Source organism: Muntiacus reevesi, chromosome X, assembly GCF_963930625.1.
Source record: "Muntiacus reevesi chromosome X, mMunRee1.1, whole genome shotgun sequence".
NCBI lineage: Eukaryota > Metazoa > Chordata > Mammalia > Artiodactyla > Cervidae > Muntiacus > Muntiacus reevesi.
In genome coordinates, this window is record NC_089271.1 from 60,951,741 (window position 1) to 61,073,636 (window position 121,896).

The 121,896-nt window shown below is 41.5% G+C and overlaps 3 protein-coding genes across 4 annotated transcripts in view; all 3 read left to right on the forward strand.

The window, feature by feature from the left end:
* OTUD6A (OTU deubiquitinase 6A) overlaps positions 1 to 127 on the forward strand; it is an 873-nt gene extending 746 nt beyond the window's left edge. The window contains exon 1 of the mRNA XM_065917003.1: positions 1 to 127. This exon is cut by the window's left edge and continues 746 nt beyond it. Coding sequence (XP_065773075.1) covers positions 1 to 127 — 127 coding nt within the window.
* A 39,246-nt stretch (positions 128 to 39,373) lies between these two features.
* Positions 39,374 to 80,228, forward strand: IGBP1 (immunoglobulin binding protein 1). 2 transcript variants are annotated; one of them, XM_065914783.1, is made up of 6 exons: positions 39,374 to 40,065; positions 40,451 to 40,744; positions 48,759 to 48,954; positions 50,922 to 51,001; positions 51,743 to 51,855; positions 53,212 to 53,460. In XM_065914783.1, exons 1-6 carry the CDS (start codon positions 39,875 to 39,877, stop codon positions 53,310 to 53,312), a joined length of 975 nt encoding a protein of 324 aa, XP_065770855.1. In that variant the 5' UTR covers positions 39,374 to 39,874; the 3' UTR covers positions 53,313 to 53,460. The 2 variants fall into 2 exon arrangements, with proteins under 2 accessions (XP_065770855.1, XP_065770854.1); XM_065914782.1 differs by lacking the exon at positions 53,212 to 53,460 and adding an exon at positions 79,754 to 80,228 and having other exon boundaries at positions 39,379 to 40,065.
* An 11,229-nt stretch (positions 80,229 to 91,457) lies between these two features.
* Positions 91,458 to 112,650, forward strand: DGAT2L6 (diacylglycerol O-acyltransferase 2 like 6). The gene is made up of 7 exons (XM_065916418.1): positions 91,458 to 91,548; positions 105,037 to 105,147; positions 105,696 to 105,766; positions 106,135 to 106,339; positions 107,751 to 107,925; positions 111,399 to 111,610; positions 112,050 to 112,650. Exons 1-7 carry the CDS (start codon positions 91,458 to 91,460, stop codon positions 112,202 to 112,204), a joined length of 1,020 nt encoding a protein of 339 aa, XP_065772490.1. The 3' UTR covers positions 112,205 to 112,650.
* The last annotated feature ends 9,246 nt before the right edge of the window (positions 112,651 to 121,896 follow it).

Below are 121,896 nucleotides of genomic sequence, written 5' to 3' on the forward strand. Positions count from 1 at the left end.
GGAGTATACCAGGAAGCCGCTAATCCTGGTCTACGTGCGCTACACCTGCAACTTCGGGGAGCACTACAACTCCGTGAAGCCGCAGCAGGCCGGCGCCACTGGGGGCGCAGCCCCTCGTCTCTTCTAGGCCGGCCTTTGTCATTGCTGTGGCGGTTGCCACCGGAGCCGAAGCCGCCGCTACCGCGTCTCCTCAGTAGACTCTATTTTCTTTTTTCCTTCGGTTTTCTTGTTGTGTTTTTTTTTTTTTTCCTTCATTTTACTCAGAGCTCACCCCTCTTCTCTCTGCCCTCCACCTGCTACCTACCCACCTCACTCTTCTATCCCCTACCATCTTCCTTGAGTTGCTTCTTAAGAGATCTGTATAGTCCTCCCTGAGGGGAGTGAGTTTGTCAAATTTTCACCACTTCTTGCCCTGAAGGGGCTCTCTCCCCACCCCACCCCCGTGAGAATTGGTCTTGTTACAAATAACTTTGAGGTTCAAAAAATGGCAACTTGGTTTGATGCATTCTTCACCTAGGAGGCGGGGATGGGGCGAAAATCAGTTTAGCTCAGAATCTTCCCATTGTCCTGTGAATGTATTAATTACTTAAAGAAGCTGATGTGATCAAAATGATTTGTTTTGAGAATGACTTTTGCTTAGTTCTTTGGGGAAAAAATGTACTGTGCACTGTTAGAGAGGGTTGATTTTCCCTTTACCTGGGCTACTCAGGAGATGTCTCAAGTTACAAACAAGACCTCCTCTAGTATTTTGCTTTGTTTTTTCATAAAACCTTTCGTGGTTGCAAATAAATTATAGTTTAAATGCTTGCTGAATTCTAAATAATAACATTTATTAACTTTGGAAGTTAAATGTAAGCATTAACTATAGAAAATAGATTTACCTAAACTGATAATCTAGATAAGATTTGCTCTAAGATGTGAAAGATCTCAATTTAATTTCCTTTACTAATGATAAGAAAGGATGTGACTTTATTCAAGTAGTTGATCTATTTTATTATATCTGCAATTGGTGTGAAGTAAAAAGAAACAAGCTGATAGGTAGCTTAACTTACTGTGAGGGGTGAGATCTGAACTAGTAAGTAAGTTTCCTTTATTCTCAGACATAAGAGGGTAAAACTTTATTCAAGTAGTTGGTCTACTTTGTTCTATCTACAACCAGTATGAAGTGTGAAAGATCAGAACTTAGTAATTTTCCTTAATTCTTAGAGATAACAAGTATTTTAAAAGATTTTTAAAATATTAAAGTAGTTGACTATTGTTATATCTGCAACTGGTATGAAGCAAAAAAACTGAGCAATATACTTTTGTTGATATTTGAGACATGTTGTTATCTTGAATTTGCCGAAAAAATAGTAAAAGTGAAATGATTTGCAGTACATTTAAAAATAACCTTTAGATCTTGTATTTCAGTGAGATTGCTTAAATTCATTTAAGAATTGTTTGTACACATCAGATTTCTAAAATAAAATGTATAACATCAGAAAATATATGCAATGTGTTTAAAGAATAAAAGCAGTTTTAAAATACCTAGTTCTCTATTTTTGTATAGCTGGCTTAGTTCATATAGAGCTTGTATCCCAGAATCTACTTCAGCAAAGGAATCCTGGAGGGTTAGGGAGTAGGAGTGAAGGGGGAGGACACAGTAAAAGGTGAGGCTTTGGGGAGGAGGAATGGGCCTGCAGTCTTGGTGGTAGCCTGCAGTGGAATGCCTTTGAGGGAAGAATTTAGGGAGTAACAAGATAGTTGAGGCTATCCTGAGTTGATGTTTCACTCAGTGAAAACATGACATGGTTTCAGTTACAGGTGTTCTCATTGCTATGCATGAAAAAGAACTCCCACTTTCCAAAACTTGCCAGTCCAGTCGCAGGAGCAAAAGTACCACTGCTTTTTTTCCTAAGGGGAAGGGGTCCTGTTCTCAAAATACAAATATGGAATCCTGCCAGATTGCTCACTGTGTAAATGTGTGCATCAGTTACATTTTCATATAGACAGTTGGCTGAGAAGAGGAAGTCCCCAAGAAAACTAGGTATTTGGATGCATTGTGAGAAGAGAACCTTTTATAGGGACATGAAAGCTGGCTGGGGAGAGAAGAATAGGCCAGGAAGGGAGGCATAATCTGTAGAAGGGGGCCTGGCTGGGAAGGAGGGTGAAAGCTGGGGAAGGGGTCAGTCTAGGAGGATGAATGGGACGGGGCAGGGGAAAGGGGAACTGGCAGAAGAAGGGGAGAGGGCTAGTTAAGGGAACCTGGGACCAGGGTGAAGAGGGAGGCCAGGCTAGGAAGGGGATAATGGGGTGGGGCTGGTTAGGGAAGGAGGACTTGGCTGATCAAGGGAAAGAGGCTTAGTTGAGTTAGGGGGCAAAGGATAAGAAAGGAATACTTGACTGATAAAGGGGGGGAAGACTGGAAACTGGCACCTGACCAGGGAAGATCTGGCTAGGAAAGTAGGCTTAAGCTGGGGAAGAGAGTGAGGCTGGGGAAAGAGGCCTGGATGTGAGAAGGGGCCTGTCTTAGAAAAGGAGCATAGACTTGATAGGATGGCACAAGCTGAGGATGGGAGGCTAGCTGGGATGGGGGGATTAGGAGGTGAAAATATCCTGGCAGGGAAAGGTGGCCTGCCTGGGGAGGGGTTCTGGCAAGGGAGTGGTGCCTGGGAGGGAGGGGACATCTGCCTAGGGAATGAGAGGGTGGTAAAAGGTTTGAATGCTGAGATGGACCTAGGCTGTGCATGCAATATTAGGTGGGTTGATGGACTTGGCTGCGAGAGAGGGCTTAGCAGGTGGGGAGGGCCTGCTAGACAGGGATTCTGCCTGAGAACAAGGGTGTGTATCCTGACAGGTCCTGGCTGAGGGGGGGCACATGGTTGAGGAAAAGGATCTAGCTGAGGGTGCAGGGGCACAGGCTAGGGATGGGGGGAAGGTCTGGCTGAGGAGAGGGAATAAGCTAGGGAAGGGGTTTGGCTGAGGAAGGGGTGCAACAGTTGAGGAAGAGGGCCTTCCTGGGAAGGAGGCCAGCCTGGGAAAATGAGCTTCAGTTTGGAGAGAGGCTGTAGGTTCTGGTGTGAAGTGAGCCTGGCCGGGGGGAGGAATCCAGATGGGAAAGACTTGCCAGCTGGGGGCATGTGTGGGTGAAGGGTTCCTGGCAGGGAAAGGTCACATGTTTGGGGGAGGGACTTTACTGGTGATGGAGAGCTGAGAGAGGGGAATGCTTGCCTGGAGAAGGAGGCACTGGCTATGAAAGGCCAGTGAAGGGGAACTCCTTAGAAAAGTGGTCCAGCTGAAAAGGGAAAAGACAGGCACAGGCACCTGGCTGTCAGAAGGAGGCCCCTTCTGGGGTATGGGTCCCATGAGGGCAAGGGGATAAAGATTTGAAAAGGGGCCTTGCCTGGGGAAGGGTAGCCTAGCTAAGGAGGCTGTCAACAGGGTCGCAGATTTGGGGAGGAGCCTGGCTGGGTGAGGATCCTGTGAGCAGAAGGGTCCTAGATGGGGAAGAAGATGGACTGGATTGAGGCCTGTCTGGGGAAGGGAGGCTGGGGCCATAGGATGATAGAGTGGCCGGGCTGCAGCACAGAGTTGCAAAACTTGCAGGTAAGTGGTTAGAAGCTGGAGAGTTGGGCACAGGATGATAAGATGGCTGGTTTAGAAAGGGGCAAATCCAAAGAAGGAGGCATAGGCTGAAGAAGAGGGTCTGGCTGAAGAAAGGATCCTGGCTAGGCAAGGGGACATAGACTGGAAAAGGAAAACCAAGTTGGGTCAGGGAGCCTGGGTACAGGCTCGGAGAAGGGAGTGGTAACACTCTGGGGCAAGGGCCTGAGTAGGGTTGCTGCAAAAGGGGATACTGGCTGGGAATGTGACTCGGCTGGGGAGAAGATCTAGGTGGGTTTAGAGGAAGCCTGCATAGCAGGATAAGGAAACCAGGCTGGAGAGCTAGACTTGGCCAGGGAAGCAGGCATAGGTAGCTGGGATGGAAGGCATAAATGGACAAAGAGAGCCTTGATGAGGAGGGTCTGGCTGATTTTGAAGTACAGGCAGGTTATGGGCTTCTGATAGGGGATGAGTTATGTACTGGAGCAGGCTGCATAATGTGGGGAAATGGGACTACTTGGAGGGGGCAGTGGGGCTGGCTCCACGGGTATGTAGACTGAGGAGCAGCGTTTGGAAAGTAAGAAATGAGGAATAGGCTGGTAACAAGGACTAGGGGCCTGGTTGATATAGGGTATAATTGGTATAAGATGAAAAAGGGATTCCTGGCTTTTGAAGGAGGAAGGACTAGGGCATGGCACCTGGCTAGGGAAGATATCTGCACATAAAGTAGGGAGGGGCTGGGTAGAAATGGGGAGGAAGGGTACATTGGCCAAGGAAGGGGGCATGGTGGAGCAGAGGCCCTGAGTGGAAAAGAGGACTTAGGCTGGTGAAGATGGCAGTGTCTGGATAATGTGGGCCTTGCTGGGAGTGGTGGGGGCGGGGCTTGTGCTGTCAAAGGAATTCTTTGGCAGAAGGTACCAAACAACTCAGCAGAGTCCCATTTTACAGGCTTGTCCTTAAAAAAAGAGAAATAACTATTTCTGTCTTGGGAATCCTTAAGATCTTACTGGGTCTGTCCCCAGCATCCTCCACTGGATTTGCCTTCTTCTGGAAGGACAGGGAAGAGTAAACCCAGGCCAGATCCCACCCAGACCCAGAGCACAAAAAACAAGGGGCCTTCACTGTGGGATCTGGCAGGACAGAGGGACTTGCAGTCTGTCCCATTTTGTAACAGTGACCACAGTCACTAAGGACAGTGATTGTTCTGGGCAATTTTGTGTGCAAAAGCCATGGGGTACTGTTCCCAAAGGAATCCAATTCCAGAAGCAACTTCATTAATTTATTTACTATTCTTCATTCACTCATTATCATGTCTTTTTGCCTTAGGAGCCAAAGACAAGGACATCTAACTGGATTTGAAGCCCAGTTCATCTATCCACTTCCTATTTTTGTGACTTGGATAAGTCATTGAATCTTTCTGGGCTTCAGTTTCCTCATCAGTGATGTGGGACTGTTAATACTTGTCTTAGGTATCTCTTGGGATGTTAGGTACATTAAATGAAAATACACATCAAATGTGTGATAAATGCTAGTATCATTACCTAGGGGCCTAAGACTATGACACTATCAGGTGTGGCAGCAACCACTCCTTCATTTTGTCTACAGTAACTTTTGGAGCCACTTAGCTTCTTTCCACAGGTCCCACAGTGGAAGTCAGAGCTCCTTGGTCTACAGTGTAAAAGCAACAGCCACTGGAGTTTATCAAAGTGCCCTCTTGGGGACAGGGTGGCCCGTGTACAGGGACTCTTCGGGTCAGTCAGTATCTTCCTTCCAGGCTTTTTCTACACAAACACATAGACACACATATTGTAAATAATCAAACTCATATCATTCTATTCAAACTACTTTTTTTTCTTTTACTTAACAATACAATATAAGCATTTCACTTTGTCCTTAGTCTTCAATATGATGATTTTAATGCCTACATTCTAGCCTGTGAATGTGCCATGATTTATTTATTCTATTCTATATGTTGGACACTTAGATTGCTTTCAGTTTCTCACTGCTATAAATATGCCATTGTAATATCCTTGTAGCTGAGTCCTTGTCTATATTTCTGATTATTTCCTTTTGATAAGATTTCTAGAAGTGATCTAGATCAAAAGGAGAGGCTTTTAATGCATACTGGTAAATTGCCCTCCAGAAACAGTGCACCAATGTACACTCTCAGGGCATGAGTGTTATTTTTCCATATAATTGTGAACACTGAAAATTATCATCTTTGCTAATTTGTTAAGCGAAAAATGTTGTATTAGTTTACCCTTTGTTGATTACTACTAAGATGGAATATTCCTCTAAGTATTTATTAGCATGTATATTTCATTCCTGACCTTTGCTTAATTTTCTATGAGTTTGTGTTCTTCTTAGGGATTTTTAATTGGTCTTTCCACTTGTCATTCAGATTTTTAAAAAATAATTTTTCTTATATATTATTAACCTTTCAGTTTTACATATGCTAAAGTTTAAAATTGTAGTGGAGTCTATCTATTGATCTTTTTCTTCATGGTCTCTGTCTTTTTATCATGCTTAGAAAGGGCTTCTCCAGCCCTAGGTTGAATCAACATTTTTATATACTTTCTTTCAAGTTATTTATGCTTTCTGTTTATATTTAATACTAGTATATCCACCCAGAAATTATTTGGGTGTAAGATAAAGACATAAATTGATTTTCTCCAATTACAGTAATTAAGCAGTTAGCCCAACACCACTTATTGAATAATCCACCATTTCACCACTGATTTGAAGTGCCACCTTCCACATATATTCCATTCTTAATGAGAGGGTAGATTGCTTTTCAGTCAGTCACACAGATAGCTGCATTCCAGTGACCTCCATTTGAAACTGCCAGCTGTCCATTCATCCATTCACTTCATATTTATTGAGGAGAATGATGATAAACAATAGAGGTGGAGAGATAAAAAAAATCCAGTCCTAGTGCTCACCATCCAGCAGAGGTGGCAGATAGGAAAATAGAAATAAACAGAAAGTAGCATGACCAGTGCTGTGATGCAAGGAAGCACAGATAAGGGACCCTTCATCAGAGCTGAGGTGTCAGGGAGGCTTTGGAGCAGCTCACAAGGAACACAGCCAGACCAGAGGCAGGAGTGAAAAAACAAGGTGTGATTCATGTCAATGTATGACAAAACCCACTGAAATGTTGTAAAGTGATTGGCCTCCAACTAATAAAATAATATTTAAAAAAAAAAAAACAAAAAACAAGGTGTCTCATGTTCAGTGGAACTGGAGGATAAAGGTGAAAGGTAATGCAGCTGTGGGAAAGAGGCTGCAGGGAGAAGCTAGCATGGTCTCCCAGCTTTAGTAACCATCAGTTTTACCCATAATATTACAAATTAAGTAAATACAAATTAAATTAGATACCATTTTTCATCAGCCAGATTAGCAAAGTCAAGTTTGATAATATGCTGTGTTCATGGGAGAATGCAGAAATGGGCATTCTCAAACACTGTTGATGATATGTAAACAGGACAATTTGTCAATAGATACCAAGTTTAAAGTGTGAAAAACCACTACATATATATATAAGTATATTTCATAGATATAAATATACTGTTTCCATTGTATATGACTACAGAATATATTTTAAATGATAAGATTGGTTGCTTTTGAGGAAGGGAACCAAGTTGCTGGGGAAAAGGATGAGAGGGGGCTTTTGCACTGTGTAATCTCTTAAGCAGCCAAACTGTTTTGAACTATAAGAATTCATAAATAAATCTAAATAAGATGCATGTAGCTTTTGACCTAGCAGTCTATATCCAGGGATCTATACTACAGATATACATATTATACAACAGTATGTTTCAAGGTTATTCATTACAATGTTGTTTGTCAAAGCAAAAACCTAGATATAGCCTAAATATCCTCAGTAAGGACTAGCTGAGTAAATTTTGGATCATCCATATGAATTGTTCCCTCTAGGGAGAGGGAAAGAAATGGGTGAGTAGAAGGAGAAAGGTGTTGAGCTTTTAAACTATATACTTCTATATAGTTTAATTTTTTTTCTGTAAAGCTATACATCTCCTCATCTCTCCCACTAGCCCCTGGCAACCAACATTCTACTTTCTGTCTCTCAAATTAACTACTCTATGTGCTTCATATAAGTCGAATCATAGAGTATTTGTCCTTTTGTGACTGACTGACTTCACATAGCATAATGTCTTCAAGGTTCATGGACATTGTAAGAGGTGTCAGAATTTCCTTTTTGTAGCAGGTGTCAGAATTTCCTTTTTAAAGCTAATATTCCATTGTGGTATATACCACATTTTGTTTATAATGATATCACTGAATTTTTAAGTAGAAACTTTTACCTATGCAGCAACTAAAAAATAGAAAAAATGATTTCAAAACACTATTTCCTTTCTTCCTTTTCCTCTGGGGTGATTTAAATAGCATAGGAATTATCTGTTCCTTGAAAGTTTGAAATAGTCCATTCACTTGTGAAACTAGGCCTGGGCCTTTTTATGAATGAGACTCTCTGGCAATCAGGTACAGTCCTTGGAAGAAAAGCTATGTGATGAAAAAACAATCATAATTAATCTAAAATAGATAGGGACAAAAATTAGACAACAAAAATCAGGAGGTAAAGAATAAGTGTGAAATTTTTCTTATCTCTCAGAGGGTAAATCAGAGATACCATTTCACTTTTGAAATTGAAAAATTGAGAATTAGAGGCTTAAGCATGGTGCTTACCATCATAAAAATAACTAGTAGAAACTAAAAGCAAATTGCCTATGCTCCCATTTAGAAGATACAAAAAAAGAAGAAAAGAGAAAACCTAGCCCTTGGAGCAACATATAGAAAACAAAGGAACCAGAAATAAACAGTGGACTGCCTTTTGTCATGGGGTAGGGGAGGGTATGGGAGGAGCCAGGTAGCTTGTGCCTTTTTTCCCTAGTGTCTTCATTTTTGTACTTTGGTTTAAATCATTTTGCCTGTGGAGATACCAAGGTTGTACTGTGCGTCTGTGGCCTGTTCCTAGTTTGAAAAAGAAGACATTTTCTTATCTCATTTTGATTCTTCTTTCAGTGGTATCTCCTAGGGAGATTATGCAAATACACATTTACTCAACCATCAAGTCCCAACTTCACTCTGAACAGGAAAAATGTACCCCCTAAATATGTTTGTGTGTGTGTTAGTCACTCAGTTGTGTCCAACTCTTTGTAACGAGGTCTCCTGCATTGCAGGCAGAGTCTTTACCGCCTGAGCCACCAGGGAAGTCTGAAATATGTTTACTGCTCCTGAATTAATCTTGCCAAAAACTGTTAACCACAGATCTAAATGATCTCTATAGGCCCTTCCAGTTCCCTTTGTGTCTGTTTTGGTCACCCCCACCTCTCTCTCTCTCTCTCTCTCTCTCTCTCTCTCTCACACACACACACACACACACACACACAAATTTAGGACCTGTCTCTGAACATTGTATATGACTCCTGCAACACCACATGGCAGAACCAATAGGGAAGCAATTTTGGTTTGGCATAAAAAAGAATGTTTTGCTCATCAGAACTATTCAAAGATATGAAGAATCATCTCACCGTGGTGAGTTCTCCATTATTGGGGGTGTGTAAGCCCAGGCTGGATAACCATCACCTCACAGAGGTTTTCAGGCCATTCAAGCATCTAATGGGAATTTAGAAGCTTTCCACTTTACCTGAGAAATTTGAAAATGAAATGGGTTTCTTTTAATTAGAGGTAGGGAGTGAGCCAGAAGAGAACAGAAGCCCCATGGCATGGGGGAGAGCTGGGCTAGGAGCTGGGGGATTGCTGAAGGAGGTTTGCTTAGCCCCCTTTTACACAATTGAGTCCTCTTTCTAGAACCACAGAAGTGTTAATCCCTCCTCCAGGCCCTGATCAGTCTTAAGTTTGGGAACACAACAGTATTGTGTAGCTGCATTAAGAGCCTAAGGTGGAGACACTACAACTGCAATATTGACTCTAGCCCATGTTCCTAAGTGCAAAACTACAGATTCAGTGGGCTTGGAGAGTTGCTCAAGGGACCTGTTCTAATGAACAGCCTAGAAACACTGGAATACATCCTTAAGTATGTAAATAGTGCTTCTGAAATATTTGAGGGGCCTTGAAAACAATTTAAGTATCCTAATCAGTTCAACCAAATACATTGAGTGTCTCTAATAGCAGGCACTGCTGGCTGCCTAGGGGCCCAGGAAGGCCCAGGAAGGCCAAGCGAGGAGCCCCAACATAATTAAGAGTGAGTTTGTGCTCTCCAAGGTGGCCCTACAGCCTCAGAGATGAGAACCATACAAATCCTAGTGACTGCCAACCCAAAGCCCACCCTTAGGGGCTGTAGTCCACTAAGAAGATGAGGAAATGAAATGGGAATGCTCTGGGCCAGCTTGGAGTGGGGAGAAAGAAGGAAGAGGGAACCTTGAAAGTTCAGCTCAGATTTAGGGGAAAAGCACTAAAGGGAAAGGCATCCCAGGTTGTGAGGATCCCAGTAGGCAAACACTGGAAGTGGCAGTGGACAAGACACGAGTAAAGAAGGGTTGTTCACATCTCCGGCATCTGTTTCCCTCCATCCCCACAAAAGCCTTCAATTTCCTTTTGGGGGTGCTATCCCTCTGTCACCCTCTTGGGGTGAAAGTGGTTCACCCCCTAGGACCCTCCCCTTTCAGATCTGCCAATCAAAGCATTGATTCTCCCTGGCCACAGTGATTGGCTCAATGTGAATCTATGGCTTGGGCCCGTCCAATCAGAGTGAAGCCCATTGTTTGATGGGCACATGCACTTCTGAACCTGTGGGAAACAAAATCTGGAGCCCCAGCCATCTTAGATCTGTTGAGTTGGGGCCTGGGGAACTGCAGTGACCAGGGCGGCTCAGGTGAAGCCACCATGGTATACCACCAAATTGAATCAGCTCCTAGAGGAGGCTAGTAAGATTGGCCTTCCTGGAACCGGAGGCGAGTTCAAAGTTCTTGGAAAATCCCAATCAGAATTTTGGTTGAAAGAAAAGAGGAAGGAAATTGGTAGCAAAACAGTGTTTTTCCATGTCCTTGAAGCTGCTTTATCTGAATTTCTCGGCTACCTTGGAACCAAGAAGGAGCTACGCAGGGTATTTTAACCCCTGGCGAATGGCTTCTCAAAGGAGTAAGTGGGAACTCTGGGACCTGTGGCAGTCTGAAGTGAATTAGTATTTGTCCATTCCAAGGAATGCAAGTATCACTGGGGGATCCTGGGAGTATCCAGTTTCTGATCCTTATCCTGAGTTTCTGATCATGAGCTGCCTTCTTGTAGGGTCCAGATGTAGTAACCAGCCACACCTGAGAAGAGAGAATATTTCTACCATTTGCTTCGTGCATGCGTGCTCAGTCGCTTCAGTCGTGTCCAACTCTTTGCGACCCTATGGACCATAGCCCGTCAGGCTCCTCTGTCCTAGGGATTCTCCAAGCAAGAATACTGGAATGGGTTGCCACGCCCTCCTCCAGGGGATCTTCCTGACCCAGGGATCGAACCTATCTCTTACCTCTCCTGCATTGGCAGGCAGGTTCTTTACCACTAGCGCCGCCTGGGAAGCTCCCCACTTGCTCCTCCCTTCCTGAAAAAAAATCTTTCCTACTGAGGAGTTACAACGTTACACTAGAGGCAGTGGAATCCTTAAAAAGTTGTTTTTCAGAAGGAATGAGACATCAGAGCTCTGCTTTGGGGATAAGGAATCTTACAGGAAAGAAAGGATTGCAAGAACAGAGATTGGAGGCGAGAAGATGATTTGAGAGGCTCTCTTTTAATCCATGACAGAGGACACTGACCTGACCTGGGGCTGTGACAGGAGGGAGAGAACAGGGGACCAAAGCAATGGACATTGGGAGTAGAATTAACATTTGCCTTATGTGGAGGGTAAAGACAAAAGTGGGAAGAGAGGTGATTCCCTGGTTTCTGGCTGGAGTAACTCAGGAAATGATCCACTGAGATAGGCCCTTAAAATCCCTCAATTGCCAATCAAGTAGCATGTCCCCAGTTTTTCTTCTTGTACCTCTGAGCCAAACTGAAAGGAGTGTGTGAGTGAGCAGACTATCTTAGAAAGGATACACAAGAAACTCCCAGGAGATGAACTCAGCAGCTGAGAATAGGGTGGGAATGCATTGCTTATTCAAAATACAAGTACAGTTTACAATTTTAAATATATAATCAAAATTAAAAAATAAAAGCAGTACAGGATTTCCCCGGTGATTCATTGGTTAGTACTCCACACTTTTAGTGATTCATGTTCCACTGCCAAGGGCCCCAGCTCAATCCCTTATCAGGGAACTAAGATACCACAAACTGCATGGTCCAGCCCTCTCCCCCCCCTCAAATTAATAATACATAAATAAAAGCAGTAGCAAGCCAAGTGTGTGCCACCCAACAGTACTGTCACCAAGCTTGGAAGTTTTCAGTTGCTAATAATAAGACAAGAACTTCAGCAGGACAATGCAGGGAGGGCTCTGCATCCTTCTTCCTATAGTTCTCTAGTAGATAACTATTTGACCACAGTGCACAGCCTCTCTCTTTGTCCTATGCACATCCCACTGCTTTCAAGGAAAACAATTAATCATCAGAGATAATTGTCTGAATTCCCTATTTTAAAAGCAATATAATTTTTCCTGAATTCGGACCCACAATGAGTTTTGAGTTTTGCATCATTTGCAAAGCAAAATTTCTTTCTTCAGCTTCTACTCATACAGAGATCTGAGGCCCACCACAATGCCTTGTCTAAAAGTCGAACCACTAAACTTTGGTGACACAAAGAAATTGCAGCAGAAGCTTTGAAATTTAATAACTTTTTGTTTTGCTTTGTTGTTTGTTTGTTTGTTTTTTACTTTGAGCCAGGTCACATTTTTAGCCTTGATGTATTTCCCTCACTGATCTTTGAAGATAGAGGGGAAGTTCACAGAGGCCGAGGTGGGAAGGGTGACAGGATGGCAGGGAGCACCTCTTAGAATTCTGTTAAAAAACAAAATTCACCTGAGTAAATCTGAAGATCAATTGACTTTATGCAACAATTCATAAATCAGGCAGCATGCCATCTAGCAAGTAGAGAGGAGCTCCAAAGAACTGTACAAAATGGAAGGGTTTTTTTTTTTCTCCTTTTTTAAATTTTTTCTTCCATTTATTTTTATTAGTTGGAGTAAAATGGAAGGTTTTTAAAAGCAGAGGTCTATGTGGCAAATTATCTCAGTAGTGCTGGCCAGGAAATTCCAGACTGGCTGGTTAAAGTCACTTTCCTGGGATGGGCTAAAACTGCAATTTGGTTAGGTATTAAGTCTGGGTTTACTGATATGGAACTTAGCACAGGCAATTCCATTTTGAGCCTGTTGTTTCTCTAACAGTTCCATTTGTGTAGAATAAGCATGGTAAGAATAGACACAAAATAATAACAGAGGTTTTCTCCCAGTGGAATTATGGAGTTTAACTTCTCCAGATTATTTACAGCATATATTACAGTTTCATTTTAAATTATATTTCAATAAAGACAAATCAGTGTAAAAACACTGTAAGAGACTCATTAAAACTATTTTGTAGTATTTTTTCTGCAAACAAAATACCTTTTTTTCAGTTAAGAAAAAAATCATTTAAAATTGCAAATGCTTTCCTTTTTTAATGAAAAAACAATCAACCATGATTTTTTTTCAATGACTAAAAATTTCCCTAACAGGCTTGCTCTAATTGTTAAATTTTACAAATTTTAGTATTATAGTGTGCTAACTCTGTGCACAAAGTTAACATGATTAAAAGTTAAACTCTTTCTTAAAACACTGAAAATCATTATAATGAATAATTCAAATTAAAAATTCAGTGTTTTCCTAAAAGTAGCTTCATATTTTAAGTACTCAGAAAAATAAAGCTGCAAAGTAATTTGTAAAATGAGACCATATAAGTAAATAGGTAATTTACAGGAAAATTAAATGTTCTAAATTTTTAGGCATTATATTAAAACAAAAAATGTTTAAAAAATTAATTTGTACAATGGGAAAAGTGACTAAGAGAGTGGGGGGAGGCTTCTGAGTGTAATGATACTACTACTCCATTTCTTAATCTGAGCACTGGTAATATACGTATATTCATTGAAAAAACTCATGGAGTTGTACCCTTATGAAATGGGCACTTTTCTGTATGTGTATTATTCTTCAGTAAATAATATTAAAAAGAGGGAAGTCAAACAGAATTGAAGGTCACAAGAATTTCAGGATGAGGACTGAGACTAGATTGTTGGCTATTGTGAATAATCATAATAGCTACCATGTACATGACTCATAATTATTATATTGAATACTTGCCATGTGCCAGGAATTACTTGAAGCACTTTGCATATATTACTAAATTTAACCCTTCCTTATTCTATGAAGTATGTGCTATCATAATCTCATTATATGTATTCACTATCATCATCATCATTTTACAGTTGAGAAAGGTAATGTACAGAGTGGGTTAAGTAACTTGTCCAAGGAGATTATTAACTACTCTTGCTAGAAAGTGAAAAGTGAAAGCGTTAGTCATTCAGTCATGTCCAACTCTTTGTGACCCAGTGGACTGTAGCCTGCCAGGCCCTTCTGTCCATGGAATTCTCCAAGCAAGAATACTGGAGTGGGTTGCCATTCCCTTCTCCAGGGGATTTTCCTGACCCAAGGACTGAACCCGGATCTCCTGCATTGCAGGCAGATTCTTTACCATCTGAGCCACCAGGGAAGCCTCACTCTTTCTAGGAGCTGATAGTAAATGAGAAGAGAGAACAGTAATTCATATCGAAAGCAGGAAGGTTTGTTTTTTGTTTTTCTGTTGGTCTAGGCAGAGTTGAGTGCATTTATGGTTTGAGAAGAGAAGCCAGAGAGAGGAGGGGAAAGAGAGCAAAGGTGCTTGACCCTCCCTAGAGGTGCAGGAGGGGATGGATCAAGAATCCATATTTGTACAGTTTTGTGCAGGGAAAGGCACCTTTTAAGATCTGAAGAAAGGAGAGGTCTACACAGTGGAGAGCTGAGAGAACCTAACATCAGGAGACGGTGAGAGCCTTTGCTGAGCCAGAAGGAGACCAGGAGTGGGTAAAGAGAACTGGAGAAAACCTGCAGTGATGATTACTCAGTGTTTATAACAGTGAAAATTATGGCAATTGCTCATCTCTGGATCCCACCTCAAGCCTGCTGAACCAGACTCTCTGGAGGCGGAGCCCCAGTGCCTGTGTTCTTAATAAGCTCTGAAGGAGGTTCTGATAGCCCCTGAGTTTGAGAGACATACTGGCTTACAAAATCCACAGGCCTCAGAAAATGAAGCAAAGATGGGTCCACCATGTGAGACAACATGAAGGGATAGTTTTCCCTAGAATCGAAACTTTTTAATAGACTCTACAGGTGATTCTGATAGAGGTGGTCTGTGGATACACTGGGAAATTTTGCCTCTACAGTGACAGTGCCTAGTATGTGGGCTTTGGAGCTGGATTCTAAATAGTACTATAGTCTATGGCATTACCACCCTGAACATGCCCGATCTTGTCTAAATAATACTATATATCTCTCATGCCACTTTTGGCAAAGTTAGTTAACCTCTCCATGCCCCAATTTAAACATCTTGAAAATGGGGCTAATAATAGTATTCACTTCGGAGGGTTGTTGTGAGGATTAAATAAGTTAATGTATGTAAAACATCTGAAACATAATAAACACTTAACTTTTGATAAATAATAGCTATTATTGTTGCTATTTTTATTATTCACCATAGTTGCGGGGCCCAAGGTCACTGAAAGTATGATCTATGAAGAGCAGCTTAGGCAATGGAATGTTCAGGCAGATTCATGAAATCACCCAGAGAGTAAAAAAGACAGTCTTGTGACCGGAGAAGTACTCACGAGAAGAAAGGAGAAAGATGGCAGAATAAGGGCTTTTCCCTGTCCTGGCTGGCCTTACTGGGGTTCCTGGCTGGCAAAGACAGTCACTGACCAAGTGTACTGGAGCTCCACCCTACTGATTAAGTGAAGGAAGGCTCAGTGGGGGGTATGGGAGTGGCAGAGAGATGAAAGTGCTGGTATTCCCTCTCCATGGGGATAGGAACCAGTATGCATCGAGGACTAACTGCTTAAAACCTGCCTTGTGTTTCCTCTGGTGGAAAGTACCAGGTTCTAAAATATTCTCAAATGAAGAAAAGTCCTTTATTATTCATCTGACTAAAGGCCTGCCCTTAGATTCTAAGCCAAGCCTCTTGGACGTACACTTGGACCCCTCCCTTCAGCCGTGGGTTCAGGCTGCTGCTTAGCCTCTTGGTCTCTCTTTCTGCACCTTTGAACTTAATCCTGCTAGGTTTCCAGTTAAGGGGAGCCCAGACAGCTGGGGAGAGAGCTGGAATCCAGGTCCCATAAGAAGCTGTTGAAGGAGGAGCTGTTAGCTCGGAGAAGAGAAGACTGAAGGCAGTGCGGTATCTGTATCTTTAAAGGGCTCTTACAGGACAGCAAAAGCAGGTGGGGTGGGAGTCCCGAGGGGCAGAGCTAGGGCTTATAAATGGATAGAAACAGTGGGAAAGCATATTTCAGCTCAACACAAGGAACTGACTTTCTAATAGAACTGATCATCCATGAATCAAAATAGATATCTTGTGAGGTAATGAGCTCCCTGACACTGAAGTGCAAGCTGGAGTTGGATGATAGCTTGAAAGCAGAGAACACTTCAATGTCTGGTTAACCTTTATAACTAAAACTCTTGTTCTGTGCTTTTGTTCAACAGCATGGTTTCATTCCATAACCATTGGTATGCTTAACCTTGCTTTAATATCTGGTAACCAGGTCATATCTAAATATACTGCATGTGTGCATGCTAAGTCACTTCAGTCATGTCCAACTCTGTGCAGTCTTGTGGGCTGTAGCCTGCCAGAAACTCTGTCCATGGGACTCTCCAGGCAAGAATACAGGAGTGGGTTGCTGTCCCCTCCTCCAGGAAATCTTCCTGACCTAGGGATCGAACTAGTGTCTCCTATGGCTCCTGCATTGCAGGTGGATTCTTTACCACTGAGCCACCAGGGAAGCCCATCTAAATAGAGTAGAGAATACCTATTGGGGAGCACTCTGAGTTTCTCATAGGCCTTGTGTGGGTCCACGTGTGTCTCTCCTTTCTATCTACCATCACCTCTCCCCTCCCAGACTGCCTACGAAGTCTGCTATACTGCTGTAGTTCCCAGCTTGTTGTCTGGCCAACAACAGACTCATTGGCTGTTTAGGATCTAGGGTATAGAGTCAGTGATGGAAGGTGGCAAAACAGGAAACATGGCAAGTAATCCAGAGGCCCAAGAACTCTGGCCAAGTTCCATGGCCGTTGTCCATGGTCTACAGAACAAGTGTTTCTCAAAGTTTAGTGTGCATCAAATTACCTGGGATCTTGTTAAAATGCGAATTCTTGTTCAGAAGCCTGAGATCCTGCATTTCTAACAAGCTTCCACGTGCTAATGATTAGCCCAGTCCATGAATCTAAATTATTATACAAATAGGAGGGTTGTTGCTGTGGTTATATTTACCAGTGTGATTATCATTCATTGTTTTGTGGCAGAGTTGTAATAAGGGTTGCAAACTCAAATGCCCACCAGCATTAATAAAAGTGGGTGAGAGAAGGTAGATGTACAACAATGAACTCTAAACAATTTGGATTGAGACCCAGCACAGCACCAAATGGAGGGCTTCCCCAGTGGCTCATCTATAAAGAATCCACCTGCAGTGCAGGAGCCGCAGGAGATGCGGGCTTGATCCTTGAGTCGGGAAGGTCCCCCAGAGAAGGGCATGGCAACCCACTCCAGCATTCTTGCCTAGAGAATCCCATGGACAGAAGAGCCTGGCAGGCTACAGTCCACAGGGTCACAAAGAGTCGGACACAACTGAAGTGATTGAGCATGCATGCACATAGAACCAAATACAGAGGGTAGACACTTAGCAGCCGCCAGTCCAGGAGCTGTGTGAGTCTACACCCATTCTGCATGTGTGTGTAATTCTTTGTGAGAAGCCTCTAATCTTGATGTCAGTTTGGTGGAGATCCCAGGGGTTCTGAGGGGGAACAAAAAAGCTAAATCGGTTACTCTTCAGATGCCCCAGACCCCCTAGGCCTAGAGCACCTCTCTCTTTTGGCGAAGTAAAGCCCTCCTTGGTACTTTGCTCAGATTTCTTGCTTCGAAACAAAGGGTTCATTTTTGTTCATTCAACACAATTAGCAGTGTGTGTCTGTGTTTCAAGCCCTACCCCCTCCCACATGCACATTAAACAAAAGGTTTGCTGTGGGCATTTTTGGCCAGTAGACTACAGCACAGGGCCCAGTTCAGAGGGGTAAGAGGTGAACTGGGCAAAGGCCTGACGGGAGAGCCCCAGCTCAGTACTCTGTCCCTAGGTTTGGGGATAGAAACTCCTTGGAAGGGGAAATGATTTCTCAAGCTGTCACTCAAGCCAGATCAAATGATCCCTGTGAATATTTGCCTTTGCTCTGAATCTCCCAGATGAAGGAGATCTTACAAAGTGCCGTTTCATCCAACTCACCATGGCCACCTCCCACCCAGCAACACCTCAATGTCTTCTCTATTCCCTAAGTATGTTTTGGGGTTGGCCTTTATTTTCCTGAGTGATTTTTCTCCCCCAACCAAGAATTCTACCTGCCAGGGAAACACTGTTCTTGAGCATAAGTTAGTCTTCAGGGACTGTGAGCTCTTTAAGATTTCAGGGCCTGATTTCTCTGTCAGGATCAGGTGCCAGAAGTCACAATGCTCAGTGAGATGTATTGTTCTTCCACAAGCGGCCCATCCAGTAAGAAAAATGGCAATATGGCAGAAGGCTCAATCCCAGGTTTATGACCAGGGATAGGAAACCCCACCTCAGCACCCTTGGTCCCTTGGGAAGTAGCACTGGAGAGTCAAGTCTGGCTATTCCACAGGAGAGACAGGACAGGGTGCTTCATTTTCTCAGAGCCCCAGCCCTTTTTCATAATGGCCTCACCAACACCTCCTGGAAAGGAATTGTGCTAACTTTCAAGAGTGGGCAGCCCATCATTGCACACAGCCTGGGCACAGAGCCAAATGAGCCACAAATGGCAAACATCAAGGATGCCAAAAGGGAAAAGGGCTCAGAGAATTAGCTGCCTCCCCTGGGGGGAGGAGAAACTGCTTCCAAGGCTCCAGGGTGTATCTGTCTCACACTTTGTCCTGGACACTGCGATGGTGAGGGGACCCTCTCCCCCCAGGAGTGTCAAGTGAGACTTCTACTGGCCTATCTCTCCACACCATCCTCCTTAAATTGCTCCTCTGTGTGCTGGGTCAAGGCTGACGAGAACTTAGAGGAGCTGAGGCTGGCCCTTCACAGGTGTGATGAGAATGTTGTCAGTCATGAAGGTAGGCCCCAAGATGGAGAACCAGAAGAACCCAGGTGGGTCTGCTCCCAGGTGGCCTGCTATTTCATAGGAACATCCAGCTGGTGAAGAGAGTGTTGAATTGCAGGAAAAGCTTGCTCTGGGAATCAATCCCCTTAGGTTGGAATTCAGCTCCCCCACTTTCTAGCTCTATGACCTTGAGCAAGTTATTTCACTGCTCTGTGCTTCGGTTTCCTAATCTGTGAAAACAAAAAAGTACCTACCACTTAAATGTACTATGAGGATTTAATGAGGTATTTGTAAAAGCACCTTTTTTACCATCTGAGCCACCAGGAGACCCGGGTTCGATCCCTGGGTCCAGGAAGACTCCCTGGAGAAGGAAATGGCAACCCACTCCAGTATTCTTGCCTGGGAAATTCCATGGACAGAGGAGCCTGACGGGCTACAGTCCACGGGGTCGCAAAGAGTCAGACACGACTTAACGATTAACATTTTCACTTTTTGTAAAAGCACCTGACACAGAGCATGTGCTCATAAGTGTTTCTTCCCTTCCTTTGGTTTGGTAGAATATGTTTACTAAGGACAAGTGAGATACACAGAGGCCAGCCCTATCCTTCAGACTAGTATCAAATTAGAGGCCTCTAGATACCATGCCCCCCAAACAAAAATAAGACCCGAAGAACATTAAGTAAAGCTGCTGTCTGCCTGCCAAATGCATAGCTGATCCTCTTGGTCCATGGGCATGTTTGAGGGAGTCATACCTCTATGCCAGGCTTGTCATAATCTGTTCTTTTTGTGATCAGAAGCAGTCATTTGCAAGACTGCTGGCCTGAGGAATGGTTTCTCTTTGTGGAGCTAATTAATCCATGAAGTACTTTGAACTTTGCTCCCTCCTGCACAAATCCCCTCTCCCCATCCTTCTCCTAGCTAACCTCTCCTCCTGCCGGCCTCAACTTTGAACATTAATTCTGCAGGGACCCTTTCCTGACTATCAAACTAGGCCGAGTAGCTATATACTTTCCCGGAGCACTTTGCACATCGACAAGTAATGAAAGGATTACGCGTTTCTGTATATAGACTGTTTTCCCTGCTAGACTGGAAGCTCCTGAGGGAGAGACGGGGCCTGATTTTTTCACCTCTATCACCCCAGCATTTAGCATAGCGCCTGGCACATGGTATGTGCTCAGAATAATTGTTGACTGACTAGATGATGCCTGTAGCCCCCCTCAGTCTTAGGATTCTAGTGTCACACAGGCAGGCTATTCCCCTGTAACCCCCAATGGCAAGGCCACGGCTGACTAGCCAGAGTCCAGTCTGGGAAGGGTTTGAGATACCCTGAAATATGACATCTTCCCCCCTCCCCTCTTTCTCCTTTCTCATCACCATCGCCATTCAGCCTCTGCCACAGAGGAGAGAGAATTATCCAGTGATTCTAACAGCTCTTTGGGGTTCTGACATAGGAGAGCAAGCCAAGATAAACATAGCACCAGCTCTGTGTGTTTCAGATACCAGATCAAGGTCCTAAGTCCTGGGTAACAAAGATAAAGTCCTTAATTGCCCTGCCTGGCATACAGTCCCAGACTGGCAGATGTGTAGGAAAGGCCTAGATTGGGGAGTCATGATAGCTCAGGCTGTGACTGCCAGGAGAAATGTGGTTTCTGGAGTCAGAGGTCAAGAAGCTCCCCTCCCAGTGAGCGCTGAAGAAGAGTTCCAGAATGAACAGGAAGTTCAGCACAGAGCCAGCCGAGAGGCAGCCCTGAAGGAACCATCCATCAGAGGCTCAGATTGCAACTGCTCTTCTGTGTGTTGGCTTAAAAATCAAATTCCATTCTAGACAAATTTCCTTATTGCATGCAAGCTGCTCTAATTTCAAGAATGTCAAATACGCGGCCAAATGCAATTACACTTTAAGCACAGCACTCACTTGAAATATAGCACAAATTTCTAAACCAATTTTAATCACATTACAGAGAGGGCAGACATGCTTAGCAGTCTGAAATTCCACCTTATCCAGAGAGCCTCTCATGATTAGTTAGAAGAGTGGCCAAATTGTTGGCTCTGCCCTGCCTATTCTCCTGTTCGCTCTCTGCTGTCAGGTAAGCATTTACCCTTATTCTTATACATAATGTAGATGTGTTTGTCGATTATTCATTCTGTCCTGGTTACCTATTCACTAGGTTAATCACAGGAGCAGCCTTTCGGCTGTTTCTTTCTAGTTCCCCTCTGTGAGCCTAGGCCTGGCTTTGGATTCCATTCATGCAGCGTAGGCCCCAGCCCCGCTCCTGCCCAAATGTTTAGTAAGGATTCTTTGAGAATGAAAGTTCTCGGAGCCGTAGACCAGATCTGGTGGTGGCTGGGACTACATGTAGCAGCAAGTCCAAGCTCAGCCAGAATGTAGGCATAGGTGATTTCTGCCTGGACAGTGGGTCCAAGCACCTTAACTTCACTCTGGTCTGGGAGACTGGTACCCTCCTTGTGGGTCAGCATCACTTGAGATGCCTGTATATATATTTCTACCATGGAGTAGCTGGAGAAAGGACCATATGGGTGCTCTCTGTGATCCCCAGCCCAGTGCCAAGACCTGAAGGAACCACACTCAGGGGCCAGCTAATAGTAGGGAGACCAGAAGCTAGCTAGTTAGAGGGCCTGCAACTGACCTTTGGAGTTCTTCCAGGTGGAAAAATCTAGGCTGCTGATCTCTGGGTTGCCCCAAAGGCTTCAGAACCATCATTCAGGTGGGAAAGGATTCCAGGCTCCACATACAGCCTGAATCTCATGCTCGCTTGTTCTTGCTGGCTTGTGTATGTGTCTGTCTCTCATGTTCAGTCCCTATCTCCAACTCTGTGTGTGTGTGTGTGTGTGTGTGTGTGTGTGTGTGTGTATTAATACATAGATACTGTCTGTTTCTCCTTTCTCTCTTTTCCCTCTTTCTCAGTCCTTCTCTCTCCTCTTTCACTTCATTTCTATGTGTGTACATGTGTCTCTTTTGGTTTCTCTGTATCACTGTCTCTTAGTCTGTCTCTCACCTCTCTCCCTCTCTCTTCCACCCCCACTCACTCCTCTCTCTGTCTGCTCTTTCTGATTCTTGCTCTCTCATCTCTGTCTCTGTCTCTATCTCTCTGTCTCTCTTTCTTCACTGCTCACTTCACAGGCCCAGATACAGAAACACCACCTTTTCCCTTTGACAAACCTACACATTTCACTTAGAAATGAAGGGGAAGGAATCTGGCCCAAAGCACAGATCATGCCCAGTTAGGATGTTAAGCCCTTAACTCTTCTACTGGTATGTGTTGAGGCCACAGCGCTTGAGCTGCCACAGAAACTGCTGTCCTCCCAAAACCCGGCTAACTGGGATATTCATGCATTGGACAACTTCCTGGGGCTGGTAGAATCAGGTGGAGGAGTTGGGAGATGAAGCTAGACTTCATGGAGTAGATAACAGACTTTTTTAAAGTCTATATATCCCTGATGTGAGATTCTGAGATTTGATGCTTGTAACTTACTCGAAACTGAAATAATCACAGTATTTAATTCTGGGCTTCATACATTAAAGGGAACAAACCAGACTATGTCCAGAGAGGAGTGAGTAGAATGGAACAGGGAATCGAGGCCATATCACCATCTCACAGGTGACATGAATTACGGACCTACTGTGCAGACGCTGGACTAAGATGCATAGAATGATAAGGCACAGCTTCTTGCCTTCAAAGAGTGATTCAACCTAGAAATAGGAGTTTAATAATAATAATCCACACTCACCAACTGCTTCCAATATGTCTAACACTGTTGTAGATTTTTGCATGTATTATCTTGTTTAGTCCCCATTTACAGGTGAGAAAACTGAAACACAGAGAAGTTACACTTTGTGACAGTTTAATACCATGAAGATTTATTGAAAGAGGGCTCTCTAGCCTGGAGAAGAGAGGATTCATAGGTCTCTTGTTTTCAGACTTCTGTCAGAGCCCAAGAGAACAGATGTATGTGGCTCCAGAGGGCAGAGCTGGAACCCAGGAGTGGATGCACACTTGGACTCAACACAAGGGAAAAAAATCTGTCTTAGGAATCAGAGTGGTCCATGGCTAGAACAGGCTTCCCAGGGAGGAAGAGGGATGTCTAAGCAGAGGCTGCATGACCATTCAGGAAGGGAAGAGGGGGTGTGTGTCTAAAGGTCTCTTATAGTTGTGGCAGGCTGCACATCTCCATTTCCTGGCTGCACACTGGCTTAAAGACCCAAACATGATACTTTTAAAGTCCTCTGGGGATCCACACTTCTGTTGCCAAAGAGAAATGTGTCTCCCTCTGTACACAGGAAGCCCCTGTGGGCCGTTTGTGCTCATCTTCCTTCACACGTTTCCTAATTCTCTTACCCCACCTCAAGGAGTTTGGGCCATCCATGTGTTGCAAAGTGATACCACCCACAGTCTTTCCCCATAGTTTCCTACTCAGGCCCTGGGCTGATGTTGTTGCTGTGCAACTGCAGACCAAGAGTCAAGCAGTGACTTTTTCTCAATCAGGGGTCAGACCACAGCAGATGACCAATAGACCAGTCACCACAAGCCAGGTCCACATAGCCCAACAACCCTTATGCCTCATACATGGTGAACTGTGATCACCCATTTATTAAACCCAGGAGCTCTTCTGACTGCCAAGATAAATACTCTTGGCCTTCTTCTAAGTCAGGCCCAAAGCAGAGCATCTGGCAGTGGAGAAGATTGCTAGAAGTGGCCAGGCTTGTGAGGTGGTCTGGCATGGCCCTCAGGGTCATCCCTTTCATAGCCTTCAGCTCTGGTAGTGAAGGTCCAGACTGGTGAAGAGAGAGCAGCCAAGGCCCTTGCTTGGGAAGGCTACTCTGCTTGAAGCCAGAGAAGTCAAGGCACTGAGCTCCTGTCGGCAGGGAGGCTGTGACTGGGAGTCCTTCATGCCCTTCAGAAAGAGCTTCCATGGAGAGAAGCGCAGGCCTCAGAAGGTCCCTGCAGTTAAAGTCATAAAGTCATCCCCATGTTGCCCAACCATGTTACCCGAGGGCTTCCCACATGGCCCAGATTGTAAAGAATCTGCCTACAATGCAGGAGACCCGAGTTCGATCCCCAGGTCAGGAAGATCCCTTGAAGAAGGAAATGACTACCCACTCCAGTATGCTTGCCTGTCTTGCCTAGAGAAATTCATGGAATTCCGTGGACAGAGAAACCTACAGTTCATGGGGTTGCAAAGAGTCAGCATGACTGAGAAACTAAAACTTTCACTTTCCATGTTGCCTGAGAGAGCCAGGGAGCAAACGGTGGTGGGGGAAGACTCCTGAATGTAAGACCCTGGGCTCGTTCCCTGAAGGCCCAGATGCTTCACTAGGAAGAATGCCCTGAAAAGACTTTGTGGAGGGGGATTTTGAGGGGCCCTTCCCCTGTGGCCCTGTGCCCCCAACACAAGGTGCAACCCCTTGTTCCCCCAGTCCACATGATCTCAAAGAATCAGATGGGTGAAGACTAAATAAATAATATTCGTTCAGAGATATCAAGGGCAAACAGACGGTGGAGAAGTAGGGACTGGCCTCAGAACTAGTGGTGCCATAGGGCAGTGGATTTTCACATTCTGGAAATGGTTTCAGGCCATTATGAGGTGCTGAAGGGCAGGAAGCCTACCAGGGAAATCTCTTGGGGAATGCTGCCTACTTAGGTCAAGTGCGATATGCCAAGATAATACTTTCAGGTTGAACATTATATCATTGTACCAACTGCTACCCCCTAAGCTGGCGATAGGGGACTTGATTCTAGAAAGACCAGGGAATTGTCAGGTTAAAATAGAGGAGATGGTTTTGGATGAGTAGAAGTAGGAAGTACTCAGTCAGTTATGACCCAGGTCTAATACCTGAAACTTGTATGCCCTCAGCTATGGATAACTGCAGGCCACTGGGGTTCCAGTGGAGCTGCCACAGATTGGGAGGCTGAAGATGGAGATGTAATGAAGAGAATTCCTGGCTGAGGTGAGCTCCTACACCATGGGCAAGCCAGCAAATTTCCAGAGTGTAGCTGTTGCTCAGGCTGATGTCCAACAGAAAAGGGGATCCGAGAAGATGCCCCGAGCCAGGCAAGTCATGTGGTTTTTTGAGAGATTTAGGCTCTCCAGTGAGCTAAGCTTGGTCACCTGGTAAGCAGTCATGTCATTGTTGAGGTAGTTGACTGAGAGGTCCAGAACCTGAGGGTAACACAAGAACTGGAGTGCTCTGTCATTAGCCAGATGGTTATGGTCCAAGAGACTGGATGCCAGGGTAAGGGAGCTGAGCTGACAAAGTTGGTCAAGGGCTTCTGAGGCTAGAAGCTCCAGCTGGTTACCCCTAAGGTCCAAGCCTTGGTTGCACCATCCCCTCTAGGGCTTTCACAAGGTTGTGAGAAAGGTCGAGTTGTTCCACACTCTATGTTAGCCCTGCCAGAAAAGTTTGGAAGCCAAGACCCTGGCAAGAAACCCTCAGCCTGGCCGTCAGGGTGGAGGAGAGAAAAGAATATTCTGTGAACTAGACAAAGTAGGGTGGAGTTAGGAGAAAGAGCTAAACCCATTTACAGACACACACACACACACACACACACACACACACACACACACACACACACACAGGCACACAAGATCTTGAGCGCTTCCCTTGGCATTGTCACATGCATTACCTCACTCCAAGAAATAGGAGTGGTTGTTCCTACTTTATAGATAATGAAAGAAGCTCAGAGAAGTAAAGTGACCTGCCCAGTGTACAGGATTTTAACCCAAGTCTGGCTTACTCAAAACCTATGCCCTTTCCACTATTTATCTTGCCTCCTTGAGCGTATCTTTTTCTAGTTCAAAAAGCTCTTGTTCTCTATGGCAACAGGAAATTTGTTTCCATCCATGAATGAATCAGGCGATCCTACAGTACAATACAATCAATAGAGTCCTTGAATGTTAGGGCTGGAAGAGACCTTTGAGACTACTTCTCTCTGACTACACTCTCATTTTATAGCTGGAACAATGAAAGGCTCAGAGAGGGGAACAGGTTTGTCTAAGGCAACAGCAAACCTGAGTCTGAATCTGCCCACTCACCCTGTTCCCCAGGAACTCACCAAGTGGGGGCAAAGAAGAGAGAGAGGCAACAATGAATCCATGTATAGATTCCTTATACATGGATAGACACTGCCTTCCCCTGGTTACTCTTTTCATGGAGATGGGGCACCCATCCAGGACAGGAGAAACCTACTTCTAGCCTTTTCTCTTGGGAGAAAGGTCAACCAGGGAAGTTCTCCTCCCACCCCCCACCCCATGCCAATACCCCCCAAAATAACTTACTGAATAAAAACTCATCTTGGGATAAAAACACATGAGTCCAATTCCTGATTTCACCATTAACTAGCCTAACAATCTTGGGCAAATTCTGTTATTGCCTTGAGCCTCACTTTTCTCATCTGTAAAATAGTGATACTAATACCTCCCTCATAGAGTTGTTGTGGAGATACAATGCAATGACATCTATAAAGCACTCAACACAAAGTATCCACATATAAGTATTCATTTAGTCCCTTTCTTATCCACCACAAACTCGTATATTTTCACCCCTGAGTGGGCCAGAAAGACAAAAGTCCCCAGTATGGGGAAGATAGCCTTGGGACAAAGGGGCAGAATTTCTACTACTGCCTGTGAGGTGCAGAGACAGCAAGGCCAGAAGCAGTCTGAGTTCTAATTGGGCCTTGCAGTTGGGTTCCTTTAGTTTTCCTCCAAACCGTGAACCTGGGCTGGGCTTTGGGTAGTTTTAAATACTCCCATGCCAGGGCAGAAAGTGCTGATAAAAGATGGGAAAAGCAAGAACCAACAATTCGCCCTTTGGAAAGGTAATGCAGAGGAGGGGATGAAGGCAATTGAAAGTGAAAAGGAAATAGAGAAGTGCTGCACTTTCCTAACCTCTTGGAATGCCAGGGAATAAACAAACTGGTATACCTTCCTGGATTGGCCTATAAGTTTCCCTCCAGTCCTTGGGGACTGCTATCGGGAAACTCCTTAAGTGGAAGGGAAATGCAGGCTCCGAGCCTTTCACCAGCCTTTCAGCCCCTGTATCATGGGACTCTGGCTCTGAGATGGGAGGGAAGTCAGAGGGTGGGAGCCACGCTGAATCTGGGATAGGCCCCTACCACTTAGCGAGTAACGGGCTGGGTGGCCCTTCCTCCAGTCATTCAATTAGTACCAGGTACTGTGGGAAATAGACGAACCTCGTCTCACCTGTATTAAAAACAAAAACAACAACAACCTGTACCATAATTTCCTTCCCTGGCCCTAGCATTCCTTCTTTTTTCAGGCAAGCTTTTAGAAAAACTTGATTGTTGATTTCTTCCTCTGAAAAGAATCCATACTTTTCATCTGTTGGTCTCCATCCCCACTACAATTTCTCTCATCTGAGCCCAGCTTTTCTCTCACCTCCCTCCAGTCTCTGCCCTTCTTCAAAGTAGCTGAATCTCCAAGCCAGTAAGTGTAACCATCCATTTCCTTGCTTTAAACTCTTTGATGGCTCCCCACTGCATGCCAGATTAGGTTCCAGTCTCCTTCTCCATGAGGCCCTTTGTGATCTGGCCCCTGTCTTTATTTCTTGTCACTTCCCCACAAAAAACAATCATTCAATCTTACTTCACTTACAGGTACTCTGGGATATACACATATTGTTTCATGCCTCTGTCTATTTGTACCTATCATTCTTTCTTGCTGGGATTCTCTTTCCAGCTTGATTGTTTGGCATATTTTGACCTGACCTATGAGCTACAGCTGAAACATGGTCTCTTATGTGAAGTCTTCCTTGATCTCCCACCTTCTCTTGGCTTCAGTCTTCTAGTCACTTAAGTGACACCCTACTAACACTCCCTAGTCAGTTCTTGTCAAGTCTGGTCTTATTTATCCCCATCCCTGACCCTGATTTTTCTTCATTTGAGCATTCTTCCATACCAGGCACTCTGCTAATATTGTATACTTACAGCATTATCCCATTAAGTCTCTCTACCACCCTGTGAGTTTGAAACCATTATTATCCTCATTTTATAGCTGAGAAAACTAAGGCTTGAAGAATCTGGGTCAGTTACCCAATATTACCCAGGATACAGGGTTAAAAAGGGTTAATACAGTGGAGATCCAAACCCAGGCTGATTCAAAAGGCTTCGCCCTGGCACTAAAAGCACCTAGCCTTTACCCCTTTAAGGAGTGTAGTAATATCCCTTAAGGCAGAGACTTGCTGAAGCTGGGCAGAAGTGGAGATAAAATATCTTTAGGTCCCTATATCCTGATGTCCTAGAGGCTGCAGACAATGACCTTGGAGCAGCCCAGTGCCTAGTATCTGCGGCTTCTGGAAAGAAACTAGTACCTTTCTTAGGAGAAAAAGATGCAAGGCTTCAGGCATTAATGCTGCCTGCTTCAACAGCTCACACAAAATCCCCTGGCCCAGACTTGACAGAGAAGGTCAAACAGTCCTGGGCAAGACTGACAGCCGGCAGGGAAAAATCAAGGGGGAGTGGCAGGGGGGGGGGGGGCGAGCAAATGAAGCCAGAGTTCAGGCTCCAACTGCCACCTGGTGGTCAATCTTAGAGAGGCAAATGGATGGGGCTGGCTGGGGTTCTGTCTTGGCACGTGCCACGAGGCAGAAAGACTGCTGGTCCTGGCTCACAGCATTCTTTCACTCATTCATTCATCTATCTACCCACTCATTTCTTCATTCATTTGACAAAGGTGTCTTGTACTAGGCACAGTTTTGCTGTTGTTTTTCAGCTGCTAACTAACTGAAACTTAGCAGTTGCTAAGTCGTGTCCAACTCTTTGTGACCCCGTGGACTGCAGCACACCAGGCTCTTCTGTCTTCCACTATCTCCCAGAGATTGCTCAAATTCATGTCCATTGAGTTGGTGATGTTATGACTCAATGGTAAAGAATCAGCCTCCCAATGCAGAAGATGTAATTTTGATCCCTGGGTCTGGGAGATCCCCTTGAGAAGGAAATGGCAACCCATTTCAGTATTCTTGCCTGGAAAGTCTCAAGGACAGAGGAGCCTGGCAGGCTACAGTCCATGAGGTCACAAAAGAGTTGGACACCACTTAGGAACTAAACAACAACAATAGGCACAGTTTAGGCACTGGGAGTATAGCAGTGAACAAAACAAAAATGCCTGCTGTCATTGAGCTCATAGTTTAGTGGTAGGAGACAGACAAAAAATAAATAAGTAGATGACATTGAGTATTAATTAGATGGTGGTGAAAAAAGAAAAGTGAAAGTCTCTCAGTCATTCCCGACTCTCTGCGACCCCATGAACTATATGGTCCATGGAATTCTCCAGGCCAGAATACTGGAGTGGGTAGCTGTTCCCTTCTCCGGGGGAATCTTCCCCACCCAGGAATCAAACCCAGGTCTCCCTCATTGCGGGCAGATTCTTCACTAGCTGAGCCACCAGGGAAACCCAAGAAAACTGGAGTGGGTAGCCTATCCCTTCTCCAGGGGATCTTCCTGACCCAGGAATTGAACCAGGGTCTCCTGCATTGCAGGCAGATTCTTTACCAGCTGAGCTACCAGAATGGTGATGAATGCTATGGTGAAAACACAGGCAAAGGGGAGAGGCAAAGGCTTTGCCATTTTAAATAAAGTCTCACTGAGAAGATGAAACTTCAGAAAAGACTTAAAGGAGGTAAGGGAGGTAGCAACAGAGATGTCTGTGGAAAGGTTTTGAGATAAGGAAATAGCCCAGGAAAGATTCTACTACTGCTGCTGCTGCTGCTAAGTCGCTTCAGTCGTGTCCGACTCTGTGCAACCCCACAGACAGCAGCCCACTAGGCTCCCCTGTCCCTGAGATTCTCCAGGCAAGAACACTGGAGCGGGTTGCCATTTCCTTCTCCAGTGCATGAAAGTGAAAAGTGAAAGTGAAGTTGCTCAGTCGTGTCGGACTCTTAGCGACCCCATGGACTGCAGCCTACCAGGTTCCTCTGTCCATGGGATTTTCCAGGCAAGAATACTGGAGTGGGGTACCATTGCCTTCTCTGAGGAAAGATTCTAAGGTAGGAGCATATGTGATGTGACTGAGGGGCAGTCAGGAGGTCAGTGTGGCTGGAGCAGAGTGAATAAGGGGAGGAGTAATGGGAGATAAGGGGTTTCACTTATCACTAAGGTGGCTCAGTGATAAAGAATCCACCTGCAATGCAGGAGACGTGGGTTCAATCCCTGGGTCAGGTCAGGAAGATTCCCCTGGAGAAGGGAATGACTACCCACTCCAGTATTCTTGCCTGGGAAATCCCATGGGCAGAGGCACCTGGTGGGCTACAGTCCATGGGCATCACAAAAGTCAGACATGACTTAATGAGTAAACCACCACCAACAACAATAGGAGATAAACATGGAGAGGTAAAGAATCTGCCTGCAATGTGGGAGACCTGAGTTTGATCCCTGGGTTGGGAAGATCCCCTGGAGAAGGGAAAGGCTACCCACTCCAGCATTCTAGTCTGGAGAATTCCATAAAGTGTATAGTCCATGGGGTAGGAAAGAGCCAGACACGACTGAGCGACTTTCACTTACTCACATACTCACTTATGGAGAGGTAGGCGGGATTAGGTCGGGTGGGGCTCTGAAGATCTGTTTTATATACCGAGTGAGATGGGAGACCATGGAAGGGTAAGTGGCCCAGGATCACCCAAGCTAGCAAGTGGCACTAGGCATTCTATCTTGAAAGCTGGTGCTCTGCAGTACTGACAGGGATAGACACATAGACCGGTGGAAAAAAAGAACCCAGAAATAGACCCACACAAATCTTCCCAACTGAGTTTTGACGAAGGTACAAAGCAACTCAATGGAGGAAGGATAGTCTTTCCAACAAATGATAGTAGAGCAATTGAAGAACCATAGGGGAAAAAAATGAATCCCAACTTTATAAAAAAAAAATGGATTACAGACTTAAATGTAAAACATAAAATTATAAAACTCTTAGGAAAAATAGGAGAATATCTTTAGGACATGTTTGAGTCTAGGCAAAGAGTTTTTAGGCTTGACAATAAAAGCACAATACATAAAAGTAAAAAATGATAAATTGGACCTCATCAAAATTAAACATTTTGCTATGTGAAAGACATGTTTGATTCACACAAAAAGACATGAATATTCATGGCAGCCTTATTCATAGTAGCCAAAAACTGAAACAATCCAGATGTCCTTCATCAGGTGAACAGTTAAACAAACTGATACATCCATACCATGGGATACTTATTATTCAGCAGTAAAAACAATGAACTCCTGATATAGGCAACAACTTGAATGAACCTCCAGAGAATTATGCTGAGTGAAAAAAGCCAATTCTAAAAGGTTACATACTATGTGATTCCATTTTATAAAATTCTTGAAATAACAAAATTATAGACATGGAGAATAGATTTATGATCACCAGGGACTAAGAATGAAGGGAGGGAAGTAGGTTATAAAAGGACAACACAAGGAATTCCTTGTGATGATTGAACAGCTCTGTGTCTTGATGCAGGCTGGGGATACATGAATCTCTACATTTGATAAAATTGCATTAGAACTACACACACACACACAGCACACACACAGATGAGTTCATGTGAAATCTGAATAAGCTCTGTGAATTGTATCAGTGTCCATTGACTGGTTTTGATAATGTATTGTAGTTAGAGAGGATGTCAACATTGGCAGAGGTAGGGTAAAGGAGGTATAAGACCTCCCTGCAGCTTCCTGTGAATTACTTCAAAGTAGAGACTGCAAAACAAACAAAAACCTTAGAAGAAAACATTCAAGATTCTAAACAATAACTTCAGAGTATTTGATCAAAAAGTTTGAAAATCTCCACTATGTCAGTTTTAAAAAAAAAAAAAAAAAAAAAAACACCTTAACAGATTTAATAGCATTGATACCCAAAAAAGTCAGTTCCTCAAGAAAAGATCAGAACTACTTATGATCTGACATTAATAAGGGGATAGTCAAGATGAGGATTAGTCTAATACTCTTATTTTACAGATGGGGGAAATGAGGCTCAGAGACAGGAGGCTACTTGCCAAGGTCATACAGCAAAGAAGAAGGATAGAATTAAATCCTCTTGGTTCCCAGTTTTAGAGAGGATGATAAGAGGCTCAGCAGGGGAAACAAGGTTAAGTGCCTCCCTCTCTGTGGGCCTCTCTTCCTTAAACTCTAACTTAAAATGGCTGATTTGAGTATGTAAAGTGCCTAGCCCAGTGCCTGGCACCTAATTGGTATTCTATAAACTGTAGTTTCCTTACTCCCTTTGTTGAGAGGGGGGGCACCGTGCCTTCTTTCAAAGCCAGAGGGAAAGAGACAAAGATTGCAGCCACAGCAGGGAGTCACCCTCACCTTCCTTCCAGTTCCCCCTGATTTCTAGACCTCTAGTAGGGATTGATCCTGGTTATGTCCTGGGGGTAGGGTTGAGGGTCACCATGGAGATGCCTGAGAGGATGGGGACAAGATTTCTGTTTCTATGGTGACTGCCTAAAAGGCAGGATGTGATTTGGAAGAAAGGTTAGGGAGCATAGAGTTCTTTCCATGGAGATGGGGTGGGGGCTCTCTGAGCCTCATCTAGGGATGGAGGTAGGGGAATTAGAGAAATGAAGCCACTCATCTCCATGGCAACAGATGGGGAAGGGGTGGAGTCACCCAAGGAACAGCGGGTGGTAAAGCTTTCTATCATGCTAGAAAGCTGCTAGGAGTTCACTTAGAGCTATTTAAATGTTTTAAATGTTTCTCCATATACCACCTAAATTCATCTCTCATATCACCAGTATGCCTCCACACTTTGGAAAGATTGACTAGTATATCTACTGTAGTCTCTTTCAGAGCTACTGTGTGGGGGGCAGTTAAGACATTATCTAAGTTTTTTGGAAATAAGTGCTATACAAATGGGCATGCAGTAGCTCCTGCTTGCCTTGCAATCCATGGAAGCAGGGTTTTTTTTCTGTTTCATTCACTCCAGCACCTCGAACAATGTCTTGCACATCCACACATCCAATGAATGCTTGTTGAATAAATTAATTACCTACCTCTCATTGCCTCCAACTGTAAGTTCCAATAATATTGAAATACTTCAAGTTCCCTACACATCCTGTCACTATTCAAGACTCAAGTTGGCATCGTCTCTTTTGAGAGTCCATCTATGAACCCTTTGAATAAGTTTCCCTTCTGGGTGTTTCTGTCATACCTACTATGTATCACTATAAAATCATATACCACTTTACACTGAGTTATTGTCTCTCTCCCTCACCTAGCAGTTAGAGCCCAGCAGCTAGCGCAGTGGCTGGCACATAATAGGTCCTTAATAAGTATTGAAGTAAACCGAATGCCTCCCTATTGCTTACAGCACATCGAGTTCTACGCATTTCTGGCTGACTCTGCATCCTCCATAATGTGGGTCAGCCTACTGATGCAACCTTACGTCCTTTTACTTTTTAGCACAACCTGTAACATGTCCATTTCCCCTTTCCTTCTTCCCTAGGGATGTAATTTCCCCCTTCTTTTGTAGTGTAGGATAGTGGTTAAAAACAGATAGTATCTGGCTTCAGTGGAGTTGGGTTCAAATTCTATGATAAGGGAACACTACTGAGCCAGTTACTTTAATTTCTCTGAGCCACAATTTCCCCATCTGTAAAATTAGGACATGCTGCTGCTGTTGCTGCTAAGTCGCTTCAGTCGTGTCCAACTCTGTGCGACCCCATAGACGGCAGCCCACCAGGCTCCCCCGTCCCCGGGATTCTCCAGGCAAGAACACTGGAGTGGGTTGCCATTTCCTTCTCCAATGCATGAAAGTGAAAAGTGAAAGTGAAGTCGCTCAGTTGTGTCCGACTCTTCGCGACCCCATGGACTGCAGCCTACCAGGCTCCTCCGTCCATGGGATTTTCCAGGCAAGAGTACTGGAGTGGGGTGCCATTGCCTTTTCCACAATAAGGACATAGCAACACCTATTTCTTATGGCAGTTGTAAGGATTCATTGAGAAAATACATATAAAACACTTAGCACAGTCACGTGGCAGTAAATGAGCACTCAGAGAAGGTAAGGTTTTTATTGTTTTGTAATTCATTTAACATTGAGTCCCTACTTAACAGGTATCACGTGCTGTGCTGAGGTAAACAAAGTTGAATGAGACCCTCTCCCTGACCTCAGGCTAGTGAAACACGGCTGTGGATAAAGAAAACCAGAGTCCAATACTATCATAGGGAGAGAATAGGAGGAGGGCACCTCACCTGCAGGTGAAAGATCAAGAAATGCTTCCTTCAGTTAAGTTGTCAGTACTAAAGAAAAATTTGCCAGGCAGACAAGGGAGAGAAGGATGCTAACGGCAGAAGGCACCACCCATGTAAATACATGAAGGCCTAAGAGGATGTGATAGTGTTAGAGAATCAGGAGAGTCTACTGAAGGTGGAGCTTAGGATCCATGGGTGAACAGAATGAAAAGGATATCAGCAGCAGAGATATCAGAAAGTCAGGGATGGAGTTTGACCTTTAACAGGATGTGCCTTCCACAACCCCCACCCCTCAGAGCTAAAGTTATTCCTTACATTCTTACCAAATTCCTATTTGATTATTTGTGACTATTTGTTTACTGGTCTTTTCCATTGAATTATGGACCCCTTAAGGGCTCAAATCCAGTGTCTTGTTCTTTGAATTCTCAGTGTCTAGAATTCGGGTGGGCTTCCCTGGTGGCTCAGATGGTAAAAAATCTGCCTTCAATGCAGGGGACCCAGGTTTGATTCCTGGATCAGGAAGGTCCTCTGGAGAAGGGAATGGCAACCCACTCCAGTATTCTTGCCTGGGAAATCCCATGGACAGAGGAGCCTGGTAGGCTACAGTCCATGGGGTCACAAACAGTAGGACATGACTAAACAACTAACACACACACACACACATATACAGGATTCAGGTAGCACATAACACATGTAGAAAGAAGGAAGGAAGGGACTTCTACAAGGTCACACAGATACTCAGTCACAGGGGTAGGTCTCAAATATCGGTCTCCAGGGTGTTTTTAACTGCTGTACCACATTCCTCAGAGTTGGATATAAAAGTAGGAATTTCAACCTTTCATTTAATTACGTCTTCATCTTACTGGAGTTCTTCCTTTCATGGCTCAGTGAACATCTAGCTACAGTCAGGCAAATTCAGACCTCAGAAATACTTAGTGAAGATAGTTTGAACACTAAGCATTAAGTCATTATTCCATAAATAATTTTTGGCAAATTACAACCTACTCTTGACTTTACGCTGCTCACAATTTGATCTCATCTAGTGTTATTGCTGGCATTACAGGTACGAATATCAGTGGACTATTATTGACTCAAGACAAAACAGCAGTAGATCAAAGATATAAATTGCCAAGTGCCCCAATTCAGACAGGCAGGAAAAGGCCTACTATAACATTTCTCTCATGACTCACAAATTTTATCTAAGATAACAAATTAGTGTTGATTCAAACATGACAAATGAACATCCATCATTTCAAACAGGGAGTCACAACTGGGAATACTTTAAAAGTTCATCTCTTTTCTATATTCATTTATAGATTACTTAAAATGCTTCCTACTATTTTCCTGGACTCTAGTTTCTCCCGATTTCAACTTACTCTATATACTGTTGCCCAGTTAGTCATCTTAGCTCTGTGACTTCGGGCAAGTTACCTAACTTCTCAAGGTCTCGGTTTCTTCATCTGCTAAATGAGGGGGCTATGCTATTAGTAGATTAGTGCTTTTTAAACTGTGTTACTTGGAGTCCTTGAGTTCCCTCAGGCTTCCATGATGGTTCTAGTGGTAAAGAACCCACCTGCCAATGCAGGTAGATATAAGAGACGTGGGTTCAATCCCTGGGTCAGGAAGATCCCCTGGAGGAGGGCATGCAACCCACTCCAGTATTCTTGCCTGGAGAGTCACATGGACAGAGGAGCCTGGGGAGCTACCATCCATAGAGTCACACAGAGTTGGACACAACTGAAGCAACTTAGCACACACACATGAACTTGAGTCCCTCAGAGGTGCTTTGGGGCCTTAGGTGCCACTGCACAAGTTGGGGAAAAGATGGGTTAAGTTGGCAGGCTTCTGTGTTTCCACTTCAAATATAGCAACCCTTTTAGAAATTATGGTCCTGTCTAAAATTTGGTTCAGAAAAAGAGTTCTGCTACTACACAAAGTTTAATATTACATTTACAAGATTTCTAAGGGCCCTTATAGATCCCCTAAACTGGGATTTAAAAAAAAATCTCCCACACACAACAGGGATTTAATGTGATAAAATGTTTACACACAGAAACACAATAAACAGCTCATTATTAGTATTAATTTTTTTTCTAACCACTTTTTAATCTTGGTATTATCTCAAAATAAGATGCAATGCAATACTTAAAATGATGATGTGAATATATCATATGCACTTTGAAAGTGATTGGCAATTCTCCTGCCATATGACCCAGCAATACCACTTCTGGGCATACACACCGAGGAAACCAGATCTGAAAGAGACACGTGCACCCCAATGTTCATCGCAGCACTGTTTATAATAGCCAGGACATGGAAGCAACCTAGATGCCCATCAGCAGATGAATGAATAAGGAAGCTGTGGTACATATACACCATGGAATATTACTCAGCCGTTAAAAAGAATTCATTTGAATCAGTTCTAATGAGATGGATGAAACTGGAGCCCATTATACAGAGTGAAGTAAGCCAGAAAGATAAAGAACATTACAGCATACTAACACATATATATGGGATTTAGAAAGATGGTAATGATAACCCTATATGCAAAACAGAAAAAGAGACACAGATGCACAGAACAGACTTTTGAACTCTGTGGGAGAAGGTGAGGGTGGGATGTTTCAAAAGAACAGCATGTATATTATCTATGGTGAAACAGATCACTAGTCCGGGTGAGATGCATGAGACGAGTGCTCGGGCCTGGTGCACTGGGAGGACCCAGAGGAGTCGGGTGGAGAGGGAGGTGGGAGGGGGGATTGGGATGGGGAATACGTGTAACTCTATGGCTGATTCATGTCAATGTATGACAAAACCCACTGAAATGTTGTGAAGTAATTGGCCTCCAACTAATAAAATAAAATAAAAAAAAAAGAAAGTGATTGGCAATTCTCATGAAGACTATTTTGAAAGCCATAGAAAAATGGCTTACAAAGTTCAAGACCAAATTCAAATTCTATAAATTTTTTTCTCTTAGGCAACAGTAAATCTATGTCTTAATCCAAACAAATATGCAGGAACGAATTATCTTTAGTCTCACAATTACTGTGTCTAAGTCTCCTTCACAAGTACAGTATCTTTCTTTGTATTCTTGGCCAAGGCAGACCCTGAAAGTTCAATTTACCAGGCTCATTAGAAGTGCCAGACAAATCAGACTGGTAATTCACCAGAGCTTCCTTTCCTCCTCAGCTTCTAAAGTGTGTTGCAAGGGGAGGCTTATTAGAATCACCTGGGGAGCTTTTTCAACTCACACTTATGCCCTTCTCCTTCTTGCCAAATACTCACTAGAGAAGGAAATGGCAACCCACTCCAGTATTCTTGCCTGGAGAATCCCAGGGACGGGGAAGCCTGGTGAGCTGCTGTCTATGGGGTCACACAGAGTCGGACATGACTGAAGCAACTTAGCAGCAGCAGCACTGGTTTAACTTGGGGCTTCATTCTGTCCCACATAAAAGGTCTCTCCATCTTTTAAAATCCTACTCAATTTAAGGTAGATGGAGTAAAAACACCTGAACTGAGAATACATTGGCTTTGACACAGCTGGTTGGGCAAGTCACGTCACTTATTTGATCTCAAGTTTTTTTTTCCTCTAATTTTTGAGATCCCCTTCCAACTTTGAAATTCTATGACTGCATGTCAGGTCAAAGAAGCTTTCAGACTACTCCTAGCACAGAATGACTTGTCATTTCTTGGGTTTCCAACAATCTGGGCAATACAACATATCCCCTAGTTATATACTGTCCTATATTGCCCTCTAGTTGTTTTCACATGAAAACTTTTTTCTTCTCAATGACAGTTTAAACTGTATTTAGTTAAAAATCTTATTTTCCATGGCAGGCAATATGCATTTTACTTAACTTAAATCTCCTAGGACAACTCAGGGTGTGTCCTAAGGTGAAATGAAGTGAAGTGAAAGTCTCCAGTCATGTCCGACTCTTTGTGACCCCATGCACTATACAGTCCATGAAATTCTCCAGGCCAGAATACTGGAGTGGGTAGCTGTTCCCTTCTCCAGGGGATCTTCCCAACCCAGGTCTCCCTCATTGCAGGCAGATTCTTTACCAGCTGAGCCACGAGGGAAGCCCAAGAAAACTGGAGTTGGTAGCCTTTCCCTTCTCCAGCAGATCTTCCTAACCCAGGAATCGAACCAGGGTCTCCTGCATTGCAGGCAGATTCTTCCAAGGAAATCCTAAGGTAATCAGAATATATTTATATTGATATGTTCAAAGCAATGAGATCCCTTCTTTCAAAGTCCTGGAATTATATTTTTACACCAATGCAGTAGAATGGGAAGGAGTGGGAGGTGGGAGGGAGGTTCAAGAGGGAAGGGACATATGTATACCTATGGCTGATTCATGTTGATGTATGGCAGAAATCAACACAATATTGTGAAGCAATTATCCTTAAATTAAAAATAAATAAATTTTAAAATAACAAAGAAATATAATGTGAGCCACAAAAGTGAACTTGATATGAAATTCTAAGTTTTCTAGTAGGCATATTTAAAAAGGGAAGACAAGTGAAATTAATTTTAATAATATATTTAACCCAAGATATACACAAAATATTAGCATTTCAACATGTAGTCAGTGTAAAAATGATTGAGATATTTTGTATCATTTTTTTATATTTTTTTCAAAATCCGGTGTATATTTTACACTACAGCACATCTCAATTCCAAATAGCCACATTCAAGTACTCAATAGCCCCATGTGGCAAGTGGCTACCGCATTGAACAACGCTGTTCTGCTTAACAGAGCTGCTTTCCAAACCGAACACTTATTTTTCTATTCATATGATGACATTGGGCACGTAATAAGTACCAGGCACTGGGCTAGCCAGAGGAGCGCAAAAATTAATCAGACTTATACTGGTAAGGGAGATAGATTTGTAAATCACTAGCTGTAATATAATGTGGTAGGTGTTCTGATAGAGATGCACCGAAAATTTTCATTTGGCAGGGGAAAGGGGCTCAAGGAAGTTTTCAGAGGAAGTGACTTTTGAAAACGTGTGTGTGTTTTTAGGAGGGGTGACTTTTGACTGTGTATGTGTGTAAAGGGGTGACAGTAACTTTTAACTGTGTGTGTGTGTGTGTGTGTGTGTGTGTGTGTGTGTGTGTGTGTGTGTGTGTAAGAGGGGTGACGTCACGGGGAAGAGGAAGGGCGAGGATTGGCCGGTAGGCAAAGCTCGAGCTGCTGGGTGGCCAGAAGCCGGAGGGGGGCGCTACTTACACTTCGCTCTCACGCGCGCAGACCTGCGAACCCGGCAAGCTGCGCGGAGTTCGGAGCCCCTGGCCGCCCTGGCCCCTGTGGCCAGGGAGCGCCTCACGAGGTAAGGCGCTCGCCTGGCCGGCTCCTGGAGTGCTCCTGCCTTCTCGCGCCCGCCCTGGCTCCGAATTCAGCCTTGTCACACCCGCTCCTCAGAGCCGATGGCACAGTCCGGGCCCGGGTCCGGGACGAGGAGATGGGCGAAAAGCAGCGCCTGGGGTTTGCTTTTTTATTTGCGTGTGTGTATCATTCACAGATGTCTACTAGTAATAGGCAGCAGGACAAAACGAGTCCATGGAAACGGTTGCTAGGCTGACTTAACAGCAGCCTACGGAAGTTTTCAGACGCTTAGGTAACAATGGAGCTACTGAACCAATGCAGCGCCCCTTCCGGTTTCTTCATCTCTCGCCTAGCTCAGCTTTCCCAGGGTTGCCTTTGACCCCGGAAGTGAGGCTTTCCGGGTTCCTCCCTCCCTAAGATGGCAGCAGCCGAAGACGAGTTACTGTTACCGCGGCTCCCTGAGCTGTTCGAAACCAGCAAGCAGCTTTTGGACGAACTGGAAATCGCAACTGAGCCCACCGGCTCCCGAATAATCCAAGATAAGGTGATCAAGGGACTGGATCTCCTGAAGAAGGCTGCTGAAATGTTGTCGGAGCTCGACTTGTTCAGGTATGGGCGAGAGGGTAGTAACCAACGGCAGAGGATGTAGGTAATGATGGTCACCAAGGGTGGAGCCATTGAGCCTGGGTGGAGGAGACCTTTAAAACTGGGAGCCTTTCTATCCTACCTCCCCCTGCGATCCTGTATACATCGTTTGCGTTCTCTACCTCTCTTCCAAGATAGTTAATTAACCACGACTCTCCTCCCTAGTTTCGATTATTTGCAGAGGCATTGGATGTGAGTGCTCAGCCACTTTCATTGAAGAAAGCCGGCAGCTGTTCCAGGTGCCGCCTCCCTTTGTCCCACCCCGATCCCAGCCCTCCCCTCCCCCAGGAAGCAAGGGCCGCAGTTGGAATGACTAGCCAGACTTCACAGCCTACTCTGCTCTTTGCAGCCAAAATGAAGATTTGGAGGAGATCGCGTCCACCGACCTGAAGTACCTGATGGTGCCAGCATTTCAAGGAGCGTTCGCCATGAAACAAGTCAATCCCAGCAAGCGTCTAGATCATTTGCAGTGGGCTCGAGAACACTTTTTAAACTACTTAATTCAGTGCCAGCACTATCATGTGGCAGAGTTTGAGCTGCCCAAAACCAAGACCAACTCAGCTGAAAATAACACTGCTAATTCCTCCATGGCCTATCCTAGCATCGTTGCTATGGCATCTCAGAGACAGGCTAAAATAGAGAGGTGGGTCATTTGAGGACTGCCTAATGGCAGTGCTATTGGGGAAGGGTGCATGTTTTTTTCTGGGGGGTGGGAAACAATGGTGTATGTACTCTTTGGGTTCTTATTGAGCACAGGCCCTGGTGAGAGCAAACTCTCAGTTTTTCAAGAAGCCTCTGTCTTGGTTGAAATGATCATACCTGTCAGACTCCTAGCACCTTATGGTTGCCAACAGCAACAATGTAGTTTTAGCAGTGTTTCCCAATCTCTCCCACATCACAGCATAGCGGTATTCACACAGTACAGTGTGGCACTCCATGGACTGTACAGTCCGTGGGGTCACAGAGTCGGACACGACTGAGCAACTTTCACTTCACTTCACTTCACAGTGGGGTAAGTATCTCTGAAAGGCACAAATATCTTATACCTGTAGTCCATTTTTGGTCCACTGATTGAGAAGCTCTGTTCTAACAATACTGGATCAGGTGTGTAACATCCTGAACTAATCTTAATACTGGCATAGCCTCATCATGTGAAAGTGCTCACAGTGTTTAGGAGCTATGCTCGGCAGTGGGGATTCAAACTGGGTATGGACATTTGTATGAATATGGGTGGTCTCTTCCTTGGAGGAGCATACAGTCTGGTGAGGAAAAGAAGCATAGAAATGATGTAAATTATAGAATGATGTGATAAGAAAATGTGTAAAGTATTGGGAGAGCGGAAAAAAAGGGCACCTAACCAAAGAGGGAGCAGGAGAGAAGAGAAGGCTTCCTGGCAGAGGTGACTCTGATGAGTTGTTTAAGGATGCATAGGAGTGTTATATAGAGGAAGAGGAAAGGATGGCTTTAGCCAGCAGAGATAATAGCAGTAGAACAGCTACAGGGGCATTAAAGACCACAGTGTCGGGGCGAAGAACAACTGTAAGCAATTAGATGATGCTGGAACACAAAGTGGGTGGTGAAGAGGGGGAAAGAATACTGAAAATTGTTGTAGGGTTCAAACCAGGAAGAGCTTGGGGTGTGAGGAAGGTGAAAGAACGTTCTGGGATCTTGGGAAGGGGGTTTGAATTCCAGCTCCAGCATTTGATCATTCTGACTTTGGATAGATTGCTTGGTCTCTCACTGCCTTAATTTCCCCAGGTGTAACACTGGATGATAATAGGTCCTATAAAGTAGTTAGGAAGATTAGAAGAGAAATGAATTTAAAAATCTCAGCACAGTGTCTGATACAGTAAGCACTCAGTCAACTATTGTTAGATCTTTTTGTGGCTAAGTATAGGTGGTGGAGTCAGAGACCTGGGTTTGAAACTCAGTTCTACTTATAAGCCATTGAACTTTGGGTCACTTGTGTAACCTGTCTGAGCTTCAGGTTTCCTCATATGTGAAGTATAAGTAACAATGGTACCTCTCTCATAGGGTTAAGAGGCATTAATAAAATAAACCATGTAAAACAGCTGGCACAGTATCTGACACATAGTAAATGTTCTATGTTAGCTACTATTAGGCCATGCTAAAGAGCTTGAACTTTGGTTGGTGACTTGGGATCCACTGGAGGCCCACCACTGCAAAGAGTAGGAAGGTCATATTTGCACTTTAACTTGCATAATCTGGCAGCAGTTAGGAAGCATTCTGAGGGAGAAGATTAGATCCAGTTAGGTCACAGAGGTGATGGAGGCCTTACTACCCCAATGGCAGAAGAGATGGGGGGATATATTTATTTATAGGGTTGAATCTGCAGAAAACCTGGTGATCAGTTGGTTTGGGCAGGTAGGGTAGAAGGAAGCAGCATGGTAGATGTCTATGTTTCTGATGTAGGTGGAAGTCTATGGAACTCATTGAGATGGGGAATAGAAGAGGAAGAATAGATAGGGGAGAGTATGAATTCTATATTGAGACATGTTGCATTTAAGGTGCCTAGAAGACATCCAAGTAGAGGTATCTGTAGCATGAAACTCAGGAGAGGCCTGGTCTAGACAGCTGAAAATTGATTGATTCATTTAACATATTTATTGAGCCTTTACTGTGTGCCAGGAACTGCTCTAGGTAATGGAGAACCAGACGGCTTCCATGACTTCATGGAGCTCTTGTTTTGGTGGAGGAGACAGACAGTAACTAGTAAATAAAACTGTGACTTTAGGTGGTAAGGGCTTTAAATAATAAAGTACGGTTAAAAGCTGGTGAGCAACAGAATGATTTTTGAGGAAATGAGATAGACTGATATGAAGTGGAATTCAGTGTCATGTCCTCTGTGAGAAGGTAGAGGTAGCCTGTTGGCATGTACCAGTTTAAACAGTGAATTTGGTATCCAAATAATTGCAATATATCAAAAAAAAACAAAACCAACAACTAAATGCAATAGAGAGATACAAATGGTGTTGTGGAGAATGACCAGGGAGTGATCATATCTGGTTGGAGGGATAAGGGAAAGATTTCGCATTTGAGATGAGAGGAGAAGCTTGGTTAAAAATGTAATTTATGGGTTTGCCTGAATGTAAAAGTAATTAATACTCATTGTGAAAGTTGGAAAACAGTATTTTTTTAATTAAAAATAAGCTTTCATCTTAGCACTGAGATGATCTTTGTTAACTTCCTGATGTATTTCCTTTCAGATATATAGTTATTTTAGTTAATACATTTGGAGGAATACCATTTATTCTTTTTTAAAACCTAACATCCTATTGGGATTTCCCTTTGTCTTTTGAAGCCAAAATATTTAATGGTAAAATAGTATCAGTCTTATATTGTAATTATTTAAGCAAATCTTTTATAGTCAAATGCCTAGACTGTTAATGGGTAGAGGTTTTTATTTGATTTTGCTATTTTATTGCTACAAAGAAACATAATTGTATCTCTCACTGTTTCCTTAGGATAGATTTCTAGAAGGACCAGTAAGTGCCTAGATTAAAGGATTTGAATATTTTAAGACTCTTGATGGTAACAATATTGCTTTCCATAGTAACAAAGTTTCAAAGTATGTTCTGCTACACCAGATGGGCAAACAAGAAGGATACCTCATTGTTTTGATTTGTATTTCTTTGGTTAGAAAGCTTGATCTTTGAACTTTTTTTTTTAATGCCCAACAGACAAGATAGCAACATTATCTTTTTGTTAATGGCACCTATATTTATATACTAGCTCAGGCCTTCCCTGACGTTCAGACTCAGCACTGTTTGTGGATGTTTCTCAGACATCTCAAACTTAATTTGCCCTAAATTGAATTGTTGACTTTTTAATCCCAAATGTGTCCTCACACCCAAGTCCTAACGATCTCAATAAAGAGACTGCCATTCACCCAGTTGTTTTAAGCTAGAAACCTAGGAGTTGGCTTCAGTTCCTCCCTTCTGTATTGCCACATCCAGTCCATCAACAAGGCCTACCAGTTCCAGCTACAAAATATACCTAATGTCCTCTGTTTATCTCTTTCTCCACTGTCATACCTTCACCTAGGCCAGCAGCATGTCTTACCTAAAATATCCAAGCTATTACCTATAAAAATGTGGATGATCTGCATCTGCCTCTCTCCTGTCTCATCATATATTGTACTCCCCTTGTTCACTGGACTCCTGCCATAATAGCCTTCTTTCAGTTCTGGACAGATCTAGCTCTTTCCTCCTACAGAATGTTTGTACATGTTGTTCTCTTTGGGGGAAATGCTCTTCATTTATGTCTTTCTGGGCTTTGTCTTTTTTTCACTACTAGAATGTATATTCCATGACAGCAGTAGCCATTTCTCTCTTGTTCTCTGTGGTAGGTCTAGCACAGGACCTGGCATATAGAGGTGCTCAAAAAGTATGTCTTGTTGTTGACAAGCGGTGTGTGGGGACAAAGTCTAAGGCAAGGTAGTTTGAGGTATGTACAGGAAATGGAGAAGAGTCTGGTTTGGCAGAAGCTAAAAGTAGTATGGTCAGAGGACTATAAGAAAGTGACGTGTATAGAACACTGAAAGGGAAGAGAGATGCAGAAAGACAAGTTAACATGTTATAGTAGTACTTCAACTGGGAAGAAATGATAATGAAGTTACAATTGTCAGAGATACTACTTTTGCAAGAAGCATTTGTAGGATTAGAAAGCAAATTGTTTAAATTCTTATTCAATTTCTGTAAGCCCTCCATTCTCTGCCTCATTTACACACTGAGGTCATCCTACATAAAACACCTAAATAGTATGTCCTCTCTCTCTCAAAGCTTGTTTCTTCATTTATCTTCTTTACTCTTAATTCCCATCTTTGAGGAGTAAGTGTAAGTCTTGTTGATTAATTGAATCTACATTCTTTTGACAGAAGTGGAGAAGTAGAAGCTGGGTAAGTAGTGAGTCTAGTTTAGGACTTACTGAATTTAGGTCCTGATGTGACAACTGGTCAACTGTGTCCATAAACAGATGGAAATGTGTAACTTATGAGACTGTTTTGCAGCTAGTGATAAAAATTTAGGAGCACCGATGGGTATGAATAGATTGCCACAAAAAAACATGCAGAGAGAAAAAAGCCAAGGATAAAACCTTGGGGGGAAATTAAGGAAGAAGGATGAGAAAGAAAAGAGCAGTCAGAGATAAGAGACTCAACAAAGTACAGATGGAAGTACTTACAGAAAGAAGCCTGGGGAAGATAGAGAACAAATGTCATGTCCTCTTTGAAGTTTCTCCCTACCTGTCTCCCCTCCCAGATACAAAAGCATTTAGTTTTGTTACTTATCTGGGCATAACTATCTGTTATTCTCTAGACTTGGAACTTCTAAAGGTCGGAGACCATGACTGATTGTATCCTTAGTATTGTAATTATATCATTGTATATCCTTGGTACCCAACCCAGTACTTGGATCATGGTAGGTACTTGAGGTATCTTTGGGAAGGACAGAGTGGTCATCAGAAAGATGGAAGCAATATGGTGTAGCAGAAAAAGCCTGGGCTTTTGAGTCAGACCCGGGGTGATCCATCCAATTTCTGCCACCTAATAGATGGGGCATCCTCTAGCTCCTCTCAACTTTTAATTTTTCTCATCTGCTAACATTATTTATATTGCTGCTTACAAAACACTTTCATAAGTATTGGTCATTTGATCCTCTTAATAGTGCCATGAAGCAGATATTATCCCATTTTAGAAATAAGGAAATGGGCTCTCAGTATTGACTTGTCCAAAGTTACATGGCTAGTAAGTGGCCTGGCTAGGATTTAAACTCAGGTCTTCAAATTACCAATTCTAGTGTTGTTTAGAAAAAAGAGAAGAGTGGTCATTTGAAAAGACAGAACAGGTTAGGGGAAAGGCACCAGTAGAGTGAAAAATTGTAACAGCAAATGGCAGGGAGGATAGTTGATTGAGTGAGGCCTGGAAGAATGTGGATGGGGACTGGATTGATAGCCAAAGAGGAGTGGTAAAGACATTTCCTTGGTCAAGACAACACTGCCTCCTTAAAGGCAAGAGAAGAGAAGGAAAGCTGACACTATAAAGATTTGAAGGTAAAAAGGGAAATTGAATTTCTCCATTGACTGGTCATCTGATTAGCATGATGGTGGCATGGAATCCACAAAAGATGAAGAAGTTTGCACTGAAGTTTGATCTTACAAATTTGTAGTTGACTCATTTGACAACAAATGTGTAATTGGTTAGCTCTCTTCAGCAGCTTGGGAACAGAAAAGGGGAATAATGATGAAAGTTGCCCAGAGTCAGAAGGGTGACAGGCACTGGGTGATAGGGATTGTTTGTAGTGGCTCACCATAGGAAATCTAGAACAGTGATGAAGGTCTAGGACAGTGGTTTACAGTCTGTTCCTGGAGCCCTAAGATTTTGTCACAGTGCCTGGGTAGGGGAGATGTTGGGAGCCTTTCTCTGATATAACCAAGGTGGTTTTATCTTTTATTACTTATTGGAGTTCGAAATAAGCTCTCTTAAGGAGAAAGGATTCTTCTGCTAAGAAAGGTTTAAAAAACACTGGCCTCAAAGATCAGGTATTCAGGAGCTTAGAAGTCCCAAAGATGACTAGGAACAAAGTCATAGGAGCAAAGGAAGTAGAGAAGAAAGAGCAGAGAGTGTGATTAGACTGCATGTATGTGGAGGGTAGGAAAGGAAGCATAAGAACCTTATTCAGAGGCCCAGCTGACTAACTCAGAATTTACCCCAGGTTATATACATTTAAGGTCCTGGTATTCTTTCTTTTTTTTTTTTTTTTCTTTCCTGACTTAGGTACATCCAGGAAAGAGAGTGGGGGTAGGAGTGGCATCAGAGTTTAATGTTCTCAAGTGATATCTGTGATAGCATTCATGAACTAGGAATTGACCTGTGTAGTATTTTACTCAGAAGGCCACCTATGATGGTACTGTGACATTTATTTGTATGCAATGTTACAAATAAATGTCACAGCACCATCATAGGTGGCCTTCTGAGTAAAATATTGCACTTGTTAATTAAAAGGAATAGAAGAGCCTAAAAATTTTTATAATAATGTTTCCAGAGCAGTGGTTCTTGACTTTTTGTGGGTCATGGACCTCCTTTAACGTCTTCTCAGCAAAAAAAAAAAAAAAGCATACAAATAGAGTTCTATACAAAATTTGGGGGAGTTCAAGGACAGCCTTCCTCCCCAAATTCTGTCCATTGAACTCAAGAATTCCAGATTTGAGTGAACACCTACAGAGAAGCATCTGATCCTGGAGGTCTGGAGTGGAGTTCCAAACATAGGTATTTCAAGATGCTTCTCTTGGAAACTGTGGAGTTTTTCCTTTATTCCTCTTTCCCTCAAGACCTTACATCCAATAAATCAACAAATACTGCTTTATATTTTAATTACATCTGGATCTTACCACCTCCCTGTTTCAAGTCACTCTCAACCTGGATTATGGCAGTACCCTCTTAAATTGATTTTCCTGCTTCCACCCTTGCCTCCCAGCCTCCCACAGTCCAGAGTAGTCCGTTTAAAAAGTTTTCACGTCATGTATTCTATTTTAAAGCTTCCAGTGACTTTCTCTTCTCATTCAAAACATTATGACAGCTGATATTTCATGTCTTATAGCCTATTTGGGTTCTATATGGCCCTGGCTATCTCTCTGACCTCATTTCCTATCATCTTCACTCCATGCCAACCGCACTGGCCTCTTTGCTGTTCCTCAAACATGTCAGGGCAGCACTCTCCCACCCAAGGACCTTCATATTTGCTTTTCCCTCTTAGAACACTCTTCCAGATACTGTCGTGGCTTCTGTACTTATTTCCTTGAAGTCTTTGCTCAAGTGTCACCTCTTCAGGGAAGTCTCTCCTGAACACCCCTACTTTCACACCATCATTCTATCCAGTTTAACTTGCAGGGTTTTTTTTTTTTTTTTTTTTTTGTTTGTTCCGAGGACTTATCACCACTTGACCCATCTGTTTCGTTTTGTCTGCTTACACTAGAATGAAAGCCTCAGGAGAGCAAGGACTCTCTTGTAAGTACTGTTGTGGCTCAAGCACTGAGAACAGTGCATATCACACAAGAGGTACTCAGTAAATAGTTGTCCAGTGAGTGAGAGATGACATACTAAAATGCATCTTGGAAAAGGCAGGCAGGGTGGATATGAGTCTTTAGATTATACAGGCTGAGTCAGAAGAGCTGGAAACATTTTGCCCAGAAGAAAAGAAGAGATGACCATTTTTTAGGAATTCCTGCATCAATGGCAGGTAAATAACCCCTAAAATTCTATGATTATTTGAAGCTATAATTCCCAAATGGACATTGTATGATACTAAGCACCTGACCTAATAAAGGTTGATGTCATAAAATTACTAAAGTACTCCGATCTTGAAAGATGATGGGAAGAATTGCTCAGATCAGGTTTCCTCTATATTTCTCTGGCTTTAGAATGTGTTTCTCCACCTCTACTTATCCCTTCCTTGCCTTGTAGTCTTGCGAGAATGGCCTTGATGGCAAATTCTGAGGTATAAAATTAGTATTTTTGCCAAAGTGAAAATCGTCATCCTTACTACCTGATCATTTGCAAAGGTAAAATCGTATTTTGGCCTTCTTTTCAAGGAACACCACTTTATTTTTAAGTTCATGGGTAATACTTTTCTGTGGAACAGATACAAGCAGAAGAAGGAGGTGGAGCATAGGTTGTCTGCACTGAAATCTGCTGTGGAAAGTGGTCAAGCAGATGATGAGCGTGTTCGTGAATATTACCTCCTTCACCTTCGAAGGTGGATTGGTATCAGCTTAGAAGAGATTGAGAGCATTGACCAGGAGATAAAGATCTTGAGAGAAAAAGACTCCACAAAAGAGGTAAGCCTGGTCACTGCCTAAATAGCTCACAAAGCTACTGTCAGAGATTTGAAGCTTCTTCAGGAGAGTAATGAAATTAAAATCCTTTCATGTTTCCATAAAATCACTGTTCTTATTAACATTAGTGGAGGAAGGCTGAAGGTTCTCTAGGATAGCTTTCTCTCTAGTTTGCAGTAGTGTTCCCTAGTGCTCTCTAACCTGTAACACAGTCCTAGTCTTTTGTAATTTTGTGACATGCCAGGAGAGGGGGAGTCTTCTCTGAAGTGAAAACTGCTGCTGACTGCGAGCAGTCATGACTGTGGGGGCTTCTCAGGTGCCGCTAATGATAAAGAACCTGCCTGCCAATTCAGGAGCCATAAGAGATGCAGGTTTGATCTGTGGGTCAGGAAGATCCTCTGGAGGAAGGCATGGCAACGCACTCCTGTATTCTTGCCTGGAGAATCCCATGGACAGAGGAGCCTGGCAGCCCACCGTCCATAGAGTCATACAGAGTCAGAAATGACTGAAGCGACTTAGCACACATGCAATCATGACTGCTGAAGGAAGGCATAGGGAGGTGGGCCTTGAAAATCTGTGCTTGACTGTAATAAACAGGAAGAGGGATAGGATGCGAATGAAGAAGAAAAGTGGAACTGAAGAAGAGAGAAAAAACTTAAAAAGAAGATAAAAGACATGAAATATGTTTTGGTTGGGGGAGAAATCAAAAGTTAATCAAAATGTAAGTTAACCTTACACAGTGATAGACTCACACCATAGGTCACCCAGGTATGAGACACAGCAAGGAACTCTGTATGCACAAAATGTCGGGCATAATGGTAAAGAAAACTTGGTATAATACCACTTTGGCTGTATCTGAAGACCATAACTATGTTTTGGAGTTGATTTTTCAAAATTCTGGGCTCTGTGTCGGGGTTTCGTACATAGCAAAGCAGCTGCCTTACTGTGATCTATTGAAAGTCAGCCCTCAACACAAGGGTTTGTAAAAAAAAAAAAAAAAAAAAAAAAGAAGAAGAGGGAAGAATTATAGAAAAGAAAAAAAAATATCAGGCTCTACTACCGATTACTTTTTGGTTCAGGATATTACATAAATTGAGTTGAATTAATCAACTAGTTGCAGGCATTTAAGTCCTCAGAGAACTCTTGCTAATTTGATTTGTACTAATTAGCCCAGGAGCTTTTGCCTCAGGGTAACATCAACCTAGTTCCTTATGTTAAAGGATCAAAGAACAAACAATTAATAATCTCCAGCTTTAAGGCCCCTTGAGTATATCTAGATGAGTGGGTTTCAAACACTATGAGGCTGGACTATTCTGGATCCTCCTGTCTCCTTTGTTTTTTGTTTTTATTCTCTCTCATTTGGTATTGGGATTGGCTATGTAAGTGATGGAGTTACACAGTGAACATTTTTTCTTAGACCATAGTTTGTTTCGATATGCCCCTGAACAGCCAAGATTCCTTGAAACATTTCTATACGCCTATATATGAAAGATACTAACCCATTCTTCCTCTCTCTCTTGCATTTAGGAACATCCACTTCTAAAACACCCTAGGGAGCTCTTGACATTTAATAGCATAATTACATTGGACAGGGTTTTAGCAGAAAGGTCTTAATAATTCAGCTTTAACCCTGAAAGCCAGGCTGAGGAAAGGGGCTTCAAATTCAGCTCAAGAGGTTTCAGTGGAACATGAAATAAAGCTTTGGAATCTGCCTCTTTGGAGGGGAGTGTTTTAAAGTCAAGTAATTTTTCACTTGTGAAATGATTCCTGGGAGAGCTTTCTCTTCCTCCCTTTCCAGCATGATACTTGGGCCATCTCAGGAGAGCTAACCAACCTCCACCATTGGTATTCTGCTAATATATCTTAGAATCTGATAAGTACGGTTTTTCAAGCACCTAAAGACTTAAGAACCTGTATAGTGGGGTGGGCACAATGACAAATACACTTCTGATAATTAATTTCCTTTTTAGGCATCAACTTCTCAGTCATCTCGTCAGGACAGGCCTCCAATGAAACCGTTTGTTCTCACTCGGAACATGGCCCAAGCCAAGTAGGTGGTATTAAAAAGTGGGTTGCCTTTGCAAGCCCCCTATTTTTATGGTTCATTTACAGTGCATGAGTAACAGAATGGGCATTGTTAAATAAAGATCATGGCTTCACCTGGGGAGACTGTTTTCCATCAAAGGAATATTATCTCTTCCAATACTTTCTCTGTATCGCTCATCATCAGACATTTCCCTTACAAACTTGAGCTTAAAAATAGGCTCAAAAGGAAACCAAGAAAAATAAACAAATAATTAATGAATTAAATACAGAAAGAAGGAAAAAAGAATCTAAAGAAGAATTGTAGCCCTTAAAATTGTTTCCCATTGTTTCCTTCAGCTGCAGTTCTCAAATGGTCATGTTTGCCTATCTAGGTTTTAATTCTGAGATTAAAGATTAACCTTTTCCATAAGGTTGCAGAAGAATCTCCTTCCTCTGTGTATCTTTTAGATACACCAAGAATAAATACACCTTCCATTATATCATCATTCTGTGGGGCATTAGCCTTTGAGATTGCTTATTGGGAGATAACTCTGGGCCTTTATCTTCTTGTGAAAGCTCTTGCCTTTAATTCTCTTCCCTGGATGTCTTTCTTCACTGTCCTCACAGGAATTTACACAACTCCTCAGAGGATAGCTGGATAGGGGAGCAAGGAAGAAACACACACAAGCTTTACCACTAAAGAGAAGAGACTTTTTAAATAGTGCTGTTTATGTTTACTTTTCTAAATGCAGTGTGATTCTTGCAGAGTATTTGGAACTGGTTATCCAAGTCTGGCATCTATGACAGTGAATGACTGGTATGAACAGCATCGGAAATTTGGAGCATTACCAGATCAGGGAATAGCCAAGACAACGTCAGGTATGAAGGGGTGGGAGGCGAGTAGTTATACTACTACACTACTGGTCCCTAACTCTCTAGCAGTTAAATTCAGACCAAGTATCATTGCCCTTTAGACCAAAAGAAATCTGAACAAAGATTCTGAGTAACAGATTCTAGTCAGTATTTTATTTCATTTATTACTAAAGTAAATAGCCTGTGATTCTGGGAAGATGGAGGCAGTGAAGCAGCATAGTTTTTTTTAATTTTTTCATATATCATGGCATAAAAACAGACTGAACAGATAGATAGCAAAGTCAAAAATCCACAGATAGCAGTTTCGCTTCTGGTAACAGCAGAGTAGGTTGTTATCAGGCCAACCCCTCCTATAGATAACAGTTACAGACTGAGCAGAATATAACAAAACAGCTATCTGGAGGCCCTGAGAGTGACCAAAAGCAGACACAGACTGTAGGGCAGTCACCAATTAGAAGGTAATGGTACTTGGAACTTCTTGTGGGTAAGAACTTTAGCTTACTGTGTTCTTTGAGCTCAACTTGGTAATTAGATCATAGTAGGTACTTGCAGGTGTCTTGGGAGGGAAAGATAGAGTTAGTAGTCATTAGATAGAAGCAGTATAATATAGCAGATAAAGCATGGTCAGATCTGCAGTAACCAATGACTCCTACCACTTAATAGGACAATCATAGCCCCTCTGAGCCTATTTTCCATATCTCATGTATTATCTCACTTTATATTCTTAACAACCCCATGAAGCAAACATTCTTATTCCCATTATAGAGTGAGGAAATGGTATCTGAGAACTGACCCAAAGTAAACATAGCTAGAAAGTGGCCAAACTAGAATTTTAACACAGGCCCTAAAATTCCCAGTTGTAATGCCATTTCCACTATAGCACAGAGAAAAGTGGTGATTTGAAAGGGTTTTCTGTGTTTTTATAGCTTTTCATCCATGATCAGGCTGCAGTTGCTGTAATATGGAGGTAAATAAAACTTGGATAGAAACTTGCAGTCTTATAGTTTGGGAATGAGAGAACAGATTCAGGATGATTATAGCCACTGAAAACTAAAGGGATAGCCCAGGAGAGAAACCACTGAGGGGGAGCCCTAATTCTCTATATAAACCCTTCCCAAATCTCTGGCAGACTGCTAAGCTATGCATGCATAGGACTGATTCCAAGCACCCTCAGTAAGTCTAAAATAACTGAATGGATAATCCAGCTTTACCCAATACAGAGAAACAGAACTTGGAATTTTCATTCTAGAGAAATTAAATGAAAAATAGCTAAAACAAAAAATCAGTACTTTTTACAGAATTCAGAATCTCTACAACATATCATTCAGAAAGTTTGGGATTCAATTCTAAACTACTATACAGGAAAAGAAAGAAAATGTGACTTATGCTCAAGAGGAAAAGCAGTCAGTGGAGACCAACCCCAAGATGATTCTGATGTTGAAATCAGCAGACAAAGACTTTGAAACAGCTTATTTCTATGCTCAAGGGCATAGGGGAAAATATGCTTGTAATGAATGAAAAGGTAATAAATCTCGAAAAAGTAAAAACTGTACACAAAAGATTCCAGAACTGAAAAATATAATAATCTGTAGTTTAGAAATTAAAACAGACTTATAGATACAGACGGGAAAATGGGTGGTTGCCACGGGAGAGGGAGGTTGCAGAGGTGAAATAGGTGAAGGGGATTAAGAGCTACAAAACTCACATGTGCACACACATAGAGAAAAGATTGCAGAGACTGCCCCTTGCATGATCTTGGGCCATTTTTGCTTATGCCAATCTGTCCAAGCAACTTCTACACAACACCAGTCATGACTCTCACTTGACAGCAAATTTCTGTGGTCTTCATTACCTACTGGAGGGAAACCAAGGTCATATAGGTTTTATCCTATGTTATCTTCAATAGTTTTATATTTTACATTTAATGTCTATGATCCATTTTAAGTTAATTCTTGTGATAGATGTAAGGTCTATGTCTTAGCTAAGACTCTGTAAATAATTTTGTCATACAGATGGACTTATCAACTCCATACTTGTATAGTCTAAAAGGTCAAACTTACCCTATGGGATAAGAGAGATGTTTAATTAATATTGATTCTTTTTTTCTCATTGCAGAAGAGTGCATTCTTCCTTGTATAAAACTTGGAAACTAAAGATAGTAAAAAAAAAAAAATTCACGAATAAATCTACAATTAGATAATTAATCTTAAAAGAAGAAGAGCTACAAGCCTTTTGTTATAAAATAAATAAGCCACAGGGATGTAATATACAGAGTAAGGAATGTGGTCAATAATATCATAACTGTGTGGGGACAGATGGTTACCAGACTTACAGTGATCATTTTATAATATATGCAAATGTCAAACCACTGTAATGCACCTGAAACTGACATATTGTATGTCAACTATATTTCAGTTTTTTAAAATTTGAATAAGCTTAATAGCAAATTCTGGATAGGGAAATGGCAACCCACTCCAGTATTTTTGCCTGGGAAATCCCATGGACAGTAGAGCCTGGTGGGCTACTGTCCATTGGGTCGAAAAAGATTCAGATAGGACTAAGCAACTAAAAAACAATAGAATATTGGCAATGACAGAAGAAAGGGTTATATTGAAGACAGATCAATAAAAATTAGCCAATCTGAAAATCACAAGATTAGAAAAAAGTGAAGAGTCTCAATTACCTGTGGAAAAATGTAAAAAGGTTTACCATGTGTACATTTGGAATACCAGTAAGAGAGGAGAAAGAGAAGGGGCCATAAAAAATTTTTTGAAGAAATAATGGCTGAAATTTTCCCCCAATCTGTGAAAGACAAATTTAGATATTCAGAAATTTTAGTAAGCCCTAAGCGAGCATGTTGAATACAATGCAAACCACACGTAGGCATGTTATAGTCAGACTACTGAAAACAAAAGACAGAGAAAATTTTGAAAGCGGTCAGAGATAAAGTACTTATTACACATAGAAGAGCAATGATATGAATTGTTGTTACCTTCCCATTTGGAACAGTGGGTCCCAGAGATAGTGAACCACTGCCTCAATTAAACACCTCAATTTAAAAATGAGCAAAAGACCTTAACAGGCACCTCACCAAAGAAGATTATATAGATGGCAAATAAGCATATGAGAAGATGCTCAACATCATATGTCATTTGTTGTTCAGCAGCTAAGTCATGTCTGACTGCGACCCCATGAACTATAGCACACCAGGCTTCTCTGTCTCCCAGAGTTTGTTCAAACTCACATCCATTGAGTTGGTTATGCCATCCAACCATCTCATCCTCTGTCACCCACTTCTTCTGCCCTCAATCTTTCCTAGCATCAGTCTTTTCCAGTGAGTCAGCTCTTCACATCAGATGGCAAGAGTTTTGGAGCTTCAGCTTCAGCATAGTCATTCCAGTGAATATTCAGGGTTGATTTCTTTTAGGATTGACTGGTATGATCTCTTTGCTGTCCAAAGGACTCTCAAGAATCTTCTCTAGTACCACAATTCAAAAGCATCACTTGGCACTCAGCCTTTTTTTGTAGTAACTCTCACATCCGTACAAGACTACTGGAAAAACCATAGCTTTGACTATATGGACCTTTGTCGGCCAAGTGATGTCTCTGCTTTTTAATATACTGCCTAGGTTTGACATAGCTTTTCTTTCAAGGAGTAAGCATCTTTTAATTTCATGGCTGCAGTCATCATCCACAGTGATTTTGGAGCCCAAGAAAATAAAGTCTGCCACTGTTTGCATTTTTTTCCCATCTATTTGCCATGAAGTAATGGGACCAGATGCCATGATCTTAGTTTTTTGAATGTTGAGTTTTAAGCCAGCTTTTTCACTCTCCTCTTTCACCCTCATCAACAGTTCCTCTTTGCTTTCTGCCATTCGAGTGGTATCATCTGCATATCTGAGGTTGTTGATATTTCTCCTGGCAGTCTTGATTCCAACTTGTGATTCATCCAGCTCTGCATTTTGCATGATGTACTCTGCATATAAGTTAAATAAGGAGGGTGACAGTATACAGCCTTGACATACTCCTTTCCCAGTTTTGAACCAGTCCATTGTTCCATATCCAGTTCTAACTGTTGCTTCTTGACCTGCATACAGTTTCTCAGAAGGCAGGTAAAGTGGTCTGATATTCCCATCTCTAGAATTTTCCACAGTTTGTTGTGATCCACACAGTCAAAGGCTTTTGCATAGTCAATGAAACAGAAGTAGGTGTTTTTCTGGAATTCTCTTCCTTTTTCTGTGATCTAATAGATGTTGCCAATTTGAGCTCTGGTTCCTCTGCCTTTTCTAAATCCAGCTTGTACATCTAGAAGCTCTCAGTTCACATACTGTTGAAGCCAAGCTTGAAGAATTTTGAGCATTACCTTACAAGCATGTAAAATGAGCGCAATTGTGTGGTAGTTTGAACATTCTTTGGCATTGCCTTTTGGGATTGAAATGAAAACTGACCTTTTCCAGTCCTGTGGCCATTGTTGAGTTTTCCAAATTTACTGACATATTGAGTACAGCACTTTAACAGCATAATCTTTTAGGATTTGAAATAACTCAGCTGGAATTCCATCACCTCCACTAACTTTGTAGTAATGCTTTCTAAGGCTCACTTGACTTCACACTCCAGAGTGTCTGGCTCTGAGTGAGTGACCACACCATTGTGGTGTCTGGATCATTAAGACCATTTTTGTATAGTTCTTTGTATTCTTGCCACCTCTTCTGAATCTCTTCTGCTTCTGTTAGGTACTTGCCATTTCTGTCCTTTATCATGCACATCTTTGCATGAAATGTTCCCCTGGTATCACTGATTTTCTTCAAGAGATCTCTAGTCTTTCCCATTCTAGTGTTTTCCTCTATTTCTTTGCACTTTTCACTTAAGAAGGCTTTCCTCTGTCTCCTTGCTATTCTTTGGAACTCTGCATTCAGTTGGGTCTGTCTTTCCCTTTCTCCTTTGCCTTTTGCTTCTTTTCTCAGCTATTTGTAAGGCCTTCTCAGGCAACCAGTTTGCCTTCTTGCATTTCTTTTTTTTTGCTTGCATTTCTTTTTCTTTGGGATGATTTTGGTCACCACCTTCTGTGCAATGTTATGAACCTCTGTCCATGGTTCTTCAGATACTCTATCAGATCTAATCCCTTTGAATCTATTTGTGACTTCCACTGTATAATCATAAGGAATTTGATTTAGGTCATACCTGAATGGCCTAGTGGTTTTCCCTACTTTCTTCAATTTAAGTCTCAATTTTGGAATAAGGAGCTCATGATCTGAGCCACAGTCGGCTCCAGGTCTTGTTTTTACTCAATATGTAGAGCATCTCCCCATATCCAAGGAGAAAGGAGAAGCCACAAGGAGGTGGTAGGAGGGGCACAATCATGTTAAAATCATATGTCATTAGGGTATTGCAAATTAAAGCAACAATAACCCCACTACACCCCTAAAAGAATGGCCAAAATCCAGAACACTGACAACACCAAATGCTGGCATGGGTAATGGAGCGACAGGAACTGTCCTTCATTGCTGGTGGGAATGTAAAGTGGTGCACTTTGGAAGACAGTTTGTCAGAAACATTCTCCTCTTCTGCAATCTAGCAATCATGCTCCTTTCTATCCAGATGAGTTGAAAAGTTATTAATAGGTCCACACAAAAATTTCACACAAGTGTTTATAGCAGCTTTATTTATAATCGCCAAAAATTGGAAGTAACCAAGATGCCTTCAGTAGGCAAATGGATAGACTGTGGTATAAACAGACAATGGAATAATACTCATTGCTAAAAAGAAATGAACTGTCAAGACCTAAAAAGACATGGAGGAATCTTAAATGCATATTACTAAGTGAAAGAAGTTAATCTGAAAAGTCTTCATACTGTATGATTCCAGCTATATGACATTCTAGAAAAGGCAAAACTTATGGAGACAGTAAAAGGATCAGTGGTTGACAGGGATTAAAAGAAAGGAGGGATGAATAGGCAGAACACAGGATTTTTAAGGCAGAGAAACTATTCAGAATGATATCGTAATGGTGAATACATTTGCCCAAAATCATAGATTGTACAACATCAAGAGTGAACCCTAGTGTATACTATGGACTTTGCCTGATAATGATGCATTATTGTGGGTTCATTGATTATAACAAATGTACCACTGTGATGCTGGGTGTTGATAGTCTGGGGAGGCTGTGCCTGTGTGGGACAGGGTATATAGAAACACTGTGTACTTTGCATTCAATTTTACTATGTGCTTAAACTGCTTTATTCTTTTTCTTAATATATATATTTTATTGAAATATAGTTGACTTAGAATGTTTTTCAGGTACACAGCAAGGTGATTTAGTTATACATATACACATACATTATTTTTCAAATTATTTTCCATCATGTGAGAAGTGAAAGTCACTTAGTTGTGTCCAACTCTTTGTGACACCATGGACTGACTGTAACCCACCAGACTCCTCTGTCCATGGCAAGAGTATTAGAGTGGATTGCCATTTCCTTCTCCAGGGGATCTTACCAACCCAGGGATTAAACCTGGGTCTTCTACATTGCAGGCAGATTCTTTGCCATTTGAGCCACCAGGAACCATATTGACTATAGTTCCTGTGCTATGCAGTAAATCTTTGTTGCATGTTTCATATCTATTTTTAAAATAGAAATCTAGCATTCTATTCATGCTAAGTCAAACAAGTAGAATCAAAATGTCATAATTTTTTTAGTTAGGCAAAAACTCATAAGTTTTATAAAATATATATATTTTACATATTTATATATGTATACAAAAGCTTTTCTACTAGATAAAGGCTTGAGAAAGAACATCAAAAAAAAAGAGATGGAGAAATTGGAAAACATAAATGAAATGGGAGCACTGAATATGAAATAGAAAAAGTGAAACTAGATAAAAGTAAAAGATCATCATATAGTTTAGTTGTTTTTAAGCATGGCTGCTCATTAGAAACATATCTGGAGCTCTGGAGAAAAAAAGCAATACCTGGGCATTTGTATTTTTCAAAAAATTTCAAGATAATTCTGATATGCATTTGGATGGCTTTTAAAAAGTGATTTTCCATTAAATTGAAAATGGAAGGCTTCAATTTAAAGGTTTTTCCATTAAATTGTAGTTTTGGTGATATAGAGTTCTATTTTTCTGTTGACCAATCATGATACAATGGTATTAAGTGAGTAACAGTTACATAATCACAATAGTAAAAGATATTTATCTGTTTTCACATCAATAGTCAGACAAAAAAATAAAAGATAATTACAATTGCATGCCATAATGGAAACATGACTAACTTAACAATATAAAATAATTACATAGAATTTGAGGGGTCAAGCCAGGGGATGTGGTAAGTGGAAGTGCATACATGCACGTGTTTTCATCCACCCACCCAGTCTATGTCTTTTGGTTGGTGCATTTAATCCATTTACATGTAAAGGTAATTTATTGATATGTATGATCCTATTACCGTTTTCTTAATTGTTTTGGGTTTATTTTCTGTAGGTCTTTTATTTCTCTTGTGTTTCCTGCCTAGAGAAGTTCCTTTAGCATTTGTTGTCAAGCTGGTTTGGTGGTGCTGAATTATCTTAAACTTTTGCTTATCTGGAAATCTTTTGATTTCTCCATCAAATCTAAAGGAGAGTCTTGCTGGGTAGAGTATTCTTGGTTGTAGGTTCTTCCCTTTCATCACTTTATATTGTGCCATTCCCTTATGACTTGTAGAGTTTCTGTTGAGAAATCAGCTGATAGCCTGATGAGAGTTCCCTTCTATGTTATTTGTCGTTTTTCCCTTGTTGCTTTTAATATTTTATCTTTGTCTTTAATTTTTGTCAGTTTGATTACTATGTGTCTTGGTGTGTTCCTCCTTGGGTTTATCCTGCCTGGGACACACTGTGCTTCCTGGACTTGGTTGACTCTTTCCTTTCTCATGTTACAGAAGTTTTCAGCTATTATTTCTTCAAGTATTTTCTCAGGTCCTTTCTCTTTCTCTTCTCTTTCTGGGACCCCTATAACGTGAATGTTGATGTGTTTAATGTCCCAGAGGTCTGTCAGGCTGTCTTCATTTTTTTTTTCATTCTTTTTTCTATATTCTGTTCTACAGCAGTGATTTTCATCATTCTGTCCTCCAGGTCATTTATCCATTCTTCTGCCTCAGTTATTCTGCTATTGATTACTTCTAGTGTATTGTTCATCTTCATTTGTTTGTTCTTTAGTTCTTGTAGGTCTTTGGTAAACATTTCTTGCATCTTCATTGTTTTCCTGAGATCCTGGATCATCTTCACTATCGTTCTGAATTCTTTTTCTGTAAGGTTACCTATCTTCACTTCATTTAGTTGTTTTTCTGGGGTTTTATCTTGTCCCTTCATCTGGGCCATAATTTTCTGCTCTTTCATCATGGTTAACCTTCTGTAATATGGTTTTTGTTTTAGCTGCTGTGAGACTGCTGCTTCTGTCAGCTCTTTGGTGGATGAGGCTAAGAGGCTTATGTAAGCTTCCTGATGGGAAGGACTGGCAATGGAAGAACTGGGTCTTGCTCTGGTTGGCAGGGCCTTGCTTAGTAAAGCTTTAATCCAATTATCTGCTGATGGGTGAGGTTGCACTCTCTCCCTGGTAGTTGTTGGCCTGAGGTGACCCAGCCCTGGGGTCTGTGGGCTCTATGGTAGGGTTAATGGTGATCTCCAAGAGGGTGCACACCAAGCAGGACTTTCCCAGCCTGCTGCTGCCATTGCCCCTGTCCCTGTGGTGATCCCCTGCCGAACCATGCCTCCACAGGAGGCCCTTCAACACTAGCAGGTTGTTTTGGTTGTCTCTTATGGGGTCACTGCTCCTTTCCCTTAGATCTTGGAGCACACAAGATTTCGTTTGTACCCTCAAAGACCGGAGTCTTTTGTTTTCCCAGTCCTGTGGAAGTCCTGTAATCAAATCCCATTGGTCTTCAAGGCCAGATTCCCTGGGGATTCCCAGTCCCTTTGTTGGATCCCCAGGCTGGGAAGCCTGATGTGGGGTTTAGAACCATCACAGCAGTGGGAGAACTTTGGTATTATTCTTCTGCAGTTTGTGGGTCACCTACCCAGCAGGTATGGGATTTGATTTTATCATGATTGCACCCCTCCTACTGTCTCACTGTGGCTTCTTCTTTGTCTTTGGATGTGGGGTATCTTGTTTTGGTGGATTCCAGTGTCTGCCTGTCAATGGTTGTTTAGCAGCTAGTTGCAATTTCGGTGCTCTCACAGATGAGTGCATGTCCTTCTACTATGCCATCTTGAAACAGAAGCCCCTTAAACTGCTTTAAATCCCCTGGCAGTACAGTGGTTAGAGCTCTGTGCTTCCACTGCAGGGGGCACAGTTTTGATCCCTTGGTTGGGAAACTAAGATCCCACAAGCTGCACAGTATGACCAAGAAAAAAATAAAATTGCTCTAAAAATAAGGTCTATTTAAAAGAAAAATAATGTAAAGAGACAAAGATATAAAGTCAATGGAGAAATTAAAAGGGAAGAAGGCAAGAAAGAATGAACAAGACAACGAAAAATTTAGGAAATGAACAGAAAACCAATAGAATGGTAGATTCTAATCCAGCTGATCAGTAATTATATTAAATATCAATGGAATAAATCTTCAAATTAGAAATCCAATTATCAGACTCACCTGTATACTGTCTCCAAGAGATACATTTTCTTTTTTTAATTGAAGTGTAGTTGACATTGTATTATCTTCAGGTGTACAGTATTCATTATTTTTGTAAATTATGCTCCATTACAAGTTATTACAAGATAATGAGTTTCGTTCCCTATGCTATATAGTATATCCTTATTGGTTATTTATATTAAACATAGTAGTTGGTATCTGTTAATCCCATAACCCTAATTTGTCCCTCCCCACTTCCCTCTGCCCCCTGTCCCTCTGTTTTATATATCCATGAGTCTGTTTCTGTTTTACATATCCATTCATTTGTGTTATTTTTAGATTCCACATATGAGCGATATACATTATTTGTCATTCTCTGTCTTATTTTACAAAGCATAATACCCCCTCGGTCCATCCATGTTGCTGCAAATTGCAGAATTTCATTCTTTTTTATGGCTTGGTCCATTGTGTATGTGTGTATATATACCACATCTTCTTTATCCATTCGTCTGTTGATGGGTACTTGATTTGCTTCTATATATTGGCTATTGAAAATTGTGCTGCTATGAACATTGGGTTGCATGTATCATTTTGAATTAGTGTTTTCATTTTTTCTCGATATATACCTAGGAGTGGTATTGCTAGATCATATGGTAGTTCTATTTTTAGTTTTTTAGGAACCTCCATGCTGTTTTACACAGTGGCTGTATCATTTACATGCTTATCAGCAGTATATGAGGGTTCCCTTTTCTCAACATTGTCTCCAACATTTGTTATTTGTAGACTTTCTTATGATAACCATTCTCACAGGTGGGAGATGATATCTCGTTGTGGTTTTGATTTGCATTTTTCTAATCATTAGTGATGTTGAGTATCTTCTTATGTGCCCGTTAGCTGTCTGTATGTCTTCTTTGGAAAATTGTCTATTCAGTTCTCTGCCCATTTTTCCATTGGGTTGTTTGTTTTTTGATGAAGAATTATATGAGCTGTTTATATATTTTGGATAATAACCCCTTATAGGTCACCTCATTTGTAAATATTTTCTCCCATTCTGTAGGTTGTCTTCTTGTTTTGTCAATATTTTCCTTTACCTTGCAAAAGCTTTTAAGTTTAATTACATCCCATTTGTTTAGTTTTGCTTTTATTTCTTTTTACTTTGGAGACAGATCAAAAAAAATATTGCCACGATTTTTATGCCAGTGTTCTGCCTATATTCTCTTCTAGGAGTTTTATGGTTTCTGGTCTTAAATTTACATCTCTAATCTATATTGAGTTCATTTTTGTATATGGTGTAAGGGAATGTTCTGATCTCATTGTTTTACATGTAGCTGTCCAATTTTCCCAGCACCATTTATTGAAGAGACTGTCTTTTCTTCGTTGGGCATTCTTGCCTTTTTTGTCATAGATTATTTGAACATAGGTGAATGGATCTATTTCTGTGCTCTCTATTCTGTTTCATCAATCTATTTGTCTGTTTTTGTGTCAGTACCACCCTGTTTTGATTACTGTAGTTTTGTAGTATAGTCTGAAGTCTGGGAGGGTTATACTTCTGGCTTTGTTCTTCATTCTCAAGATTTCTTTGGCAATTCAGGGTCTTTTGTGGTTCCATATGAATTTAAAGGTTGTTTATTCTAATCCTGTGAAAAATATCATGGGTATTTTGATATGTGTGCTCACTCAGGCAGTCGTGTCTGACACTTTGTGACCCTGTGGACTATAGCCTGCTAGGCTCCTCTGTCCATGGGATTTTCCCAGCAAGAATACTGGTGTAGGTTGCCATTTCCTCCTCCAGAGGATCTTCCTGGAGCAGGGGTTGAACTCACATCTCCTACATTGCAGACAGATTCTTTACCACTGAGCCACTGGGGAAGCCCTGGGTACTTTGATAGGGATTTCATTAAATCTGTAGATTGTTTTGAATGGTATGGCCATTTTAACAATATTAATTCATCCAATCCACAGGCATGGGATATCTTGCCATTTCTTTGTAATCATCTTTAGTTTCCCTCATAAATGTTTTGTAGTTTCCAGAGTATAGTATGTTTTCCCCTTCTTGATTAAGTTTGTGTGCTGTGCTTAGTCACTCAGTCATATCCGACTCTTTGCAACCCATGGACTGTAGCCCACCAGGCTTCTGTGTCCATGGGATTCTCCAGGCAAGAATACTGGAGTGGGTTGCCATGCCCTCCTTCAGGGGACCTTCCAACCCAGGGATCAAATCCAGGTCTCCTGCTTTGCAGGCAGATTCTTTACCATCTGAGCCACTAGGGAAGCCCAAGAATACTGAATACTGGAGTGGGTAGCTTATCCCTTTTAAGTTAAGTTTATTCCTTGGTATTTTATTCATTTTGATGCAGTTTTAAACAGGATTTTTTTTTTTGCTTTCTCTTTATGACATTTTATTATTAGTGTACAGAAACACAAAAGATTTCTGTGTACTGATCTTGTATCTGACAACCTTGCTGAATTCCTTTATTAGTTCTAATAGTTTTATTAGTTCTGATGGGTGGAGACTTTAGGGTTTTCTAGATATGACATGTCATCTGCAAATAGTGACAATTTTACCTCTTCCCTTCCAACTTGGATACTTCTTTTTTATTTTTCTTGTCTGATTGCTGTGACTAGGACTTCCAATACTATGTTGAACAGAAGTGGCAAGAATGGGCATACTTGTCCTGATCCAGAATTTAGTGGGAAGGCTTCTACCTTTTCACCACTGAGTATGAAATTGGTTGTGAGTTTGTCTTAAATGGCCTTTATTATGTTGAGATATGTTTCCTTGATACCCACTTTCAGAGTTTTTATTATTAATGCTGAATTTTGTCAAATGGGTTTTCTGCATCTATTGAGATGATCATGTGATTTTTAACCTTCCTTTTGTTAATGTGGTATATCATATTAATTTGCATATATTGAATTATCCTTGTGACTGTGGAATAAATTCAACTTGACCATGGTGTATGATCCTTTTTATGTATTTTTAGATTTGATTTGCTAATATTTTGTTGAGGATTTTTGCATTTATCTTCATCAAAGATACTGGCCTGTGGCCTTTTTCTGTAGTGTCTTTGGTTTTGGTATCAGGGTATTGGTAACCTCGTAGAATGAATTTGAGAGTGTTCCTTCCTCTTCAATTTCTTGAAGAGTTTGAGGGACAGGTATTAGTTCTTCCTTATGTTCAGTAGAATTCCCCTATGAAGTCATCTGGTCCTGGACTTTTGCTTGCTGGGAGTTTTTAAATTACAGATTCAACTTCAAATCTCATGATTGGTCTGTTCAGATTGCCTGTTTCTTCTTCTTTCAGTTTTGGCATGTGTAGAGTTTCTAGAAATTTGTTCATTTCTTGTCAGTTGTCTAATTTGTTGGCATTTAACTGCTCACAGTATCCTCTTAGGACTTTTGGTATATATGTGGTTTTGGTTTTCATTTCTCCTCTTTTCTTATTTTGTTTATTTGGGTTCTTTCTCTTTTCTTCTTAATGAGCCTGGCTAAAGTTTTATCAATTTTATCTTTTTATTTTATTTTATTTATTTATTTATTTATTTTTATTAGTTGGAGGCTAATTACTTCACAACATTTCAGTGGGTTTTGTCATACATTGACATGAATCAGCCATAGAGTTACACATATTCCCCATCCCGATCCCCCCTCCCACCTCCCTCTTCACCTGACTCCTCTGGGTCCTCCCAGTGCACCAGGCCCGAGCATTTGTCTCATGCATCCTGCCTGGGCTGGTGATCTGTTTCACCATAGATAATATACATGCTGTTCTTTCGAAACATCCCACCCTCACCTTCTCCCACAGAGTTCAAAAGTCTGTTCTGTACTTCTGTGTCTCTTTTTCTGTTTTGCATATAGGGTTATCGTTACCATCTTTCTAAATCCCATATATATGTGTTAGTATGCTGTAATGTTCTTTATCTTTCTGGCTTACTTCACTCTGTATAATGGGCTCCAGTTTCATCCATCTCATTAGAACTGATTCAAATATATTCTTTTTAACGGCTGAGTAATATTCCATGGTGTATATCAATTTTATCTTTTTAGAAAACTAGTTCTTGGTTTCATCGATCTTTTCTGCTCTTTTGGTCTCTGTTTTATGTATTTCCTTTCTGATGTGTATCATTTCTTTCCTTCTGCTGACTTTGGGCTTTGTTCTTCTTTTTCTAATTCTTTCAGGTCATAGGTTAGGTTGTTTGAGATTTTTCTTGTTCTTGAGAAAGACCTGTATAGCTTTAAACATCCCTCTTGGAACTGCTTTTGCTATATCCCATAGATTTTGAAAAGTTATGTTTCCATTTTCATTTGCCTCAAGGTATTTTTGACTTCCACTTTGATTTTGTTGACCCATTTGTTTTTTTAGTAGTATGTTGTTTAGTCTCCATGTATTTGTTCTCTTCCCATTTTTCTTTCTGTGATTGATTCTAGTTTCATACTGTAGTGGTGAAAGAAATAGTTGATTTAATTTCTGTCCTCTTAAATTTTAAAAAATAATTATTTATTTGGCTGCATCAGATCTTAGTTGCAACATGTGGGATCTTTCATTGTGGCACACAGGCTCTTCTTTGTGGCTCATGGACCCTTTGTTGTGGTGCATGGACTTCTCTCTAGTTGTGGCACACAGGCCCCATAGTGTGTGGGCTCAGTAGTTGTGGCACACAGCAGGCTCAGTAATTGCAGCATATAGGCTTAGTTGCCCTGCAGGTGGAATCTTAGCTCCCTGACCAGGGGTCGAACCTGCATCCCCTGCATTGGAAGGTGGATTCTTAACTGCTGGACCACCAGGGAAGTCCCCTGTCCTCTTAAATTTGTTGAAGCTTGTTTTGTGACCTCTCCTTGTATGTGATCTCTCTTGGAGGACATTCCATGTGTACTTGAATGTGTATTCTAGTGATTTTAGATATAATGTCTATTAAGTTTAACTGGTATATTGTGTCATTTAAAACTACCATTTCCCTATTGATTTTCTGTCTGGATGCTCTGTCCATTTGATGTGAGTGGGTTGTGAAAGTCTCTTACTATTCTTGTATTATTGTTATTTTCTTCCTTTATGTCTGTTAGTATTTGCTTCATATATGTGGGTGCTCCTGTATTGGGTGTATATATATTAATGAGTGTAATAGCTTCTTTTATTAATCCCTTTAGCATTTTATAATGCTGTTCTTTGTCTTTTGGTATAGCTTTATTTTAAAGTCTATTTTGTCTGAAATGAGTATTGCTCCCCTCTCTTATCATTTCCATTCACATGAAGTGTCTATTTCCATCCCCTCACTTTCTGTGTATGTATTTAGCCCTGAAGTGAGTCTCTCACATGGAGCATATTGAAATGTCTTGGTTTTTTATCCCGTCAGCCTATGTCTTTTGGTAGGAGCATTTAGTCCTATGATTATGATATGTACTTCATTGCCATTTTATTACTTATTTTCCAGTTTTGTTTTTTTGTAGTTCTTCTCTATTCATTTCTTCTTTTTGTTTCTACTGTTGTGGTTTGAATTTCTTTTGTAGTAAGCTTGGGTTCCTTCTTTTTGGCTTTTGTGTATCTGTTGTAGGTTTTTTATTTGTGATTACCATATATGTTAGTTAACACATAATTATATCTACATGTTTTAAACTGGTAGTCATTTAAGTTTAAATGCATTCTTAAAGATCTACATTTCTACTCTCCTCCCTCCTTTTGTGTTTTTGATGTCGTATTTTTCATTTTCATACTTATCTGTTTTTTGTAGTTGTAGTTGCTTTTACAGTTTTTTTGTCTTTTAATCTACACACTGGCTCATTTTACTAATCTTTGATCCTTACTATATATTGTCTTTCCTAGTGGGGTTTTCTCTTTCCTATAGATTCTTCTTTTCCATTTAGAGAGACCTTTCACTGTTTCTTTTAGAGTAGGTTTAATATTGATGAATTCTTTAAGTTTTTACTTGTCTGAGAAGTTCTTTCTCCTTCTAAATGGAATAATTACAAGTGGAATAATCTTGCTGGGTAGGGTGTCCTAGGGTGCAGTTTTTTCCCTTTCAAGGCTTTGAATATATAATGCCATTCCCTTCTGGTTTGCAGAGTTTCTGTGGAGAAATCGGTTGATAACCTTTTGGGGATTACCTTGTATGTGACTCTCTGTTATTCTCTTGCTGCTGCCTTTAAAATTCTTGCTTTAACTTTTTTAACTTCTTTAACTTTTGCTTTTTTAATTATGATATGTCTTGGTGTGGGTCTGTATGGTTTCATTTTGGGGGGGACCTTCTCTGCTTCCTGTACCTGAATATGTTTCCTTTTTCAGGTTGGGGACATTTTCAGCCATACTTTTCTTCAAGTACATTTTTGATCCCCTTCTCTCTCCTCTCTTGAACTCCTATAATGTGAATATTGGTGAGCTTAGTGTTATCCCAAAGATCTTGTAGATTCCTTACATTTTTTTTTCATTTGTGTTTCTGCTCTTCTGATTGGGTGATTTCCATTATTCTATCTTCCAGATCATTTGTGCTTTCTTGTGTATCACTTAGTCTGATATTCATTCCTTGTAGTGTTTTTATTTCAGATATGAAATTATCTGTTTTTGATTGAATCTTTTAAATATAGTCTGTGATCATTAATGTATGATCATTCCTTGTTAAAATGATCAGTGTTTAGATCAGTTATTTTCCCTATTTCAGTTAATATTTTTTATTGCCAATGTTTCAAATTCTTTTTCTGGTAAATTATTTCTGTTTCATTTTTTATTCGGGGATTTTCTCTTCCTCTTTCAATTGAGAGCAATTACTCTGCCTTTTCATTTTACTTTACTTTCTATGCCTCTGAATTTAGGTGAAACAGGTACTTCTTATGGTTTGGAAGGGGTGTTCCTATGTGGGAGCATCCCTTTGCAGACTGTGTATGCCCAGTGTCTTTCATGGGAGAGATGGATTTGATGTGGATACTAGTCATGTCTTTCCTCGGGGTGTGCTCACAGCTATCACCTTGATAGAGGGTGTGGCTGGAGCGGAGGTGCTAGCACAGGGTGAGAAGTGGGACTTCCTCTCTGCTCAGTGTCTGTCACCACCCTGTCAGGGACTGAATCTGATCCCAAGTTGTGGGAGTAGAAGTCCTGAGGGGTGAGCTTGAGCTGGCTCCATTCCCATTAAGTATGTGTTTTCCCTGCTCCCCATACTTGGGACTGTTGCCGTAAAGGAGGAGAATGCCGAGCCAAATAGGGCTTGTGTGCCTGCAGAGATCCAATGCTCTGCTTTTGTAGAGGTCTGCAGCTTCCCTTAGATGCAACCAATGGTTGTGTCTTTTCCCCAATTGTGGCTACCCTAGAGCTAGTGCCACACTGTGACATGGAGTGAGCGTGGCCAGAGCATTCTCTCAGCTTGGAGTGGGGCACCCATGCAGCAAAGTGGTTGTGGGAAACCCAGCAGCTGTGTTGCCGTCAGAAGTCTAGGCTGCTTCTGGGATGCCACTTGAGTAAATTTTGCCACTGTTGCCCAGCCTGGGCTCTGCCCCAGGACCAGGTCACCTCTCCATCTCAAGGTCAAGTCTTTTTCCAGATCCCGGCCACGCTAGTTCCAGTAAGTGAACAGGGCTGGAGCATTCTTTCAGCTCTGGCTGGAGAGCATTAGCATGGCTGTGCGCAGCGTGTTGCAGGAAAGCAGTAGCCTAAACCAAACATTTCTCTGTGCTGCCTGGGGGAAGTCCACCTGTGCTCTACTAATGAGTGGAGTCCAGGCTTCTCTATGGACTTCCGTGTATCTTTTCTTACAACTGTGGTTGTATAGGAGTCTTTCTGTCAATTTCCAGTTTTTAGTGAGAATTGTTCCACGTGTAGATTTATTTTTGATGTGTTCATGGGGAGAGGTGAGCTCCATATCTTTCTCCACCGTCTTGATCTCCTATCAAGAGATACATTTTAGGAGGAGCCAAGATGGCGGAGGAGTAGGACGGGGAGACCACTTTCTCTCCTACAAATTCATCAAAAGAATAACTGAACGCAGAGCAAACTTCACAAAACAACTTCTGATCGCTAGCTGAGGTCATCAGGCGCCCAGAAAAGAGATACATTTTAAATATAAAGGTACAGATTGGTCAAACATAGAATGATTAAAAAAATACCATGTTAACCATAGACATAAAAAAGTTGCAATAGCTATAGTAATGTCAGATAAAGTAGACTTCAAGACAAAAGGTGTTACTGGACTCTCAAAAGGACATTTAGTGCCTTTTAGTGTCAATTTATCTGGAAGACATAGGAATCCTAAATGTATTTATGTCTAATAACAACCTTCAAATTACACGAAGGAAAAATTGACAGAATTAAATGGAGAAATGGACAAGTCTACAACCATAGTTGGAGGTTTTCATCCTTTTCTTTCAGTAACTGAAAAAATTTCTGGACAGAAAATCAGTAAGTTCATACAAGATCTGGACAGCACTGGCAGCCACCTTAGCCTCTTTGACATTTACAGAAAAATATATCCAATAACTGCAAGATACACTTTTTTTCAAATGCACATGGTATGTTCACCAACTTAGACCATGTTCTAGGCCACTGAATAAGTGTCCATAAATTTTCAAAGATAGAAATCACACTCTGTTCTCTGACTATAATCTAATTTAATTAGCAGTCAATAACAACATACCTGGGGCTTCCCTGAAGTGGTAAAGAATCTACCTGCCAATGCAGGAGATGCAGGTTCAATCCCTGAGTCAGGAAGATCCCCTGGAGAAGAAAATGACAACCCACTCCAGTATTCTTGCCTGGGAAATCCCATGGACAGAGGAGCCTGGCAGGCTATGGTCTGTGGTCTGTGCGAGAGAGTCAGACACAACTTAGCGACTAAACTGGGCTTCCCAAGTAGCTAGCTCAGTGATAAAGAATTCACCTGCCAAGCAGGAGGCATGGATTCCATCCCAGGGTCAGAAAGATCCCCTGGAGAAGGAAATGGCAACCCATCCCAGTATTCTTGCCTGGGAAATCCCATGGGCAGGGGAGCCTGGTGGGCTACTACAGTCCACAACTTACTGGACACAACTTAGTGACTAAACAACAACAACATACCTAGGAAGTCCCTAAATTTTTTAAAGGTAAACAACATACTTCTAAATAATCCATCAAAGAAGAAATCACAAAGAAAATTAGGAAGTATTTTTAACTGAATAATAGTGAAATACATCAAAACTTGTGAGATACAACTGAAGCAGTGCTGAGAGGGAAGTGTGTAACTTTCAGTAGTTATATTAGAAAAAAGAAAGGTAAAATCAGTTACTAAGATACTACCTTAAGAAGTTGGAGAAAACAAGAACAAAATAAGCCTAAAGTATATAAAAGAAAGGAAACAATAAAGACAGCCTGGGGGGGCATGGTTGGTGGTAGTAGTGTTGCACAAAAGTTGAACATATATATACCCCCATGACAGTTTCACTCCCAGGTATATACCTAAGAGGAATGAGAGCCTTCTGTCTTCAAAAGGTTTGTACAGGAATGCTCATAGCAGCATTATTTGTAATACCCCAGAGTGAACACTACTTTAAATGCCCATACATAATAGAATGGATAAATAAATTCTGGCATATCCACACAGTGAAATACTGTTAGCAATAAGGTTAAACAGACTATAGTTCTTCAGTTATAAGTAATAACAAATATTAATTTGTTAAATTTTACAAACATCATTTGAGGGGGGAAAAACCACAGAAGAGCATAGAGTTCAGACACAGGTGAAACTTGTGTATGCTAGCTAAAAGCCAGTATGATGTTCACCCTTAGTGGGAGATTATGAGTGAAATTGGACCTGAGGGCAACTTCTGAGGATTTAGTAATGCTTTGTATCTTAATTTGGGCACTGATTGTATGGATATGTTCAGATGTGAAAACTGATTTAGCTATCCTGTGTTTGTGTATTTTTCTGCATACATGTTGTTATACTTCAATAAAAACACAAAAGAAAAAATTCATAGATAATATGAAAGTGACAAAACTAAGTGACAGTGTATCCCCATGAAATTCAAAAACAGGTAAGGGAAGATCATCATAACTACAAGATCAACTAGTAATGGGCATCTGTGTAAGCAGAAAGAGTTGGCCATCTGAAAGACCTGAAAACGGGAGAATTCCAAAACAGCAAACAGTATTCACTAAAAAGTGTGGCATTCTGACAGGTGTAAGGTGCTGTTTCATTGCATTTGAGGTGGTTTTGATTCGCAGTTCCCTCGTGATTAGTGATGTTGAGCATCTTTTCATGTGCCTGTTGGTCATCTGTGTGTCTTCTTTGGAAAATGTCTATTTAGATCTTCTGCCCACTTTGTAATCAGATTGTTTGTATTGAGTTGTCTGAGTTCTTAATATATTTTGGATATTAACCCCTTATCAGTCATATCATTTGCCAGTATCTTCTCCCATTCAGTAGTTTTTGTCTTGCTGATGGTTCCCTTTGCTGTGCAAAAGCTTTTTAGTTTCATATGGTCCCATTTGTTTATTTTTGCTTTTGTTGTCCTTGCCCGAGGAGACTGATCAAAAAAGAAAATATTGCTAAGACTGACTTCAAAGAACATACCACCTATGTTTTCTTCTAGATGTTTTATGGTTTTAGATCTTATATTTAAGTCTTTAATTCATTTTGACTTTATTTTTGCAAACAATGTGAAAAAATGGTCTAGTTTTATTTTACATATAGCTATTGTGTTTTCCCAACACCACTTAGCCATAAAAAAGAATGAAATCTTGCAATTTGTGACAATATGGATGGATCTGTAGGGTATTATGCTAAGTGAAATAAGTCAGAGAAAGATGAATACTGTATGTTTTCACTTATATGTGGAATCTAAAATGTAAAAAAAAAAAATGAGCCCCCCAAACCCAGAAACAGACTCATAGATACAGAGAACAAACTAGTGGTTGCCAGAAGGGAGAAGAATGGGAGGATGGGTGCAATAGGTAAAGGGGATTAAAAGATATTTACCAGTTATAAAATAAATAAGTCACAAGGATGTAACTTATGGTACAAATAATACAGTCAATAATATTATAATACCTTTGTATGATGCATAACCTGTACAAATATAGAATCACTGTGTTGTACATCTGAAACAAATACTGTAAGTCACCTATACTTCAATTAAAAAATTTTAATGAAAAACATAAGTGTGGCAGTTCATTTTAAGAACAGTAGTTGAAATGGGAGGGGTTTTACCTTCCAATAAAAACTGAATGAATACAAGGAATCTCTTGTCAGAAGGTCTGAAAGGGATGGAGCTGTCTAACCTTTAATGAACTCTTGAAAATGAGGCACCAGATCTCCCTCCTCACACAGTCCTACACTGAGGAGAAATTGTTGAGAATAGAATTCAAATGAACAGAACAGGGACAATAAAGGAGGAGGAAAGAGAAGGTCCGAGAATGGCAGAGAGAACCACAACCAAGACTCTATAATCAAGTAAGTCATTATATTCCTTTAACATACATAAAAACAGAAAGGGTGCCTCTCTGAAGTTAGAAAAGCCACCCTGAACCATACTTCTTTCTGAAAGTTCAGGAAAGCTTAGTACACCTAAGAATGAGCAACAGATTGTGATAATGGTTGCGCAACTCTGAATATACTAAAAACCACTCAATTGTATGCTTTAAATGGGTGAATTTTATGGTATGTGAGTAATATCTCAATAAAGCTGTAAGAAAAATAAATGGAAAATTATCAAGATCAAATGCCACACAAAATTATTATAAGGAGAAAAAAAAATCAAAAGCATTCCATGTTGCTTATCTGTTTTATGTAAGTAGTATGTATATGTTAATCCCATACTCCTAATTTGTCCCTCCCTCCCTCTCCCCTTTGGTAACCATAAGTTTGTTTTCTATGTTTGTAAGTCAGTTTCTGTTTTGTATATAGATTCATTTTTATTATTTTTTAGATTCCACATGTAAGTTATAAAAAGAATATAATCTGAAAAATATATACGTATATGTAAGTGAATCACTTTACTGTACACCTGAAACTAACAATTTTGTAAATCAACTATATTTCAATTTTTTAAAAAGGGGAAAAAAGTATTCCAAAAAGACACACTCAAAGAACAACAAATCTAAAATATACTGTTTAAAAATTAGTTGGAAGACATTAATAAAATTAAAGAAGACATAGAAGAACAATACATAGCAGGATTAGAAAAATTCAGAAATGTAGTGACAACTTGGGGCAATAAGAGGAAAGAATCATTTCAGAAATGAAGGCTAAGGCAGCACACTCTCTGACATAAATCATAGCAATATTTTTAAAGCTCTGTCTCCTCAGGCAGAGGAAACACAAGCAGAAATAAACAAATGAAACTGATTTAAATTTAAAGACTTCTGCACCACAAAGGAAACCAACAAAAAAATGAAAAAATAGCCTACAGAATGGGAGAAAATATTTGCATATGATATGCCCAATAAGGGGTTAATATCCAGACTACATAGACAGCTCATATAATCAATATGGAAACAATAAGAATGGACAGAAGATGCAAGGAGCTCAAACCCATTGCTCTGTGACAACTTAGAGGGGTGGGAGGTGAGAGGGAGGAGACATATGTATACCTATGGCTGATTCATGTTGATGTATGGCGGAAACCAACACAATATTATAAATCAACTGTCCTCCAATTAAGTAAATTTTTTAAAAAGAAGTAAGGAACTATACAGAGTGAAGTTGGAAGGGGGATAACAAATATTTATATTAACCCATACTTCCGGAATCTAGAAAAATGGTACTGATTAACCTGTTTGCGGGACAGGAATGGAGATGCAGATGTAGAGAACGGACTTGTGGACACAGCAGGGGAAGGAGGGGGTGGGACGAGTTGAGAGAGTAGCACTGACATATATACACCACCATGTGTAAAATAGATAGCTCCCTGCTGTATAACACAGGGAGCTCAGCCGGGCACTGTGATGACCTAGAGGGGTGGGATGGGGTGGGAAGTTCAAGAGGGAGGGGATATGTTTATACTTATGGCTGATTCACTTAGTTGTATGGCAGAAATCAACACAACACTGTAAAGCAATTATCTGCCTGTTAAAAAAAAAATGGACAGAAGACCTGAGACATTTTTCCAAAGAAGATATACAGATAACAAACAGGTACATGAGAGCTCAGCATTGCTAATCATCAGAGAAATGCAAATCAAAACCATAATGAAATACCCTCTCACACTTGTCAGAATGCCTCTCATCAAGAAGTCTACAAATAACAAGTGTTGGTAAGGATGTGTAGGAGTGGGAACTCTAGTATACTGTTGCTGCTTAGTTGCTTCAGTCAGTATCCGACTCTGTGAGACCCTATGGACTACAGCCTGCCAGGCTTCTCTGTCCATGGGATTCTCCAGGCAAGAATACTGGGGTGGGTTGCCCTGCCCTCCTCCAGGGGATCTTCCCAACCCAGGGATCAAACCCGGGTCTTCTGCACTGCAGGCAGGTTCTTTACCACTGAGCCATCAGGGAAACCCAGTACACTGTTGGTAGGAATACGAATTGGTGCAGCTATTATAGAAGGCAGTGTAGCGGTTCCTCAAAAACTAAAGTAGAACTACCATATGATCCAGCAATTCCACTCCTGGATTTTTTTATTTCACTTTTTTAAATCTGGAGAATAATTGCTTTACATTGTTGTTCTGGTTTCTGCCATACAGCAGTATGAATCAGCCATAAGTATATATCTATGTCCCTTCCCTCTTGAACCTCCCTCCTACCCTAGCTCCACCCCATCCCATCCCTCTAGGTTGTTACCGAACACCAGGTTGAGCTCCCTGGGCTGTACAGCAACTTCCCACTAGCTAGCTGTTTTACATGTTTTTACATATGGTAATGTATATGTTTCAGTGCTACTCTCAATTCGTCCCACCCTCTTCTTCCCCCACCATGTCCACAAGTCAGTTCTCTATGTCTGCGTCTCTATTCCTGCCTTGCAAATAGGTTCATCAGTACCGTTTTTCTAGATTCCATATATATGCATTAATATACGATATTTGTTTTTCTCTTTCTGACTTCACTCTGTGTAACAGGCTCTCGGTTCATCCAGCTCATGAGAACTGACTCAGATTCATTCCTTTTTATGGCTACCACTCCTGGATTTTAATCCATAGAAAATGAAATCACTAATTCAAAAAAATACTTGCACCCCAATGTTCATAGCAGCATTGCTTACATTGCCCAATATATGGAAGCAACCTAAAATCTCAATAAGTGAATAGATAAGATGTGGTATATATATGCAATGTATTATATCTTATATGCAATAAGATGTGATATATATATGCAATGTATATATATGCAGTGCCATTAAAAAGAATGAAATATTGCCATTTGCAACAACATGGATGGCCCCTAGAGGGTAATATGCTTAGTGAAAAAAGTCAGAGAAAGACAAATACTATATGATATCACTTATATGTGGAATCTAAATATATATTAATAAATATAATAATCTAATAATATAAATCTAATAATAAATGTATCTATGAGAACTAGAGTCAGAGATATAGAGAATAAACAGCTAGTAACTAGTGAGGAGAGGAAAGGGAGGGAAGGGCATGGTGGTAGGGGATTAAGAAGTACAAACTAAAAAAAAAAAAATTAAAGAAGTACAAGCTACTATGGATAAAACAAATGAAGCTATAGGAATATATTCCATAGCACAGGAAATACAGCCAATATTTTTAAACTATAAATAGAGTATAATCTATAAAATACTGAATTACTATTTCGTACTCCTGAAACTGACTCATTTGAAAAGACCCTGATGCTGGGAAAGATTGAAGGCGGGAGGAGAAGGGGATGACAGAGGATGAGATGGTTGGATGACATCATCAACTCAATGGACATGAGTTTGAGTAAACTCTGGGAGTTGGTGATGGACAGGGAGGCCTGGCGTACTGCAGTCCATGGGGTCACAGAAGAGACAGACACAACTGAGTGACTGAACTGAACTCCTGAAATTAATTTAATATTATAAATCACCTATACTTCAATTTGAATAAGAAAAAAGAAAACGAGTTAGTTAACACAACAGAAAATACCTTTCTAAAGTAAGAAAGAAACTTTTAAATCAAAAAGAAACAAAGATAAACAGAATTCTAGAAAAAGTGAAACATGAAAAGATAGCAAAGAATACCTGACATATGGAATAAGATTATCTGAAAAAGAAAACTAAAGCAAGGAAAAGAAATAAATGCTTAAAAGTAGTATTGAGGAAACTTTCCTGGAACTAAAAAAAAAAAGATTTGATTTTAAAAAGCACAATACGTACCTGAGAATTTTGACCCAGAATGACCAACAACAAAATTCACATTCTAATAAAATTACTAGATTTTTTATTTAAGAGAAGAAATGTCTTGGATACTTCAGCAAAAACGGTAGGTGGTTTGTAAAGGAAGGAAAATTAGATCATCTCCAAACTTTTGACACCAATACTTTGTGCTAGAAGAAAATGGAGTAACATTTAAGATACTCGAGGGGAAAAAATGTAAGTCAAGGACATTATATCTGGTAAAAATGACTTTTAGGTATAAATGGCACAGGTATTTATCAACATGCTAGAACTCAGGAAATATTGGTTCCATAATCCCTTACTGAGAAATTTGCTGAAGAATGAACATAAGACAACCAAAATAAGAGACATTGATATCAGGACTGGTGGTTGACATTAAATAGTTACTTGTAGAACTAAGACTAAATGAGGTTTAAAAGGGAGGGAGTAGAGTATTAATACCTGTATGCCATGTGCTCTGATAACATAGATATAGCATAACTTTTTTTTAATGAAGAAATGGGGAAAGCACATGCAAAAAAAAAATGAACTATTCTCAGCAGTTGTATTGGTAGCAGTATTGCTATTCCAAGACTGTGTACTGTGAGATAATATAACTGAGTAATTATTCAAATTCCATCATCCTCTGTCTTTGAGGGCTAAGACTTTTAGTGTGGAAGAATACAGATGTACTTCAAAAGAATTTAAGTTAGAAACAAAACAGCCCTGTAGTCTTGAATATGAACTCATGAGGAATTTTATTTAAAAGTAAACATACACAGACACACTTTTGCTTTTTCCACTGAAAAGACTTAGAAATAATGAACAGCCCAGAAGCAGTGAGCACACCTAGTAACTCAGTTTGTGTTCTTGAAATACCATTCCCATTCAAAGAAACCAGGATGTATTAGAGATAGCTAATTCCAAGCCTGGAAATAAATAAAATTAACTTGGAACATCTTGTCATAGAAGATAGGAAAGAAGCTTTACAAAACTACTACAGTCATATCAAAAAGTCTCAGAAGCCAATTTGAAGATGTTTCCACAGGCCAGACAGTTTGGCTTCAAAAAGGATAATTGCCAGTAGCAACTAGTACATCTAGTACCCAAAATTTGGTTTCTAATACCATTCTCCAATTAAAGGAACCAAGGGCTCTTTAGAGAAATGGGCAATTCTAGTGTTGGAGCAGGGAATGTAAAAGATGAACCTGAAATATCTTGTACTCTAGAAAATGAAGAAACACTGAAAAAACAAGAGCAAACAAACTATTGAGGTGTTAATGTGACACAGAGCCTGCTGAAAGAACTGTCACTGGCCAAAACTGGAAGAATGTGAGCAGGAAAATATCAGTATTGAATTATAACAAAAGGTATAAAACAAGTATCCATGAACGTATAGTGATAGAAATAAATGACTAACCTGTACAGAAAAATTCAAAATAATTTGTGTGTATATACCTGTCTACACCTGTCTCAAGGAGGTGAAGCATAACTCCTCACTTCATAAGTGTACTTGCTTCCAAAGACTATAATGTAGAAGAAGAGAGGCTCAGTAACTTCACAGTTGGGAACCCTACAAACATTACCTTGAGTGATCCTAGTTAACATCAGCAGTAATAAGTCATGTAATAAGGTGTGTAGCCTTGATTTGATGTGATGAGGAGGAAGCCTCACTGTGTTATTCTCCTCCAAGTCATAACCCTAGTCTAATTATGAGAAAACCATCAGGCAATGCCAGGTTGAGGAACATTCTGCAAAATACCTGAGTATACCTCAAAACTGTCCAAGTCATCAAAAACTAGGAAAGGGAGAAGTTGTCACAGCCAAAAGCAGACTAAGGAGACAGGGGACTAAATGTAATATGGAATATTTGATGCGATCCTGGAACCAAGAGAAAAAAAAAGGACATCAGGTGAAACCTAAAAAAATTTGAAAAAAGTATGGGCTTTAGTTGTTAATTATGTATGTATCAGTATTGGTTCATTAGCTATGACACACAAACCATAGTACTGTAAGATGTTATAGTATAAGTAATATAGTATAGTATAGGTAATATAGTGGTTACCTTTGGAGGGTGAGGATATGATTTGGATGCCCATAGAGAAGCCTTGTGGATGGGTACAGAAAATCTATTTCTTGACCCAAGAGGAGGCTATAAAGGTATAGTCTCCTTATGAAAGTTTAAGTTATATGTATTTTTGTGTGATTTCCAGTATCTTTTATTTTACAATAAAAGGGTTAAATAGAACATAAGACTCTTAAGCTATTAGAAGAGATCAGGTTCCCTACATATTTCATTCATTATCATAGTGATGAGAGTATTTCTCGTGGGCAAATTCAAGGTAGCTAGGAAATGTTCCCTTACCTCACGGCAGAAAGAAAAAGTCAGTGCAAAAGAGAAATGGAGCATTTAGTTTCATTTCTTTTGAGTGTACACTGCATGACAAGTGCCATTTGGACCTCACACCCTGTTCCAAACATGTGCAAAATAACACACATTCTTTTCTGGTGGGTTCAACTGCCCTGTGATATCCAGTTTCACACACGAAATTGTAGAACTGTAATAAAGGAAATGGAAGGAGGAGGAGCAGTCACCTACAGTCAAATCACAAATCATAAAATAAAATATAAAATATTTTTTACTTTAATGTTTTTGTCAGGCAAGTGGGACAACCACTATACTATGGAAATACTTCACTGTTTTTGATTTGCTGGGGTTTTGTTGGTCAGTTGGCATTTCTGTTTTCTATTGTGAGGGCTTAGCCATTTTAGCAAGAATTCTTTCCCCAAATAGAATTTATTTTGAGGGGCAACTCTTATGTGTTTACTTTCTTATGAAAACAGCTCAGAGAATTTTGTCTTACTGTTATTTAACATGTCACCTGTTAAGTAATATTAAGTACTGTCCCCAATTCTGCTTGTTCCAGGATAGACAGCTAGCTATATTTTCCTTGTCTTCATGTTATGTGGTCGTGTTCAGAGTGGAGCTGGGTCCCATGACGGTCCCTCCTTTCCTTACCCCTGCTTTCTCATTTATATGATTGGGCAGAGTTCAAAAGAGCAACTCAGCAACAAGATCAGGAGCATGAGGAGGAAGAGGATGATGAACAGGCAGTCCGCAGAGCTCGGGAATGGGATGACTGGAAGGACACCCATCCTAGAGGCTATGGCAACCGGCAGAACATGGGTTAGCCTCCCCACAACAAGACAGGACAACAGGGGCTTACATCTTCCCCGCCAAGGACAATTGTGCCATCTCCCCCACCCTGGTCTGCTTCAGCTGTGTACAACGAAGGCAGAGATGCTTAGTCTTGCTTAGTGTTCAATAAAATGTCAAGCAATGAAGTATGTATTTGTGCCCTAAATGATAAGCCAGAAATCTTGTTTTGGCATTAATCATTCTCATCATGCTATATTTTAATTTGCTTAAGTGGAAAGAAAAGAGGATTGAGAAATGGCTCTGTATAATCAATCAATGGCTGTGTGAATTATCTTAAAAAAAAATAAAGGTCCCTTCTATCACATGCGCCTGTGCAGAGACAATGGGTCTCAGCTGCTTTTTTGGGAGACTGGGGGGAAGGGGGTCAGCTATAGGTCCCTGGACTTATGGCAAGATCCTGGTCATCTCTCTTTGACGTGGGCCGCGAGTTACCCAGCATCAGAGCTGCCTAGGCTAGCTGGAGCTTGCTTTCTCCTTCCTACCCTGGTACTGTGAACTAACCCAACACTTGCTTTACAGGAATGAGCACAAAAGCCAGGACTTTTCCTGTCATATGACCCTGTTTTCAGGAATTATAGCTATAAAGGAACTGACTATAATAATCCTATCTACCCAGTCTTCCTTGCCTCAGCCATGAGAAATGAGGAAACAGATAAAGCACTATGAGAGCCATCCTTGTGTATGCATCTGAGACTGGGGCCTTTACTCTAGAATTATCTGAAACCCTTAGGGTAAAGAATAGTTGAGGCTATAGCCTAACTCTTAAGCAGGCTGCTGGAAGATCATTTTGGCCCTCTTTGCCTATTCTATGCATAGCTGGCATGGTCCCAAGCAGTCAATGTGCTGTGGTGATCATTTTGCTGGTAATAAGGTTCCTGCAGTCATGCCAATAACTGGGAGTGGACAAGGGGGGACAGCACAGATGACAAGGAAAAGTACCTGCTTTCTGCAGTAAAGAGGAGACATATCCTCAGCTTCCGAGTTGATACCCTAGAACAGCAACCATATGTTGAAACAAATGATCTGTATAGAAAACATACTTTTGTTCTATGTGGCTTTGGTACACTTAGATTTTCTGTTAAGAAGATGACTCAGCCATCCTATTCTAGCTCCTTCAGTCTAGCTTAGGAGAGGGGTTTGAGGAGACAATTCCCTTTCCTTTGCAAGGGTGGTATGTGGAGTGCTGTCAGGAGATGAGTAGGAGGTTGTGTTTAGTGGCAGATGATAGAAAACCTCCAATAATATATTTGTAAATTGCTTAATAAAGGGTTCATGTCACCCTCACAACATAAGCTCCTGAAACTGGTGGAGCACAGATTAACTTCAAGGATTTGGGAAGCAAACATTCATTTTTTTAGTTCTCTTCCAATTATTGCCAGGCTGCCTCTAGCAATGGCCTATTTCCTGCCCTCCAAACTCCACCCTGAGCTTATTTCCCAAATGGGCCAGGTTAGGGTTTTCCCCTTGGTCCGAGTCTATTTAAAGATGGTCTTTTCAGAAGATCAGCTTGATTAAGCCCCCTCACATTCTGATATCTAAGAGGCAAACTAGACAAGGTGGATTTGAATCCTGGCTTTAAAAGTTGAAAGCTGTGTGACCTTGGGCAATATAATCTCTGAACTGCTCCTCTGTTTTCTTTACGTTTGCATGTGAGCTGTTTCATGGGATTGTTGTAAGAGTTAAATGTATAACAGACTGAAGTGTTTTCATCTGAGCCCAGTGACTACAGTCTGTCAGGAAGGGAAAGGAAATGGACAGATAAATATGGGAAACTCTGTTCTGTGCCAAGCACTGGAGCCAGCACTTTCACATGCTATTAACACTCACAGTGACCCTGCAAAATAGGTGGCATTGTCCCCATTTTACAGGTGAGAAAACAAGCCCAGAGAAGCTGAATGATCTCTTCAAGTTCACATGAGTAAGAAGCTCTGCTTCTATCATTTTTCATGTGCTTCCCAATTGCTTGTGCTTTTGTTATGCATCTTAAAAGGGCTTAAAAAGGGAGCAGCTTTAAAAATCCAAGCCCAAACCACCACTTACACGTTATTGGAGCTCTAGAAACTCCTTTTTAGCTGACTCACCAAACAAAAGGTTATGCCAGGCTGCCTCCCCCCTGCCATTTCCCCCTCGGAGGATAAGAAGACAGAGGCGGTGAGCAAACCCATCTTCCTCCATTTTCCTCCCCAGTTCTCTGCGCCTGCCAACCGGGCTGCCAAAAAACAAAACAAACAAGAAAGAACCACCTTCTCACTAGAACAAGGCATTTCAGGGTCTTAGAGTGAGTTGGGTTTGGTGGACTCCGGGAAGCCAGGACTCAAAGCATTCCACAGATATTAATAATAGTAGTTTGCGCTATGCTTATTTAATGTATGCTGCTTATTTCATTCTCACAGTCTGTTGGGCAGGAGATGATGCCTTCATTTTACAGGGAAGGAAACCGGCTTGGGGAAATGCAGTGAGTGACTTAGTTCTGTAACACAACTAAATAAATACATGGACTGTGCAAACATCAGTGCAGCCAAAGTATTTGCCCTCTGTAGCTCTCACATGGAGGACAATTATTTAGAAAAGGTGAATACTGAGCACTATTTATTTTAATGCCATTATGTGGTGATTTGTCCTTTCCACTCATTCTTTTCAACACCCCTGTAAGAAAGACAGGGCAGGGGACTGAGTGAGCAGATTCCAAGCTCAAGAAATTGGAATTAAGTGTTCTGAGTTAGAGTCTATCCTCTGGGCTCTGCTGCTCCCTAGCCAGGTGACCCAGGCCACCCAGGTCACCAGGGTCACTGCTGTCATTTAAAACAACATGTAAAGGATAAAGCTTTTGAAACTTAATCCACCTCTCTGTGTCATCTGAAAGCCAAAATCCTCCTCTGCTTACTGTGGGCCTCCAGTTTGCTCATCAGTACAATAGACACACTGCCACCTGGTTCTGTCAGACACTCAAGACAGCACTGTGACCACTGCCTCCTTGCAAAACAGCTCCTTCCAACACCTGCACGTTGTTTCCTCACGTTACTTTTCACCCATTCATCCAAGGTACAGTTTAACCTCAGCTCAGTTCCCTCACACTCCAGAAAAAGGAGATGTGGGTTTTGTCAGATGCTAACAGTATCTGGCCTACTTACCTCACAGGCCAGAATGAGGAGTTAATGAAATCAAATATGGAAAAGCACTTTGAACAATTATAAAACATGGCACAATTATTTGTAAGTTTGGAAGCCAGAGGAGGGGATGTATTTTTTTTTTTATTCAATGTTTCAAAACAATAACCCCTATGCCCCCATTGCTTTGGGGTTCCCCAGGTGGCTCAGTGGTAAAGAAGTAAAGTGAAGTGAAGTGAAGTGAAAGTCACTCAGTTGTGTCTGACTCTTTGCGACCCAATGGACTATAAGTCCATGGGGTTCTTCAGGCCAGAATACTGGAGTGAGTAGCCTTTCCCTTTTCCAGGGGATCTCCCCAACCTAGGGATAGAACCCAGGTCTCCCACATTGCAGGCAGATTCTTTACCAGCTGAGCCACAAGGGAAGCCTGCCAATTCAGGAGCCATAGGAGATGCAAGTTTGATCCCTAGGTTGGGAAGATCCCCTGGAGAAGGGAATGGCAACCCACTCCAGTATTCTTGCCTGGGAAATCCCATGGACAGAGGAGCCTTGTGGGCTATGGTCCATGGGGCCACAAAGAGTTGGACATGACTGAGCGATAGAGTACACATATATCACCACCAGCTAAAAGGTTTGTGACATACTTTTCTTTGTGTGCTGGAGATGACCAGCATAGGAAAGAATTGTTACAAGCAGTGGAAATTGAGAACCGGTTTTTACTTATTTGCCCACCAGGTCATCCTTGACAAATGTTTGTGAAAGGATGATAAAGTCTTAATTTCAGTTTCTTGTTCCAACTGGCAATAAATCCCTCCAAGAGAGTACAACATGGCAATGATTTAGGCTAGCCTATTCCTATGTGGGAGCAAGAATAAAAAGAATAGCTGCCATATATTGAGTACCTACTGTATACAAGGAGTTAATACAACAAAAGCCCATGGTAGATCATATTATTGCCTCAATTTATAAATGAGGAACTTGAAGCTCAGAGAAGGGGTTTCTCAAAGATGGCTTGGTCCTCAGGGTTGAGTTGGGCCTGGATTCCAGGTGGGCCTGACTCCACAGGCCACACCCTTCCAGTCCACCATGCTCCCTAGGAATTACAAAGCAGGGAGGTACATATGAAGGTGGGTGAGACACCCTGCTCTGGGGATAACCACTCCCCTCCTCTCTCTAAATTTTGAGCAACAATTCCATCAGTTTTGCCTGCCAGGCCCTTCAAGGGCACATCTGAGACCTGCACACCAAGGGAACACCCCTGACTCATAAATCTCCCCTTCCTGGGGCCCCACATCCCTCAGCCTGTAGAATATTCCTGCTCCCAAGGCCAGGCCCACCTGCTTTCCCCTCCCAGCCCTACCTGATGTTGGTACAAGTAAATCTGTCAAACCCTCTGTTCCACCTTCTTACCTAGGGGTTCCTACATATTTTCTAAGCCAGTCAAAGCCCTCCCTTCTTGATCTACCTGGCCCTCCCAGGCCATGAGCACATGAGACTTTTCAGCTAGGGGCCGGGAGGGAGGATTTCTGCCTGAATTCTGAGGCCCTTCCACACTCAGCGACAGATACCACATCTGCTATCCTGCTGCCTTGTCCTGGGCTCAGAGGCATTGAGAGATTGGCAGAAAGGCTCGTCACCAGCTTTATGGAACCTGTCTTTTCCTTTCCTTGTCTACCTTCTGCCTAGGTGAGCTCATCCTGCTTCCACCCTCCGTGACTGACCACATGTGTGCTGATGGCCCTGATCTTTCTGCTGAGCTCCCTGACCTATATCCTATCATCTACCACAAAGTGCCTCTTGATGAACAAAAATGCAAATTCAACAGCCTGGCGATGAATTCATCCCACTCCTCACTCCCCACCCTTCTGGCTCCATTAGAGCTTCTTAGGGCCCCTTCGCCTATTTAGTTCTCTTCCTGAGAAGCTCGGCACTGTGTCTGACCTTCTTCTCTTGACAAAGCCGGCATTCAGTGTCTGCAGAATGAATTGCTGAATGAATGAATCCCATCATGAATCATGCTTCTTTGTCAGGCAGATTCACCATAATGCAGCCTCTTTCTTTTCATATTCAAACAACTTTCCATAAAAGAAAACCTAGTATCCCTTCACCTTAAAGCAGCAATCATTTCTCTCTCAGACCTCCTTTCATCCTATCACTGAAGGGACCACATTTTCACAAAGTATAATCAGTGGAGAGGTCTGCTTTATACTCGACTTTGAAATCTTAGTGTATCATATACTATAGAGTCTGCCTTATAATAATTTTAATGACTGCTGATTAGTCTATAAGATTGCTATACAATGGCTTACTTAGCCAGGCCCAGATTTTGAACATTTGGATTGTTTCCAGGTTTCTACTGTTATTTCCTTTATTCATTTAACAAAGCAAATTACCTTATTTGCTTGGATTCACACAAAATATCGCTGGAGGAGGAAGGATGTGGGGTTGTTAGAGGCCAGGAGTGGGAAGGAGACTTTTCATTGAATTTCCCTATAGGCCCTTTTAAATTTTGAATCATGTGAATATGCTGATAATCCAAGATATATATGCCAAAAATGTATTGTACATGGAGTATCCCACTAGAAGCTTGATATAGCAGTGGAATCTATACTAACTTCCTAATATGTGCTCTCCCAAAAATATGTATAATGTACCTTGGGAATCTGGAGGAGAAAGCAGGGTGGAGAATTTCAGACAATGACATTTTCACTGAACCTTGAAGCATGGGTAAGAGTTAGTCAGGCTGATAAATAGACCACCATGGACAACGGCCCAGAATAGCAAAGGGTACTTCCTGGTTGGGAAAAAGAGACTGTTTCTGGTGTGCTGTGAAAGTTATGGGAAATGAATCTTTCAAGGAGGGCAGAAACCAGTGTAGAAAAAACTCTGGAGGCCAGGCTCTGGGGTTCGAACTTGATCCCAGAGGCCATGGGAGCCTTTGGAGGGTTGGAAACAGGGCAGAGGTTAAGAGCTGTGTTTGACAGCAATCCTCTGGTAGCAAAGGACCAAAGGAAAGGAGAGCAGCAGGAAGCAGCCTGCTGAAGTCCAGGAGACAGTGACCAAGGCCTGATCTAGGAGACCAGCTGTCCCAGTGAGACTTTGTTTTAGCACTGAAAGTCCTATGTCCTGGGCAACCCCTCAGTCTCTGGCAAATAGACATGTTAGGTCATTCTAGCCTGAATCAAGGCACTAGATGCTGCATTCTCCACAGCCTGCCTGCTCTAAGAAGTGATCTCATGACTTCCAAGAGATTTTGAAATACCAATCTCTGCCCCCTCGGTCCCCTTCTCCAGCCACTACTCTTGGGTTCATTTGCTTTCAGTAGGTTCTTTCTGGGCTTCCCAGGTGGCTCAGATGGTAAAGGATCTACCCACAGTGCGGGAGACCCAGGTTTGATTCCTGGGTCAGGAAGATCCCTGGAGAAGGGAATGGCAACCCACTCCAGTACTCTTGCCTGGAGAATCCTATGGACAGAGGAGCCTGGTAGGCTATAGTCCATGGGGTCAGGAGGAGTTGGACACAACTGAGCAACTAACACACATACAGGTTCTTTCTAGAGCTGCTGATCTCCAGACATAAAGTGATTTATAATGAAAACATCCCCGCTCACCAAAGTCCAGTCTTCTCTCCTTTTGTTCCCCTCCACAAACCTGAGGCTTCCACCAAATGGAAGTAGTCCCTGTGCCAAAGCAAACCTGCAGACTTCTGGGTCTCCCAGGCCACCTCAAGACAGATCGTTCTCCCTGCTTCTCTGCTTGTCAGAGCCCATTGCAAATGCCACCTCCCCATAGCTGAATACCAGTACCATGAAGCAACTCCTGGGTGTCACACACTGCCTGAGAACTTTTCAAACATTACCATTACAAACAAATATGATTAGTCCCTTTTTCCAGAGGAGGAAACCAAGACTCAGAGAGGGGAAATGTCTTGTCCAGGGTCACACAGCTACTAGCCTTCCCCTCTGTCTTCTTCATAATTCTCTGATGGCCCTAATCCTTGTATTGATGATGTGTGCATTTCTCTCACACCCTGCCAGCCCCATGACCCACCAGACACACAACTGTCAACCTAGAACAATTCCACGCTTGTAGTAGAACCTCAATTAAAAGTTGGTGAAAGAAGGGACTATGTATCGATATGTCCCGTATGTAGTACATAACACAATGCCTGGTATTAGATAGGATCTCCTATTCAGCATAGAAAAAGCAAGAGAATTCCAGAAAAACATCTATTTCAGCTTCATTGACTACACTAAATGAAGTTTGACTGTGTGGATCACAAAAAAATGTGGAAAACTCTTCAAGGAATGGGAATATCAGATCACCTTACCTGTCTCCTAAGAAACCTGTATGCAGATCAAGAAGCAACATGGACCTGGAACAACAGACTGGCTTAAAATTGGGAAAAGAATATGTCAATGCTGTATATTATCACCCTGCCTATTTAACTTATATGAAAGTACATCATGCGAAATGCTGGGCTGGATGAATCACATGCTGAAATCAGGAGAAATATCAACAACCTCAGATATGCAGATGATACCACTCTAGTGGCGAAAGCAAAGAGGAACTAAAGAGCCTCTTTTTTTTGTAATAAGAATTTTATGAAGTTTTTATGAAATCAAAATACTCATCACCAGATATTTTTGTAAAATTTTCATCATGAAAAGCAATAACCAAATTAAACACATATTACAATGCAGAAATAATTGCAATGATACTGAGAATAGAAGAATCAAAAAATTATAAATACTATACTCAAAGATATGTGCAAAGCTATCACATCCATAAAATAAAAATTGTAATGTATATAAAACGCAGAACCAAAAGTTGTTCAAAATTTTAAAATAATAATAGAAATATAAAAATCAGTAATTCCAAAAATCAGTTTTGGAAGCTGACATAAAGAGCCTCTTGATGAGGGTAAAAGAGGAGAGTGAAAAAGCTGGCTTAAAGTTCAATATCAAAAAACTAAGATCATGGCATCCAGTCCCATCACTTCATGGCAAATAGATGGGGAAACAATGAAATCAGTGACAGACTTATTTTTTTGGGCTCCAAAATCACTGCAGATTGTGACTGCAGCCATGAAATTAAAAGATGCTTGCTCTTCAGAAGGAAAGCTATGACAAACCTAGACATCGTATGTAAAAGCAGAGACATCACATGACCGACATAGGGTCCATCTAGTCAAAGCTATGGTTTTTCCAGTAGTCATGTACAGATGTGAGAGTTGGACCATAAAGCCTGAGCACTGAAGAATTGATGCTTTCTAACTGTGGTGCTAGAGAAGACTCTTGAGAGTCCTTCGGACTGCAAAGAGATCAAGCCGGTCAATCCTAAAGGAAATCAGTCCTGAATATTCATTGGAAGGACTGATGCTGAAGCTAAAGCTCTAATACTTTGGCCACCTGATGCGAAGCGCCAAATCATTGGAAAAGACCCTGATACTGGGAAAGATTGAGGGCAGGAGGAGAAGGGGACGACAAAGGATGAGATGTTTGGATGGTATCACCGACTCAATGGACATGAGTTTGAGCAAACTCCAGGAAATGGTGAAGGACAGGGAAGCTTGGCATACTGCAGTCCATGGGGTCGCAAAGAGTCAGACTGACTGAGTGACGGAACAACAATTCTGATATTGCTGAAATTGCAGTACTGTACCAAATAAGGGCATGACTGAAGGGGAACAATCAGAAGAGATCCTGTTATGGCAAAACCTCAGCTGTCCAAAACTTTCTAGAAATGAGTCATTCTGAAGGCTGAGAGCGAACCTTCAGAAATCAGGAAGAAGAATCCTAGAGCTATTGCTTTTTTCTCAGAGATTCCCTCGCTTCCACTCCCCTCTTCTGAGCTACGTGATCCCCTTGATCTTTTCCTTCCAGCTTTGTTTTTCTGTTGTTCCTACGAAGCTTCTTAGCTTCTGGTTTGGCAAGCTAACTGCAGTCTTTGCTGGACTACACCCACCACCACCACCACCCCGCATGCCTTTTTTGCCCTTTCTCCTCACCACAACAACCCCCCCACCACCGCTTCCACAGAGCCTTCCCTGCCCTCCTCAGGCTGGTGGATGCATTCCACCAGCATTCGCATACACCACAGCACCCCATGTGGGTGTCTATGATTACGCCCACCTCACATGCTGAACTGTGTCTTTCTTGATGGTTAGAATCATATCAGCCCTAAATGTTTATGAATGAAATTCATAAGCCATTTTGTGCTTCTCAGCTGCCTCTCCTTTGCTTACTCCAAGACAGCTAAGGTTTTGCTTGTTGTTTTATTGGATTGTCATTGAGAAATCGTGAGTGTTTGTTGTTCAGGATTTGTCACTCACCTACTTCTCTTCTTCCTGTTTTCATTACATTCACTGGTGTTTGTGTTGCGCTTGTCCATTTGGCTCAGGAAGGTTCCAGCTCAGACATTATGCTCTTTGTTTTGTGGGGGAAAGGGTTGGCCCATCAAGGTCATGGCCCAGTCCTACCAGTCCATCTTGCCTAGGAAACCAAAAGACCAGACCTCATTATTTGTTCCACGAGTGTTTATTTGAATGCCTACACGGTACCAGGCCCTGAGCCAGACATTAGAGAGAGAGAGATGGAAATTGTGTGTCCTTGTCCTGCCTCTAGCACCCCATGTGAGCCTTTTCTAGGTCTCTTTCATTTGCCCATCTGAAAGTAAAGCGGGGTAGAAACCTGATTTGTAAGCAGCCTTATCTGTCAGCTTTGGGAACTCATCTATACAGGTTGCTCTCACCTTCTCCACATCTGTGCTTTCCCCCAGAAGAGCCCAGGCCTGCATTGTACCTCGCTCCCTCCTCCCCTACAAATTCTGAGCAGATGTGCTCTAATACATTTCACTCTGTATGTGGCCAAGTATTAATAGCCCCAAGAAGCAGCTTGAGAACCCCAGCTAGACAGAGAGGAAAAAAAGAATGAGAAAGAGGAGGAGGGGTATAGCGGGTACATTGGGGTACATGGCCATAGAGGGTACATTGGGAAAGGCCAGTGCATCAGAGACATTCCCTAAGCCCAACTCTGAAGACTGATATTAGTCAGTCTAATTCAAGGACCCCAAACCAGAGTGGATGTGGGGAAGGAAACACATTTCCACTAACCTTTCTGGACAAGGCTAAGGAATGAACATTTCCTTGCATTAGTAGGACACTTGATACTATCTTTGTCTTTGGTATTCCTAGCAACCTTTTTGATTACATTCAAAGATATTTTTGAGAGCCTACCTTCAAAGCCTCCTGTTGAGAATTACTGGCCTTTTCCAGTAGGACACTTATCACAAATTCAAGTGTATAGACAGTTTCATGATTTTTTAATGTGTTTCCTCCACTAGACTGTGAGTTCAATAAAGGCAGTGATGATGACCATCTTCTTTCACACTGAATCTTCAACACATAGAACAGTACCTGACAAACAATAATCAGTTAAGTTACCAAAAAAAATGATCCACGGGTCTGGGATCCGGAGATAATCTTTAATTCTGCAAAGGTTAGTGCACAGAACTAACCCTTTTAGCCTGAAAAGATGTTTAATAGACATTAATTTAATGCATAATAACAGGAAACATAATTGTACTTACCGTGTGCCAGGCCTTGTGCTAAGCGCTTTACATTCACTCACTCAATCCTCAGAACAACCTGATGAAGTAGGTACTATTATTATCCCCATTTTACAGGTGGGGAAACTGAAGCACAGAGGTTCGCCAACTTGTAAGTGGAAGAACTGAGACCTCAACACCAACAATCTGACTCGAAAGTCCATGCCCTTAACTGCTGGGGTGCCTTCCAACAACAGAGAGATGGCATGATTCCCCCCAGTGTCCTGGGAGGAACTTGGTGGAACCTGGACTGGAAGCCAGGTCTGCACTCTGTGCAATGTGTCTCCCACTGGTCGCTGGTACAGAGACCCTGGGAACAGAGGCACAAGGAGGAATCTGAGAAGCCTAGATATTCACTCAGAAAAAGGCTCTAGTCAACTAGGTAGCTCTCAGCAGAAGCCAGGCAGAGTCAAAGAGCATCCACCAGGGCAGAAACAAGTGTGATCACCAGGTTCTTTTCCTTAAGCAGGGAAAAGTAGCAGACTCCTTTTCAGAGATCCTGTTTGAGACCTAAGCCATTCCCTTTTCCTGCACTAATTTATCGGGGACCCCCTCCCACACACACAGAGCTAGAACCACCCCAAGGTAAGCAATTGAATACCCATGGGGAAAGGATGCACGTTAGGGAGCTAAATATGTGTGTAGGATGGCAGGGTGGGGCAGAGAACAGGGAAGACTGGAGAAAAGGTTAGGTCAAGACTAAAACCTCCAGCAGATAAAAGGACTCAGTAATGAGATTAAAGCAAAGCACCTATAATCAGCTCAGCTTTACAGGCACTGGCCTTCTGTTTGGGCTTCCTGCCACAACAGAACAGCACTATGGCCATGGCCTTCCTCTCCCGGCTGAATCTTCAGGAAATCCTCCAGACCCTCTCTGTTTTGCAGTGGATACCAGTCTACGTCTTTTTAGGTGAGTGAATCCCAGGGCCTGGAGAGTACAGAGAATAAATGAAGAAAGAGAGCAGGAATCTCCAGATGGTTGACATTGACATTGACATTGACGTTGCTCAGTCATGTCCGACTCTTTGTGACCCCATGGACTGTAGCCTACCAGGCTCCTCTGTCCATGGAATTTTCCAGGCAAGAGTACTGGAGTGGGTTGCCATTTCCTTCTCCAGGAGATCTTCCTGACCCAGGGATCGAACCCTGGTCTCCCCCATTGTAGGCAGACGCTTTACCGTCTGAGCCACCAGGGAAGTTTGGAAGGGTTCTAAAGAGATCATTTGGTCAGTCCTCTCTCTCTGAGAAGGACTGTGCCTCTCCACCCAGAGAGATGGCCATTGTTTAGTTCACTAGATATCTCTCCTCCCAACTGAGGAGCACAAAGGCCAGGAGTGAAGCTGCAGTTGTTCTGGCTTAAAGTTCACCCCAACCTTCTCTCAGAACTGCCCCTCTGTGACCTAGCTGAAAAGAGTCTTATTTGGGGACAGGGGCAGAATTGGTACTGGGCAGATGTAAGGTGATTTTCTTTATTACGATGAGAGAATTATGGAAAAGCTGGGGGCTGCCTGAGTGATTCATTAGACGGAATTTTGAGAAAGGGCCAGTTCTTCAACAGACTCAAAAAATCACAGTCATCAGTGCTGGGCAAATGGGCTGAGAGTTCCAAGCTCTTCCCAGTCAGAAACCAGGTCTTTGTGGGCAGCCAATTACAGGGCTGAGTTTGGAAACTGGACATGGAGAAATTTCATCCTGAAGGATGGGACAGGATAGGAGGCTGCGCAGTCCAATCTGTGGGAGGATATGTGTCCCTGTAGAGCAGAGGTTCTTAATTAGAGACCTATAGACACTAGTGCTCTCCAGGTCGCACTAGGGGTAAAGAACCCTCCTGCCAATGCAGGAGAGTTAAGAGACAAGGGTTCAATCCCTGGGTCAGGAAGATCCCCTGGAGAAGGAAATGGCAACCCACTCAGGTATTCTTGCCTGGAGAATCCCATGGACAGAGGAACCTGGCAGGCTACAGTCCATGGGGTCGCAAAGAGCCAGACACGGCTGAAGCGACTTAGCATGCACATAGACCTAGAATGAGACCTAGAATGAGACAGAGAGACCTAGAATGGGACAGGGAGGGACAATGTTGAATTTGGAAGGAAAAAAATCACCTCTTTATTTTCACTAACCTCGTCTTGAATTGATGAACGTAGGCAGCAAACCACAGAAGTATCTGTAAATTTGTCAGTAACAGACATCATAGAGATTTAAATTTCACATGCCAGTTGTTGCAGGCATCTCAAAAGTTCATTTATGCTTGTTACCACTTCTGAATTCCAATAGTTATTGGAACCACCATTAAGTGTGGTTATCTACTGCATAAATCAAGAATTCATGTACTGTACCACATTTTTTGCAATATTTTGATAACTGTGTTTAACTATGATGAGTTTCCTTTGTAAGTCTGTGTATTTTATTTTGTGCATTTAAAAATAATATTCAGAAAAGTGATCTATAGGCTTCACCAGACTAACAAAGAAGTCATGGCCACCCAAAGATGAAGACTTAGTGAGCCTTATTGAAATCAAATCATGCTAAGCCCTTAGCCTATCAATAACTTGACTCTAGTTGCATTAAGAGAAGGAAGTGATTTTTCTATAAATTTATTAGTTTTTAGTGTTTCATTTTTTATTGTTGCTGTCCTTTGCATCTATGTTTAACTTCCTCAAAAAGACCCCTTAACAAGTTCCAGCCCTTAGTTAGGAAAGTGGGGGTCACCGGAATGTCCTAAGAGACTTAACATCATGGTGGCATCTGTCATTTCAAGTCTGTGCCCCAGAAAGAGTGGGCAAAAATGGGCAGAGAGAGCAAGGAAAAGAGGTCCAGGGAAGAGCTGTATGAGCTGAGACTTTTAGGTGTGGGGTCAGTCCCACCCTGGAAAATCTCTGTATGGTATTTGAACACAAGTGCCTAGATTGTTCTGGTTCTTCTGGGGAGAGCTTCTCAATATAATGTTTTCACTTTTCTCCCCCAAAATCATATTTCTTGAGTATTTTTTCTCTTTCTTCCTTTTCCCCTCTCAAAGAACATGAGCTAGGATAAAGGGTATGTTCAGCACTGAATGTATGAAGATCCAAGACGATAAGGACTAGCCTCCTGGTAACACCCCCCACCCTCCAATCTTACCAGCTTCCAGCCATCCAAGAAGAGCTATGGCACCTATGTGTCTTGAGTGAAAAACTCTCTGTCCCACTTCATATGAGTGGAATCATGTACTATTTGTCCTTTTGTGATTTCACAAAAAAATTGCCTTTTTTTTTTTTTTTACCATCTTTTGCCTTCTTTCACTTAACACAATGTTTTCAAGATTCATCCATGTTGTGACAGAATCTCCTTCCTTTTTAAGGCTGAATAATATTGTATCATATGTGTATACCATTTTTTGTTTATTCATTATCCATTAATGGACTCTATTTTTTTCTACCTCCTGGCTATTGTGAATAATGCTCTATGAACATGGGTGTTCAAATATCTCCTTGAGAGCCTGCTTTCAATTCTTTTGGCTATATACCCAGAAGTAGAATTTCTGGATCATATGGTAATTCCATTTTAAAAATTGTTGTGCAGTTGTCATACTGTTTTCCATAGCAGCTACATCATTTTACATTTCCACCAACAGTGTGCAAGAGTTTCAATTTTTCCACATCCTCACCAACACTACTTTATTGTCCATTTTTTTAGTAGCCATCCTAATGAAATAAGATGATATATCATTGTGGTTTTAATTTGTATTTCCCTAATGACTAGTGAACTTTAGCATCTTTTCGTATACTCATTGGCCATTTGTTTTGACTTCTTTTAGATTGATTATCATTCCACTTGTCTTCTGTTAGTTTAGGTTACTATACATCCTGTTTCCCTTCTTCTAGTGATTATGTTAGAAATTACAACACAAATCCTGGATCTTGGAGGTTATCAAGGTAGCTAAAACATGTAACAGTGTATGATACCCACAGAGATGCCTAAGACAGTCAAATCTGTCCAACAGTTACAGAGCAATTACAAAGTATAAGATTTTGGCTGTCCTTGTAACACTACAACAATGAGCCAAGTATAGGCTCTTCTATCTGGTAACAAAGAGAAAATAATCATTCATTCCACCATTCTACCATTCCAGGTATCAGTGCTGAACACATAAGTGAATCATTACTTATGTACTTATGTACTATTATTGTAAGATTGACTGTGTTAAGTGAAATGAACAGACACAATGAAGCCACTAGAAAATATTACACAAGATTAACAGGATCAGGGAAGGCAGGAAAGGGCAGCAATGTGATGCAGTGAACAGGACATGGGTTCTGCAGTTTGTCAAACTTGGTTAACAACCAGCTGTTGTGAATTTAGACAGGTACTGTAACCCTTCTAAGCCTCCTTTTAAGCCTCTCAAGCCTGGTTCATAATAAACGCTCCATACAAAAAAAAGTGTCCTTCCTTCCTCCCTCCCTTCTTCCTTCCTAATTCCCTTCTATCTTCTCTTTCTCACTCTCTTTCCTTCATTCTTTCTGTCTTGCTCAGAGTCATCCTCAGCACTTCTCCTCCTTCCTGAATGATGGTCAGAATCATGACTGATTACTGAGCACTACTGAAAGTGGGGGGGGGGGGGAGGAGTAGGGAAGAGAGAAAGAGAAAAGGCAGAGGGACAAGAAGAAGGAAAGAAGTGAGAAGAGGGAAATGAAAAGATGGTTTGGGGGAATACAAATGTTCATGACCTTTGAAACTCAGCAATGCTCCTTAGAGCCTCTCTGAGGCCCAGCTTCCAGTTAAAGGATGGCTCTCCATCTGTCTCTCTTTTGCTGGGCTTGTATCACTGTGATCTAAACTATTGCAATATCCTCTTTCTTGGCCCTCTACTCTCCATCCTCTCCAATATATTCCACTGCTTACATCCAGAGGAGTCCTTCAAATGCATCTTTGATTACAGCCCTCTACTGCTCAAAAATAGTCACTGATTTTCCCTTGCCTACTTGATGAAGTAAAAATGTGTCATCCGGGGCATTCGAGGACCTTCTCCACTCTCTGGTTTTAACTCTTTGCCAGCTCATCCCCCTACTTGAAGCTTGTATTCCAGGTAACTTATTCACAGAACAAATGGGAAGGATACTTACTCTCCCACTCCTTTACTTTTGCTCTATTTCCTCCACTTAAAAAATTCCCTGATCACCCTTCCTGAACTATCTATGGACAATCCCTTCTTTGAGATATTGCTCAAGTCATACCTTCTCTGCAACGCTTTCCTGGTAACCTGAGACTACTTTGTCTCTGAAAATCTCTGCACTTTGTAAAATTTGGTTGGATAGCAGCCTTTACACCCTTTGTCTCCTCTACCCAATAGGCTTCATGAAAACAGGAGTCATGCCTTGTCAATATTATATTTCTTGCAAGACCAGGCTTGACACAGTTGATTCTTCCACATTTCTTCTCCTCAGTAAAGACCTTTAAGTCTACCTCTTGTTCTTTTCTCCCTCTCCTGGAAATCCTTTTTTTCATGGGCCTGCCTCCTTTCTCTGGTTGCTGATACTACAAAAAATAGAACATAGTCTTGGGAGTCAAACAGATCAAGTCTGCCATTTACTTATTATGTGACTTTGTGCAAGTAAGTCATTCACCCTCCACCATTGTAGAACAGAGCTCCCAAGACCACTCTGATAATCAAAGAAAACCCTCAACAGGTGTTCATTTTATTTTTTGGGGTTATAGGAATTGACATTACTTGGAGCCCAACTACTCCACCTCATAAGACATTTTTTAATGTCTTTATATGTTTATTGGTCATTTTTAAATGTATTTATTTTTAATGGAAGGATAATTGCTTTATAATGTTGTATTGGTTTCTGCCATATATCAATTTGATCAGCAGAAGAGTGACTACCACTTCTGAGACAGGCACCCTAGACTCTGATTTCATTGCACCTTCAAAAAGAATAATGAGTAACTAGATCCTAGAAAATGAGGCAAATAGAAATTTTGATCCCTTCCCAGCATGTAAACAGGCCCTTTCAAAGCATTACTCCCTACTACCTCTTCTTCACTCCCCTACATTCAATCAACTGTCAAACCCTGAAAATTCTGCCTCCATAGTATCTTTCAAATTGATTTCAGAAATAGTAACCTATTTCAGGTTTTCACTATCTCTCATCTAAGACAGTGCAGCTCTTAGCTGACCTCCCTCCCTCAGTTTCTCCTGCTCCCAGTCATTTCAAACAATCTTCCTGATGCACAAATATGATCATGCCCTTCCTCTGATGAGAATCTGGGTTCTCATTCCCTGAAGAAGTATCAGACCTGAGTTCCTCTGCTTCATTTCCAGCATCATCCTCTATTCCATGGTTTCCCATATTCCCTGTACTTTTGCAAGTTATGATGTTATTCACAGACCTTGGACTCTTCCATATCTAGGCCTCTGTTTGAGCTCTTCCTTGCTTGTGGAAGGCCCTTTTGCCACTAATCCATCTGTCAAAACCCTACTTTTCCTCCAAGATTCAATTTAAGTCTTACCTTCTGCAAGAAACCTTTCTAGGTTGCCCATAAACCTTTCTAGGTTGTAGTAAAGAATGGTTCCCATATAATGACCTTTGAACCCTGACTGTATCATTCTCACCCTCTGGGGTATATCTGTTATTTATGGTATCAATCTTCCCCTCTAGACTATGAGTTTCTGGAAGGCAGCAATTTTATTTTTATGTCTTAATATGACTTAAAATTAATTAAGCATATGTAAAGTACTTAAAATAGTTTTTGGTTCTTAAAGACTCAACAAATACTACCAAAGGCATGGAGATGTGACATTGCATGATGGGTTGAGGGAATGGAGAGTAGACTAAGGTGGTTGAACCTCTGTTTCCCATTCTTCAGTCATTTGCATCCCACCTTCTGGTTCTTTCCACAGCTGAGTACCACCTATACTATTATTACTTAACATTTTCCCCCAAACTGACTCACTCCTATAACCTAAATTAATATATTTTAATAGGAAACTTTATACCACTACCATGAACTCACTTTGATTCACTACATATTAAAATAACTTTCCATCTATGAACCACTCCAGATCACCCCATGTCCCTATAGTGGTTTGGGGACCACATGCTAGATCATATGGGGTATGAGTGCTGGTGCTGAGAGATGAGGCTAGGAAGGTGAGCGGGGCCGGTCCATGGAGGGCCTTAAATGCCTGACTAACATGTCCAGACTTTATCCTGTTAGCAGTGGGACAGTACTGAAGGTTTCATAGGAGGCAAATAACACTACAACTGTGCTTAGCTAAAAATAAATCTGGCAGCAGCATGGAAAACAGAGTAGGGGGAAGAGATCAGCAGGCAGGAATAGATAAAAGACTGCAGTCTAGACCAGAGGAGATCAAGTTCTGGACCACGGCAGTAGCAATGGAGACAGAGGCAGAATGATGAATGGGAGAGAGTTTTTTTTTTTTGGAAAGGGAGAGAAGTTGAAGATATCTCCAAAATGATGAAACTGACATTTATCCTGAGGCCTGAAATATGTATAAGAACTAGCCAGGCAAAAACGACTCTTCTGAGGGAAGAGTCTTCCAGGTAAAAAAGACAACATGCACAGAAGCCTAGAGGCTGGAGAACAGAATAGGTAGAAGAAACCTACAGTAGAACAGGTTGGTGGCATGCAGAGAGCAAGGGGGTGGCCAGACGCTCCATCATGGAGGACCTTCGGAACCAAGGTTACAAGACTGGACTTGGTCCTAAGAGTCACCAGAAGCCATGTGAGTTATTGAGTTATTAAATTACCACCAACCCCCATCAGTTCTCATATTTATCATCACTTTTGATCCGTTAAGTAATCACTGAACTGCAGAAATGTCTCTTTGACAAGCCAGGCATGTTTTTGGTTATATGCTGTAGAAGGACAGAGATCTGCATTTAGCCTTCTGGTTGCATCATGACTCAAATGGATGCAGGGAACCTATTAGAAGACATTGGCAGTTGGCTTAGAAAGAGAGAGTGGTAACTTGGACTGGTGGTAGCATGGAGGCATGGAACAGAATAATTTGAAAGACGTTTGCAGGACAGAACTGACAGAAATTAATAATTGACTAAAGGAAAGCAATGATTAGAGCTCAGTAGTTAAGAGTACAGTCTCCTGGTCTTAGTGTTGAGATGGAGGCCTTTGGGAGAGCTCAGTCTCTGGAAGAAGAGTGTGAGTTCTCAACTCTGGCTCACCCACCAGCTAGCTGTGTGACCTTAAGTAGTTGTTGAACCTCTCTGAACCTGGGTCCCTCGTCCACAAAATGAGAATGCTTATTGTCCTAATGGGGTCTTTATGAAGGTTAAATAAAATGTGCATGTACAATACTTAGTTTTACATGATGAGTATACAATAAATGTTGCTATTACTTTATGGGAAAGTTAGTAAGAAAGATGAATCAGAGATGATTTGAAGAAAGGACCCACTTAGATTCATACTGGCACCATCTTTAACCAAAGCTAGTAATCATTAGTAATTTGAGGCTCTACACGTTTATCTTTTTAAAGTCACAACCAAGGTAAAGTAGATGGTAAAAGGGTCAATTCATCAAGAAGACATAACTATCCTAAATGTCTATGTACCTAACAATGGAGTTTCAAAGTGAAAACTTCTGAAACTGAAAAAATAAATAAGCAAGTTAACAATTATATTTGATGACTTCTTTGAAAACTACAAACAACCAAAACTCACCCAAAATTAAATAGGTAACCTATAACTACTAATTAAATTAAATTTTAATTTTGGAACGTTGTAAACTTCCAAAACAGAAATCTGCAGATCCAGATGGTTTCAGCGGCATATTCTTCCAAACATTTTAAAGATGATATATCACAAATTCTACATAATCTTTTCCAGAAAATAAAAGAGGGAGGAACACTTAACAACTCATTTATGAGGCCAGACCCTGATGCCAAAACCAGACAAAACAATACAAAAAAGAAAACTACAGACCAATATCCCTCATGAATATAGATGCAAAAATCCTCAACAAAATACTAGCAAATCAAGTCCAGCAATATATTACAAAGAGTAATATACCATGACCAAGTAGGCTTTATTCCAGGAATAAAAGTGTAAATATTTGAAAAACAATATTAAACATACTAACCACCTAAGGGAGAAAAATACATAATTATATCAATTGTTGTAGAAAAAGCATTTGAAAAAAAATTTTATTAATAAAATTTGCTATCTTGGATTTAAGCAAAAAAGAAAAACAGAAGGCATTTGACAAATTTTAATCCATGACAAAATCTCTCAGCAAGCTAAGAATAGAAGGCAACTTTCTCAACTTGATAAAGAGCATCTATAAAAAAAAAAAAACAAACCTGCAGCTAACATCATACTTAATGGTGAAAAACTGAAAGCTTTCTCCCTAAGATGGGGAGCAAAGCAAGGATGTCCACACTCACCATTCATATTCAACATCATACTAAAAGTCCTAGCAATAAAGCAAGAAGAAAAAGAAATAAAAGCATGCAGATTGTAAAGTAAGAAATAAACTGTACTAATTAACAGATAACATGATCATCTGTGTAGAAAACTCATTAGATTACAAATTTCTAAATCTATTTTAAAAATATACTAAAAAATAACCCTCTAAGAACTAACAAATGAGGTTAACAAAGTCCCAGGTCACAAGATCTCACATAAAAGTCAACCATGTTTCTATATACTAGCGGAGAACAATTGAAAATAAAAATTTAAAAACAATACCATTTAAAAGCCTCCAAAAATAAAATACTTATGAATATATTTAATGAAACCTGTACAGCATCTGTAGGCTGAAAACAATAACATGCTAATAAAATTAAAGACCTAAATGGAGACAAACTGTGTTCATGGATTGGAAAACTCAAAGATGTCAGTTCTTCTCAAAACTGATCTATAAATGTAACACAGCTCAAATAAAAATCCCAACAGAGTGCATTTGATAACAGTTTTTCCTAAATACTAAATTTCCCAAATTTAATAATGGCACTGTGAGTGCCTTAATTTTTAGAAAATACAGAGTTACTTAGGAGCAAAGCATTGTGATCTCTGCAATGGACTATAAATACAAACATATATTTATATACTTATATTTAGGAATAAGTCAAATGCAAAATGTTGACAAGAGATCTAGGTGAAGCTTATGTGGGATTTTATTAAATTATTCTTGCAAATTTTCTATTTAAGTCTTTTTCAAAATAAAAAGTTTAATTTGAAAAGCCTCATCAGGTGTTTTTATAAGCATCGACGAGATGATTGTACAATTTATATAGAAAACAAAAGAACTACAATATCTAAAACCATTTTGAAAAGAGAATAGTTAGAGGATCACACTATCTGGTTTTAAGACTTAATGGAAAACTACAGTAATCAAGACAGTGATATATTTGTGAAGAGATAAGCACACGGATCAATGGAACAGAATAGAGTCCAGACAGACCCGCACAAATATGGCCAATTGATTTTTGACAAACCTGCAAAAGCAATTCAACGGAGGAAGGATAGCATTTTCAATAAGCAATGTTGGGACAATTGGTTATCCATATATAGTAAATGGATCTTGACCAAAACCTCACACCTTATTATAATATTAACTCAAAATGGATCACAGATCTAAAAAGTAAAACATAAAACTTGTAGTAAAAAACGTAAGAGAAAACCTTCATGACCTGAGGTTAAGTAAAGAGTTCTTAGATTTAATATCAAAAGCACAATCTGTAAAAGAAAAAAAAATGATACATTGAACTTCATCAAAATTAAAAGTTTTTGCTCTAAGAAAGACTCTGTTAAGAGAATGAAAAGGTAAACACAGGGAATTTCCTGGCATTCCAGTGCTTAGGACTCTGTGCTTTACTGAGGGCCTGAGTTCAATCCCTGGTCTGGGAACTAAGATCCCAGAAGCCTTGTTGCATGGCCAAAAAAAAAGTTTTTTAAGATAAACATAAACTGGAGAAAATGTTTTCAAATCACATATCTGATAAAAGACTTGTATCAAAAAAAAAAGGAAAGAAATTGTATCCAGATTGTATAAAGAAACTCACAAAGAAAACAAACAATCCAATTGAAAAATGAGTCAAATATTTTAATAGATACTTCACCAAAAAGGATATATAAAAGACAGGTAAACACACAAAAAATTGTTAAGCATGATTAGGTATAAGGGAAATGAAATAAAAATGATGATGAGATACCATGCTACACATCTATTGGAATGATTTAGCCATCTTCAGTACAAACTAAATTAAGAGCCTGCCTTATGTGTACTTCCTCCTTGATAATCCACTCCAAAACTACTCACTTCAACATGGACAAGGTGTTGGAAGCATCTCTTTGTGTCAAGGCCATAATGTCTAAGATAGTGCCACACATACACATACACAAATGTGTCCTTTATTCTTGCCTCAGACACCCTTGCTTTCTTTCACAAAACTCCTTGTTTCACAAAGTCAAGCCCTTCCATGTTTAGCCTGTTTCTCTTATCCCTTTAAATCTCCCTTTTGTCACCATAAGTGACACCAGTGATACTCAAACAGGTTGGGTTTGGCAAGATTGCCCTCAAAGGACACTTACGGTCCTCTGAGGTGCCACATCTGTAGTTCTAACTGATTTCACAAGGGGAGTGATGTTTATTGAGATATGGCTCTCAGTTCAGTTCAGTAGCTCAGTCATGTCTGAGTCTTTGTCACCCCATGGACTGCAGCATGCCAGGCCTCCCTGTCCATCACCAACTCCCAGAGTTTACTCAAACTCATGTCCATTGAGTCGGTGATGCCATCCAACCATCTCATCCTCTGTTGTCCACTTCTTCTCTCGCCTTCAATCTTTCCCAGCATCAGGGTCTTTTCAAATGAGTCAGTTCTTCACATCAGGTGGCCAAAGTATTGGAGTTTCAGCTTCAGCATCAGTCCTTCCAATTGATTCCTTGAGGATGGACTGGTTGGAACTCTTTGCTGTCCAAGGAACTCTCAAGAGTCTTCTCCAACACCACAGTTCAAAAGCATCAATTCTTCAGCACTCAGCTTTCCTTATAATTCAACTCTCACATCCATACATGACTACTGGAAAAACCAGAGCTTTGACTAGATGGAACTATGTTGCAAAGTAATGTCTCTGCTTTTTAATATGCTGTCTAGGTTGGTCATAACTTTTCTTCAAAGGAGCAAGCGTCTTTCACTTTCATGGCTGCAGTCACCACCTGCAGTGATTTTGGACCCCTCAAAATAAAGTCTGTCACTGTTTCCACTGTTTCCCCATCTATTTGCCATGAAGTAATGGAACCGGATGCCATGATCTTAGTTTTCTGAATGTTGAGTTTTAAGCCAACTTTTTCACTCTCCCCTTTCACTTTCATCAGAGGGTCTTTAGGTCTTTACTTTCTGCCATAAGTGTGGTGTCATCTGCATATCTGAGGTTATTGATATTTCTCCTGGCAATCTTGATTCCAGTTTGTGATTCATCCAAGATGAATTCATCATTCTCATGATGTACTCTGCATATAAGTTAAATAAGCAGGGTGACAATATGTAGCCTTGATGTACTCTTTCCCTATTTGGAACCAGTCTGTTGTTCCACGTCCAGTTCTAACTCTTGCTTCCTGACCTGTATACAGATTTCTCAAGAGACAGGTCAGTTTGTTGTGATCCACACAGTCAAAGTCTTTGGCATAGTCAATAAAGCAGAAGTAGATGTTTTTCTAGAACTCTCTTGCTTTTTCAATGATCCAACAGATGTTGGCAATTTGATCTCTGGTTCCTCTGCCTTTTCTAAATCCAGCTTGAACATCTGGAAGTTCACGGTTCACAGACTGTTGAAGCCTGGCTTGGAGAATTTTGAGCATTACTTTCCTAGCATGTGAGATGAGGGCAATTGTGTGATAGTTTGAGCATTCTTTGGCATTGCCTTTCTTTGAGATGGTAATGAAAACTCCAGTCCTGTTCCAGTCCTGTGGCCATTGCTGAGTTTTCCAAATTTGCCAGCATATTGAGTGCAACACTTTTATAGTATCATCTTTTAGGATTTGAAATAGCTCAACTGGAATAGACCAGTTAGGACTGATGGATTACTGAAAATGATCAGATATAAGGCATGAAATTAACCCATCTATACTTTCAAAATAACATTGGATTTAGACAACACAAATGCTGACTAAACACTAATCATTTAAGTTTACCTAATATTGAAAAGAGAAAACATTTCTTCATCTTTCAGTCTATCTATAGATATTTGTTGAACACTTACTGCATGCAAAGCGCTCTTCTAATTGCTGGTGATACAAACTAAATTTATTAGAAGTAAGATATAAAAGAAATTATATACTTAGGCTCCCTTTAATTAATAATGATTCATATTTAATTTTATCTGAGTTTTCTTCTGAGGCTTACCCAGCAAATTTACTCTCATCTTTTGTGAGGGTCAGAGGTTGCAGGATTTTTATCCATGGCAAGCTTCCCATAAAATTCCTCCCCCTACTATTTCTTATTTAATTAGCATGCTTACAACAGCCATCTCAGCCAGATCTTGTAAGGGGAATTCAGCCTATCACTAAGATTTCTTCTAACCCACAACATGACTTTTTTTTTTTTTTTTTGAAACGCCCATTCCATCTTTTTCCTGTTATTTCCATCAGAGTCCAAGATGCAAGAGACATATCTGCTGTTTGGTGACTCTTGAGTTTCTTCCCCTTCTCTGAAACTTTTTATCTACTGTGATATGGTTATCTGGTCAGTGAAGTCATTCCTTTAGCTGAATTTTTTAAAATTCACAATATGGGTATTGTGAGCCCCTCTTTCTCATGGGTGCAGATTTTAATTTAGAATTCAATTTCCACAGCTGTAAGATGTATCACATTCACATTTCACAGTCTGCTGTGACCCTTTGCTGACAGAGATGATTTTTCCCCCTTCTGAACTTTTGACCCATTTTGAATGGGATGAAATTGAACACAGTAAAGCAGTTTATAATATGTATTTTCCTCTCAGCATCAAACAGCCTGTACAGTGCAGGCAGCCCCTCTCCACTGGAATGTGCTGACAGAGCAGTTTGACAAAGGAGGGAGGGTTGAGGACTTCCTGAGGTCTCAGAATGGGGATGTCAGCCTTTGGCACAAGATGCTGTTCCTTTCAGTTGCCAAGTAGTGCTGTCCTTTGATCCCAGCTGAGGACCTACTCTGAGAATGCCATGGTTCTGCCATTTCCTCAGTTAAGATTGCAGTCATCAAGGGGGCCCAGATTCAGGAACTCAGAGGTCATCCTGGACCACAGCAGAGCTAGGAGGGAGATGGGGAGTGGAGGGGATGAGGGAAGAACAGTCTCACGCCGGCCTTGACCTGCTTCTTCACTACAGAGCAGAGACTGGGATCATGAGATGTGTATTAAACTTGAAGGGAACTAAAGGGCATGAACCCCTTGTGTCCCCTCAGGAGCTATTCCTATTATCCTTATACCCTACTTTCTGGTGTTCACTAAGTTCTGGATGGTGTCTGTGCTCGCCTTAGCCTGGCTCGCCTATGACTGGAACACCCACAATCAAGGTAAGAAACAGGGGAAGAGCAGTGATCCCTGTCTGTGCCAAGGATGGAACCACAGGCACGGAGTGAGGGTGGAAGGGAAGAGTGAGAGAGGCAGGGGGAGAAGAGGTGAGGAGAGGAAAGAAGGGGAAAGGGAAAGGAGGGCAGGGAGTGGAAGTGAGGGAGAGAGGAGGAAGGGCAAAGGAGAGAGGAGGAAGGGCAAAGGAGAGAGGGAAGAGAAGAGAGACAGGGGTCCAAAGCTCAGCAAGAATAGAGGGCTTGGCCAGGCTGCCCAGGAAGAATTAAGAGGCTGGTTTCTGAGCGGGTCCTCCCAGCCTCGTGTTATTTCTCTCTCACCTTTCTGGCAGCTCCAGAAGAGCAGGGGCTGCCTGTGTCTTCTGGGGGATTGGATTCAGGGACAGACCTTATAGCTCTATGCCCAAGAAACATGGAAATGTGAAAAGGAGCCCCCTCCTGTGACCCGAGGACATTAGGAAGATCCCTCCACCTCCAGAAGAAATAGAGGGATTGGCAAGACCTCACCTGCTCTTCCCTTCCCTCTGTACTTGCAGGTGGTAGACGTTCTGCTTGGGTACGAAACTGGACAATCTGGAAATATTTCCGAAATTACTTCCCAGTAAAGGTAACGACCCTTCCTCTGGAGGGCCTCAGTCCCTGTTGCCCAGACTCTCGCTCCCCACTCAGCCCCATATTTTCAAAGGCTTTTGTGTACAACAGTGGAGGTCAAAGCCCAGAGGCATAATATAGAGTACAGTCCCAAGATGGATGGGCTGGTGGGGAAATGAATGAATAGCACCTTGCCTCACAGTGGCAAACTCAGGTCAGCCTCACTGAGTATGATAACCCCTGGCAATTCTATGAGAGTGACAATAGCACAGTGAATAAGGATTAGGGGCTCCCCAAGGGAAACACAGGCTACCTCCTGGCCTCTGAGTCCACATGTCCTCTCTTCCTTCTATCTACTGCTCTGACTCGATCTCCCTCTAACAGCTGGTGAAGACTCATGACCTCTCTCCCAGACACAACTATATCATTGTCAACCACCCCCATGGCGTACTCCCTTATGGTGTCTTCATCAACTTTGCCACTGAGACCACTGGCTTTGCTCGGATTTTCCCAGCCATCACTCCTTATGTAGCGACCTTGGAAGGGATCTTCTGGATCCCACTTGTACGAGAATATGTGATGTCAATGGGTGAGTATAAGAGATCATTCCATTCTCTGACCTACCTTGGGGCTCCAACTTTAATAAGCCTTGAGTCAGTCCAGTACTCACTCCCTGTTGAAAGAACACTTAGTAGAAAATGAGTGCCGAGCACACTGGGCCAGTGACAGGAATATGTGGCCGAGCCTCAGGTTTAATCTGGCAGGCAGGGTTTGATTAGGTAAGAGGGTAAGTTAAAAGCATTCATAAGAGTTGCCAAAAATCCTTTCAGAGGAGGAAGCAGAAGCCTGGGGTTCGGGATCAAAGCCAAAGTGCAAAGGAAAAGGCAGAAGTCAAATATCAAAACCAAATGTAGGGAAAATCAGGCATGAATGGGACAGCTCAGATATACTTTGCCAGACTGTTTCTGGGATGTCAATTGGCTTCTTTTGGGCAGTCATTTACGTAGCAGGTCTCATCCCAGGGCATCTCAAAGACACTTTTGAGACTTTCATATTAGCTGTACCCTCCTGGCCCATGACCTTCATTTCCTGAGAACCCCTTCAAATTTGTATAAGATATCAAGGGATAAAAGGATAGGCATCCATCAGAATCCAGGGCAATTTCCCCATGCCAGGCTTCAAGCCAGGGTACTGTGCCAAATGTCCTTCTCTCTGGGTGAATATCCATCCTTCTGGATACCAGGAAACAACAGAAGCCAAACATTAAAAGGTAAGATACATTTATATCTGGAGGGGCCAAGTGGGACCACTGGAGTCCCAGGGGATGATTCTTCTCGCCTCTCAGGTTGGCACGAATCTGGATCTTAAGGACTGTGGCCTGGGGCCAATGTCTGCCATCCCAGGAGAGAGCAGAAAGTAAGCACAGGGCAGAGATGGGAAGCAGAGATGAGGAAAGACTCTGTGACTGTTGCTGAGCAACAGGATGTCATCCTCATTCCACGGTTCATCTACATGCCAGTTTGGCTTGGACGGGATCCTGGGTCTGCCTACTCTTTAGAAACCCCAGGGAATGGCTTACCTTTACCAGGTTACTCTAAGGAGGAAGCAGTTTGGTAGTGGCCATTCCTGATTACCCTCAGGAAAGAGAACTCTAGAGTCTCAAGTGACATCAGCCTGGGGAGAGTGGGAGACCACTGTGGTTACCAGGGTAGAGAAGAAAGGATGGGCTTTACAAGCTATAGAGCTATGAGAAAGTAGGCAGGAGAACTCAATGTAGCTCCCACTTAAGTAGCACAGAGCCCCAAGGCAAGCAACTGGCCCTAAGGACCGACCTCAGGCTAGGGCTAACACAAGGTGTGGAGGGCAGGTCAAAGACAGAAGATTGGAAACAATCACAGCCAGGAGACAAGAAATGTCTCTAGCAGGAAGAGCCCCAAGGAACACCTTACCCCCTCCTCAAGCACCACATCTGTATGTCATTTGCCTCTTTGGTTTTGCAGGTGTGTGCCCAGTGAGTGAGTTGGCCTTGAAGTATTTGCTGACCCAGAAAGGCTCAGGCAATGCTGTGGTTATTTCTGTGGGTGGAGCTACTGAAGCCCTCTTGTGCCACCCAGGAGCCTCTACTGTCTTCCTTAAACAGCGTAAAGGTTTTGTGAAGGTGGCACTGAAGACAGGGTGGGTCCCCAGGTTTTAGTGCCCTATCGTCAGGGCATCCTAGGTACTCTGTGGCACCTCTCCAAAATGGTGCCCTCTCTTGGAAATGTGTTAGAAGGGGCTTCCTCTTCACCCTCATTGCTTCTTTCTACTCCCTCACACTGTGCCTTAAGGGTGTTTGGGCCTCCAGACACATTCTGATGGGTTCTGTTAAAACTTGAAGTTGGAGAAAGAACAGTAAAAGACCTTTATCTTCTGCACATTACCTGGTAGGCTGGGGGTCTAGGGAAGTGGAACTTTAGACTATATCACCCCATGCACTGTGAGGCCCAGAGAAACTACCCAGGGCAAGGAAGGCATTGGACTTGATGCTGTGGGGTTTGCAAAGATGCAGAAGATATGGATACAGCCCCCAAACAGCACATAATCTGGTTTGAAATGTAGAAGGCAGTTATTGAACAGCTATTGTGTGTCAAGAATAGTACTAAGAATTGAGGATGTAAAAATAAGTAAGACTTGGTCCTTGCCTTAAAGGTCTCACGGTCCAATGGAAAACAGACATAGTCATGTATAATTACATAATATATCCAGAAGTCAACCTCTTACCATCTCAACTATCACCCCCTGGTTTTCCACCCCATCATCTCTCCCCTGGATTATTGCAAGTCTCCTAAAAGCTCTCCCTGCTTCTATCCTTGCCTCCCTCACATTCCAGAGTCTGTTCTCAACTGTGGCCAACATGATCCTATCCACCATGAGTCAGATGAGATCATGTCACTACTCGAAATGCTCCGATGGCTCCCATTTCACTCTGAGCAAAACCAAAGTCTTTATTTTTTTTCCCATTTATTTTTATTAGTTGGAGGCTAATTACTTTACAATATTGTAGTGGTTTTTGTCATACATTGACATGAATCAGCCATGGATTCACATATGTTCCCCTTCCCGATCCCCCCTCCCACCTCCCTCTCCACCCGATTCCTCTGGGTCTTCCCAGTGCACCAGGCCTGAGCACTTGTCTCATGCATCCAACCTGGGCTGGTGATCTGTTTCACCCTTGATAATATACATGTTTCGATGCTGTTCTCTTGAAACATCCCACCCTCACCTTCTCCCACAGAGTCCAAAAGCCTGTTCTGTACATCTGTGTCTCTTTTTCTGTTTTGCCTATAGGGTTATCGTTACCATCTTTCTAAATTCCATATATATGTGTTAGTATACTGTAATGTTCTTTATCTTTCTGGCTTACTTCACTCTGTATAATGGGCTCCAGTTTCATCCATCTCATTAGAACTGATTCAAATGAATTCTTTTTAATGGCTGAGTAATATTCCATGGTGTATATGTACCACAGCTTCCTTATTCATTCGTCTGCTGATGGGCATCTAGGTTGCTTCCATGTCCTGGCTATTATAAATAGTGCTGCGATGAACATTGGGGTGCATGTGTCTCTTTCAGATCTGGTTTCCTCAGTGTGTATGCCCAGAAGTGGGATTGCTGGGTCATATGGCAGTTCTATTTTCAGTTTTTAAAGAAATCGTCACACTGTTCTCCATAGCAGCTGTACTAGTTTGCATTCCCACCAACAGTGTAAGAGGGTTCCCTTTTCTCCACACCCTCTCCAGCACTTATTGCTTGTAGACTTTTGGATAGCAGCCATCCTGACTGGCGTGTAATGGTACCTCATTGAGGTTTTGATTTGCATTTCTCTGATAATGAGTGATGTTGAGCATCTTTTCATGTGTTTGTTAGCCATCTATATGTCTTCTTTGGAGAAATGTCTGTTTAGATCTTTGGCCCATTTTTTGATTGGGTCATTTATTTTTCTGGAATTGAGCTGCAGGAGTTGCTTGTATATTTTTAGATTAGTCCATTGTCTGTTGCTTCATTTACTACTATTTTCTCCCAATCTGAGGGTTGTCTTTTCACCTTGCTTATAGTTTCCTTTGTTGTGCAAAAGCTTTTAAGTTTAATTAGGTCCCATTTGTTTATTTTTGCTTTTATTTCCAATATTCTGGGAAGTGGGTCATAGAGGGTCCTGCTGTGATTTATGTCGGAGAGTGTGAGCAAAACCAAAGTCTTTAAAGGGCCTGCAAGACCCTAAATGATCTGGTCCTTCGCCCACCTCTAATGGAGGGTCCTTCACTCCCTCCATTAGAGCTGTTCGTTGCTGTTCCTCAAAAAAGCCACATGCTCCTCCCTTAGGGTCTTTGCTCTAACTGTTTCCTCTGTCTAAGACATTATTCCTCCAAGTAGCTGTTTGCTCATTCTTTTACCACCTTCAGGTCTTTGCTCAAATGTCTATTCTCAATAAGGTCTATCCTGGTCATGCTGTTCTGTTTTTTCCCATTGTACGTATTATCTTCTCATATGTCATCAGTTTTATTTCTTTACATATATGGCTTTTTATTTGTTCATCATTATTATTTATTGTTTGTCTTCCCTTAATAAGAGATAAGTTCCATGATGACAGAGATTATTTTTTTAATCCACTGTGTTCACTTATATATTCCGAGGCCTTGAAAAAACACTGGTACATAGAAGGAACTCAATAAATATTTATTGAATGAAAGATGTGTCATGATGGACATATGTACAAAGCACTATGAGAACACCAACTGATGGAAAGCCTTTCACCCAAAGTAGAAGTTTCATAAGTGGGTGACATCTGAATTGTGAATTGAAATATTAGTAGGAGTTGCCAGTCCGACCAAAGAGGAGAAAGAACTCAGGTGTTCAGCGAGGGCCTATGACAATATGTCAGGTACTATACCAGGCCCTAGAAGTTCAGAGATGAATAAGACATTTTCAAATGGCTTGCTGTCTACTGGGAGTCAGCCAGGAAGAAGTACAGAGTTGGGGTAGTATTAGTGTAGGAAAGAGGTAAGCAGGGGTTGGGGGTGGGAGAAGTTGGAGGAGGTGGTTCAAGGGGATGAAACTGGAGCTGAGTAGTGAAGGGCAAAATAGAATAAGCCACGTGAAGACAGAGGGAAGGCATTTTTGGCAGAGGGAGTAGGATGTACAAAGACGCATAGAACGAGTAAGAACTTAACACACTTAGTATGGCTAAGCAGACTGTGACAAAGGGCTGGGGAGAGAAGAACCTAGTCAGGGAGGCAAGGCTGGAGCACAAAGGCCACGCCAAGCACCTGGTACAAAGTGAGGAGTTCTGGGAAGAGTTTTCAAGAGAGGAGTGACATGTCCAGACACACAGTTTAGGAAGATCCTCTGGATGTGTACAATTTAGGCAATTAGATTTCCTGAGATTAGTGATTCATTTCCTGCCATCACAGGACAAAGTGCAGCAACTCCCCTCAAAATGTTCAGTTGGAGGGATGTGGAGCATAGCAAGGATAATACACAGTGCTGGAGATGCTTGGGTGCTTGGATTCTTGTCCTATAATGGGGCCATTGTAAAGCTTTCCTACCTTGGAGAGGGTTTCACTGTGGGGAGCTTCGTGGAAGAACTCACACTTCTGCCTGTCTCTTTGCAGAGCATACCTTGTCCCTTCCTATTCCTTTGGGCAGAATGAAGTTCACAATCAAGAGACGTTCCGTGAGGGCACGTGGAAAAGGTTCTTCCAAAAAACCTTCCAGAACACATTCAAAAAAATCCTGGGACTAAATTTCTGTACCTTCCATGGCCGGGGCCTCACTCGAGGATCCTGGGGATTCCTGCCTTTCAATCATCCCATTACCACAGTTGGTAAGCTTTCCAGCATCTTTGGACCACCCTGGTCCTTGATTCCCCCCACCCAGCCCTCAAGTCGCAGGGGGCCTGGCACACAGCTGGGATGGGCAATGGGAATTCCAGTGGTTGTGATTGAGGGTAGGGTAGGGAGGACAACTACACAGATAAGAGTTGTGGCCATTCACAGGAGGGACAGAGTTCAACAGCTGCCATGAGGGCATCATTATTCACACACATCCCTCCAGCACTCTCCTAAGTTTGCTCTCATTCTCTTAAGCATGCATGAGATTAGGTATTTGGAGAACATGGGACAGGGTGGGGCTGGAGCAGGGGGAAAGAATAAAGGAGGTAGAGGGGACCAAGATACCGAGTTTCAGTATGTGACTTCCTCTGAGGGATGGTAGTTTGAGTTGAGGGGGGAGGTCTGATGCTTGTCTCTTCTCTTGCCCCACAGTTGGGGAGCCCCTGCCAATTCCCAGGATAAAGAAGCCAGACAAGGAGACAGTGGACAAGTACCATGCACTCTACATCAATGCCCTTCAGAAGCTGTTTGATGAGCACAAAGTTCAGTATGGTCTGTCTGAGACCCAGGAGCTGACAATTGTCTAACAGGAGTTGGATTTCCCCATTATTGAACTCCCAAAGCATTGAGGTATCCAAGCAGGGCCATGAGGAAAGGAGAATCTGGGAAAAGGGGAGGATCTCAGGGTTGAATGATGAGGCCAGCCAAGCCAGAAAGTACTTAATGAGTCAGGCTGAGGAAGGAACCAGAGTTATGGGGAAGACTGGGCAACAACCCAGTTTAGCAAGCAGTCTTTTGTGAGTACACATAGTCTTGTGAGTCTCTGTGTGCCAGTTATTTTGGCTTCCTAATTCCAACCAACTCTGATCAGAGGAATAAGAAGTCAAAGAATACCATGTCCTTCCTCCTGAGCCTTAGTAACACCACACCATCACTGTTTAGGTTGAAGCTTAGAAGCTTTTTTTTTTTTTTTAGATTTCTATTTTTATTTTCATTAATTAAAAACCATCTCATTTACGTCAATAAACACTTTTTCCCATCATTGTCAATCTTGTTTCCTATTTTTATGTTTGGCTATTTTGTATTTGTCTATGAATTTTAAACACATACATATACATTTATATGCCAATAGTTTTGTCATTGTTTTAGTTAAAATAAGGATGATGGGATCATATGAAGCATACTTTTCTGAAACTTGCATTTGTCCTCCATGATATTTTGTGGCAATCCACTGAGAAACCTTCTTAAGAACAGGGATGGTTTGTTTCCTTTTAGGCCCTTTCCTTACAATTTAGAGGCTACCACAAGTGACCTGAGCTGTGATTTCCTAATCCAAGCAGACATGATTCCCTCAGCTGTGATACAGTTCTACACTGGCAAAAAGTTTATTAAAAATTATACCATTCCTTGAACTTCCCTGGGAGTCCAGTGGTTAAGACTCCATGCGTCCAATGCAGGGGGCATGGGTTCAATCCCTGGTTAGGGAACTAAGATCCTATGTGCTATGCCACCTGGTAAAAAAATAATAAAAATAAAATTTAAAATTAAAAAATAACTATGCTATTTCTTCTATGAAATAAAGCTCTAGAGATATAAAACTGGATATAATTATTTCTCAATTACTGTGTATGGTTCACTACTGGGATTCCCTGAAACCTAACCAGAAAGCTGGTCTGTGGAGAACACTTTTCCTCTTGTGTGTGTGTGTGTGTATGTTCTCAGTCACTCAGTCATGTCTGACACTTTGCGATCCTATGGACTATAGCCCGCCAGGTTCCTCTGTCCATGGGATTTTCCAGGCAAGAATATTGGAGTGGGTTGCCATTTCCTTCTCCAGGGGATCTTTCCAACCCAGGGATCAAAACTGTGCCAATCTGCTGCATTGGCAGGTGGATTCTTTACTACTGCACTGCCTGGGAAGCCCATTTTATTCTGCACCTGGTAGAAAGGTGGAGGGATGGAATCAAACCTGCTGCACAGTGGAGGACACAGGGTAGAACCATGAGAAGCTAAGTAGCCCATCTCTCCTGATCCCACATAACCACCCTGGGTCAGGAGGGCGGGCACTTACAAGACCACGTGCCAGCTGCGAGTGTACTTTATGTCAGGAACCTACTGAGAGGAATTCCTTGGTGGTCCAGTGGTTAGCATTCAGCCCTTTCACTGGGGCCCAGTTTCAATCCCTGGTTGGGGAAATAAGATCCCAAGAGCCACGCGGTATAGCCAACAAAATAGTAATAATAAAGAACCTACCATGTACCAGAGACTATGCCATCATTTTCACAGCCTCTGTCTCTGAATGCTAACACCCCTCAAGATTGCCAGCATCCCCATTTCACAGTAGCTGGGACTTCCCAGGTGGTTCAGACAGTAGAGAATCTGCCCTCAGTGCAGGAGACCCAGGTTCAATCCCTGGGTTGGGACAGTCCCCTGGAGATGGAAATGGCAATCCTCTCCAGTATTCTTGCCTGGAGAATCTCATGGACAGAGGAGCCTGGTGGGCTACAGTCCATGGGGTCACAAAGAGTTGGACATGGTTGAGTGACTCACACACACACACAAAACTCCTAGAGGTGGAGTAATTTGCTCAAAGCCACTCTAAAGTTGTTTCTAATACAAAACCCACCACACCTCCTATTCCTCATTTCCTGGAGACCTATTAATCAATCAGCTTCATTTCCCTAAATTAGGTCCCATTGCACCCTCCTTAAATTAGATCGTAAGTGTGGGTAAAATGATAGGGATTCTACTCCAAGTGGTCCCAGGTTAAGCCTCATGGAAAATAATGTATTAATCAAATAAACTTTTTATAGCAACAGAATGGAATTGAGAGTCCAGAAACAAACTCTACATTTATGGTCAATTTTTGCCAAGGGTGCCAAGAAAATTCAATGGTGTAGGGAGAGTAGTCTTTTCAATAAATGATGCAGGTACAACTGGATATTCACATTGAAAAGGATGAAGTTGGAACCCTACCTCATACCATATATGAAAATTAACTCAAAGAGGATCAAAGACCTACAGTGAGAGCTTAAACTGTAACTCTTGGAAGAAAACCTAGGGTAGTTTGCTGGCCTTGGATTTGGCAATGGTTTCTTACATGTGACATGAAAAACGCAAACAATAAAAGAAAAAAAAAACAGATAAGTTGAACTTCATTAAAATTAAAATTAGGCCTTCCCTGGTGACTCAGTGGTAAAGAATCCAACTGCCAGTGCAGGAGACACGGGTTTGATCCCTGATCCAGGAAAATCCCACATGCCTCAGAGCAACTAAGCCTGTGTGCCACAACTATTGAGTGTGTGCTCTAGACCCCGGGAGCCACAACTACTGAGCCCACATGCTGGAACTACTGAAGCCTGTGCACCATACGCCTGTGCTTCACAACAAGAAAAGCCACAGCAATGAGAAGCCCATGCACCACAACTAGAGAGTAGCCCCCTCTCTCTGCAACTAGAGAAAAGCCCACACAGCAACGAAGGCCCAGCACAGCCAAAAATAAACAAATAAAATTATATAAAAAATTAAAATTAGACACTTTTGTGCTTCAAAGGACACTATCAAGAAAGTGAAAAGACAATACACAGAACAGGAGAAACTTGCAAATAATGTATCTGATGAGAATCTAGTATCCAGAACAACAAATGACAATCCAATTAAAAATGGGCAAAGGAAAAAAATGGGCAAAGTATTTGAATAGACATATTCCTCCAAGGAAGATAAACAAATGAAAGAAGTGAAAGTCACTCAGTTGCATCCGACTTTTTGTGACCCCATGGACTATATAGTCCATGGAATTCTCCAGGCCAGAATACTGGAGTGGGTAGCCTTTTCCTTCTCCAGGGGATCTTCCCAACCCAGGGATCGAACCCAGGTCTTGAACCCAGGTCTCCCACATTGTAGGTGGATTCTTTACTTGCTGAGCCACCAGGGAAGCCCATACAAAGATGCTCACTTATTAATAACTATTAGAGACAGGTAATACAAAACTTGGGCTTTTTGCGTCCCTGGTGGCTCAGACAGTAAAGAATCTGCCTGCAATGTGAGAGACCTGGGTTCATTCCCTGGGTTGGGAAGATCCCCTGGAAAAGGGAATGGCTACCTACTCCAGGATTCTGGCCTGGAGAATTCCATGGACTGTACAGTCCATGGGGTCGCAAAGAGTTGGACACGACTGAACAACTTTCACAGAGCCAATACAAAACTACAATGGGATACCATTTCACATCCTCGTCGGACATAACTAACCAACTTCACTTCACTCCACTTCTTTACTCCAGGATGACTTTATATTTTTTAAATTAATTTATTTATTTTAATTGGAGGCTAATTACTTTACAATATTGTAGTGGGTTTTGCCATACATGGACATGAGTTAGCCACGGGTGCACATGTGTTCCCCATCCAGAAGCCCCCTCCCACCTCCCTCCCCATACCATCCCCCAGGGTCATCCCAGTGCACCAGCCCGGAGCACCCTGTCTCATGCATTGAACCTGGACCGGAGATCCACTTCACATATGATAATATACATGTTTCAATGCTACCCTCTCAAATCATCCCACCCTTCCCTTCTCCCACAGAGTCCAAAAGACTGTTCTTTACATCTGTGTCTCTTTTGCTGTCTCGCATATAGGGTCATCATTACCATCTTTCTAAATTCCATATATGTTCGTTAATATACTGTATTGGTGTTTTTCTTTCTGACTTACTTCACTCTGTTTAATAGGCTCCAGTTTCATTCACCTCATTAGAACTGATTCAAGTGTATTCTTTTTAATGACTAAGTAATATTCCATTGTGTATATGTACCACAGCTTTCTTATCCATTCGTCTGCCGATGGGCATCTAGGTTGCTTCCATGTCCTGGCTATTGTAAACAGTGTTGTGATGAATGTTGGGGTACATGTGTCTCTTTCATTTCTGGTTTCCTTGGTGTGTATGCCCAGAAGTGGGATTGCTGGGTCATATGGCAGTTTTATTTTCAGTTTTTTAAGGAATCTCCACACTGTTCTCCATAATGACTGTATTAGTTTGCATTCTCACCAACAGTGTAAGAGGGTCAGGATGACTTTAATAAAAAAAGAGATAGTAACAAGTATTTGTGAGGATATGGAGAAACTGGAGCCTTTAAGGCATTGCTGATAGGAACATAAAAATAGGACAGCCCCTTTGGAAAACAGCTTGGCAGTCTGTCAAAAATTTAAACAAAGTTATCATCAGTCAGTTCAGTCACTCAGTTGTGTCTGACTCTGCGATCCCGTGGACTGCAACACACCAGGCTTCCATGTCCATCACCAACTCCCAGAGCTTGCTCAAACTCATGTCCATCGAGTCAGTTATCATATGATCCAGCAATTCCACTCCCACATATATACTCAAAGAACTGAAAACACATGGTCACACAAAAATTTGTATATGGATGATCACAGCACAACTATTTACACAGGCATGCCTCATTTTATTGTGTTTCAATTTATTGTGCTTTGTGGATAATGCAATTTTTAGAAATTGAAAGTTTGTGGCAACACTATGTGGAGCAAATCTATCAGCACAATTTTCCCAACAGTATTTGCTCACTCCTGTCTCTGTGTCACATTTTGGTAATTCTTGCAATACCTCAAACTTTTTCTTCATTATTATGCTTGTTATGGTGATCTGTGGTCAATGATCTTTGATGTTACTACTATAACTCGCTGAAGGCTCAGATAATAGCCTTTTTCATCAATAAACTATTTCTTAATTAAGGTATGTACATTTTTTTAGACATAATGCTGCCTCACACTTAATAAATTATGTATCATGACTTTTACATGCACTGGGAAACCAAAAAATTGATGTGACTTACCTTATTGCAGCATTTGCTTTATAGTAGTGGTATGGAACTGAACCCACAACATCTCCAACGTAAGCCTCTAATAGCAAAAAAGTGGAAACAACACATAGGTTCATTAGTTGATGGATGAAGAAACAAAATGTGGTACAGCTATACAATGAAGTATCATTCAGCCATAAAAGGAATGAAGTACTGATACATGCCACAAGATGAGCCTTACAAACATTATACTAAAAAAAAGAAGCCAGAAACACAAAGCTATATATTGCATATTTCCACTTCCATGAAATGTTCAGAATAGGCAAATATACAGATGCAGTGAGAGACAGAGAAACAGAGAGTCATTGTCAGGGACTGGAGAAAGAAGTGATGGGGAGTGACTGCTAATGGGTACAGGGTTTCTTTTTGAGGTAATGAAAATATTGTGCAATTAGATAGAAGTGATGGTTGCACAGGGCTTCCTTGGTGGCTCATTGGGTAAAGAACCCGCCTGCCAATGCAGGAGACGTAAGAGACGCAGGTTCGATCCCCGGGTTGGCAAGACCTCCTGGAGGAGAGCCTGGAAACCCACTCTAGTATTCTTGCCTGGAGAATCCCATGGAAAAAAGAGCCTGGCAGGCCACAGTCCACAGGGTCGCAAAGAGTCAGAAATGACTGAAGCGACTGAGCACACATGCACAATGGCTGTACAACTTTGTGAACATGTTAAAATTCATTAAAATTTACACTTTAAAATGGTGTATTTTATGATATATTGTAACCAAGTTACATACAATTCAACATGCCAGTAAATTGAGACAAGGTGCTGGGGCAAGGAAAAACTATTTTATTCAGAAAATTAGCAAACCAAAAAGGTGGCTAATTGATGTCTCAAAGAACCATCTCAATTCATGGTAGAATTCACTTTTTTTATTCTCAGGAAAGCGGAAGCAGAAGGGGGTTAAGATCAATAAGTGACATCCAGGAGCCAAAAAGGGTCTAAGGATGGTGGTGAAAACTCTTTGCTCTTAGCCAGTTGACTTTGGTTGATGTGAGTCTGGTCATGATGTTCCTTTAAACCTTGATAAGACAATTTTTGTTCATACTTTCTTATTTCCCTGTGGGAGACAAGTTTCAGGTAAGACAATGTTTGCACAAATCCTAAGTTGTAAGCAAAGTTCCTTTAGTGATTAACATGTCTACATGCAGGGCTAAGCAGAGGTTTATGACTCAGGGATTTAAGCAGCAGAAAACATAGTTACATTATGGAGTCAGAGATGCCAAGTTTCTCCTACAAACAAGATGCAGGCAGGGGACATTGGCGGAAGGGAGGGTCTGTTCCCAAGAGGGCCTCACACAGTTCTGCTTTGTTGTAATAAGGATTATACCTCGAAAAAATAACCATTTAGTTTAAGGGGAAAAGTATGAGCTGTATTAAAGTTTGGAAATCACAATTAAAAATGTTAACACTTACTATTTTGAAAAGACTGTAGATTCACAGGAAGCTGCAAAAAATAAAGTCCATTTAGCCCTTTACCCAGCTTCCCACAATGGTTATCTTATATAATTGTAGGACAATATCAAAACAGGAAATTGACACCCATGTTAGACTACAGGCTTTATTCAGTTTTCACCATTTTTATACATACTCATTTGTGTGTGAGTGTGCATGTGTATCTACACAATTTGATCCCATATATAAATTAGTGTAACCCCATGATCATCATGATATAGAACTGTTTCATCACCATAGAGGAACTCCCTCATAATACACCTGTATAATCACACACCTCCACTTTCGTGCCTGTCTCTTAGCAATGACTGACCTGTTCTCCATTTATATCGTTTTGTCATTTCAAGGATATTACAGTCAACCTTCTGTATCCAAGATTTCTGCATCCACAGATTCAACCACAGATCAAAAATATTGTTAGGTCAAAAATATTTGAAACAGTCAGAGAAAAATTCCAGAAAGTTCCAAAAAGAAAAACTTGAATTAGCCACAAGCAAAAAACTACTTACATGGCATTATATTAGGTATTATGTATTAGGTATTATGTACCAGGTTTATTATGGTGGAAAGCAAAGAAGAACTAAAGAGCCTCCTGATAGAAGTGAAAGAGGAGAGTGAAAAAGTTGGCTTAAAACTCAACATTCAGAAAACTAAGATCATGGCATCTGGTCTCATCACTTCATAGCAAATAGATGGGGAAACAATGGAAACAGTGACAGGCTTTATTTTGGGGGGTTCTAAAATCACTACAGATGGTGATTGTAGCCATGAAATTAAAAGATGCTTGCTCCTTGAAAGAAAAGTTATGACCAACCTAGACAGCACATTGAAAAGCAGAGACATCACTTTGCCAACAAAGGTCCATCTAGTCAAAGCTACGGTTTTTCCATAGTCATCTATGGATGTGAGAGTTGGACAATAAAGAAAGCTGAGTGCTGAAGAATTGATGCTTTTAAACTGTGGTGTTGGAGAAGACTCTGGAGAGTCCCTTGGACTGCAAGGAGATCCAACCAGTCCATTCTCAAGGAAATCAGTCTTGAATATTCATTGGAAGGACTGATGCTGAAGCTGAAACTCCAATACTTTGGCCACCTGATGCAAAGAACTGACTCATTGAAAAAGACCCTGATGCTGGGAAAGACTGAAGGTGGGAGGAGAAGGGGATGACAGAGGATGAGATGGTTGGATGGCATCACTGACTCGATGGACATAAGTTCCGGGAATTGGTGACGGACAGGGAAGCCTGGTGTGCTGCAATCATGGGGTCTCAAAAAGTCAGACAAGACTGAGCGACTGAACTGAACTGATGTATCAGGTGCATGAAAAGGTGTTCAACGTGGCTAATCATTAGATAAGCGCAAATAAAAACCACAATAAGATAGCACCTCACTCCTGTCAGTATGGATATCCTCAAAAAGACTACAAATAACAAACATCAGCAAAGATGTGGAGAAATGGGAATCCTTGTACACTGTTAGTGGGAATGTAATTTGGTGTAGTCACTATGGAAAAATAACAATAGTATGAAGTTTCCTCAAAAAAACTAAAACTAGAACTGCCATGTGCATGCATGCAAAGTGGCTTCAGTCCTGTCCGACTCTGCGATCCCAGGGACTGTAGATCTCCAGGAGCCTCTGTCCATGAGATTTCCCAAGCAAGAATACTGGAGTGGGTTGCCACGCCCTCCTCTAGGGGATCTTCCCAACCAACCCATAGATCAAACTCATGTTTCCTTCATTGGCAGGCAGATTCTTTACTGCTGAGCCACCAGGGAAGTCCATCATATGGGGTGTGTGTGTGTGTGTGTGAATAGTGCTATGCTTAGTCGCTCAGTCATGTCCGACTCTTTGAGACCCCATGGACTGTAGCCTGCCAGGTTCCTCTGTCCATGGGGATTCTCCAGGCAAGAACACTGGAGTGGGTTGCCATTCCCTCCTCTCGGGGATCTTCCCAACCCAGGGATGGAACCCAAGTCTCTTGCATTGCAGGTGGATTCTTTACCAACTAAACAACCAGGGAAGCCTACATATATGTATATATACACAATGGAAAACTACTCAGCCATAAAAAACAATGAAATTTTGCCATTTACAACAACATGGATGGGCCTGGAGGGTATTACGCTTAGTGAAATAAACAGAGAAAGACAAACATTGTATGTTATCACCTGTATGTGGAATCTAAAAACTACAACAGACTAGTGAATATAACAAAAAGAAACAGATTCACAGATATAGAGAACAAACTAGTGGTTACCATAGGAAGAGAGAAGAGGGGAGGGGAAAGATAGAAGTAGAGGATTAACAGATACAAATTACTGTACATAAAATAAATTAATTACAAGGATATATTGTACACCATAAGGAATATAGCCAATATTTCATAACTATAAAAATAATATAATCCATAAAAATTTTGAATCAATATGTTGTACACCAGAAATTAATATAATATTACAAATCAACTATACCTCAATAAAACAAATGAAATAAAATTTAAAATAATAATATATAAAGGAGGATATGCATATGTTGGGCATCCCTGTCAGCTCAGATGGTAAAGAATCTGCCTGCAATGTAAGAGACTTGGGTTTAATCCCTAGGTTGGGAAGATCCCCTGGAGAAAGGAATGGCAACCCACTCCAGTATTCTTGCCTGAAAAATTCCATGGACAGAGGATCCTGGCAGGCTACAATCCGTGGGGTTGCAAAGAGTCAGACACAACTGAGCGATTAACACACACACACACACACACATGCATAGGTTATATGCAAATACTACATCATTTTACATAAGGGGCTTGAATATTTGCAGATTTGGATATCTGCAAGGGGATGAAGTAGGGAGTGGTCCTGAAGCCAATGCCCTTAACATTCATCCAAGGTGAATGTTTTTCCTTTTTATTGCTGAGTATTCCATGGTCTGAATGTGCAAAAGTTTTAACCACTCACCCA

Bases quoted from the DNA above. Each gene is read 5' to 3' on its own strand.
- DGAT2L6 (XM_065916418.1), top strand. From the start codon at position 91,458: ATGGCCATGGCCTTCCTCTCCCGGCTGAATCTTCAGGAAATCCTCCAG. The intron at 105,767-106,134 runs GTAACGACCCTT...TCCCTCTAACAG, and splicing joins GAAATTACTTCCCAGTAAAG to CTGGTGAAGACTCATGACCT. The intron at 111,611-112,049 runs GTAAGCTTTCCA...CTTGCCCCACAG, and splicing joins TCATCCCATTACCACAGTTG to TTGGGGAGCCCCTGCCAATT.
- IGBP1 (XM_065914782.1), top strand. From the start codon at position 39,875: ATGGCAGCAGCCGAAGACGAGTTACTGTTACCGCGGCTCCCTGAGCTG. The intron at 40,745-48,758 runs GTGGGTCATTTG...TCTGTGGAACAG, and splicing joins AGACAGGCTAAAATAGAGAG to ATACAAGCAGAAGAAGGAGG. The intron at 51,856-79,753 runs GTATGAAGGGGT...ATGATTGGGCAG, and splicing joins AATAGCCAAGACAACGTCAG to AGTTCAAAAGAGCAACTCAG.